This window comes from Hyperolius riggenbachi, chromosome 1 (assembly GCF_040937935.1).
Source record: "Hyperolius riggenbachi isolate aHypRig1 chromosome 1, aHypRig1.pri, whole genome shotgun sequence".
Lineage (NCBI taxonomy): Eukaryota > Metazoa > Chordata > Amphibia > Anura > Hyperoliidae > Hyperolius > Hyperolius riggenbachi.
This window is the reverse complement of record NC_090646.1, coordinates 5,389,557-5,511,452: the sequence shown is the minus strand read 5'-3', so window position 1 is coordinate 5,511,452 and position 121,896 is coordinate 5,389,557. Positions and strand designations below refer to the sequence as shown.

The 121,896-nt window shown below is 45.1% G+C and overlaps 1 protein-coding gene across 1 annotated transcript; it reads left to right on the top strand.

The window, feature by feature from the left end:
* The first annotated feature begins 2,245 nt into the window (after positions 1-2,245).
* Positions 2,246-61,940, top strand: LOC137532699 (vomeronasal type-2 receptor 26-like). Its single transcript, XM_068253528.1, has 5 exons — positions 2,246-2,499; positions 10,973-11,246; positions 27,970-28,752; positions 52,279-52,402; positions 61,048-61,940. Exons 1-5 carry the CDS (start codon positions 2,246-2,248, stop codon positions 61,938-61,940), a joined length of 2,328 nt encoding a protein of 775 aa, XP_068109629.1.
* The last annotated feature ends 59,956 nt before the right edge of the window (positions 61,941-121,896 follow it).

Here is a 121,896-nt window from a genome sequence, read left to right as displayed (position 1 = left end):
TCTTTTAAAAGTACAGGTAAGTATTTCAGTGTAAGAATGGATGCAGTTTACATTTTCCCAGTGATGAACCAGCGTTGCCCGATTATGTATTTGGCTGGTGTTGGCTCTGCCTACTTTTTCTAACCGTAACACACAATTACTCAATGACCAAGTTTGTGGGATTTGCGGTCTTTGTCATCAATAATTTGCATTGAAGTTAAACAAATCTGATTGGCTGTTTGTGGCTCCACCCCATTTTATAAATTTGAGCCCCAGTCACCCAATGACCAACTGTATTAAGTTTGAGGCTTGTGCCATTAACAGTGCAAGAATGGCAGCAATTACATATTCCCCTTGACAATCAAAAAGGTGAATTTTGATTGGCTTTTGTAGGCTCCACCCATTTTCCTGACTATTAATCCCAGTCACCCAGTGACCAACAGTGTAAAGTTTGAGAACCCTACCACTAACAGTGTAACAATGGCTGAAGTTTGCATTTTCCCAGTTAAATTTGTATTTTTCTCCACCCAATGATGGCATTGGCCGGTTATATATTTGGCTGGTGTTGGTTGTGGCCACTTTTTCTAACCCTAACACACAACTATTTAATGACCAAGTTTGTGAGCCTTTCAGTCTTTGGCATCAATAATTGAAATGGAGCAAATATGATTGGCTGTTTGTGTCTCCACCCCCTTTTCTGAATTTGAACCCCAGTCACCCAATGACCAACTGTACCAGGTTTGAGGGTTGTGCCATTAACAGTGCAAGAATGTCAGCAATTAAATATTCCCCTTGAAAATCAATAGATGGATTTTGATTGGCTTTTGTAGGCTCCACCTACTTTTCTGAATATTAATCCCAGTTACCCAGTGGCCAACTGTGCAAAGTTTGAGAACCCTACCATTAACAGTGGCTGCAGTTTACATTTTCCCAGAGAAATTTGTATTTGTCTCTGCCTACTTTTTGGTTATGAGAATAAAAAGCATCCTATACTTTATTCCAGGTAATGTACTATGTGTGTGCCAAATTTCATTCAAATCTGATCAGCCATTTTTGCGTGATCGAGTAACAAACATCAAAACATCCGAACTTTCCCAAACCACTTCATCTAACCTTGACACACAGTGATTCAATGACCAAGTTTGTGAGCTTTGGAGTCTTTGGTATCAATTATTTAAATGTTCCCATTGAAATGAAAGAAATCTAATTGGCTGTTTCTGGGTCCTGCGTTGCTTTCCAATTTTCGCCAAAGTCTTTCTTGCATCGAAAATGCTATTTTATATCATCAGAAAAATTTAGCGTAAACACGGAAAAACAATATTTTACCACAAAAAGTGTGAAAACAATGTTTTACCCAAAAATGTTTAGCATGCATATGTGAAAAATCTATATTTTTTACTGCATTTTTGCTCCAAATTCAAATTTAACATGATTTTTTTGTGAAAATTAAGGCAAAAAGTATACTGGTATTTTCGCTGATGATCAATGGCAAGATAGACACTGACAAGTGCTTGCTTCAGACAGGCTGGCTGTCTTTTGTCGTCCTCCAGGCTCCACGTGCACTGTGTAGTTGTGGTGGAACAGATTTCCCCAAAGTTACAGACGTTAGAATATTTTTTTTTAAACTTTAGTGAAAAGTTTTATTGACATTGACAATATTATTGTTGGTCCTTCCCTATATTATTAACAAAATGCTGAAGTACTTGGTAGTATTGAACCCATCAGAGAATGTTTTGATTTACCACAAAAATTGGAAAACTTAAAAAGTTTTATGCCAATAAGAAGCCTTGAAAAGCCAAAAAGAAAATAGAAAAACTTGAAAATAGTAGGTAGCATCTGAGTCTTGTGTTTCGTCTATAATTACAGTGGTAAGCGGAAAACAGAATATCGTCATGGTAGTCGGCACTGGTGGAAATCAAAATTTCCACGGAATCAGATGAAAATCAGCATTTTTGACCATCCCAGGTTACTAGATGCCATAGCACCAGTTTTACTCCTCTTGTCCTTATAATTATTTGTTATAAAATACAATTGTAGAAATACATCAAGTGTGGCTAATAAAGAAATAGAATGGAAAAAAAACCTGAATTAGAAGTGACGTGGCTTTTAGAACTGTGGAGATATTTCAGCTCGGTGTAGCTGCTGCTGCTGGTGTAAATATTCTTCAGGAAAGGTTTATATAGTGAGAGGATTTGTGCTGATCACCAGCTGATGATGAAGGCAGGAGAGCTGCACCCTCGTAGATTCCATCATTCCTCCCTGAGACATGGAGAGGTCGGGACTGAGGCTTCTCTCCATCGTGATTGGTGTCACAGTCTATGGGGTCTTCCTATGTCCCTCATCCTGCAGAATATTCTACAACTCCTCTTCCCAATGCAGAATCACTGCAACCAGGCCTGACTCTCCTGTGCAGTATCACAGTGATGGTGATGTCATTATTGGGGGACTCTTCAACCTGAGATGGGGCCAACCTGAAACTCTTACCTTCAGGAAGCAAGCCTCTAGAATTTCATGCAGAAAGTAAGTGACCGTTTTTGCAAGTTAAATATTCTCAGCACAATACACTGCTTATGGGAAAAATCAAGTATGAATCCAGCAGGGCTAGTATAGTCAGAGCAGTGCTGCCCTACACGTGTTACCGGCCAGAGCAGTCATATACCGCAGAAATGTAGGGTTGTGCGGTCTACTCCTCCACTACACTACAGAAATAAGAGTTTCTGCAGGTGACACTGACACATACCGTGCAATGCTACATGCACAGCACTGGCCTTGCTGCTAGTATTTCAGTTTATATTTTACATTTTACATGGGCTATTGAAGACGTTACCCTCTTAACCACTTTGTCCTCCTTGACGTATAAAAACGTCAAGGAGGACAGGCGCACTCCCGCGGCCGATCGCGCGCATGCACACGCACTCCCGGCCGCGGATTCGGTAGCCACGAAATCAATGTATCGGGCTATGGAGCCCGATCACTGATTGCTCTCCCCCGCTGAAAAAGCGACAGCTTCTCTCGGAAGCTTCGCTCTTTCTGAAGCTATGTCCCTCTAAGCGTACATTGTACGCTTAGAGTGACGTCATGTAAACAAACTCGAGATTGCCATCTTGTGGCCAAAAAGTAAAACTACAAGTAAATTTAAAAAAACATTACAATACACAAATATTTCCCCAAATAAAACACTTTTATATCCCACCCTCCCAAAAATGCCCACATAAAATGTTTAATAAAAAAAAACAAAAAACATTACTATAAAAAAAAAACACATAAATATTTGCCTAAGGGTCTAAACTTTTTAAATATCTATGTAAAGATGAAATATTTCTCTCTATTTTTTTTTTTATAAGCTTGTAAATAGTGATGTATGCAAAACGGAAAAAATGCTCTTTTATTTCCAAATAAAATATTGTCGCGATACATTGTGATAGGGACATAATTTAAATGGTGAAATAACCGTGACAAATGGGCAATAACAATACGTGGGTTTTAATTATGGAGGCATGTATTATTTTAAAACTATAATGGCCGAAAACTGACAAATAATGAATTTTTTCATTTTTTTCTTATTCTTCCTGTTAAAATGCATTTACAATAAAGTGGCTCTTAGCAAAATGTACCCCCCAAAGAAAGCCTAATTGGTGGCGGAAAAAACAAGCTATAGATCAGTTCATTTTGATAAGTAGTGATAAAGTTATAGGCTAATGAATGGGAGGTGAACATTGCTCGGATGCATAAGCTGAAAACGACTGAGATGTTAAGTGGTTAAAGGACCACTGTTACAAGTGTAACATGTAAAACTTATACATATAAGATGTACATTTCTCTTAGAGGAAAAAGGCACTATAATTATTATTATTATTTTTGTATTATTATTCTTTCCTAAACCACTATGCCCCTTACAGGATGTGGTAAAAAGGAGAGATGACCACAGATTTCACAAAATCATTATTTCACATGGTAATTTGAAATTACAATGCAAAATCATGATGTGACATTTTGGGAAAAATCTTAATTAACATAATTTGTAATCGTAATCAGAAACCATAATTTCACAATTTTGCTAAATTTTTAAGTCATTTTGTGATGACTTGAGCGGTTAACACCAACGCCTCCATCCATGCTGTCACCAAATTGCTAACTATGTTAAAGAGAACCCGAGGTGTGTGTAAAGAATATTATCTGCATACAGAGGCTGGATCTGCCTATACAGCCCAGCCTCTGTTGCTATCCCAAACCCCCCTAAGGTCCCCTGCACTCTGCAATCCCTCATAAATCACAGCCGTGTTGTGAGGCTGTGTTTACATCTGTAATGTCAGTCTCAGCTGCTCCCCCGCCTCCTGCATAGCTCCGGTCCCTGCCCCGTCCCTTCTCTCCAATCAGCAGGGAGGGAAGGGATGCAGGCGGGGACTGGAGTTCTGCAGGAGGCGGGGAGAGCAGCAGACTGACACTATAGAGATAAACACAGCCAGCTCTGACAAGCTGTTTGTCAGCAGCGTGGCTGTGATTTATGAGGGATTGCAGAGTGCAGGGGGACCTTAGGGGGGTTTGGGATAGCAACAGAGGCTAGGCTGTATAGGCAGATCCAGCCTCTGTATGCAGATAATATTCTTCAAACCCACCTCGGGTTCTCTTTAAGGGGAAAAGTGGAAACAGGTTAAAAAGAAATGTTCAAAAAGACCTTGCAGTTTTTGAGACATTGATTTTAAAAATGCAAAGCAAAAATGCTTTTAAAAATGTAATTGTATTAAGTTTAAAAACTATTTTTCCTTTGCATTTTTTAAAATTGACTTTTCTCAGAAACTACAAGGTCTTCTTTTTGAATTGTTTTACTTGTTCCACCATTTCCCTTATCACAGTTACCAATTTTGGTGCCAGCATGTACAGGGGCCTTTGCTATTAACCACTACATTTGGCACCATCAACTCAATTTCCATTTTGTAATATGGCTATAATTGCAAAAATGTATGAAAAATGTTGTGTCATTATAATTAAATAAGATTATGGTCATCACTAGTAAAAAGTAGACAAATCTGACTGATTTTAGACTGGTCCATCGTCTGATGGAGAATTCTCAGTGTTTCCTTTATTCTTTACAAAATCAAGCTTGCACACTAATTTGGCAGCTGCAGTTCTGTAAGTGTTTATGCAAATAAAGAAATAACTGACAATCTCCCATGAGGGGATGGATGAGTCTTTAGAATCTGTCAGATATTCACTACCCACTGTAAGTGACATTGACATAGGAAAAAAGTCATTTCTAGTGCATTTCCTCGCAAAGAAATACACATTGATATGGATGTATTTAAAATGTTGCATATTTTCACAATACGTGTCCATTATTATTGTAATTGCAACAGTCACAATGGATCTAGCGCTCAACAAATGTAATAAGTCCCACTTGAATGGTTGCAGTTCATAAACTGTAAATGTCCATTAATATTATACCAGTTATTGTAATTAGCCTTTCAGTATTGTTTTTCTCGTACATATTACATTTTTTTTTAAAGATTGCTTATAGGGCCTTCCTGCTACTGAACACTCTGTGACACTGATGTACTGTGGGAAAAAATATAGACATAGAGGCTCCAGCGATGCTAAATCTTTAAAAAAAATGACCTGCTGTGAGGTGGCCAAAGTTTGTAACTTTCACTTGGGTCATATCAGAACATAGAAGGCATTGCTGACATGTCAGTGAGATACCACTCTGGTAATTGCAGTCCTGTGCAGCATCTGCAGTGTGAGTTATTTGTAATGAATGTGTTTACCCTCCCTGGATTTACTGACATCTTGTCATCTCATGCATGCATGAGGCTGCAACCGCACAGCTGCTGTTTCTCTGTCCTTCTCACAATCCCCACTATAGTCTGATGTCACCCAGGTGAGAGTTGCAGACATTTTGCCAGCAAGTAGCCAGTGGCGCTCGGATACCCCAATCACGGATTTCAGTAAATCAGTAAACCTACCTAACCAGCCCAAATCACATGATCATGTCTCTTGTACCCCAGAGGCGTAGCTAGTGCTTTCAGCGCCCGGGGACAAAGACTATTAATGCGCCCCCAAGGTGAAGGGTGCGGCGCACGCAGCGCGCCGCGCCAAAAGATGGGGCACGGCCACATAATGAATGTGGGCGTGGTTATGGGTGGAGCCAAATGTACAGTGTAAGCTGCGTACAGCTCTGCCTACCGCCTGTTAGCGACGATATGACGGCAGCGGCGGTAGGTGGAGCTGTACGCTGCTTCTTCTGCCCAATCAGTAGCAATCTTATGTATGACAGGGCGGCACGCTGTGGATCCGGCCCCCGCCTCCCTCCGCATTAAGCATTGCAACATTGTTACACTCGCCGCTACAGCCGGGCCGAGGCAGAGGCTGGGCAGGCTCCACCCTCTGAACGTTGGGCTATGGGGGCGCAGGGAAGAGTGCCTTACTTCTGTATTCTCTCCCCACGGTCCCAATCCTGTCACTGTGCCCTGCTGTTCCTCGCTCCTCGCCCCCGGCAAAGTATGGATCACAGCAGCCAGCGGGCGTACGAAGATTACAGCACACTTAACTCACATCCTGATCTGCAGGCTACAGTCTGGGCGCTAGAGGTCCAGGTGACAGGTCTCTTCTGTCTCCTCTGCAGCGCCACTGCTCACATGCTTCCTGATACACTATACAGGAAGTACGCAAGCGGCGCTGCAGAGGAGACAGAAGAGAGTGAAACCTGTCACCTGGAGCTCTAGCGTCCGGACTGTAGCCTGCAGATGTGAGTTAACTGAGCTGTAATCTTCTTACGCCCGCTGTGATCCATACCTTGCTGGGGCTGGGGGGCGAGGAGCAGGGAACAGCAGGGCACATGCTGATGCTATAAGTTGAAAAAAAATCATTAAAAAAAAGAGAGACAGACATTGTACCTAATCGCTGCCTGCTCTCCCCCAACACTACCAACCCCCCCCCCCCCTGTCCCAGGCTCTCCCACCCTCCATCCCTTAGTATGTCTCCTATAAACAATTTATGGAACCTGTAGGAAGGTTGGGTATAGATTGCGAGGAGGTGGAGGGGTAAGAGGGTATATATGACATGATGATAAGTATGTATGTCATATATACACCCCCCCCCCCCCCCTCCTTCAATCAACTATATACCCAACCTTCCAGCATGTTCCATTAACTGTTTATAGGAACACATGAGATGAGACAGATATACCTAATCGCTGCCTGCTCTCCCCCAACACTACCAATCCCCCCTCCATTTCCCCACCCCACCCCGTCAGGCTCACGCTCAGCCACCCACCCTCCCTCTCTCCCTCTGCCAGGCTTCAAGTTCGCTCACCGTCAAATATGCCTGTATAGGCAGACATTGCTGTGCGGTGTGCGCTGCCTCTGGTCCTGGGCTGCCTGGCTGATTTAAATCTGGTCCGGTCCGGCTGCCTCCACCTGGGCTCCACGCACGCTGTCTAGCCTCTAGGAAGGATTGAGCTGGCTCGCTGGCGGCGCATCTCTCTCTCTGCCAGCTGCCGCTCTGCGCAGCATTCCACTCGTATGGACGCTGCGCGGCGGTGACGTGTGACGTCACTGGTGACATCACTGAGTGGTGACATCCGGCCCGGCGCCGCAGGCGCCGAGGATAAGATAAATGTTAATATATATATATATATATATATATATATATATATATATACAGTGGAGGAAATAATTATTTGACCCCTCACTGATTTTGTAAGTTTGTCCAATGACAAAGAAATGAAAAGTCTCAGAACAGTATCATTTCAATTGTAGGTTTATTTTAACAGTGGAAGATAGCACATCAAAAGGAAAATCGAAAAAATAACCTTAAATAAAAGATAGCAACTGATTTGCATTTCATTGAGTGAAATAAGTTTTTGAACCCTCTAACAATAAAAGACTTAATACTTAGTGGAAAAACCCTTGTTTGCAAGCACAGAGGTCAAACGTTTCTTGTAATTGATGACCAAGTTTGCACACATTTTAGGAGGAATGTTGGTCCACTCCTCTTTGCAGATCATCTCTAAACCCCTAAGGTTTCGAGGCTGTCTCTGTGCAACTCTGAGCTTGAGCTCCCTCCATAGGTTTTCTATTGGATTAAGGTCCGGAGACTGACTAGGCCACTCCATGACCTTAATGTGCTTCTTCTTGAGCCACTCCTTTGTTGCCTTTGCTGTATGTTTTGGGTCATTGTCATGCTGGAACACCCATCCACGACCCATTTTCAGTTTCCTGGCAGAGGGAAGGAGGTTGTCGTTCAGGATTTCACGATATTTGGCTCCGTCCATTTTCCCGTTAATGCGATTAAGTTGTCCTGTGCCCTTAGCAGAAAAACACCCCCAAAGCAAAATGTTTCCACCCCCATGCTTGACGGTGGGGATGGTGTTTTGGGGGTCATAGGCAGCATTTTTCTTCCTCCAAACACAGCGAGTTGAGTTAATGCCAAAGAGCTCTATTTTGGTCTCATCAGACCACAGCACCTTTTCCCAGTCACTCACAGAATCATTCAGGTGTTCATTGGCAAACTTCAGACGGGCCTGCACATGTGCCTTCTTGAGCAGGGGGACCTTGCGAGCCCTGCAGGATTTTAATCCATTGCGGTGTAATGTGTTTCCAATGGTTTTCTTGGTGACTGTGGTCCCTGCTAATTTGAGGTCATTCACTAACTCCTCCCGTGTAGTTCTAGGATGCTTTTTCACCTTTCTCAGAACCATTGACACCCCACGAGGTGAGATCTTGCGTGGAGCCCCAGAGCGAGGTTGATTGATGGTCATTTTGTGCTCCTTCCATTTTCGAACAATCGCACCAACAGTTGTCACCTTCTCTCCCAGCTTCTTGCTAATGGTTTTGTAGCCCATTCCAGCCTTGTGCAGGTCTACAATTTTGTCTCTGACATCCTTGGACAGCTCTTTGGTCTTTCCCATGTTGGAGAGTTTGGAGTCTGCTCGATTGATTGATTCTGTGGACAGGTGTCTTTTATACAGGTGACTAGTTAAGACAGGTGTCCTTAATGAGGGTGACTAATTGAGTAGAAGTGTCTACCCACTCTGTGGGAGCCAGAACTCTTAATGGTTGGTAGGGGTTCAAAAACTTATTTCACTCAATGAAATGCAAATCAGTTGCTATCTTTTATTTAAGGTTATTTTTTCGATTTTCCTTTTGATGTGCTATCTGCCACTGTTAAAATAAACCTACCATTGAACTGATACTGTTCTGAGACTTGTCATTTCTTTGTCATTGGACAAACTTACAAAATCAGTGAGGGGTCAAATAATTATTTCCTCCACTGTATATAAAAAAAAGACACTGCAGCTGGGCGCCCTTGGGGACCTAGTGCCCGGGGGCACTTGTCCTACCCCGACCCCCCCAAGCTACGCGTCTGTTGTACCTTCTCCCTTCCCTAGTGTATTCTACATGATGGTGTGCTCCTTTTCTATGACTGCCTTAGACTTGTATTACTGGGCCTACCTAACCAGCCCACATCACATGATCCTGTATCTTGTACCCTCTCCCTTCCCTAGTGTATTCTACATGATTGTGTGCTACTTTCCTATGACAGCCTCGTACTTGTATTACTGGACCTACCTAACCAGCCCACATCACATGATCATGTATCTTGTACCCTCTCCCTTCCCTAGTGTATTCTACATGATTGTGTGCTCCTTTCCTATGACTGCCTCATACTTGTATTACTGGGCTTACCTAACCATCCCACATCACATGATCCTGTATCTTGTACCCTCTCGCTTCCCTAGTGTATTCTACATGATCGTGTGCTCCTTTCCTATGACAGCCTCGTACTTGTATTACTGGACCTACCTAACCAGCCCAAATCACATGATCATGTATCTTGTACCCTCTCCCTTCCCTTGTGTATTCTACATGATCATGTGCTCCTTTCCTATGACAGCCTCGTACTTGTATTACTGGACCTACCTGACCAGACCAAATCATATGATGATGTATTTTGTACCCCGTTTGCTTTGTATAGCTTTGTCCCATGTCATATAACCTTGTTACATCTCTCATCCTTGTATCATTATATGTATTTATTATCCGGTGCTAAGTAATATGTTGTCACTTTGTAAATACAAAAATAATAATAGTAAATTGAATATATGTTTGCAAGGTCTTTTTGACCCCCCCTCCCCCTTCCGTTCCCACTATTCTCCATAACACACCTAGCAAAATTGATGATTATATCATGTATGGAGGGTTATTAACCACTAAACTTGGTGCCATTGACTTCAATGCAGTTCGCAAAAAATGTTTTGTTGAACATTTTTGGTACCACCCTGAGGCTCGAGGAAATCTTCATGAGGCTGCCAGAGGCATATTTACCCAGCCATAAAGACTAGTTTATCAGAAAATACCAACTTTTGGCACTTTGACTACTAAGCTTAATTACTAACTTGGGGAGCCACCCTTCTAACTAACTCACCTCCAGGGCCTCTGAGCTGGCTGCCAGGCCCAATCCAATCTCCCCCATCACAGAATATCATTAGGTGTCCATAATATGTCCCCACAAATCATTTTAGGGTTCCCATTATTCAACTCCTCTGTTTCCTATACAGATTAAACACACACAGGAAGAGGGGCAACTTGAGGGGTCGCCACAGGTTTAGGGGTCCTGGGGCAATTGCCACCTTTACCTCTTTAGAGGTGGTGGTCCTGCTATCTATTATTCTATGGCCACCTTAACTAACTATTTTATCAGTCTGTCTGTCTGTCTGCCTGTCGGTCTATCTATTTATCTATCTAACTAACTAACTAACTAACTAACTAACTAACTAACTATTTTATGCATCTGCCTGTCTGTCCGTCCGTCCGTCCGTCCGTCCGTCCGTCCGTCCGTCCGTCCGTCTGTCTATCTATCTATCTATCTATCTATCTATCTATCTATCTATCTATCTATCTATCTATCTATCTATCTATCTATCTAATTATCTTATCCATCTGTCAGCCTCTCTATATTTTTAATCATTATATTTTCTTGCCCACAATCTTTACAGCCCGAGTTTGAAGGACTATTTAGAGCTCCGGATATTTGTACTCACAGTCAGAGAAATTAATGAGGATAAGGAGCTTCTCCCCAACGTTACTCTGGGGTATAAGTTACACGACAACTGCAGAGATCTGATACAGACTGTGCATAATATTATAACAATGTTATCAGGAGATGAGATGGAGGCTCCAAACTATTCCTGTATGAAGGAGGGGGAAGTAGCTGCCTTTGTGGGTGAGGATGGGATGGCAGAATTACTGGACATGTATGGCTACGTTATGGTAAGGACTGTTACCTGTATTTATGGCTATTCTGACTCATCGTGGCTTACAGAAGGGAGTACAGACCACATGACTCCAGCTCTGCCACCAACACGGAAGGAGTTTCCTGTTTATTGCATAGCACAGACAAGCAGGCACAGCGTTTCAGGAAGGTGCCCTTATCAAGTAAATGTTAACCTGAAAATTAAGACAATACTTACATTACACATAACACTTAAAGAAAAACATCCACCGTATGCATATAATTTGCAACAATTCTAATCAAAAAAACATAATTCAATTAAAAGATGGCAGAAGCGAGCTCGAATGAACCTTAGGAAAGGAAACACTTTAGTCCAAACTCATTGTTTAGGCCATACAGTTTTAGAATCCCTATTTTGTGTATCCAAAAACATTCTCTTTGTAAGAGTATCTGTGCGGGATCAGTGCCTTCAGGAAAGAATACCTCCTCTAACACACACCAGTGTAATTGTCTTGCTAGTGGTGGATTTGGTGCCATATTTTTGTTCTTGGGTTATAGACCACAGATTGGTGGCGAAGGTTCGTTCAGTACTCTGTTCTTTGAAGGTGTGAATATTTGATCTATATTAATTAATCCGTATGCATACAAAAAAAAAAGGAAGAAATTAATGCACAGTCATGTTTATCTGATCTGGGATGTGCAACATTATCACCCTATGATGATACTGCTGCAATTCTGACAGTTGTGACAAGGTAGCATATCAAACACTGCAGGACCCAAAAATGTTTGGATGCCAGATTTGGTCCTACCGATGTCAGCTCTGATGGGTGGCTGTTTCATCGCATCAATCACTGTGATACTCTCTTTTGCTAAAATCATGGGTGAGGATTGCAGCCTGTTTGGCATACAGGTCATAATTAGAGGTAATGCACTTGGCCCTTGTTTATTATTGCAATCAGTGAACGTGTTGCCATCAAAACCAGCATTCACATTCAAAAACAAAACCCTGTAGGTGACAACTCCATCTTATTATTAACCCATTCGCGTTCCGTCGTTTTCACGTGAGCAATGTTCACCTCCCATTCATAGCCTATAACTTTATCATTACTTATCACAATGAACTGATCTATATCTTGTTTTTTCTGCCACCAATTAGGCTTTCTTTGAGTGGTACATTTTGCTAAGAGTCACTTTACTGTAAATGCATTTTAACAGGAAGAATAAGAAAAAAACGGAAAAAAATCATTATTTCTCAGTTTTCAGCCATTATAGTTGTAAAATAATACATGCCTCCATAATTAAAACTCACGTATTGTATTTGCCCATATGTCCCGGTTATTACACCATTAAAATTATGTTCCTATCACAATGTATGGCGACAATATTTTATTTGGAAATAAAGGTGCATTTTTTCCGTTTTGCATCTATCACTATAAAAAAAAATATAGAAATATTTCATCTTTACATTGATATTTAAAAAGTTTAGACCCTTAGCTAAATATTAATGTGTTTTTTTTATTGTAATGTTTTTTGTTTTTTTTTATATTAAACATTTTATTTGGGTTGTTTTGGGAGGGTGGGATGTAAACAATAGGTTTATAATGTAAATGTGTGTTGATTTTTTTTTTTTTTACTTTTAGTTGTAGTATTACTTTTTGGCCACAAGATGGCGGCCATGAGTTTGTTTACATGACGTCACTCTAAGCGTAACATATGCTTAGAGAGACACATGGGGGACGCTACAGCAAGAAAAAGCGAAGCTTCCGAGAGAAGCTGTCGCTTTTTCAGCGGGGGAGAGGAATCAGTGATTGGGCACCATAGCCCGATTCACTGATTACCTGGCTAACGAACCACGGGCCGGGTTAACATTATTATTATTATTATTTTTTTACATAATAGTATATATATATATATATATATATATATATATATATATATATATTTTTTTTTTTTTTTTTTTTTTTGGGGGGGGGGGGGTTGTTTTAGCAAACTAAATGATACAGGCAAATAATGCATTGGGTACATTACTGATCTGGAGGGATGTACAGGTATCATGTACAATAAGCAACATCACAAAATTAAAAAGTGATAATAGTAACACAAATATTAGACAAGACAAATAACATTTATATCACACTTTTCTCCTGGCAGAATCAAAGCGCCAGAGCTGCAGCCACTAGGGGGAGCTCTAGAGGCAGTAGCAATGTTAGGAACACTTGCCCAAGGTCTCCTACTGAATACATGCTGGCTTACTGAGCAGACAGAGCCAAGATTTGAACTCTGGTCTCCTGTGTCAGAGGCAGAGCCCTTAACCATTACACCATTCAGCCACCACATATATGAAATGTACTTGAGTGAAATTGGTCTAGTACTGTATTACTTACTCCAGATTCAACCACAAGACTAGCTAGCACGACTAGTTGGGTGAGTGGAGTTCTCCAGCTGATCAGGACAATTGGAACAGTGATGAACCAACTGACATATTATTAAGCGCTTTGAGTCCTATGGGAGAAAAGCGCTATAGAAATGTTATTGTATTGTATATTGTTTATACCTTTAATAATCTGACCTTAAAACAAAGGTTCTAGAGCTTAACCTCTTGACGACCAGCTAACGCCGATTGTCGTAAACTGGTTGTCTGCGGGTTAAAATGGAAACGGCCGCTCGATCAAGCGGCCTTTCCATGTCAGTTCACGGAGGTTGCCTCAGAGAACAGCAGAAGAGACGCCGATCGCGGCTCGCCGGCAAAATCTAAACAGGCGGGGAAGAAATCCCCGCTGCTTACATCATACGGCGCTGCTGCGTAGCAGCGCCGTAAAGCAAATCGGCATTCCCCGGCCTCTGATTGGCCGGGGATCGCCGGCATATGATAGGCTGAAGCCTATCCTTCAATGCGCAGGACGGAAATCCGTCCTGCGCAGCTCACAGGGGGAGGGAGAGGGAGGGAGCGGTGAGACGGCGGAGAATGCTGCGGAGGAGGGCTTTGAAGAGCCCCCCCTGCTAAGCAAATGCAGCCGGCGGCAATCAGACCCCCCCAGCAGGACATTCCCCTAGTGGGGAAAAAAGGGGGGTAGTCTGATCGCCCTGCTGCACTCCTGATCGGTGCTGCGGGCTGTAGAGCCCACGCAGCACCGATCATTGAAAAATCCCCTGATCGGCAAGTGGTTAAGAAGGCATATTATGTGACGCCGGTAACCAACCAACTGCATGTGCGTAACAATAGCCCCAGCAACCCCTGCGATTGCTGGGGGGCCCAGACGCTTTGGGGTCCCCTCCTTCTCCCATCTGCATGCAGGGTAGCACAGGAAGCTTTATATTTACCTGCTTCCACTGCCACAAATCTCTGTGCCTCACAGCAGCATTCTCTGCTGCCCTTCATCCAGCGCATAATCATGTGACTTGCATCGGTCATGTGATAGAGAGCCAGCAGAAGAGAGAGTGTGCTGAGATGCATGGAGGAGACTTGCTGCACTGGAAGCAGGAAATATTGCACATGCTACTCTACATGGCTGCCCATCTGGCTCCTTGGGCCTTGGGGGTGGGGAGGCATAGATATAGGTGGCCCCATGCAAGTTGTTTTTGCAGGGGGGTACATGGTAGTTACACCCCTGCTCTGTGGAGTATCACACACAGAGATATGTAATCTTTCACACAGTGAAAAATAAGGCACTGGATTAGTAGTGTGCTTGTGTCTAATGTAGCACACAATTATAGCAGTAGTAGTGGGTAGTGGGCACAGTTGTGAATGGGTGCCAGTGGGCTTGTGGAGTGCCAGGCACAGAGATATGCAATAGCTTAAACACAATACATCAAAAAATAAGGCACTGAAGTAGTACTGTGCTTGTTTCTAATGTGGCACGCAATAGCAGTAAGCAGTAGTAATGGGCTCAGCTCTGGGTGGGTGCCTGTGGGCTGTGGAGTGTCTCATGCACCAAAAAAAAATAAAATAAAAATAAAAACAGCAGAAGGATGTAGTAGCCCTCAGAAGGGATTTTTGGGGTGCTTTAACAGCAAGTCAGTTGGCGAGGAACAACAAAAACAGGCCTAGCTAATGCTTTCCCTATATAAAGCAATGTCTCTCCTTACCTCTCACTATACCAGCCGAAGACTGAATGCAACATGGACGGCACAACTGCATTTTTAAACAGGGGTGGGGTGTTTAGGAGAGACTATATAGTAACAATAAACTAATGATATTCACTATATTATATACTAGTGATGATTGTATCAGCTAATTACAAATATGCAAAATGTTACATCCTTACATAATTACAATTTGCAAATTCAATTGATTTTTTTGTAATAATTTGTAATTTCAGGTAATGTTGGCGTAATTTAGTGGTGAATAATATCACAGCCTCCATACATGCGATCATCACCATTGCTACTTTGCTATATATGTTGAGGAAAATAGTTGGTACAAGATCTTGCAGTTTTTGAGAAAATCAATTTCAAATATGCAAACGAAAAATGGTTTTTAAACTCAGAAAAAAATTATAGTTTGAAAAAACATTTTTCCTTTGCATTTTTAAAATACTCCGTAACAAAAATTACATCCTGTTTTTTATCATCCTACATGTTCCAAAAGCTATTCTAATGTGTTCTGGCTTACTGCACCACTTTCTGCTATCACAGTCTCTGTAATAAATCAATGTATCTTTCCCCTGTCAGACTTGTCAGCCTGTGTCTGGAAGGCTGCCAAGTTCTTCAGTGTTGTGATTCTGTGATGCATCTCCCCCCTCCAGGCCCCTCTCTGCACACTGCCTGTGTGTTATTTAGATTAGTGCAGCTTCTCTCTGCTCTATTATCTTTTACAAGCTGGATAAATCATCCTCTGAGCTGGCTGGGCTTTCACATACTGAAGAATTACAGACAAGGGCAGAGCTGTTTGCAGGAAGAAACAAGCAGCCTGAAACTTCAGTGCATGAGAGATGCAGGGGGAAAGAAACACACAAATGATCTCTTGAGATTCAAAAGGAAGGCTGTATACAGCCTGCTTGTGTATGGATGTATTTTATATGTGTGGACATGCTGTACATCAACCTACTTCCTGTTTTGGTGGCCATTTTGTTTGTTTATAAACAAACTTTTTAAAACTGTTTTTAACCCCTTTTAATGCGGCGGGGAGCGGCAAAATTGTGACAGAGGGTAATAGGAGATGTCCCCTAACACACTGGTATGTTTACTTTTGTGCGATTTTAACAATACAGATTCTCTTTAAAAACGACAGGGTCTTTTTTAAAAATTATTATTTTTTGTCTTGTGCCCACTAATCTTCTTAAAGTGACCCTAAAGTCAGGAAGAAAAAATGAGTTTAACTCACCTGGGGCTTCCCTCAGCCCCCTGAAGCTGATCGGTGCCCACGCTGACTCCATCAGATGTCCCTGGACCGGCCGGCGGCGACTTCCGGTTTCGCCGTCACCGGCCGACAGGCTGGGAACGCGAGGGATTCTTCGCGTTCCCAGCCAGAATAGCGCACCCTATGCTGCTGTTGCAGCATAGGGAGGCCGCAATAGCAGCATAGGGGGCGCTATTCTGGCTGGGAACGCGAAGAATCCCTCGCGTTCCCAGCCTGTCGGTCGGTGACGGCAAAGCCGGAAGTCGCCGCCGGCCGGTCCAGGGACATCTGATGGAGTCAGCGTGGGCACCGATCAGCTTCAGTGGGCTGAGGGAAGCCCCAGGTGAGTTAAAGGGGAACTGAAGAGAGAGGTATATGGAGGCTGTCATGTTTATTTCCTTTTAATCAATACCAGTTGCCTGGTAGCCCTGCTGGTCTATTTCTCTGCAGTAGTATCTGATTAAAACCAGAAACAAGCATGCAGCTAGTCTTGTCAGATCAGACTTATAAGTCTGAACCACTGAAACACCTGATCTGCTGCATGCTTGTTCAGGGGCTATGGCTAATAGTATTAGAGGCAGAGGATCAGCAGGGCTGCCAGGCAACTGGTATTGTCTAAAAGGAAACAAACATGACAGCCTCCATATACCTCTCTCTTCAGTTCCCCTTTAAACTCATTGTTTTCCCTGACTTTAGGGTCACTTTAACATGTGTATCAATTTTGGTGACGACAATAGCATGTATGGGGACTTTGCTATTTACTGCTAGAGTCGGCATCAAAGTACGTTAAAATTACGCAAAAATTATGGAACATTTAGAATAATTACAACTACAGATGAAATGAATTATGATTTTTCCTGAAATTTCAATTTATAATGTTGCATCATCATTTTGATGCAAAATTACGTCAATGCGAAATTTGTGTTCATCCCTATTATACTACCTAAATACTATATATAATCAAACTACACTACATATAACTACTAGTGATGTAGCAAACAACAAATGTTCTCTTTGCAAATGTGAATTTGAATGTGAATTTACTGCAAAGGTTAGCGAACCGGCTGTTTGCTGCGGCCGCCAATTTTAGAGGTTAATAACAAAGCCCTGGTGCATGCTAGAAACACCCATTTTGCACGGTATGTTAAAGGGGAACTGAAGAGAGAGGTATATGGAGGCTGCCATGTTTATTTCCTTTTAAGCAATACCAGTTGCCTGGCAGCCCTGCTGATCCTCTGCCTCTAATACTATTAGCCATAGACCCTGAACAAGCATGCAGCAGATCAGGTGTTTCAGACTTTAAAGTCAGACCTGACAAGACTAGCTGCATGCTTGTTTCTGGTGTTATTCAGATACTACTGCAGAGAAATAGATCAGCAGGGCTGCCAGGCAACTGGTATTGATTAAAAGGAAATAAATATGGCCACCTCCGTATACCTCTTACTTCAGATCCCCTTTAACCTGCTGAGCGGTCTGGACGAGCTCAGCTCGTCCAACACCGCCAGAGGCTGCAGCTCAGGCCCTGCTGGGCCGATTTGCACCAAATAAAAAGCAGCACACGCAGCCGGCACTTTGCCAGCCGCGTGTGCTGCCTGATCGCCGCTGCAGCGCGGCGATCCGCCGCGTGCAGCGGCGAAAGAGGGTCCCCCCAGCCGCCCGAGCCCAGCGTAGCCGGAACAAACAGTTCCGGCCAGCGCTAAGGGCTGGATCGGAGGCGGCTGACGTCAAGACGTCGGCTGACGTCAATGACGTCACTCCGCTCGTCGCCATGGCGACGAGGGAAGCGAAACACGGAGGGCCGCTCATTGCGGCCTTCCGTGTTATCTCTTGCCGCCGGAGGCGATCGGAAGATCGCCTCCGGAGCGCCCTCTAGTGGGCTTTCATGCAGCCAACTTTCAGTTGGCTGCATGAAATAGTTTTTTTTTTATCTAAAAAAAACCCTCCCGCAGCCACCCTGGCGATTTAATCAGAACGCCAGGGTGGTTAAGGAGAGTGGGGACAAGACAAAAAAAATCAAAAAGACCTTATAGTTTTTGAGAAAATTAATTTTAAAGTTTTTGTTCTGAGTGTGGGAAACGTTTTAAAGCAGGAGGATTAGCTATATATAAGTAGATAAATACTTGCTCTACTTACATAACACATGTATTGCACTGTCCAAGTTTTGATTTCAGTGAATTTTATATAGTAAATGAAGAGAATTCTGTACTGGTGGGAACCATGTCTTTTGCCCACAGTTTGAGGCTAAATCCTGATGCCATTTCTTCCCATTTTTTTTTCTCCAATGCTGAGTCACCTCAGCCAACTCAACCTTGCTTGTAAACACAAGTGAGCAGAGGATCAGCCTCACCTCCTCCTGGGGCACCGGAGTTGGGGAAGCGCCCCTTGTCCATGGATTGGACAAGGGCTCCAGGGGGGGGGGGAGGGGAAGGCTTGGCCGCCCCTCCCCCCCATACCATGGACCATGTGGGCTGGTATAGATGAGGGTGTGAAGGCCCACATGGCTGGGGCTCTACATTCTGGCTATCCCAGTCTGCATGGGGACAAGGAGTTAAACAATTTAGGGAGGGGGGTCCTCATATTTTTTTTTTATTTCCCATGCTCTGAGCAATGAGCATGTATGAAAATAAAAATAAATGCATTTATGTACATGTTAATACATTATCTGTCATTTTACCACAGTAACTTTGCTACTTTTTTTCCTCAAAATGTAACATCAATTTTCACAAAAACTGTAAAGTCTTTTTGAAAAGTTTCTTTCCCTCTTGTTTGCCCTCCTTAATACACCCTTCACATTTAGTGTTTCTAGCATGTGCGGGGGCTTTGCTATTAACCGCCAAATTCAGCTGCCATTAAAACATTTCCCACGCTCAGAACAAGAACTTTAAAATCCATTTTCTCAAAAACTATAAGATCTTTTTGAAATGTTTTTCTTCCTCTTCTTCCCATGCTACTTCTTAATAGAGATGTCATGAACATAGAATTTTCCATTTGCGAATGGTGAATGCGAACTTCCGCAAAATGTTCGTGAAAAGGCGAATCTGGCGAACCGCCATAGACTTCAATGGACAGGTGAATTTTACAATCCTGTCTGGCCACAAAAGTGATGAAAAAGTTGTTTCAAGGGATCTAATACCTGGAGGGGGGCATGCTAGAGGGGCATGCTAGAGGGGGATCCATGCCAAAAGTCTCACCAAAAATTACGGAGCTGACGCAAAGTCGGGTTTTAAACCATAATGATATCACATTATGCACAGCTCTGGGTGTCAGTGGGCTGTGGAGAGTCTCACACAGAGAAATGCAATAGTGCTATCAGAATACAGTGACATAATAATGCACTGGAGTGGTTCTGTGCCTGCAACTTAATGAGGCAACAGCAGTAGTGTGCACACAGTTTTGGGTGACAGTGGGCTGCGGATTATCACACACACACAAAACACAGGAGACTGATGTGCTAACCCTCAAAAGGGCTGTTTGAGGTGCTTTCACAGCAAGTAAGGAACAAGAACGCAAGCCTAGCTAATGCTTTCCCTACCTATCTGCAGATAGTCTGAACCTGCTCTCACTAACAGTCAGCAGCTAGCAGAGAATCAATCCAATATGACCACAGCAACTGTTTTTTGCTGGGGGGGGGGGGGTCCAGGAAGGGGTGTTAGCACTGTTTGGCTGCCATGTGTCTGTTGACTGTGAGGTAAGGGGTCAAAGTTTAGCTCAATGATGATGTATAGGAGGCGAATCGAACATGGCAAATGTTCACTGTTCGCCGCTAACTGTTCGGGCCATCTCTACTTCTTAACATACCCTGCAAATCTGGTGTTTCTAGCACATGCAAGGGCTTTGCTATTAACAGCTAAATTTGGTGGCTGCTGAAACATTAAAAGATGTTTGTGGCCAGTGTCTTTAATGTAAAAAATGCAAGCACAATTTTTTTACAAAAAAATGGTGCTAATTGCGAATGGGGAAGAGCACAAGTTCGCCAGGAACTGTCTGCCGGCAAACTGTTAGGGCCATCTCTAATAATTACACTATTTTGTTTTCTAACTATATTTAAAGGAATACTATCAATACCCAAGTGTTCTAAAATGACAGTGTGCAAATAATGTCTAAGTAGCTGTGTTAACATGTTCCTACTTTTTATGTTAAATATCAGAGGCAAAAGCTATAATTCATGGTGTGTAGATTTTAGCTATGTGTGGAATGTCTCATTTGCAGAGGTGCATCTCTGCAGTCTGACATGCTAAGAACACTGTGTAATATTGAAGCAGATTATTTGAAAACAGGTATCAGGTTTCACACACTATAGTATTTTACAAATGTTTATGTTGCACATAGGATACATTTCCTCTGCTCTCTGTGAGAGAACTCTCTGCCTGTCTCTGACTGAGCTCTCTGCACACAGGGTTAACTGATACACTCTGTGAGGGAATTTCCTCCCTCCCCTCATGGCTGAGTCTGCGGTCAGAATTGCCATCAGAAAATTGTGAAAGTAATTAGATAACAGTAATCAAATAGATAAGCAGTGAAATGTATACACCAGTACTTAGCAGCACTTCCCAAACATTTTCTACCTCAATTGAAATAAACATGTTAATCAATAGTGCCCCTTTAAACACACTACAGTATATACTAACTATATACCTATATACACTTTTTATATAGTACTATGTATAATCGTGCTAGACTGTATATTAGCTATATATCTTACAGTGGGATGTGAAAGTTTGGGCAACCTTGTTAATCGTCATGATTTTCCTGTATAAATCATTGGTTGTTCCGAAAAAAAAATGTCAATTAAATTTATCATATAGGAGACACACACAGTGATATTTGAGAAGTGAAATTAAGTTTATTGGATTTACAGAAAATGTGCAATAATTGTTTAAACAAAATTAGGCAAGTGCATAAATTTGGGCACTGTTGTCATTTTATTGATGTCAAAACCTTTAGAACTAATTATTGGAGCTCAAATTGGCTTGGTAAGCTCAGTGACCCCTGAACTACATACACAGGTGAATCCAATTATAAGAAGGAGTATTTAAGGTGGTCAATTGTAAGTTTCCCTCCTCTTTTAATTTTCTCTGAAGAGTAGCAACATGGGGGTCTCAAAACAACTCTCAAATGACCTGAAGACAAAGTTTGCTCACCATCATGGTTTAGGGGAAGGATACAGAAAGCTGTATAAGACATTTCAGATGTGTGTTTCCACAGTTAGACACATACTGAGGAGATGGAAGACCACAGTAGTGTTGGGCGAACACCTGGATGTTCGGGTTCGGGTCCATTCGGCCGAACATGGGCCAGATGTTCGGCATGTTCGGCCCGAACCCCGAACTCAATGGAAGTCAATGGGACCCCTGAACATGTCGATTTTGGGGGCCCTATGGGGTCGCAGGCATAAGGGGGGAGCTTGCCCCGATCGCGCGGGGGGGGGGGGGGTCGGAAATTCCCCCCACCTCCTCCGCTAGCGCTCCCCCTCTGCCCGCTTCCCCATAAAAAAAGTTTGCAGAAAGTTAACAGTACCTGCTGTGGCTGGCTGGCTGGCAGTGCCAGTGACTACTAGGAGACGCTTTGAACTTGAGGCCGTCATGCGTACCCTCGTATGCGTCATCACGTAGAGGACGTGAGGTCAGAGAAAGGGCGGAAGTACCACAAGGGTACTACCGCTGAACCGCCCGCTGCCCAGCCTCAAGTTCAAAGCGTCTCCTAGTAGTCACTGGCACTGCCAGCTAGTGTTGGGCGAACAGTGTTCGCCACTGTTCGGGTTCTGCAGAACATCACCCTGTTCGGGTGATGTTCGCGTTCGGCCGAACACCTGGTGGTGTTCGGCCAAACTGTTCGGGTTCGCCCGAACGGCTCATTGCCTGGCCGAACAGGGCCCCTGTTCGGCACGAACAGGGCCCTGTTCGCCCGAATACTGGCCCCCTATGGGGTCGCAGGCATAAGGGGGGAGCATGCCCCGATCGCGGGGGGGGTCGGAAATTCCCCCCACCCCCTCCGCTAGCGCTCCCCCCTCTGCCCGCTTCCCCATTCAAAAGTTAGGAAGTGAAACTGTACCTGTGCGGCCGGTAGTGGGTGACTGGCAGTGGGCGGCACTATGGAGAGACTGAGGAGGAGGAGGAGTCCGGAGAGTGACGCGTTGAGGGAGGCCGGGCAGTGGGCGGATCAGCAGTAGTACGGTACTACTGCTGATCCGCCCGCTGCCCGGCCTCCCTCAACGCGTCACTCTCCGGACTCCTCCTCCTCCTCAGTCTCTCCATAGTGCCGCCCACTGCCAGTCACCCACTACCGGCCGCACAGGTACAGTTTCACTTCCTAACTTTTGAATGGGGAAGCGGGCAGAGGGGGGAGCGCTAGCGGAGGGGGTGGGGGGAATTTCCGACCCCCCCCCGCGATCGGGGCATGCTCCCCCCTTATGCCTGCGACCCCATAGGGCCCCCAAAAGCGGGATGTTCGGGGAGTTCGGGGTTCGGCCCGAACATGCCGAACATTGCGGCCATGTTCGGCGAACTTTCCCGAACCCGAACATCCAGGTGTTCGCCCAACACTACTGCCAGCCAGCCAGCCACAGCAGGTACTGTTAACTTTCCGCAAACTTTTTTTATGGGGAAGCGGGCAGAGGGGGGAGCGCTAGCGGAGGGGGTGGGGGGAATTTCTGACACCCCCCCGCGATCGGGGCATGCTCCCCCCCTTATGCCTGCGACCCCATAGGGGGGCCGTATTCGGGCGAACAGGGCCCTGTTCGGGCCCTGTTCAGGGGGCATTGAGTAGTTCGGGCGAACCCGAACTCGAACATCACCCGAACAGGGTGATGTTCTGCAGAACCCGAACAGTGGCGAACACTGTTCGCCCAACACTAGACCACAGGCTCAGTTCAAGTTAAGGCTCAAAGTGGCAGACCAATAAAAATCTCAGATAGACAGAAGCGACGAATGGTGAGAACAGTCAGAGTCAACCCACAAACCAGCACCAAAGACCTACAACATCATCTTGCTGCAGATGGAGTCACTGTGCATCGTTCAACCATTTGGCGCACTTTACACAAAGAGATGCTGTATGCGAAATTTATGCAGAGAAAGCCTTTTCTCCGCCCACAGCACAAACAGAGCCACTTGAGGTACGCTAAAGCACATTTGGACAAGCCAGCTTCATTTTGGAATAAGGTGCTGTGGACTGATGACACTAAAATAGAGTTATTTGGGCATAACAAGGGGTGTTCTGCATGGAGGAAAAAGAACACAGCATTCCAAGAAAAACACCTGCTACCTACAGTAAAATATGGTGGTGTTTCCATCATGCTGTGGGCTGTGTGGCCAGTGCAGGGACTGGGAATCTTGTATGAGTTGATGGACGCATGAATTCCACTCAGTATCAGCAGATTCTGGAGACCAATGTCCAGGAATCAGAGACAAAGCTGAAGCTGTGCCGGGGCTGGATCTTTCAACAAGACAGTGACCCTAAACACTGCTCAAAATCCACTATGGCATTCATGCAGAGGAACAAGTACAATGCTCTGGAATGGCCACCTCAGACCCCAAACCTGAATATAATTGAAAATCTGTGGTGTGAGTTAAAGAGAGCTGTCCATGAATGATCAAGAGATGTTTTGTAAAGATGAATGGTCCAAAATATCTTCAACCAGAATCCAGACTCTCATTGGAACCTTTAGGAAGTGTTTAGAGGCTGTAATTTCTGCAAAAGGTGAATCTACTAAATATGGATTTCATTTCTTTTTTGTGGTGCCCAAATGTATGCACCTGCCTAATTTTGTTTAAACAATCATTGCACACTTTCTGTAAATGCAATAAAATTAATTTAACTTTTCAAATATGACTGTGTGTGTCTCCTATATGATATATTAAGCTGACATGTTTTTAGGGCCCTTTCACACCAGAGGGATTTTTCGGCGTTTTAACGCCACGGCCGAAGTTGGCGTTTTGCTAGGTAAAAGAAAGTCCATAGACTTTCATTTTACCTTTCACATCTAACTCGGCGTTTTGGAGCGTTGCGTTTCAACGCTCCCAGGAGCTTTTTCAGGGCTGTTTACAGCTGAAGTTGGCTGTTGGCGTTTCAATGATAGTCAATAGAAAACGCCAACTTCAGCGTTTTCAAAGCGTTTTCAAAGCGTTTTACAGCTAACTTGTTCACTTATTTTTATAGAAGAAAAAAAAAAGGACGTTTTCATATGAGCTGTAAAACTCTTTCAAAAGGCTTTGAAAACGCTTTGAAAACGCTATGTATTGGCGTTAAGCAAAAGGCTGACTTTCAGCCTTTTCTACCGCAGCCTCTAATGTGAAAGAGCCCTTATTGTAACAACCAACGGTTTATACAGGAAAATCATGACAATTAACAAGGTTACCCAAACTTTCGCATCACACTGTATATACACTATACTATATACTACCTAAATAACACATACACATGCTACACTGTACTAACTATATACCTTTATACCATGTATATGCTATACAGTACTACATACTACCTTAATAATATGTATATTTAAACTTTACTATATCCTACTAATATAGGTCGGATGTTTGGATGTTTGTTACTCGATCACGCAAAAATGGCTGAACGGATTTGAATGAAATTTGGCACACACATAGTACATTACCTGGAATAAAGTATAGGATACTTTTTATTCCCATAACCAAAAAGGGGGCGGAGACAAATACAAATTTCACTGGAAAATGTAAACTGCAGTCACTTACACTGTTAATGGTAGGGTTCTCAAACTTTGCACAGTTGGTCGCTGAGTGACTAGGATTAATATTCAGTAAAGTGGGTGGAGCCTATAAAAGCCAATCAAAATACACCTATTTTCAAGGGAAATATTGACATTGCTGCCATTCTTACACTGTTAATGGCACAAGCCTCAAACCTGGTACAGTTGATCATTGGGTGACTAGGGTTCAAATTAAGAAAGGGGGTGGAGCCACAAACAGCCAATCAGATTTGTTTCATTCAAATGCAAATTATTGATGCCAAACACTGCAAAGCTCACAAACTTGGTAATTGAGTAATTGATTAATTGTATGCTTGGGTTAGTAAAAGTGGGCGCAGCCAACACCAGCCAGATACATTACCGGGCAACAACCAGGTCATCAGTGGGCGGAGACAAAATACAAATTTCACTGGGAACATGTAAACAGCAGCCATTCTTACACTGTTAATGGTAGGGTTCTCAAACTTTGCACAATTGAATATGGGGTGAATGGGATTAATATTCAGAAAAGTGGATGGAGCCTACAAAAGCTAATCAAAATTCACCTATTGATCTTCAAGGGGAATATGTAATTGCTGTCTTTCTTGCACTGTTAATGGCACAAGCCTTAAACCTGGTACAGTTGGTCATTGGGTGACTGGGGTTCAAATTCAGAAAAAGGGGTGGTGCCACAAACAGCCAATCAGATTTTTTTTCATTTCAATGCAAATTTTCTGATGCCAAAGACTGCAAAGCTCACAAACTTGGTCATTGAGTAATTGTGTGTTAGGGTTAGAAAAAGTGGGTGGAGCCAACACCAGCCAAATACATACTCGAGCATTGTCAGGACATCAGTGGGCGGAGACAAATAACAATTTAATTGGGAAAATGTAAACTACAGCCATTCTTACACTGTTATTGGTAGGGTTCTCAAAATTTGCACAGTTGGTCACTGGGTGACTGGGATTCATATTCAGAAAAGTGAGTGGAGCCTACAAAAGCCAATCAAAATCCACCTATTGATTTTCAAGGGGGAATATTTAATTGCTGCCATTCTTGCACTGTTAATGGCACAAGCCTCTTGCACTGTTAATCACCTGTACCTGGTACAGTTGGCCATTGGGTGATTGGGGTTCAAATTCAGAAAAGGGATGGAGCCACAGCCAATCAGATTTATTTTATTTCAATGCAAATTATTCATGCCAAAGACCACAAAGCTCACACACTTGGTCATTAAGTAATTGAGTAATTGTGTGTTAGTGTTAGGAAAATTGGGTGGAGCCAACGCTGTACGCAATACATACCCGGGCAACGCCGGGCCACCAGCTAGTACAAACTATATACTATATATAATCCCAGTGCACTATATACTAACTATATACTTATATACTACTCTGTACTATAAGCACCTATTCAAACAATATAACAATATACACTTCTATATATACTACACTATGCTATACAACATTATACTCTAATATACTATATTACCCCATATACTATACTACACCTACACTATACACTTTATATAATGTAAAACAATCTTTTTTTAACACAATCTCTATGATATGTTCTCTCAAACAGAGATAGAGAGATTTGCTACATATGTTAAAGCGGAATATAACCCTGCATTTTCAACTTTGCTTTAAAACATTATTTACAGCATATTATATGCAAAAAGCATTTTTTTTTACTAGCATTGGAAGGGTTAAACACAGAGGTTTAAAGTTCTGTGGAGAGATATGCAGAAGTTCAGATTGTTACATTCTATTTAGTTATATGTATCTATTGAGAAATGTTACACACTCTTTGGCTGTCCTCCAGCTCCTTCTCAGTCAGAGAGAGTGAGTCACATTCAACACTTAGATACATTTATGTAAACAAAATGTATCTATTTCAGCTTCGGATGCGTCTGCAGAAATCTCCAGGTACCTTAAAGCACTGTGTAACCCTTCCAATGCTGTTCTAGTAAAAAAAAATGCTGGTTGCATATAATATACTGTAAATAATGTTTTAGAGCAAAGTTGAAATGCAGGGTTATATTCCGCTTTAAGGGGAAGAGTTGGAAAATTCAATAAAGAAAAAAAAATCTTTGAGTTTTTGAGATAACCAATTTTGAAGATGCAAAGGAAAAATCTTTTTTAAACTGACATTTTTCGGAGTTAAAAAAAAAATAAAATAAAAATAACATTTTTGCTTTGTATTTTCTGTGAACCGATTATTTCAAAACTAAGAAGTCTTTATTTGACTTGTCCTCACTCTTTTCCTTAACAGAGACATTTTGGTGACAACAACATGTGTGGGGGCTTTGATGCTCGATCCTAATGTTGGCAGAAAACTATGCAAACATTTTCATAATTACGCAAATTACGAATGGATTACCTCAAATCAATTGAATGTCCAAATCGGAATTATGTATGGCTGTGATTGCAAAAAAAAAAAAAATGAAATGTGGGTAATCTTAATGAGCAGATTACTATCATCACTAATTAAGGCCAATACCCCACCTGGCCCGTTCTTGTAGCCAAAGTAATAGCAGTTACTGTACATAATAATATTATGAAGGCAGAGAATAGAATTAATCTGGATTGCCATGTATAAATGCCACTCTACAGATTAAGAAATTCATTTCAAAGTGGACTACACAATTAAAGACGAGTCCAAGAACACAGATTACAAACTAAGTTTCAACATCAAAATGTCATTTATGTGTCCTTCACAGATCAGCTATGACACCGATGATCGTCTATCACAGAAACATGAGGGTCATAAAGCATTTTTCAATGTTGCTCCAAATGATCTTCTTCGATTTCCGGCCATCTCTTCTTGTCTGAAGCACTTTGGGTGGAACTGGGTTGGAGTCATCACATCAGACGAGGAGAGCACCAAGATAGAGCTGCAGGAGCTGAGAAAAGAGTTGGACAGTAACGAGATCTGCATTGCCTACGTCCTTAACAGTGACAGGAACAGGAATTCAGAATCAGTAAATGTCATTGAGAAATCCAAAGGTAGAGTGATAATTGTCTTTGGAAAATTGTCTTCTACTCAATTGTTTTTGGCTGGATTAGACGATGTCCTGCGTAACATAACATTAATCCTCCATGAATCCTGGATCTACAGCTTCCATCAGAGAACAGATTGTCAGCTTTCTCTTAATTGCAGTTTAATGTTTATGCCAGGACACAAGCAATACTCCACGCAGGTTCTTAGCAATTTAAAACGGTACGAATTGTCAAGTGATATTGTACTTCAAGATCTGTTGTACCTTCTTTTGTTACAGAACAATATATCTAAAGGTTTTAATATAAAATATCTGACTTCAAAGCTATTTTTGAAAATGCCTGAAAGAGAAAAGTTTGCATTTTTATATAAGCTGTATTCTGAGATCAGTAATATGAATTTCCCAAGCCACTTCTCTGTGTACACAGCTGTGTATAGCCTGGCCTATGCCTTACATGACATGCAGAGATACAGCAAATCCACAACAAACAGATACAAAACAAAGGTAAATAATAATATCATAATAATATCATCATCATCATCTCTTCATAGGGCTTGATTTACAAAAGGGTGCTAACATAGTTAGCACACCTAAAAGCTTTGGACATGCAAACTAGGGTGCTGAGTAGCTTGCACATCCAAAGCTGTTTCTGATCAAGCGTTAAGTTGGTGCATGCGAAACGTCGCACTGTCTGTGTGTAAAATAGCTTATCAGGCTATTTTGCATGCGGACGGTGCAACGTTTCTCGCACAATGGTGCGCGCAAACTTAGTGCTAAACTTTGCACGCGCAAACGTTTGTGCACATATTAGTGCGTGCAAAGGCACTTTCACTGGCGTGCTAACACTTAGCACCCTTTTGTGAATCAAGCCCATAGAATGCAGTACTTTCCCATAGCACAATGCGATATCCTCACCCGGAAAAAAATTATATATATTAACTGACCGGAGGCTAAGATACCTAAGGTACTTAGTATTAATAGAAAGGACCAAAACATATGAAATCTTGCAAAGTCAAATGGTACAAAAATATCAAACAACTTTATTGGCATTAGAGATGGCCCGACCAGATCCAAGTGAACTTTGGGTGGTTCGCGATCGCATGCGAACGCAAACTTTCCCAGAAGTTCGGTTCGCCCCCATAGTGCACCATTAGGGTCAACTTTGACCCTCTACATCACAGTCAGCAGGCCCGTTGTAGCCAATCAGGCTACACTATCTCCTGGAGCCACTCCCCCCTTATATAAGGCAGGCAGCGCCGGCAATTATAGTCGTTTGTGTCCCTGTAGTAATTAGTGAAGGGAAAGCTGCTGGAAGACTCTCATAGGGAAAGATTAGTTAGGCTCTTGTAAGCTTGTTAGCTTGTTCCTGGCTGATTGTTGTTCCTAAAATAGCACCTCACAACTGCTCTTTTGAGACCTAATCTTGTTCTTGTGCTTTTTTTTTCCGCCGCACCTTCACCTGGGGGGGGTTCATGTTGCCATCTGGGGGTCCCCTTTAACAAGCAGATCCCCGGAGGCAGCCCCCTTCCCAGGAGAGACAAGCAAAATTTCTTGTTTCAAAGGTAAATTTTTTGTGTGCCCAGCCTCTGCTATACACATGCAGAGGCTTACTGTGACCATTCAGTGGCAGGAGTTCGTCGGTGTGGGAGGCTGGTGGGATGTCCTAAGAGGATACTGGTGTGGGACGACTCCTGAGGATACTGGCGTGGGATAATCGCAAGGTAAGTATCCCAAGTTAAACTACAACAATAAAGGACTTTTTTCGTTGTCTTGTTTTTATTTATTGTTTTAACTTTTTGTGGAAATGGGTAAAGGGCACTTTGTACTCCTATACTCATTTCTCCTGGGGAGGGGGCGGCCTCCGGGGATCCACTTGTTAAAGGGGAACCCCGGATGGCACCATGAAACCCCCCAGGACGTTGTCGCCCCCACCTCCTCCTGGGCCACTGGAGGTGGGGAAGAGCCCCTTGTCCATGCATTGGACAAGGGCTCTGAGGGAGAGGGGAAGGCTTGGCCACCCCTCTCCTCCAGAGCCCCCCCATACCATGGACCATGCGGGCTGGTATAGCTCAGGGTGTGTATTTAAACAAAAAAGACAAGGAGCCCCCTCCCTAATAATCTGATGATAAGCAAAGGCAATCAATCAGGTATAACTCAGGACAGAATCAATGAAAAAATCTTTATTTATGACCAGCTAAAATAAAACCAATTAAATACAAACAGCCAGACCTGGTGCATCCGTCCCTAGATAACAAGTCAACAATTGAGTCAAGTGAAAGGATATACAATTGTAATATAGATTCTTTTGGTTATTCCTGTGATAAATATATGGAGCAGAGTCCTAATCTTGTATAAACATTGAAAATAACAATGATAATGAGGACTTCTGCTACACGGGTCACTATCCCAGAAGGAACATATAGCAGTATCAATATGTACTATTCTCAAATCCCTCCTGCTGGAAATAAAGTGCCAGTGCTTGAAAGACTAGATAACAAACTCAGTGCTCCCTTGTAAAGTGATAACCGTGCATAATCCATAATAACAATTTCGTCAGATACAAAAAAAGAGAGATATTGTTTCAAAAATCCATATACACAACATTAAATCAATATAGTAAAAAAATGTGCAAAGTGCAAAAGTTGATTAAATAGCCAAGCATATAGAGACAAAGATTGTCATGAGGTAGTAGTTAGTGAAGGAAGATGGCGACAATAGCCAATCTAACCTTGGCAGCTTCGGCGGAACTAGTGGGACAGCGCGGGCAGCGCTGTACAGCCTTTCCTGGTCCTTTTATCGTGTATACTTGGTGAGTCTTGTGTCTCTTTTCATCACCTTCCCTGCTTACTTATGCACTTTTGGTGACTTTAGATTGGCTATTGTCGCCATCTTCCTTCACTAACTACTACCTCATGACAATCTTTGCCTCTATATGCTTGGCTATTTAATCAACTTTTGCAGTTTGCACATTTTTTTACTATATTGATTTAATGTTGTGTATATGGATTTTTGAAACAATATCTCTCTTTTTTTGTATCTGACGAAATTGTTATTATGGATTATGCACGGTTATCACTTTACAAGGGAGCACTGAGTTTGTTATCTAGTCTTTCAAGCACTGGCACTTTATTTCCAGCAGGAGGGATTTGAGAATAGTACATATTGATACTGCTATATGTTCCTTCTGGGATAGTGACCTGTGTAGCAGAAGTCCTCATTATCATTATTATTTTCAATGTTTATACAAGATTAGGACTCTGCTCCATATATTTATCACAGGAATAACCAGAAGAAACTATATTACAATTTTATATCCTTTCACTTGACTCAATTGTTGACTTGTTATCTAGGGACATATGCACCAGGTCTGGCTGTTTGTTTTTAATTGGTTTTATTTTAGCTGGTCATAAATAAAGATTTTTTCATTGATTCTGTCCTGAGTTATACCTGATTGATTGCTTTTGCTTATCATCAGATTATTAGGGAGGGGGCTCCTTGTCTTTTTTGTTTAAATATTAACTTTTGAGGTCGATGACCTATTCCCCTGACCATTAACACCCATGTGATTAAGATAATGTGATGTTAATTACGCTTGCTCGCTTTTTTTGAGTGTGAATTATAGCTCAGGGTGTGAAGTCCGCATTCTGGCTATCCCAGCCTCTAGAGCACTGCCTGCTGCTATTTTCCAGAATGTTGCCCAAACTATGAGAAAAGGTCCCAGGTGGGAGGACACAGTGTCTGAGCACCACAGCGGCACCCCTAGCCATGGCTACACCCGGTGCTGTGAGCACCTGCAGCCTTATGGTAGGTACACCACTGGGTAGGTAAAATGCCAGTATTCTTTTATTAGCAACTCTACACAAAAAGAGAGAATACATCCACAGGATCAACTGACGCGTGCCGGGCTTACAATCTGCCCTTAGTCACACTTGTACCTGAACTCTTGCACAGGGCAGAAGAAAAACAGAGAGAAATGCACCCTGTATGTATTTAGAGAGTTTAGCCTGTGTATTTCCCCCTGTTTTGTGTCTAATCACTAGTTGTAATTTGATCCCTCAGCTGTGTCACATGACTGCCTGTGGCAGAGAAAGCACCGGCTGTTAACAATATGTCTGCTTCCATGAATCAGGAAGTAGAAATAAAGTAGATTTATTGTAGAATTTGCAACAAAGAAATGTTTTTGTTTAAAGGTTATTATGCCATTGTGTATCTTTTAGAGGAGAGAGGAAGTTCTGAGTTCAGGTCCGCTTTAACTATGACTAAGGGCAGATTGTAAGCCCGATACGCATAAGTTGATCCTGTGGATGTATTGTCTGTTGTTGTGTAGAGTTGCTAATAAAAGAATATCAGCATGTTACCTACCTTACCTGGTTGGCAGATCCTCTCCGTTTGTATACTAGAATCACCAAATTTGCAGGAGAAAAAAAAGGAGAAAAAATATTTGAAACAGACCTTGTAGTTTTTAAGAACATCGATATTAAAGTTAGGATAGGAAAAAAGTAAAGAAACGTGATTAAAGGACAGATAATACAGTATATCTACCTATCTGTACTGAAAAATGTACGTGCATCAAAAGAGAGAGCAGTGGATTTCATGCCGGGGTCTCCAGGGGGTCGGTAGGCAGTGAGTAATGAACCCCTGGAACTCCGGTGGAACTGGCTACACTTTAGGTCGGGGATCCCTGTCCACAATACTGCTGTATAAGGATCCCTGGCAGCTATGCTATAGATAGAGAGTGACCATCACTCAGAACCTAGGATACAGTCCGATTATTATTATTATTATTATTATTATTTAGTATTTATATAGCGCCGACATATTACGCAGCGCTGTACAGTGTATATATATATTGTCTCGTCACTAACTGTCCCTCAAAGGAGCTCACAATCTAATCCCTATTCATGAGATCCATGTGGTGTGTCATGTACCGTCGACACTACATAGTCATACATGCAGACTAAGAAACGAGGGATGGACACAAGTCTCAAATCACCACAGGTACCGTCATCCAAGCAGATTCCATCAGCAGAGGAGGCCCCTGGTGGATGCTTTCACCCCTACCTGACAGCGGTTTCAGGAGCAGCCTTGTTTCATCAGATGCGGGGTGGGGGCGGTGACCAGTGATGGGCCAAAATTTCACATGTGTGAAATTTTGCAGTGAAATTTGGATCTTCGCATAGTAATCGTAATGCAAAATTTCAGGGAAAATCATAATTGATTTCATACGTAATAGTCGTATTTCATAATGTTGCATCATTTTTTGCGTACTTTTCATGAAATTTTGCGAAAATGTTGTGCCGACTTTGGCAGTTAATAGCAAAGCTCCATACATGCTATTGCTACCAAAATTGGTTCATATGTCAAGGAGAATAGTGGGTATGAGTCAAAGTTTTTCAAAAAGAAATTGTAGTTTTTAAGAAAATCGATTTTAAAAATGCAAAGAAAAATGTTTTTTAAACCGTCATTTTTCCAAGTTTAAAAAACATTTTTTCTTTGCATTTTTTAAATCAATTTTCTCAAAAACTATATAGTCTATTTGGAAAATTATTTTTTCCCCTTGTACCCACTATTCCCTTTAAAGGGAACCAGAGAGGAACGTTAAAAAAATAAAAAAAGCTTTTATACATACCTGGGGCTTCTTCCAGCCCCATAAGCCTGGATCGCTCCCACGCCGCCATTCTAAGCTTCCTGGATCGGCGGTACCGGGTCCCGTCACTTCTGGCGGACGCGGCCAATTGTCTGCATCACAGGGGCTCCCTCCATACCCGTACGCATGTGGCTGCGCAGTAGGCAGCCTCTCGCGTACGTATATGGAGGGAGCCCCATTTGATGCGGACAATTGGCCGTGACTGCCGGCCGACTGGCGGCAATGACCGGACCCGGTACCGGCGGATCCAGGCAGCAGAGGACAGCGGTGTGGGAGCGATCCGTGTGTATGGGGCTGGAGGAAGCCCCAGGTATGTATACAATTGTTCCCCCAACGTCTCTGGTTCCCTTTAACATAGGTAGCAATTTTGGTGTCAATAGCTTGTATGGGGGCTTTGCTATTAACCTCCAAATTCTGCACAAAATTACATGAAATTTTGTGAAAATTAGGCAATTTTTTATGCAAAATTACGAATGACTACAAGATCAATTTAGTTTGCAAATCGTAATTACATATAGGCGTAATTGCAAAAATGTAAGCAAAATGTAGCAAAACCGTAATTTTGAGGATTATGATCACCACTAGCGGTGACTGCACCATATTCTCTATTCTCACCCACACAGAACATTTCCTTTTGAAGCTATACCAGGGAACCAGGTTAGGTTGTTTTGCTCACCATGTAACCAAATTCTCGTACATTTCCTGATCCTGAATGAAACAACGGTGGGGATTTCAGGCTGAAGCCGATACTTTGTGGGAGTTTCGAGGAGTGGCTTGGCTGTCATGTGCAGTGTGATTGCGATGGTAACCCCCCCACCCCGGCCCACTCGCCACTGTTGGGCCAGCGTCTTCGGTGCTTATGTACAGTACTGCGCAAACGTTTTAAGCTGTTGTTAAAAACTGTAAACAAAGAATGATATAATAAACAAAGAATACATAATAATAATTAATATTATTATTGAGTGCCAACATATTCAGTGGCACAGTACAAAGTAGGAAAACAAGCAATGGGTACATAATGATACAGACAATGATATACATCAAATATGGACACTGGTACACAATACAGAACTGGTGACAGATGTAACATGATGACTAAAATGTATAGCAGAGTGCAAGCTCCATCCTCTGCTCCTCAGTCATCGTCTGGTACGCGGGCGCAACGGCCAGCGACAAACACAAGTTGCAGAGAGTCATAGCTGATGCGGAGAGAATCATCGGGTCCCCTCTTCCACCTCTTGATCTCCTCCACTCCGCTAGGATGAGGAAGAGGGCCACTGTGATCTCCCGTGACCCCTCCCACCCAGGCAGTCGCTACTTCAAGCTCCTCCCATTGGGCCGCCGCTACAGGTCTGTACCATGCAAAACCACCAGACGGATGAACACCTTCTTCCCCCAAGCGGTTCGGCTGCTTAACTCCAACCTCCACCCACCGGGCCCGCCCACTGGCATGCCCTAGCGGGGTCTCTCTGTTAGCTGTCAACTGCCCAGGGTCTGCACTGGGGCCACCATCACCACCATCATGATTACTACTACTATTATTATTACTATTATTGGACTGCTCCTGTACGGCACGATTAACACTAACCTATGTCCCAGTTCCTGTCAATTGTAAATTGTCTGTGTTGTGCTTCTTGTCAACCTGTACTATGCCTATGCCATGTGTACCACAAAAAATTCCGAATATGGCGCTTGCTGTATTTGGCGAAATAAATCTGATTCTGATTCTGATTCTGACTCTGATTCTGAAGCTATGAAATGAACAATTAATTCCAAGACACAAAAGAGTGATAGCCCTGCCTGTCAGGTCTGCGGATCTTACAGATGCTGCAGCTGCCAGTAGCGTGTCTGGGTCGCCAGCTCGTATGGCTGGGGATGACGTCAGCGGCGCTCCGGCTGGGCTTCCTACGCATAGAGTGAAGGAGGGTGGACGCACGCGCTGTCAGCGTCGCTCCTCTTATTCACTCAGGAAGTGAGTCAACTGACAGCCGATCAGCTGACACGCATGGCTCCACCTCCAGATCCGGATTGGCCAAGCGGTTTGAGGGCGTGTTCTCCTGCTTACCCGGGCTACTTAAGTGCTGCTTTGACACTTGCTCACTGTCTGCTCTAGCTAACACTTCGCAGTGAAGGCTTCAGACCTTAGTCAGTTCCATGTGTGGCTTGAACCGGCAGGACCCCGGGGATTCCACACTAGATCAGCTTATTATTATATTGATTACTTGTGTTTGACTTCTGCCTGTTTCTCTGACTTCTCTTTGCCTAATGCTTATGTACCTCTGCCTATCTGATCTGTTGCCGACCTCTGCCTGTTTACACACTTAGATATTGCCTGCCGGTTCTGTACCTTGCCAATCTGATCTGTTGCTGACTCGATTTTTTTGACCATTCTCTGTTCCTGTATTCAGTGTTAGTACTGCCTTCTACTGACATTGTCTGTAGACACTCCGCTTTCCTGGGAACGCCTAATAACTGCCTGTCTGCTAGTGCCCCCACACACTAGCAGATCGTTACACTGCCCTTCTGAGCTTACAACCTACAGGAATGGGGGGAAAAATGTGGGGAAGTATGCAGTGCATATACAGGCAGTGTGTATTTGGGTTATTCAATAAGAAGTAAGACTTGACACAAAGTAGAAGGGAAAATGGCCTAAGTTAGAGCATATACTTTTCGAAAAAAGTTAGTTTTAAAGAGACTCTGAAGCGAGAATAAATCTCGCTTCAGAGCTCATAAATAGCAGGGGCACGTGTGCCCCTGCTAAACCGCTGCTATAGCGCGGCTTAACGGGGGTCCCTTCACCCCCAAAGCAACCACTGCGACACTTGGTCGTGATTTATCACTTCCTGGAGGCAGGGCTAACGGCTGCAGCCCTGCCTCCAGTTGCGTCTGTCAGCGGCGCATCGCTGCCTCTCCCCCGCCCCTCTCAGTGAAGGAAGACTGAGAGGGGCGGGGGAGAGGCGGAGATACGCGCTGACAGACGCGCGTGGGGCAGGGCTGCGGTGGTTAGCCCTGCCCCAACCAGGAAGCGCTCCCCGAGTGTATCGAGGGGGATTTGGGGGTGAAGGGACCCCCGTTAAGCCGCGCTATAGCGGCGTTTTAGCAGGGGCACACGTGCCCCTGCTATTTATGAGGTCTGAAGCGAGATTTATTCTCGCTTCAGACTCTCTTTAAGGGAGCGTTTAAAATTGTCAAAGATGGGAGAGTGCTCTGTAAGGGCATTCCAGAGGAAGGGTGAGGCATGTGAGAAGTCTTGTAAACATGAATGTGAGGAGTTAATTCTAGAGGGGGATATAAGAAGTTCATGTGCAGATCTGAGATTGCGAATAATGATTGTATATTGTTATCTATTTACAAAATGCAATGTGAGCAAACAAAAGTAAAATCTAAATAAAATCAATATTTGGTGTTACTACCTTTTACCAATTATACCAAACAGGTGCTAATGATCATCAATGTCACAACTAGGTTGTAAAACACAGTCATTAAATGAAACAGAAAAATGTGCTTGTGAGGCTTAAAAATGGGTGGGGACAGCCAAACTCTGCAACCAATGTTACGTTGTAGAAGAAGGCTTCATGGCATGGCAAGATTGAGCACAGCAACAAGACACAAGGTAGTGATACTCCATCAGCAAGGTTTCCCCGACAAAGATTTCAAGCTCTTCTGAATCTGAAAGTAGTAAAAATGTTTCTGTACCATGTTAGCCAAACAACAAATTATGTAGGTAGAGAAAAACTAAGTCTTGTAAAAGTAAAACCTTTTAATGGCTGGAGGTAAATAGTAAACATGTAGATGGCAGTTGTGCTGGTTGCTGTTTAGCACTTAGATGTCAGGTGATAGGCAGGCTGGAGCCAGTGAGCTCATGTAAGCACACATGAAATCCAGCAGGTTTCTGTAGATCATGATGCCAAGTCAATCACTACTGGCAGCCGCTACTTCAAGCTCCTCCCACTGGGACATTGCTACAGGACTATTCCATCCAAAACCACCAGGTGGAAGAATACCTTCTCCCCCCAAGCTGTCCGGTCACTGAACTCCAACCTCCCCCGGCCCGGCCTGCAGTTCTAACTGCCGGGTCAGCCGGCCCCGGACGCTGCCTGCCTTGGTTCTTATCCGTATATGGACTCGGGGCCCTTAACAGCATTTTATTTGTCTACTGCATTTTTATAACTTGTATGTGTTGTATGTCTGCCTACGTCGTCTATGCCATGTGTACCACAAATAATTCCGACTATAGCTCTGCTGTGTTTGGCAAAATAAAAACTGATTCTGACTGACTCTGATTCTGATCATGTTACATAAGGAGTCATGAATCCCATTCCACAATTTAAACATCCTGTTAATGTTTTAACCACTTAGGTCTATCTGGACGGATATATCCGTACAGATAGCCTGCCCTGCTGCAGCTGAGCCAGGCGCGCTCCTACACACGTTCCCGCCGACTTCCGCTGCCCCAGAGAACACAGTTCTCATTTATTGATCTGTGACTCTGTATGAAAAACCAACGGCTTCTCTGAAAAGCCGCAATTTTTCTATTTTTCACGTCATTCAATGAATGTGGCCATCTTGTGGCTAAATAGTAAAACTACATCTACATACATTTTGTAAAAACATATACACAATCAATTACATTCCATTTTTTTTCTTAATATTCCCATTAACCACTTCCGGATACCGGGTGGTTTTGCTGATCGGTGCTGCGTGGGCTCTCCAGCCCGCAGCACCGATCAGCTAGCAGCCAGGCCGATCAGACTTCCCCCCTTTTTTCCCCACTAGGGGGATGTCCTGCTGGGGGGGTCTGATCGCCCCCGGCTGCTTGCGCTTGCGGGGGGGGGCTCTCTTCAAAGCCCCCCTCCGCAGCGCTTCCTGGCCGCCTTCCCCTTCCCTCCCTCTACCTCCCCCTGTGAGCGCCGCAGGACGGAATTCCGTCCTGCGCCTGATGGGATAGGCTTCAGCCTATCAGGTGCCGGCGGTCCCCGGCCAATCAGAGGCCGGGGATCGCCGATCTCCGCCACGGCGCTGCTGCGCAGCAGCGCCGTATACATGTAAACACCGGGGAAGATCTTCCCCGTGTGTTTACATTTACCCTGCGAGCCACGATCGGCGGCTCGCAGGGTGTTCACGGAGACACCCTCCGTGAACTGACATGGAAAGGCCGCTCATACGAGCGGCCGTTTCCATGCAATCCACTTCAGGATTCAGGGGCGTAGTTAAGCGTACGCCGAATCCTGAAGTGGTTAAAATGCATTTAGAAAAAAATAATTCTGTACCACCCAAAGAAAGCCTAATTGGTGGTGGAAAAAAAAAACAAGATATAGATTAATTCATTGTGATAATTAGTGATAAAGTTATTGGTGCATGAATAGGAGGTGAAAGTTGCTCTTATGCATAAGGTAAAGCGACACTGAAGACAGAAGGGGTGAAACATTTTCATAAATTTTTACTCAGAAATCTTTCTTGCTTGTTAATTTTTTAAGTTACCCTTAAAGGGACACTTAAGTCAAACAAAAAAAATGAGTTTTACTCACCTGGGGCTTCCAATAGCCCCCTGCAGCTGTCCGGTGCCCTCGCCATCTCCCTCCGATCCTCCTGGCCCCGCCGGCAGCCACTTCCTGTTTCGGTGACAGGAGCTGACAGGCTGGGGACGCAAGTGATTCTTCGCATTCCTGGCCACAATAGCACCATCTATGGTACTATAGCATATATCATATACCATATAGCAGCATAGAGGGTGCTAATATGTCTGGGAACGCGAAGAATCACTCGCGTCCCCAGCCTGTCAGCTCCTGTCACCAAAACAGGAAGTGGATGCCGGCGGTGCCAGGAGGATCGGAGGGAGATGGCGAGGGCACCGGACAGCTGCAGGGGGCTATTGGAAGCCCTAGGTGAGTAAAACTAATTTTTTGTTTGACTTAAGTGTCCCTTTAAGAAGTTACCCTTGAGATCGTGCAAGCTGTTCACAGAAGTGTTGGCCGACTGGTGTGTCCATTTTACCCTCATTAATTTTAAAGCAGTGATGGTTCATTCTTGTGCATAGTTTTTGTCCTATTTCTTCTATATAGATCCTTATATCTGCCCTTATATCTTGTGCACAAGCCAAATACAAACCAAACTCAAAGAAATGTCATCAAATACCAGACCGATTTTCCTGTGAGTCATCCAATGTCGTATACATGATACGCTGCATGAAATGCCCCTCAAGAGGAATCTATATAGGAGAAACAGGACAAAAACTGCGCACAAGAATGAACCACCACCGCTTTAAAATCAATGAGAGTAAAATGGACTTACCATTCGGTCAACATGACAAATGGAAGTGAGAATATGGTGCAGTCACCAGCCTCCCTGCAGCCATCATTACACCTGGTGAAATGAGACCACTCATGGAACAGCGGTCAGGTGGGGATGAGGGCCTTTCATCGGGAGCCTCCTCTACTTATGTAATCTGCTTGGGTTACAGGACCTGTGGTGATTTGAGACTTGTGCCCATCCTGCTTTTCCTTTGCCTGGATACCTGACAAATATACCTATTCTTTTTTCTTCCCTCAAGTTACAGAAATACATTCATAAAGGACTCAAGACTTTTAGAGAAACCAAAGCTTTCCATTCTTTGTTTGTCCTAACAAACTGGATTATCATTCAAAGCCCAGTTCGCAATAACATTTCAGTGAGTACTTCTGGCCTATTTCATGAATCTTCAGCAGGCAAAAGGACTTTTGTCATTTATTCCAAAAACATAACTTGGAAAAATGGGGTGGTGAGATATATTTTTTTTTCATCTTTTTTAGATTATTAAAAAAAATATATTATTATTATTTTCTTAAAAAAGATATAAAAGTATATAGCTGTGAGCATTTTTGTTTCATAAAAAAATATGCCATTCCAATTCATTTATAGAGCTCTGCAGGCATATGAAAACAATTTCTATGGTGTAATCATTAAAATCAGCTACCCATTAAGACTCAATAATAAGATTTAATCTATATTTTTTCCAAACAAGTAAACCCTGATTTGTTAAGGTTCTCCAATGTTGGTTGATGTAAGTAGTCTAGCAAGTCTGACTTAATTGTTTTTTTTTGTAGCTTCCATATGGTGGCAAAACTCTGTGAGTCACCACAAATCAGATCCTTTTCCCGCAACCTTACTCAAGACTCTCCTAGTTGAGCACTCTGATTGATACAGCAACAGAGATGACACCAATAGCTCACAAGGAGGAGGTCCCCACAAAGCTCACTAAGGCCTGGCAGAGCAAGGCTGGCCCACAAATTGATTCAGAGTTTAATCTAGAAAAATCAGTTGGGTCCGGTTTTAAAAAAAAAATGTACCACCACAAAATTGCTGCTTGACTCCCCAGTGTTAGGGATGATTGGAAAGAGCAAATTCTGTTCCGCAGGAAATCACAGATTCCGTCAGTGTTAAATTCCGTCGCTATGAAAATTCTGCCGAATTTGTACAAAATTCTGCGGAATTCCGGAATCCGTCTGAAAATTGAAAAAATGGCTAAAGTAACCTTGTTTAACCTATATGGTAGCCAATAGACCTCCCTCCACCCTCCACCCTCCACCCTCTTACCTCCACCCTCCTCCCTCCACCCTCCTCCCTCCTCCATCCACCCTCCTCGCTCCTCCCAGTTCAATTCCCAGTCAATGTGAGTTGGCTTTTCATGCTACAAATCCTTAAGCAAGCTAATTTTTCTCTTGGATTGATCATATACCATTATGATCAATCCAAGAGAAAAATTAGCTTGCTTAAGGATTTGTAGTATGCTAGGCTGGCTTTAGCATGTAGTGTTAATGGTATAGTGGTTAAGTGAGTTACCTACCACACACTGAGACCTGGGTTTAATTCTTAGCCATGGTATGTAAGCTGGCTTTTGAAATACTACAATTCCCTGGAAGATGAGACCCTCCTCCCTCATACATTTGAATTCCGTAAAATTCTGCGGAGTTCAAAAACTTTCCGCGGAATTCCATTTTAGAGCTATAGCAATTCAGTTCCGAGTGGCTGAATCGGAATCGGCCCAATTCTGGCAGGAATGGCGAAATTTAGAATTCCATGGAATCCTGCGACCATCCCTACCCAGTGTTTGAATCTGTTTGGGAAAAAAACTTTTTCTGTTTGTGAAACAACTTTTATTGAATGAAAACCTGTCAAAGATGTAATAGGTGAGCTCACTGATAAAGTTGAAGTGGTTGTGGGGGATGCAGGCAAGCTGGCCACTTATAACTCTGCATTCAATAACCCTCTCACTTTCTACAAATCACAAGTACTAAATCTCAATGCAACAGTGTACGATTTGGAAAATGAATCATGCCGAAACAACATTAAGGTTAGAATCAGAATCAGAAATATTTTGATCACCAAGCACCATTGGGTCGTGCTCGGAATTGGGTTTGGCACCTACAATTGCTCAGAGTGAGAAGTAGAAAATAATACAGACATAAGAAAATAAGGATAGTCATACAATAATACAGCATAATCAGGAGTACACATTAATAGTTAAATGTGCAGGGACAGAAACCGTAGTAAAGGAAGAAAAGACACACAGGGACACCGTGATCCCTTTGGTGTATTATCAACGGACAATTTGACGAAAAAACGAGAGTATATTATACTCACAAGTGTTGGTTGCTGTTCGAAGCAATCCCTCATCTGAGCATGTGGGTAAATACTGTCCCTACTCAGTCTTTTTAGAAGATGGTCGCAGCTCCTTTAAGAAAGCTTCACTCCAAACAAGTGTCGGGAAACCCCACATCCTGGGGTGATTTGACAAGATATAGGAAAGTAGGAGGTGCCCTTGTAGATGACTGTATATATATAATAAATATATTAGAGGATTTTTGCCTGCCTTGTACAAGGAGACTCACACTTATTCAAAATATATATGGAAATTTATTGTAAATCAACACTTCATACAACATGTTTCGTGGAACAAACTGCTTCCTCGGGTCAAAACAGGGTGCTTAACCACTCCAGGACTAGAGATGGCCCGAACGGTTCTTATTCGTGCAAACTTCGGTGGTTCGCGTTCGCGGTGAACTGCAAACTATATGCGAGTTCAACCCGCCCCCTATACTAAATCATTAGGGTCAACTTTGACCCTCTAAATCACAGTCAGCAGACACAGGGTAGCCAATCAGGCTACACTCCCTCCTGGAGCCCCTCCCCTTATAAAAGGCAGGCAGCGTCAGCCTTTTCACTCACTCATGTGGCTGCAGTAATTAGAGAAGGGAGAGGGACCTGCTGTAGACATAGGGAAAGCTTAGTTAGCCTCTTGTTAGGCTTGCTAGCTTGCTCCTTGCTGATACTTATTGCTAAAAAGGACCCCAAAACAGCTCTTTTGAGATCTAATGTTGTTCTTGTGATCTATTTTTTTTTGTGTGTGTGTGTCCCACAGACAATTGTTGCATATACAGCCCTGTTAGTCAGTCACAGCTGGCCTTTGGCCCCTTGGTAATCCCTACTGTGCCACTTCTAGGCCCATCACATTCAGTACTTTTAAACAGAGAACAGAGAATGACCAGCACTCAGCAATGATATGGCCAGGGTGACAAACTCCACATGGTATCACATACAGCGTGCACCACCAAAGCACAACTTACAAGTATCAAAGAATCAAAGAGAGGACGTGCACCGATGCTTGTGTCTCCATTAAAACATTTATTAGTGGCATATGGTGAAAACAGAGGAGGCCCCCGATGGAGAGCTCTCCCCCCTACCTGACAGCTGTTTCACAACATATGTTGTCTCATCAGAGGTTCATGTGCAGAGAGGCTGGCAATAGTGTTGGGCGAACAGTGTTCGCCACTGTTCGGGTTCGGCCGAACACCTGATGGTGTTCGGCCAAACTGTTCGGCCATATAGCCGAACTAAGAGCGCATGGCCGAACGTTATCCGAACGTTCAGCTAGCGCTGTGATTGGCCGAACGGGTCACGTGGTTTGGACCCGAACGCGCTCTTATTGGCCGAACGTGTCACGTGGTTCGGGTAAATAAATACCCGATCCACGTCATTTCTCCGCCATTTGTCTGTGGGTTTTGCTTTGGGTAGGCAGGCAGGGTAGTTCTCTCTCCAGCCAGGCTAGCCAGAGTCCCCCGGTCATTGTGTCGCTGCTGGGAATAGTAGTACACCGCTCACCCACACTTTATAGCATTGTGTTTACTGCCACTGTGTGTCTGCTGGGAACAGTAGTGCACCGCTCACCCTGTATAGCATTGTGCTCTGTGTCGCTGCTGGTAATAGTAGTACACCGCTCACCCACACTATGTAGCATTGTGATTACTGCCACTCTGTGTGTCTGCTGGGAACAGTAGTGCACCGCTCACCCTGTATAGCATTGTGCTCTGTGTCGCTGCTGGGAATAGTAGTACACCGCTCACCCACACTATATAGCATTGTGTTTACTGCCACTCTGTGTCTCTGCTGGGAACAGTAGTGCACCGCTCACCCTGTATAGCATTGTGCTCTGTGTCGCTGCTGGGAATAGTAGTACACCGCTCACCCACACTATATAGCATTGTATTTACTGCCACTCTGTGTGTCTGCTGGGAACAGTAGTGCACCGCTCATCCACACTATATAGCATTGTGTTTACTGCCACTCTGTGTCTCTGCTGGGAACAGTAGTACACCACTCACCCACCACTGTATAGCATTGTGCTCTGTATCGCTGCCGGGAACAGTAGTACACCACTCACCCACCAAAACTGCTTGAAGAAAGAGTCAGACAGGTCAAAATGGAAGAATACCAGCAGGCCCTTGTGGAGACTTTAGAGAGGATATTGACATCCTCCCCCTCCTCTAGCCAGTTGTACGCCGACAGACTGACTTCCGCAAACCCAGGACGACCAGGAGGGCAGCAAACAACACAAGCCGCAGCTAGTGCCCAAAAGGGAATGGTATCGGCAGTGTGCTTGGAGTGGGAACATTTTCTGACACCCATGCAGCAGCCCACAGAACAGCAAGCGTGCAGATCCACCTCCAACACCGATCGCCTGGAGAAGATGGTCAAGGACTACATGTCAGATGGCGTAGCTGTGTTGAACAATCCATCTGCACCCTTCAACTATTGGGTATCGAAGCTAGACACCTGGCACGAACTGGCAATGTACGCAATAGAGGTGCTGGCTTGCCCGGCAGCCAGCGTTATGTCGGAACGCTGTTTCAGTGCTGCCGGAGGCATCGTCACAGATCGGCGTATCCGCCTCTCCACAGAAAATGCAGACCGTCTGACTCAAATTAAAATGAATCAATCCTGGATTGGAAACGACTATGCAACACTCCTGGACCCCAACCAAGTAACATGAACAATGACCATCTGTGATGGGTTAGCGTTTCCGGTCCCTGTTTATTGAACCTCTTATCTTTATTACATTTATGACTGCAAGGCGGTAAAAAGCATGCTATCCGCACGCTTCTTGTCCTCATGCAAGGCCTGGGTTGTTGTGTCTCAAAGCGTGGCCTTCTCCTCCTGCGCCTCCTCCTGTTCCATCACGTGTGCTGCTGCTGGGTTAGCGTTGCCGGTCCCTGTTTATGGAACCTCTTATCTTTATTACATTTATGACTGCATGGCGGTAAAAAGCATGCTATCCACACGCTTCTTGTCCTCATGCAAGGCCTGGGTTGTTGTGTCTCAAAGCGTGGCCTTCTTCTTCTGCGCCTCCTCCTGTTCCATCACGTGTGCTGCTGCTGGGTTAGCGTTGCCGGTCCCTGTTTATGGAACCTCTTATCTTTATTACATTTATGACTGCATGGCGGCAAAATGCATGCTATCCGTGCAAAGAAAATGACATTTTCCGCATTTAAAAGACAGTTTTTCCTTTGAAACTTTACAATCAATTTTCTCAAAAACTATAAGCTCTTTTTCAAATATTTTTTTCCTCTTGTACCCACTCCCAAGGTGCACATACCCTGCAAATTTGGGGTATGTAGCATGTAAGGAAGCTTTACAAAGCACGAACGTTCGGGTCCCCATTGACTTCTTATGTTTGGAGTTCGGCGCAAACACCCGAACATCGCGGCCATGTTCGGCAAACGTTCGCGAACCCGAACATCCAGGTGTTCGCCCAACACTAGCTGGCAACAACACTCGATCATCGCCATATTTTGTATCCTGGCCGGGCGTCTGACGTCACCAGCCGCTCATCCCACATTGCATTCATATTCAGTGACTACCTGTGTGTGTGACAGCTGCACATTTGTAATACTAGTCACTGCACACCTGTTCACTGCACCTGTGTGACTGCACATTGTATTAGTCAAGTCAGTGCATACCTTTCACTTCATCCCCCCCAATATGGGCAAAACAGGTAGAGGCAGGCCACCCGGCAGGTCTGTTCGAGGTCATGCTGTTGTGATTTCATGCGGCCCTGGACCAAAGCACAGTGTTCAGAAGGCACGTGTCATCAACCCCGAAGATTGTCAGTATGTACTTGACTATTTAACACAGAACACCTCATCTTCCTCAGCTTCCACACAGAACTGTGACATATCTTCCTTCTCCTGCTCTGATTCTGGCACCCCACATAACACTCAGTTGGCCGCCATCACCAAAATGTCATCATTCCAGGGCCCAGCGGTGTGGAATTTTTTTGTGTGTCTGTCTCAGATGAGAGCAATGCCATCTGTACTCTCTGCCACCAAAAATTGAGCCGTGGAAAGACCAAGACCCACGTAGGGACAACTTTCTTACGAAGGCACACGACAACAAAGCACAAACTGCAATGAGGAAAAGCAGCACACAAAAGCAAAGCCACACACCGCAGTGTAAGATACCAGGCCGCAATTATTTCTCAAAAAAGGCGATACCCAAACTGTACCGTGAAGTTGAAACAAGGCAAATGGTGTCATCTCTGGCACACAGCGTTGGGTCAAGGGTCCATCTGACCATGTGGTCTGCAAAGCACGGTCAGGCCTGCCTGAAGTCTAATCAGTCCCCACACACAGCATCTCTGCCTGCGCGCCGTGTGACTGCATGCCCCAAGACTAAGATGGTCCCCACACAGCATCTCTGCCTGCAGGTTACTACAGTGCCTTCTCAGCCACCCCCAACTGGGTCCAGGACTCCAGGTGGATTCGCTCTCTTGTGCCCCAGAGGGACAGTCCTTATCACAATGTATGGCGACAATATATTATATCACCAGCCTTCATGTAGCAAAATAACAGTACTCATAAAATACATATTAAAAAAGCTGTGTCCCTATGGAAACTATTCATATATTTTTTTAACTGATTTTTCTGTATTATTACAAGTGCCTTTTTTTTGCCTTGGTGGTACATTATAAATGTAGGGGATTGGTAACATTTTACTTTGTAGCCACTAGATGGCACTGCGAACCCTATCCTGGATTACCCTTTTTTTTTTGTTATTGTTTTTTGTTTGTTTGTTTGTTTCTACAATTTTACAGCTTCTTACTTCTTCCTGTATTATGAAGGGACATGGCCCCTGATCTCAGTTAAGTCCATTAATTAAAGGCATTGTGATCCCAATTGCAGTTCTCTGTGCCCTGATAGGTACAAGCGGTGAGGGGGCTTATGCGTGTGCACAGCAGCGGCGGGAGCGAGAGATGCATTAACCTTCCTGGCGGTAAGCCCGAGCTTATGCTGCTGGAAGGCACCGCTCAGGCCCCGCTGGGCCGATTTGCATAATTTTTTTTTTGCTACACGCAGCTAGCGCTTTGCTAGCTGCGTGTGTAATCCGATCGCCACCGCTACCCGCCTGTCCGCCGCTATCCATCGCGCCGCAGCCGCCCCCCCCCCCCCAGACCCCGTGCGCTGCCTGGCCAATCAGTGCCAGGCAGCGCTGTGGGGTGGATCGGAGTCCCCTTTGACATCACAACATCACGACGATGCCATGGCGACGGGGGAAGCCCTCCAGATGATCCCGTTCTTTGAACGGGATCTCCTGATCTCCGATCGCCAAAGGTGATCGGAGGGGCTGGGGGGATGCCGCTGAGCAGTGGCTATCGTGTAGTGAGACCTTGTCTCACTACATGAAAAAAAAAAAATTAAAAAACATGGCTTTGCTGCCCCCTGGCGGATTTTGATAAACCGCCAGGAGGGCTAAAACATCCTGGATCTGTTAAGATACTCCAGAAGGACGTTTTACTGCAGTGGCTTGTTGCTAAGTGGTTAATGGGTTATTTGAGCATATACTACAGGCAGAGGTGCCTTTTATGTTACAACTAGAAACAATTTAGGGATAGTCGGAAATGACGATTACCGAAAATGATGATTTTTTTGGATTTCTGATTTCCAGTATTTTTTTTTTGTCATTTGGTTAATAAAGTTAGTTAATCATAACACTTCTGAGTATTAGACCAATCAGAGAATGTGGTGATTTACCATGGAAAACAGAAAACCATGGGAATTTCAGGCCAATAAGAAGACCCAAAAATACTCTGTAGTATGCGAGTGTTGTGATTAGTCGAAAATGACCATGTTAATCCAATTTCCATGGAAAAAGTCTGCATTCTCTGACGAATTGTGGTAACATGGTATTTCAGAAATCCAGTTTTCGAAAACCAATTTCTGATTACCGAGGCGGTAAGCCCATTTTCATTCAGAAATGCATGAATTTTAATTCCATAGAATTCAGGAGCTCACCACTAATAGAATTCACAGATCTGGCAAACCTGCAGCCACACTGAAGACTCCTCAGCTGATGTTTTAGGCAAGGTCTAAATCCTCCAGTTAATAGAGAACATATTTTTCAAGTTGAGACAGACTAATGCAATTCATTCCACAGGAGACAGATTAGAGCTATTTCATGATCTCTCCTATTGAAACAAATCTCAAAGGACTCTCAGACCCTTACTGGATATATATATTTTTTTAAATGAGGCTGGCATTACATATGAGGGAATCCCCTTTCTTTAATTACTAGTAAGAACGGGAAGACATTTACCCTTAATGACAGTAAGCCTATAGCCTGTTTCTGAAAAGGCTTTGACTGCCTAACAGTCAGGGATGAGCTCCGGATAAAATTCGGATGAAGCCTGAATGAGTTTCATTCAGATGTCATCCTTTGAGTGGGTGTATGCGGGGGGGGGGGGGTAAACTTACCCAGCAGCCCTCTTCTTTAACCCATCCCACAGCGCGTCCCACGCTGAGGTCACGTGACTACAAACACTTCCTCCTTCTGGGTTGAAGGAGGAAGCCTAGTAGTCATGTGCCGTGGCTTGGAACGCAGTGTGGGAGGCACCGTGGGACGGGTTAAAGAAGAAGGCTGCTGGGTAAGTGTACCCCCCCCACCACACACATCCGCTCAGGTACACTAATTAGAGGATAAAATCTGAATGAAATCATTTGGATTTCGTCTGAAATGTATCCAGAGCTCATCCCTGCTACTTAATTTGAAGACACAGGGTTGGCCACCAGATTTCCCTCTACTACCTGCAGAGGGTGCTCTAAGCAATGCACAGTGGAGCTGAGAATAATAGTTATTTGTGTTTTGTCTTAAGAGCAGCCAGTGGCCTGGAATGAGTCGTTACTCTGCATGAACCCATTTATGATCGAGCCTCTAAGGTTGTGTCGATTGGTATTGATTAAGACTCTAGTTTAAGTGACACCAAACATCGTTCCTAATCTAACATCACACCCTGGCTTGTTTCACAGGGATTATCCATCTGACTATGAACTGCTTCTAAAGCTGACATAGCCGCCATTCTGGAGGCTCTATTTAAAGTTGGATCTGATCCCCCACAAACCTTTAAGAGATATCAAAGATGGATTTTGAATTCTATTCCTAGGGGAAAATGGTGGGGTAGCATTACTTCCGGCTGTTACATTAAAGAACAACTATCAAAGAAACTGTTCTCATCTGTAACCCCACATACCTATAGAGCTTTCAGACAGCAACACTAGAAAGCTTTCCAGAGGTCTCTAATGACAGCCTGTGTGAAAAAAAATCCTTGTTTACTAGCTGTTTTTTATTAGTTTTGTGTCGGTGTCAGGCTAGAGGCTAAAGGCTAGAGCCATACCATGTAGCTAGGATCCACTTCTCTGTCACTATTCACAGAGGAATAATTTACTGTTTGTTTCTGCCCCGCTCACACACACTGCTTTTTCACAGATTATATGAGAACAGCTGAGGATTTTTAGGCTTCTACTTTAAACACTCCCACCCTGTGGTCATAACAGGTACTACACATGATAGAGGTTGTTGCATAGATACACATTTTTATTTCTTACAGAAGATGATGTGAGAACCAGCCTATGCCCCACCCACTTCCAGAAGAGAATATGATTGGTGAGGATAATGGCAGTGGGGGCTGAGAAACTAAGGAAGTTGATGTTTCCATTGCAATGATGCATGCAGTACATGTATTCAGAACTTATTCAGATTATTCAGATGAGCCTGGCCAGGCATGAGATGCTTGAGGGGTTTACAGTGCATGGCAAGGTCTTTTCACAGGAGCTGCTAGAATGATTTATGTAGAAGAAACTAGTGATGAGAATGAGTTTAGCATAACCATCAATTTGCATCATAACTCACAATGACCATGCACAATCATAATGTTACATTTCATGAAAAATAATATTTCATTCATGTAAAGGTAATCAGGCGTCATCATTTTGCAATTTTGCTTAATTTTCGCCTCATGTTGTGCTGTTTAGCTGTTAATAGCAGAGCTTCTGTACAGGCTATCATCATCAGAATTGTATGCTAAGGGGAATAGTGGGAACAAGTCAAAAAGACCTTGTAATTTTTGAAAAGCACGATTTAAAAAATGCAAAGGAAAAGTGGTTTTGTCATTTTTCTAAGTTTAAAAAAAAAAAAAAAAAAAAATATATATATATATATATATATATATATATATATTTTTTTTTTTTTTCCCTTTGCCTTTTTAACATTGTTTTTCTAAAAAATAGAAGGTCTGTAACGTTACATATTCTATGTGCAGCTAGATGCCTGACCACCGCTAGCTGTGGAGCGGCAAAAGCCCATCTACCCTCTCAGTTAAAATGTCAGGTCGATTTTAATCTGCAAATGGAAACAACTTTCAGATATAAAAAAAAAAAAATAACCAAGGAGTTTCTTATTCATTGACCATAGACTGACCTATTGCCACTACCAAGAACACCTCTTAACATTTTAGCTGTAGCAAAACTCCATTGATCTCTCATTAATACACTCTGCCTATTGTTGGAACTACTTTGTACTGTATGCCCAAATGCTTACTTATCGCATACTAGCTGATGGCCCGACGTTGCCCGGGTATGTATTTGGCTGGTGTTGGCGCCGCCCAATTTTCCTAACCCTAACACACAATTACTCAATGACCAAGTTTGTGAGCTTTGCGGTCTTTAACATCAATTATTTGCATTAAAATGAAACAAATCTGGTTGGCTGTGACTCCACCCCCTTTTCTGAATTTGAACCCCAATCACCCAATGATCAACTGTACCAGGTTTGAGGCTTGTGTCATTAACAGTGCAAGGATGGCAGCAATGTAAATAATCCCCCCTTGAAAATCAATAGGTGAATTTTGATTGGCTTTTGTAGGCTCCACCCACCTTTCTAAATATTAATCCCAGTCACCCAGTGACCAACTGTGCAAAGTTTGAGAACCCTGCCATTAACCGTGTAAGAATGGCTGCAGTTTACATTTTCCATTGGAATTTGTATTTGTCTCCTGCCCTTTTTGGTTATGGGAATAAAAATTATCCTATACTTTATTCCAGGTAATGTACTATGTGTGTGCCAAATTTCATTCAAATCCGTTCAGCCATTTTTGCATGATCGAGTAACAAACATCCAAATATCCGAACTTTTTATTTATAATGTAAGTAAGATTTTTTTGTATGGTTTACTGTTTGTTTTTTATGTCTTAAATTGGACTGATTCAATTCTCTCTCAACTTGAGAGTTTAGAGTTATTCTTCCAGCTATGTTGTCCTTTTATATATACTCAAATAAAAATCAAAATTCAAGATTTAAAAAAAAAAAAAAAAAAAAGGTCTGTTTAATATATTCTTTTTTGGACTTGTTCCAACTATTCCTCCAACATACCCAGGAATTTTGCTGACAATAGCTTGTATGGGACTTTGCTATTAACAGCTAAATCCGGCACAAAATGAAACAAAAATTACACAAAATGACAAATGGTTTACACAATATCAATTGAATGTCCAAATCATAGTTACATTGGGCCATAATTGTGAAACATTGTGCAAAATTATGCAAAATCGTAATTAGCAGATTAGGATCATTGCTAGAAGAAACAAGTTTTAAACATACAAATCAGGATTAGGTTATTTTGTAAACCACCTCCTCATCCATCACTTTTTCAGGCAGCATTGATGAGCAAACCCTAAAAACAATTTGTATGGAATTTTCCCAAAAAAGGTAATTTTCATTTTTTCTTTCATTTTTCCTATGTAGGCCCCGCAGTCTCGCTGCTCAGAACGTTGTCCCCCCGGATACAGGAAAGTTACAGTCAATAAATACCCTGTCTGCTGCTATGAATGTGTCCCCTGCTCAGAGGGAGAGATATCCAATGTGACAGGTACTCAGAGTTACAAAGTTATATAATAGTTTTATTGTTTTATGTAACATTTGTAGTTGATTGTGATGTATAATCAGCTGTCATTGTGTCCTTGTGTTTTTGTCAATACTGTAAATTGTGACCGTTTTTATTTTTTTTGTGAGTTTTGCGTTGCAATGCTCCGCCCCCTCACATTGCAACACAATGTCAAAAAAATCGATTTATATGACACTGCGGCAGAGTGCACTTTCAGGGCCATATACCTAGCACCGCCCCCACGCACACCGATCACATGCCCCTGCACGCCTTTCACTGCCCCTCACCCAGTGATGTACTCCCTGCTAAACATGGTCATATACATAGCACTGCCCTCTTGCATGCCCCCACATGCCCTTTACTGCCCCTCACCCAGGGATATGCTCCCTGCTGGACAGGGCCATATACATAGCACCACCCTCACGCACACCGATCACATGCCCCCCGCACGCCCTTTACTGCCCCTCACCCAGAGATGTACACCCTGCTGGACAGGGCCATATACATAGCACCGCCCCCCACACACCCTTCACTGCCCCTCATTCAGTGACATACTCTCTGCTGGACCAGGCCATATACATAGCACCACCTCCCACGCACACCACTTCCATGCCCCTCGCATGCCCTTCCCTGCCCCTCACCCAGTGACATACTCTCTGCTGGACAGGGCCATATACATAGCACCTCCCACACACCCTTCTCTGCCCCTCACCCAGTTACATAGTTACATAGTTATTTTGGTTGAAAAAAGACATACGTCCATCGAGTTCAACCAGTATAAAGTACAACACCAGCCTGCTCCCTCACATATCCCTGTTGATCCAGAGGAAGGCGAAAAAACCCTTACAAGGCATGGTCCAATTAGCCCCAAAAGGGAAAAATTCCTTCCTGACTCCAGATGGCAATCAGATAAAATCCCTGGATCAACATCATTAGGCATTACCTAGTAATTGTAGCCATGGATGTCTTTCAACGCAAGGAAAGCATCTAAGCCCCCTTTAAATGCAGGTATAGAGTTTGCCATAACGACTTCCTGTGACAATGCATTCCACATCTTAATCACTCTTACTGTAAAGAACCCTTTCCTAAATAAATGGCTAAAACGTTTTTCCTCCATGCACAGATCATGTCCTCTAGTCCTTTGAGAAGGCCTAGGGACAAAAAGCTCATCTGCCAAACTATTATATTGCCCTCTGATTGTCAAAAACCTGAGCGGTCAAAAACCTGAGCGGTTTTTGCCTTTTTCATGATTGATAACTCAGTAAAGGACCAGCCCTTAAAGCGTTGCTATCATATAAATCCGGCATAGTGGGGTCTGAACCCTGTATAACAGTAATTATAGATTGACGGTATACCTTGAAATGAATCAGAGCACTCAGTGTATGATTTTATATAAAAAATTGTATTTGCTTATCATACAGCATATAAACAAAATATGAACAGTTCCAAGTAGTGTTTCCTTCTAACAGTATTCCATCTCATCAAGGCTTTAGAGCCAAGCAATTATCAATCATCTATGTACATTCAAAAAAGAATATAACAGTTGTGTTATGTAGAATAAGATCAAAAGTAGTCTCATCTGTATCAATAGCTGTGTATCTAGTAGCTGTGTAAACTTGTAGTAATCTTCTTAAAGAAATAGCATAAAAAATAGCTTCTAAAAAACTTCTTGCTAACATCTTAACAAAACTTAATGCTGAAAAATTAATACAGTAAATCACCAGAATATTCATCATATTACCCCTTCTCTGTCATCTCTTCAGCATCTAGAACCACGTGTGGGAAGGTAGCTTCTGCCTCATGTGTCTTCTCAGGAGATTGTTGGGCTTCTGCAAACTATGAGCTTTCAGCTTCTACCTTTATAGGGGCTGGAGGCAATATGGCTGCCTAATCTGGACTTTCCCTGGATCCCAGGTTCTGATTGGCTAAAGCTTTCGTGCGTCAATGCTTTATCATGTTTTGATTTCCTAAGTCACAATATTATTGTTTATAAATTCTTAATTACCTTATCTTGTGGGAATTTACGTCATTTGGAGTGCTTGACATTTGATATAGGGTCATTTCTGACGCACTTAATTAAAAATGGACGTCAACAGCCATCTTGTTTGTTGGCTGACCCAGACATGGAGACTAAACAATGTCATTTAGGACGCATTTCTGATAAAGTGTTCGCTGCTAATTAGTTTTTGGAATGTGTCTGTAATTTCCCAGGTCAGGTTGACCCTATACACAGACCTGTAAGAGCCTTCAGCAATTTAAGGCTTATTAAAACATACAGGGCTTCTAATATACTTATTTAAATATAAAGCTTATTATATAATTCTTCTTAAAACAATTAATCATAAAAGAAATAATTGCACATTAAATCTTGATAATAAAAAATCCTTTTCCATATATTTGTCTTTCTGATGAAGAAATAAATATCTAATTTCAACCGGCAGAGGTCAGCCTTTCATAACAAATAACAAACAGTATTAATAATGTTGACGCCAGGTGGCATCATGGAGTCATCTTTAACTAATTGGGAAAACCCCTTGTTTTATATTTTATATCTTCCATGTTTTGACTTTCTCTGTCTGGGAAATGTTTATATTTTCTTGCTGGCCTTGGCCTTCAAGCTAAGAAACATGTCAACATCTTCTAAAACTAAAACAATCTCACAAGAAGGTTTCACAGACCCAAATCATCACTAGCTTTTAAATATATTTTAAAGTAATAGATTCTATTATATAGGGTTTAACAATAACTATTTCTTTCTTTAAAGGGTCTGTATTGATCATTAATATTTATATTAATAATATCTGTGTGTAATAATTATGTGCATTTATGATTACTGCAGTAACATAAGTTTAACTTGCTTTTCTGTCTTCACACAGAAGCCTCTTTAAATGTCAAGGCCACGCACTAGCATTAACAAGAATGCTCTGACTTTTTGTAACTAAAATAATCTTATAGGCCTCACAGCCTGGAATATGCTATGTCACAGAGCAATATAAAGTACTCTAACTTTTCACTTTACAATGAAATTTTGCATAGAACATTAAAACTTAACACATATCCATATGACATATTTTCCTGCATAAATAAAACCTCTAGAATTCTGACATTTATTTATACATGTTAATTAGATTCCCTCTAAGGCGTCTTTTCTCTAGACTAAATAAACCCAGTTTATCTAACCTTTCTTGGTAAGCGAGACCTTCCATCCCACGTATCAATTTTGTTGCTCGTCTCTGCACCTGCTCTAAAACTGCAATATCTTTCCTGTAATGTGGTGCCCAGAACTGAATTCCATATTCCAGATGTGGCCTTACTAGAGAGTTAAACAGGGGCAATATTATGCTAGCATCTCGAGTTTTTATTTCCCTTTTAATGCATCCCAAAATTTTGTTAGCTTTAGCTGCAGCGGCTTGGCATTGAGTACAATTATTTAACTTGTTGTCAATGAGTACTCCTAAGTCCTTCTCCAAGTTTGATGTCCCCAACTGTATCCCATTTATTTTGTATGGTGCTAGACCATTAGTACGTCCAAAATGCATGACTTTACATTTGTCAACATTGAATTTCATCTGCCATGTATGTGCCCATATAGCCATCCTATCCAGATCCTGTTGCAATATGACACTATCTTCCTGAGAGTTGATGATTCTGCACAATTTTGTATCATCTGCAAAAATAGCAACATTGCTCACTACTGCATCTACTAGGTCATTAATAAATACATTGAAGAGCACTGGACCCAGAACAGACCCCTGTGGGACCCCACTGCTAACAGTTTCCCATTTTGAGTATGATCCATTGACCACAACTCTTTGTTTTCTGTCCATTAGCCAGTTCCCTATCCATGCACACAGACACTTCCCCAGTCCTTGCATCCTCACCTTTTGCACCAGACTTTTGTGGGGAACAGTGTCGAAGGCCTTTGCAAAGTCCAAGTATATCAAATCTACAGCATTCCCAAATATCCATATTAGCATTCACTACCTCATAAAAGCTGAGCATGTTAGTCAAACAGGACCTGTCTTTAGTAAACTCATGTTGATGCTGAGAAATAAGATTATTTTCTACTAGGAAGTCATGTATAGTATCTCTTAGTAACTACTCAAATAGTTTGCATACAACTGATGTTAAGCTTACAGGTCTATAATTTCCTGGATATGATTTTTTGCCCTTCTTAAATAATGGGAAAACGTGGGCTGTACGTCAATCCACTGGGACTCTGCCAGTTGAAAGAGAGTCACAAAAGATAAGATAAAGGGGTTTATCTATAACTGAACTTAATTCCCTTAGGGCCCGAGGATGCATGCCATCCGGGCCAGGTGCCTTGTCTATTTTTAATTTATTTAGTCTTGCCTTCACTTCTTCCTGCGTTAAGTATTTAATATTACAGTTAGAAGATTGAGACTCTTCTGCCTCTGTAATTTGGAACAGTGATGTTTCTTTTGTGAAGACAGAAGCAAAGAAAGCATTTGATAACTCTGCCTTACCTTGGTCATCCACCATTGAGTTCCCACCCTCATCCTTTAGGAGTCCTATACAGTCAACCTTTCTTTTTTTAGAGTTGATGTACTTGTAAAACTTTATTGATTTAGATTTGATATCCCTAGCGATTTGATTTTCAGCTTCGATCTTTGCCAGCCTAATTTCTTTTTTACTATTTTTATTGCACTCCTTATAATTGCTTAGTGCAGCCTCAGTCCCCTCCTGTTTTAGGACCTTATAGGCATTCTTTTTCCTCTTCATTTTATCCCTAACCTTTCTATTCATCCATAGAGGCCTTTTTTTATTCCTAGATATTTTGTTTCCATATGGGATGTACATACTACAATATTGATTGAGAATACGGTTAAAAGCTTGCCATTTCCCTTTAGTGTCCTCCCCTTGTAGTGCATTATCCCAGTTCACCAATCTTAGTGCCTGCCTAATTTGATTGAACTTTGCTTTTCTAAAATTCATAGTTTTAGTGGTCCCGCTGCCCCGTGGCCTATCAGTCACCAGATCAAACGTTATCATGTTGTGATCACTATTTCCCAAATGTTCTTGAACCTGCACATTTGATACCTTATCTGGTCTATTAGAAATGATCAGATCCAGTAACGCATTCCCCCTAGTTGGTTCCGTTACCATTTGAGTCAAGTAATTGTCCTGTAGTGCTGCCAGGAATCTGCTGCTTTTACCAGAATGGTACAGACTAACCAGCAAGCTCATGGTGACCCAGAACTCATTGGAGTTCTGGGTCACCAGAACTCCAGGTTACCAGAATGGGTAGCCTCAATACCCCAGTCAATGTCTGGAAAGTTGAAGTTGCCCATAATTATGAACTCATTTTTACTTGCAGCTTTTTCAATCTGCTGTAGTAATCGCAGTTCTGCAGCTTCATTAATAAGAGGTGGCCTGTAGCATACCCCAATAAGCAATTGGCAACTTTTATTTCCACCATGAATATTTACCCAAACGGACTCTACATATTCGCAATCTTCCTCCATCTCATCGTTGAGGACAGCTGTAAGAGAATTCTTAACAAAGAGACAAACCCCTCCACCTTTTTTCCCTGTTCTATCCCTCCTAAACACATTGTATCCTTTTAAATGCTGGACAGGAAGTACATCACTGGGATTCCCGGCTTTCCCATATTTGTGTTGTTCCGCACATGAGCGCCGTACATCTGCCTCCAACAAATTTACAATTTTTGTATCTCCCACTGACTTCCACTCATTCCACTGCCGTTGTGTCACCGCGGAAGTCGCACAATAATGCGTTGGTGACTTTGTGGTGGGTCAGCAGGTAATCGGAAGTCTCCAGCACAATGTCTCCCAACGTGCTTAGTACACTAGACCCCATACACTTCCTTTGCTGATGTGTTACCCATCGTGCAGAAAGGGTAACAGGATGCAAAAGAAATGCCCGAGAGTAAAAGGGGCCTCCCGGAGTGATGAGATGAGCCACTGTGGGGTGAGAATCGGCTTGCAGCTTGGTTTATGCCATCAGGCCAATGACATGAGAGAATGCCTGGCTATTATGTCTGTCTTAGGACTTCCAGGAGGAGTCTCTCTGATCAGCCAATAATAATAGGTGCAGATGCTGTTAGGTTTGCTGATGTAGCTGCCATGTGTCTTTCAGAGGATGCGGGAGTCATATAGTATGGCATTGCCTCAGAGGCAATAATTGCTTAGTGGTGCCACACAGTGGCATATATAGAGCAGTGCAAGCATGGCTCATGCCATGGGGACCATGCCTGCCCCCTGCCACTACTGTCTGCTCCCCCCTACTCCTATTGCCGCCCACACCGATGATGTCTGAGCCTCACTTGTCCCATCAACAATAACAGACATCAGATTCTGCAGCAACATCAGAGCCAGAGACGGTGCATAGACCTTCAGCGTCTGGTGTACTGAAAATGCGAAAGTCACGTCATTGGTCATTGGACGTCATTTGCAGTACATCAGGTGCCGACTGCGTGTGCTCCGTCTCTGGCTTTGATGTCTGTTATTGTTGACGGAACAAGTAGCCTCAGGCAGCAGTGGCGGGGGCGGCAACAAGGGGCGGGCGTTCATTGCCAATCTGAGGTCTCGAATGCCCCAGCCCGCAGCACCCTCTGTCCCAGCAAGCAGCACCCTAAGCAAGCCAGCAGCATCCTCTGCCCCAGAAAGCAGCACCCTATGCCTGCCAGCAGCACCCTGTGCCCCAGCAAGCAGCACCTTAAGCCAGCCAGCTGTGCCCTCTACCCCAGCCAGCAGCACCCTCTGCCCCAGCAAGCAGCATTATTCCCCAACCAGCAGCACCCTCTGCCCCAGAAAGCAGCACCCTCTGCTCCAGCCAGCTGCACCTTCTGACCCAGCGTGTACCCTGCCCCAGCCTGCACCTTTCACCCTGACCCAGTCTGCACCCTGCCCCAACCTGAACCTTGCACCCTGCCCCAGCCTGCACCCTGCACCAGCCTGCAGCACCCTGTCCCAACCAGCATCCTGCTCTAACCGGAACCTTGCACCGGGCCTTAGCCTGCACTTTGCACCCTGCCCCAGGAAGCAGCTTGCAACCTGCCCCAGCCAGAACCTTGTACCCTGCCCTAGTCTGCACTTTGCACCCTGCCCCAGCCTGCACCTTGCACCCTGCCCCGCACCAAGCCACACCCACCTCATAATTATCAATCTGTAAAGAACAATACCTAGAGGAAGGAAGGAGTGACATAAAGAACTCCCAGAAACTCACAGTCTACCAATCACTGCAGAGGGAGTACACAGTTCCCCGTATCTAGAGATGCTACAAAACCAAAAGACAAAAAGCCTATACTGTCTGAGCACCCAAAGCCTGGAGATAGAGACAGGGTGGCACAGACAGACATTGAAGCCCCGGGAGGAGAGACTGTGCAGGCAATGTGACCAGGGGGTGCTGGAGGATGAGGCCCACTTCCTGCTACACTGCAGGAAATACGCACCTGTGAGGACCGCCCACTTCCAGAGACTCTCCGCCCACAGCCTGGAGGTAGAGACAGGGTGGCACAGACAGACATAAAAGCCCTGGGAGGAGAGACTGTGCAGACAGTGTGACCAGGGGGTCCTGGAGGATGAGGCCCACTTCCTGCTACACTGCAGGAAATACGCACCTGTGAGGACCGCCCACTTCCAGAGACTCTCCGCCCACAGCCTGAAGATAGAGACAGGGCAGCACAGACAGACATGGAAGCCCCGGGAGGAGAGACTGTGCAGACAATGTGACCAAGGGGTCCTGGAGGATGAGGCCCACTTCCTGCTACACTGCAGCAAATACGCACCTGTGAGGACCGCCCACTTCCAGAGACTCTCCGCCCACAGCCTGGAGATAGAGACAGGGCAGCACAGACAGACATGGAAGCCCCGGGAGGAGAGACTGTGCAGACAATGTGACCAGGGGGTCCTGGAGGATGAGGCCCACTTCCTGCTACACTGCAGCAAATACGCACCTGTGAGGACCGCCCACTTCCAGAGACTCTCCGCCCACAGCCTGGAGGTAGAGACAGGGCGGCACAGACAGACATGGAAGCCCCGGGAGGAGAGACTGTGCAGACAATGTGACCAGGGGGTCCTGGAGGATGAGGCCCACTTCCTGCTACACTGCAGCAAATACGCACCTGTGAGGACCGCCCACTTCCAGAGACTCTCCACCCACATCCCAGATTTCACCTCCACAGATGAGGAAAGGAAACTCTACATCCTACTGGGGGAAGAGGAAACAACCGTGCAAATAGCTGCCCGATATGTCACAGTCTGCCACCAACTGAGAGTAAAAAAATACCCCATGGACTGTACACTTCTTATACTGCCCCCTATACCCCTACCCTATAGACTGTAATGCCCAGACCCCCATACTGTCCCTTATATCCTCCACACCCTTATGAACTGTATACTCTAACCCCCTATACTCTTCCCTTATCTCCCCTCCCACCACCGGCACCATGCTAATGCTGATGTTTTGCTTTGGCAATGTTAAATGTATTTGATCCTACCAATAAAGGTTATTTTTGGATTTGTATATTTATTTGGTTCTGTGTCACCATCAGCCCTCTGGGTAATCTGTAACAAATGTTTAATATCCACAATCATCACATAATGAGTACATCTTTGTATTTCATGTCTCACTTTATCTTCTCACAGACAGTGATAAATGCCACAGATGTCCGGACACAGAATGGCCAAATGAGAAGACAGTAAAATGTATTCCAAAAACACTTGAGTACCTGTCACACGAAGACACATTGGCTCTCATCTTTTCAGTCTTTTCTCTCGCAAGCTGTGTCATTACTGTTATTACGTTGAAAGTGTTTATTTCATTTTGGGACACTCCAGTTGTGAAAGCCAATAACCGGACTGTGAGCTTCATCCTCCTGACCTCCATCCTGCTGAGCTTCCTCTGTGTCTTCTTGTTCCTGGGACTTCCTGTGGACATTACCTGCATGCTGAGACAGGTGTCATTTGGGATCTTCTTCACCATCGCTGTCTCCTCTGTCCTGGCCAAGACTATCACTGTCTGCATTGCTTTCAAAGCCACCAAGCCTGGATGTTACTGGAGAAAGTGGATGGGGAGTAAATTATCTAATTATGTTGTAACAATCTGTTCTTCTGTCCAAGTTCTGATTTGTACTATCTGGCTGTCAGTGTCTCCTCCCTACCAAGAGAATGACATGTCCTCTTCTCCTGGGATAATCATCATCCAGTGTAATGAGGGGTCAGTGATTGGCTTCTACTCTGTGTTGGGTTATATGGGGCTTCTGGCCGGTGTGAGCTTAGTTCTGGCTTTCATGGTGAGGACATTACCGGACAGCTTTAATGAGGCCAAGTACATCACGTTCAGCATGCTGGTGTTCTGCAGTGTCTGGATTGCCATGATCCCGGCCTATGTGAGCACCAGAGGGAAGTACATGGTGGCTGTGGAGGTATTTGCCATACTGGCCTCCAGTGCTGGGTTGTTATGCTGCATATTTCTCCCCAAAATATACATTATTCTCATAAAGCCAGAAATCAACTCTAAAGAACTATTCCTGAAGTGAAATAATTAATAGAGAGAATATTAAAAAAATGCATTCCGTAAAGTGTAAATGTATCCTCAGTGAGCACAACAGATGCACTATTCTCCAGTAACACATTGTCTACAATAAAGCAGAGATATTATGTACAGGGCCGGATTTCCCATAAGGCACTGTAGGCACGAGCACACAGGCGCCTTAATTAGGAGATGCTGCTCCCCATCCCTGAATGTCCCCCTGGCAACAGATTCTGAGTTCCCCTCACTACATCAGACTCCCCCATGCAGCTCCTCTACATGACCAGCTGGTGGCCGCCCCTTCTGCCTCCTCTCCCTGTCTGCACTCCTGGTATCACTCCTGGTAACATTTGTTTGATCCATCTAGGTCATAAGTCGGCGCCGCCTTTCATCATGACACGCGCAGGCTCGCTGTAGTGTGTACTGTGTTGCTAGGCAACAGGAAGCCGCATTCTGCAGTGGCTCCTGATCTTCCTGTAGAGTGGGACTACAAGCCAGTGAATAGGACTGAGGAGGAGAGTGGCTTCAACTTCAGCTGGACGGGGATAAGCAGAGATCCAGGAGGAAGTCGGGTGCAGTAGTAGAAATAAAACTCCAAACATTTACTGAATTGTTTTTATAAGGGATGCCTATAAATATACTTTTCATAGGTTGCTACATAATCAAATACACCTTCCCCCTTCAAAAAAAAAAAAAAAAAAAAAACAACGCCAAAGACTATCCTAACTTATGGAGGACAATTAACCTCCCTGGTGGTGCATTTCTGCCAGGAATTATGAGTCAAAAGCTATACATTTTTTTTCATGAATTTTGAGCCTCCAATTCTTAAATCTTAACTCACCAAAATATATCAGAATAAAGGCCTGGTAGACATTCTGCATATAAATAAAAGATTGGAACACAAAATTGTTGAAATAATGAAATGTATTATTAAACTGAAAGAATAGCAAAACTGTACAAATAAGGCAGCAGATTATGCAGTATGTACACATATACACCTCATACACCTCCCTGGTATATTTTAAAACAGGGGATGGCACACAGGGTAACATCGCAATCGGGACTGTAGAATCAGGATACATTTCTGAATATTTTCCCCTTCTCGTCAGTCTTGCTGCAGCATACAGCACATGTCCTAGTTGGGACATTTTTGGGGGAGTTGGTGGAATGTATTCCATAAAGTGGCCAGTGAGGCGCTTTGGGTTTACTACATAGGAGGCACGGTACCCAACTCTGGCATCTGCTGCAGTCTGGTATTTCAGGCAGGTGCAGTCGCACAGCTTACAGATGAAGTCAGCATGTGTTACTGGCCGGTCACTTTGCTGCTTGTGGAGAATGTACCAGATGATTTGTTCCAGGGATGGCCGAAAATCTTTTTATAATATTTTTCTGCTGTTTGCTTATGGCAGGATAAAAAGTCACCACCTGGTCAGCTCTGTCCACACCACTCATGGTGCTGTTGTAGTCCACCACGACCTGAGGTTTTTCAATCTCTTTTCCTCCTCTCGTTCTGGTGGGGACAGTGGAGGTGTTGTGGACTCTGGAGAGGAGACACACGTTTTTTTTGTCCCACCAGCGGAGAGCTAACATTTTCCCCTTTTGCCAAGCAACTATGTCCCCAGTTTTCAGCTTCTGCTTGGCAAATGCTGATGGCGTCTCCCGGCCGTTAAGCCTAATGGTGCCGTAGGTATCGGTCTTATGCTTTATCAGAAACTCAGACAGTTCAGAAGAGCTGTATAAATTGTCTGTGGTGTCAGAATAGCCTTTGTCCAGTAAAGGCTCAACAAGGGACAGGACAGAGGATTTCGCCACTCCGTAAATGCTGAACCTGGGGCAAAACTTGGTGCCCTTTCCCGTATACATAATAGTGTTCCAAATGTATCCATTTGCCGACTCACATAGCATGTATGACTTTATGCCAAAATGGGTCCACTTGGAAGCTATGTATTGGAGCCAGCTTAGCCTCCCCTTATAGACCATCTGGCTCTTGTCCATGCTTATGTCCCTCTGTGGTACATAAGTTGTCAACCACCAACTGATAGACTTCCCAGAATTGTTTTAGCTTTGGAGCAGGGTATGTGGTCTCCTCAAAGGTGTAGTTGTAGGAGAAATATAAAAACTTCATAATTAGACTGAAGCGTTATTCGAACATCACTGTTCCGAAGAAAGGAATATCAATAATTTTAGTGATGGTCCAATACCATTTCTGCAGGGGCTTCCCCACCACTCCCTGCAGAATAATCAGGCCCAAACATAACCAAATGTCCTCTTTGGTGACCGGCTCTCATGTCCTGCTCCTTGAAAAGCACCCTCGTGGAGCAGCCAGTTGTTGGGTGGCATAGCGGTTAGTCTCCTTCACCATATTTTCAGTAACCGCATCCATGAAGAAGAGCTGCAGGTAGGCTAGGGGGTTTTACTCGCACTCTTTCTTCAGGTCAGGCTCCCCAGTAAAGAGGAAACATGGAGGTGGTGGAGGAGCCTGAGAAAGGTCTATGGGGCACCAAATGCGGACATCACTGACCTCGGTGGTGATGGAGTCACTGTCGCTACCTGGGTCAGATGACAGATCTCCAGGTGCGTCACTGTCACTTGAGTCCACCAGTGACTGCAGATCGCTGTCCTCAAACTCCACCAGCGCTTCCGCAGTGAGACACCTTCTGGAGGATGACGCCATAGTAAATTACAGGCAGGCAGAGGTCGGTGCAAACGGCAGGCAGAGAGTTGTCAAATTTAGGCAGAGGTCAGTACAGGCAGCAGGCAGAGAGTAGTCAAAATCCAGGCAAAAATCGGCAACAAAGTCCAAGTAGAAGGCAGAAAGAATAGTCAAAATCCAGGCAAAAATCGGTAACAGGTAGTCAGAAAAACCAGCATATCAGATTAGCAAACTCACAGACCTCAGCACAGCCGCAGTCAGGAAGCAAATGGCAATATTGCATTGGATACAAATCCCCTTGTATCCAATACAATACACATCAGGGTCAATCAGAGAATTTCAATTTTTTTTTCTCCCTTGTGACCCCACGCCGCCCCCGACGTAAGACCGCACCGCCGCATCACCACCGCTCTGTCATTCTGATTGACCGCTGGGTCCCTGGAAGATCCGAGAGGCAATGGGGATTCCGGCGGGCGGGGAAGAGACCTGGAAAGCACTGCAAGTGGCGGTTTGAGCTGAGCTCAGGCTTACCACTTCCAGCATGTGTCAATGACCAGACTCAGCTCGGGAATACTGACAGGGGAGTTAAACATTACTATTATTTACTAGCTGATTGCCCGGCGTTGCCCGGGAATATATTTGGCTGGTGTCGGCTCCACCCACTTTTTCTAACCCTAACAATTAATCAATGACCAAGTTTGTGAGCTTTGTGGTCTTTGGCATCAATAATTTGTATTTTCCAAGAAATGAAACTGTTTGTGGCTCTGTCTCCTTTTCTGAATTTGAACCCCGATGACTAACTGTACCAGGTTTGAGGCTTGTGCCATTAACAGTGCAAGAATGGCAGCAATTGTAATATTCCCCTTGAAAACCAACAGGTGATTTTGATTGGCTTTTTTAGGCTCCACCCACTTTTATGAATATTAATCAGAGTCACCCAGTAACCAATTGTGCAAAGTTTGAGAACCCTGCCATTAACAGTGAAGAAGGGCTGCAGTTTACAATTTCCCAGAAAATCTGTTTTTGACTCCACCCACTTTTTGTAACCTTGACACACAGTCACTCAATGACCAAGTTTGTGAGCTTTTGGGTTCCTGGCATCAAAATTGTGTGAATGGAAGCAGTTTATCCAAAAAAAGCAAATCTGATTGGATTTTTGTGGCTCCACCCCTTTAGTGAATTTGAACCACAGTCACTTGATAAACGACTGTAGCAGGTTTGAGGCCTCTGCCATTAACAGTGTAAGAATGACAGCAGTTTCAATATTCCCCTTGAAAATCAATAGGTGAATTTTGATTGGCTCTTGTAGGCTCCACCTACTTTTCCATATATTAATCCTAGTCCCCCAGTGACCAACTGTGTCAAGTTTGAGAACCCTGCCATTAACAGTGTAAGAATAGCTGCAATTTATATTTTCCCATGTAAAAAGTTGTTTTTGGCTCTGCCCACTAACCTTGGCATACAGTCACTCACTGACCAAGTTTATGAGCTTTGTGGTCTTTGGCATCAATAAGTTGGCAGAGGCCTCAAATCTGGTACAGTCAGTCACTGGGAGAATGGGGTTTAAATTCTGTAAAGGGAGTGGGCCAAAAACAGCCAATCAGATTTGTTTAATTTCAATGGTAACATGTTACCATTGAAATTAAACAAATCTGATTGGCTGTTTTTGGCCCACTCCCTTTACAGAATTTAAACCCCAGTCTCCCAGTGACTGACTGTACCAGATTTGAGGCCTCTGCCATTAAGAGTGTATGAATAGCAGCAATGTAAATACTCCCTTTGAAAATCAAAAGGTGAATTTTGATTGGCTGTTGTAGGCTACACCCACTTTCCTGAATATTAGTCCCAGTCACCCAGTGGCCAGCTGTGTCAAGTTTGAGAACCCTGCCAATAACAGAATGGCTGAAATCAATTTAAAGAATCTGATTGGCTGTTTGTGGCTCCACCCACTGTAGTGAATTAGGACCCCAGTCACCCAATAACTGACTGTATCAGGTTTGAGACCTCTGCCATTAAAGGATACCACAGCTGAATAAACAGATAACTCCAGTGTGTGGGGGGTCAAAAGTACATACCGTGACCTTCTCCTGCCCCCTCCGTCTGCCGCTGTTCGTGCACTATTCATGCCGGTGTCCCGGCGACTTGCTTGACCCTTGACCTGGACATATTTCTTCCCTCTTCACTTCTGGCCGGCGCATAGCTTTCGGCTCAGAAGCACGCTGTCCTCTCCGTCTAATCTGGGCTGCGTGTGCGCTCCATTACACCAAGCGTCACATGATTAGCATGTGATGCTTGGTGTATTGGAACACACACGCAGCCCAGATTAGACAGAGTAAAATGTAATGTAAATGTTCCCCCTTGAAAATCAATAGGTACATTTTGATTGGCTGTTTTAGGCTCCACCCACATTTCTGCATATTAATCCCAGTCACCCAGTGGCCAATTGTGTCAAGTTTGGGAACCCTGCCATGTAAAAAATTAAGTTGTTGGCGCCGCAAAATTTTTCTAACCTTGACATACAGTCACTCTATCAAGTTTAACAGCTTTGGGGTCCTTGGTATCAATACTTTGTATATTCCCATTGAAAAATAAACAAATCTGATTGGCTGTTTATGGCTCCGCCCCTTTCTGATTTTGAACCCTAATCACCCAGTGACCGACTGTACCAGGTTTGAGGCATCTGCTATTAACAGTATAAGAATGGTAGCAGCTTAAATATTCCCTTTGAAAATCGAAAGGTGAATTTCTATTGGCTGTTGTAGGCTCCACCTACCTTCCAAATTCTTAATCTCATTCACCCAGTGACCAACTGTGCAAAGTTTGAGAACCCTGCCATTAACGGTGTAAGAATGCCTACAGTTTATATTTTCCTAGTCAAATTTGTTTTTGGCTCCACCCACTTTTTGTAACCTGGACACACAGTCACTTAATGACCAAGTTTGTGAGCTTTCAGGTTCCTGGCATCAAAAATGTGTGAATGGAAGCAGTTTATCCACCAAGGAAATCTGATTGGCTGTTTGCAGCGCCACCCCTTTAGTGAATTTGGACCCCAGTTACCCAAAGACACACTGTAGCAAGTTTGAAGCCTCTGCCATTAACAGTGTAAGAATGGCAGCAGTTTAAATATTCCCCTTGATAATCAATAGGTGAATTTTGATTGGCTGTTCTAGGCTCCACCCATTTTCTTGAATCTTAATTGCATTCGCCCAGTGACCAAGAGTGGCAAGTTTGAGACCCCTGCGATTAACAGTCTAAGAATCGCTGCAGTTTATATTTTCCCATTTAAAATAAACGGCTGAAATTTGATTGGCTGTTTTATGCTCTGCCCACTTTTCCTGGATTTGTAACCTCAGTCACCAAGTGACCAACTGTGCCATGTGTGGGGACTCTGGCTTGATTACTGTGAGAATGGCAGCCTTTTACATTTTTTCCATTGACTTGAATGGGGAAAATCTGATTTGCTGTTTGTAGCTCCGCCCACGTGTGCAGGGAAGCCGCGAGACCCCCATAATATATCATCCCAGGTAGTAAGGGATCTGCATACCAAGTTTCGCTCAAATCGGTGAAGCCGTTTTCACGTGATCGCGGCACATGCACACATACACACACACACACACACCCACATACTGTACATACATCCGATTTTATATATATAGATTTACTGCCTGCTTACCACTGAAATACCTCATGTTTTACCTCACTTTATGCATTTACCTCATGTTTTACCTCATGTTCAGAAATGGAAAAAAAATCTTTCAGAATTGCTCATGAGGTATTTAACCTACAAAACATATTCGCCTCACATAACTACCAGAATTGAGGCCAATGTGTATAAGTCTTTACCCTTACACTACCATGAACAGTGATGACTGTAATCAGCTAATTACGATTATGCAACATTTTGCGTACATTTTCACAACTACACCCATACATAATTACAAAGTGTAAATACAGTTTATTTCATGTAATCATGTGTAATTTCATGTAAAAATGTGTGTAATTTTAGTGTAATTTGATGCCGACTTTAGCAGTGAATAGCAAATTCCCCATACATGCTATTGACACCAATTGCTACAGATTTTAAGGAGAATGGTGGGTACAAGTTAAAAAAATCTTATAGTTTTTGAGGAAATCAATTTTAACCACTAAACAGCCGTGTCAATCGTCGGCTCCCCCAGGACCGCGTAATGCCAAATTGGGGGCGTGTTTTGCAGGAGATCTCGCCCACCGATGCATGCACATCTCCGCTTGAATGATGGAGCTCCAATCGCCGCTAGGAGATGGTTAAATACCATCTATTTACACTGTACAGCGCTGCGATCTATGGCAGCACTGTACTGAGGACAGCTGTGTCCCCCTGGGAGGCTCGGGAGCGATCGGCTCTCATAGGCTGATGCCTATGGCAGCCAATCGCGGTGATTGGCTTGCGGGCGGGGGGGGGGGGGTTAGTTAGGGAACACAAATAATAAAAAATAGGCACATGTAATAAAAAAAATAAAAATAAACAAAAAACATACACAAAATGTAAACAAACATTAGGGGAGCCATCAGTGCCCACCAACAGAAAGCTCTGTTGGTGGGCAGAAAAGGCGGTGGGGATTAATTTGCGTGCTGTGTGGTATGGCTCTGCAGCAAGCTTTTAAAGCGGTATCGTCACCATAAAAATCAAATTTCAACAGTAACTGGTCTGAGTGTATTAAATGATAAAGATGCTAATCCTGCATTCAAAACTTTCAAAACTTTTTCTGCTGTTATGATTTGGAGTTATCACATACTTAAGGAGCACTGGCCCTTTAGTAGTCGGTGCCAAAGAATTGCATGCTGGGGGTTCTTTTTATCTATAATGTATTCCTCCTCTTTCCTTTATTTCCCTGCCAGCTGCTTATCTGAAACCTAATCCCCTACTCACTTGTGTTTACAAGCAAGGCTGAGGCGGCTCAGTGATTGGAGGAGACAAGAAAAAAAGTAAATGGCAGAAATAACATCACGAGTTAGCCTTAACTGTAGCCAAAAGACATGGCCCCCACCAGGGACAGAATTATCGTCATTTACTATATAACATTCACTGAAATCAAAACGTGGATAGTATAATACATGTGTTATGTAAGTAGATCAAGTATTTATCTACTTATATGTGTGTTTTTTTTTCCCCTGGCATAGTATGGCTGATCCTACTGCTTTAAGCTGCAGAGCCCAAAATTGTAAAAATAGCCTGGTCACTAGGGGGGTGTAAGCCTACGGTCCTTAAAGTGAATGGGAACTGCATTTAAAAAAATGAGACAGATACTTACCCAAGGAGAGGGAAGGCTCTGGGTCCTATAGAGCCTTCCGGCTCCTCTCCTGGTCCCCTCGTTCCAGTGCTGCCTCACCCGGTAGCAGTATTTGACTAAATTAGTCAAATACTGCTTTACCCGACCAAAGGAGGCTTCAGAAGTCTTCAGGGAGCCCGGGTGCTCCTGAAGAAGGGCGGCCCTGTACTGCACCTGCGCAAGCACGCTCTCTAGCACGCTCACACCTGTGCAGTATGGAGCCGCACGTCTTCAGGAGGACATGGCAACCGAAGACTTCCAAATACCCTTTCGGCAGGGGATTGAAACAGGGGGGAGCCAGCACAGGATAGAGGGCACCGAGAGAGGAGACGGAAGGCTCTATACAACCCAGAGCCTTCCCTCTCCTTTTGTAAGTATTTGCTTCATTTTTTTTAAAATGCGGTTCCCATTCACTTTAAGAGGTTAAAAACGCAAAGATAACTCTCAAAAATTACTATTTAACAAACCCTTATTCCTTTGCATTTTGCATTTTACTGACTTGTTCCCAGCCTTCCCCTTAACATACGCAGCAATTCTGGTGAAGATAGCTTGTGGGGGCGCTTTGCTATTAATCCCCAAAGTCGGCACAAAATTACGCAACATTTCTCATAATTACGCATAATTATGTGCGCATTAAGTTTACATGCAAAATGAATTATACATTTTCCAGAAATTTTGCATTACAATTATGCAAAACTTGTGCTCATCACTAGCCATGGACACCTATAGATGTTCTGTGTTTTTGCCCCATACACCATGAACATATCCCTTGCCCGCGCCCAGTACTCTAATTTCTGCAATGGAGGGATTAGCACTGAAGGGGGGCCTGAGGCAAGGGAGGGAGGAGTGTATTAGTGTGTATTAGTGGACACCTGCCTTGCCCGCCCCTAGAAACGAGGCTGCCCATTTGTAAATGATGCACCTCTCTCTTAATGCCTTAGTGATAAGAATGAGGGATTTCCAGTGGAGTAGTGCAGCTTGTGAGAGGTCAGAAAAGAGGTGGATTTCTTGGAAAGGGGCAGGCAGGGACCTCTGTATTTAAACTAGTAGGAGTAATTCTTCTTTCACATAGTAGTAGTGGAAATTGACAGTAATATCTCTAGGTATATTTCCTTCAGGACGAGGTGGTTTTGGTAGGCGGTGTGCTCTTTCTAGTACCAGCTCTTTATCATGGAGATTGGGTTAGGCTGCCTTCAATAACTTGTTAAGGTAGGCCTTTATTTCACTGTCTGTGACAGCCAATGGGAATTCTCTGCATTCAGGGTTATTTCTAAAGCTATGATCAGAGCTGGGCCGAAGCAGAGGCGAGAGAGGCTCCAGCCTCAGGGCGCAGTGTAGGAGGGGGCACAGGGCTGGACCGTGGCAGGGGCGACAGAGGCTCCAGCCTCAGGGCATAGTGTATTAGGAGCACACACAGGGTGGGGCCGGGCAGAGGCGAGAGAGGCTCCAACCTCAGGGCGCAGTGTAGGAGGGGGCACAGGGCGGGGCAGAGGAGAGAGAGGCTCCAGCACAGGGGGCAGTGTAGGAGGAGGCCCAGGGTGGGGCTGAGGCAGAGGCGAGAGAGGCTCCAGCCTCCAGCCTCCGGGCGCAGTGTAGGAGGGGGCGCAGGGTGGGGCCGAGGCAGAGGCGATAGAGGATCCAGCCTCAGAGCACAGTGTAGGAGGGGGTGCACATCTCACTCAGCTATCATTCCCCTATTGTGTTTGAAGCAAAGAGAAATAAGAAAAGGGGATACATGGCAGTGACTGCAGCCAGATAACTAGAGATTAAGGTGCTGGGTGGGGGTTGGGGGCCCTGGGGTGCCTCTTAGTGTAATAGCAATCAGTGTGTGATGGCTGGGGTGGGAGGTAGAGTTGGGCCGAACCTCCGATTTTAGGTTCGCGAACCGGGTTCGCGAACTTTCGCGGAACGTTCGGTTCGCGTTAAAGTTCGCGAACCGCAATAGACTTCAATGGGGATGCGAACTTTGAAAAAAAAAAATTATGCTGGCCACAAAAGTGATGGAAAAGATGTTTCAAGGGGTCTAACACCTGGAGGGGGGCATGGCGGAGTGGGATAGACGTCAAAAGTCCCGAAGAAAAATCTGGATTTGACGCAAAGCAGCGTTTTAAGGGCAGAAATCACATTGAATGCTAAATGACAGGCCTAAAGTGCTTTCAAACATCTTGCATGTGTATACATCAATCAGGTAGTGTAATTAAGGTACTGCTTCACACTGACACACCAAACTCACCGTGTAACGCACCGCAAACAGCTGTTTGTGTAGTGACGGCCGTGCTGGACTGGTGCGCACCATGGCGAGAGTGCAGGTTTTGGTGGCTTTACAGCCCATATGGTCGCCTGGCTGATGTAGCTGAATGACAGAACAGTGACTGTCCAGCTGATCAAATTTGGTCTGACCACAATGAGGTATGCAGTGGCAGGTTCACTGAACAGGTATACAGTGGCGGGTCCACTGAACAGAACAGGTATGCAGTGGCGGGTTCACTAAACAGAACAGGTATACAGTGGCGGGTTCACAGAACAGGTATGCAGTGGCAGGTTCACTGAACACAACAGGTATGCAGTGGCGGGTTCACTAAACAGGTATACAATGGCGGGTCCACTGAACAGAACAGGTATGCAGTGGCGTGTTCACTAAACAGGTATACAGTGGCGGGTCCACTGAACAGAACAGGTATACAGTGGCGGGTTCACAGAACAGGTATGCAGTGGCAGGTTCACTGAACACAACAGGTATGCAGTGGCAGGTTCACTGAACACAACAGGTATGCAGTGGCAGGTTCACTGAACACAACAGGTATGCAGTGGCGTGTTCACTAAACAGGTATACAGTGGCGGGTCCACTGAACAGAACAGGTATACAGTGGCGGGTTCACTGAACAGGTATACAGTGGCGGGTCCACTGAACAGAACAGGTATACAGTGGCGGGATCACAGAACAGGTATACAGTGGCGGGTCCACTGAACAGAACAGGTATACAGTGGTGGGTTCACAGAACAGGTATACAGTGGCGGGTTCACTGAACAGAACAGGTATACAGTGGCGGGTTCACTGAACAGGTATACAGTGGCGGGTCCACTGAACAGAACAGGTATACAGTGGCGGGATCACAGAACAGGTATACAGTGGCGGGTCCACTGAACAGAACAGGTATACAGTGGTGGGTTCACAGAACAGGTATACAGTGGTGGGTTCACAGAACAGGTATGCAGTGGAAGGTTCACTGAACACAACAGGTATGCAGTGGCGTGTTCACTAAACAGGTATACAGTGGCGGGTCCACTGAACAGAACAGGTATACAGTGGCGGGTTCACAGAACAGGTATACAGTGGCAGGATCACTGAACAGGTATGCACTAGCAGGATCACTGAACAGGTATGCAGTGGCAGGATCACTGAACAGGTATGCACTGGCAGGATCACTGAACAGGTATGCAGTGGCAGGATCACTGAACAGGTATGCACTGGCAGGATCACTGAACAGGTATGCAGTGGCAGGATCACTGAACAGGTATGCAGTGGCAGGATCACAGTACAGGTATGCAGTGGGCTGAGGGCTCACTGAACAGAACAGGTATGCAGCCAGGAAAAGCTAAGCCTAACTAATCTTTACCTAGAGACAGACAGCAGCTCGCCCTACTCTCTCTAATGCAGGCACACGAGTGGCCGTAATGGCCGCCGCTGCCTGCCTTATATAAGGGGGGGTGGGGCTCCAGGGGCTAGTGTAGCCCCACTGGGCCTGCTGACTGTGATGTAGAGGGTCAAAGTTGACCCTCAGGTGCATTATGGGGCGAACCGAACTTCCGCAAAACGTTCGCGTGCGGCACGCGCACGCGAACCACGTAAGTTCGCGCGAACCACGTTCGCCGGCGAACCGTTCGGCCCAACTCTAGTGGGAGGGAGGAAGGGGCGCACTTTGGTGTCTCAGCCTTGGGTGCTGGAGGACCTTGTCCCGGCTTTGGCTATGATGCTCTATATCTGCCTCCTATTTCTGTAACTAAGCAATGTTTGGTGTATTAGAATCCAGGGTGTCAATGTCTTTGTTGTGCTCAGCTGTAATTACACTAATCATTTCCTCATTGGCTGCTACTCTGTCTCCTAATCTGAGGATGTTTGCAGGCTCTTTTTAACCCATGTCAGTTCGAAGTTTTAAATGACATGATGATCTCTTTAAAGTAACCTTGTAACAAAAAAAGAACCCCTGGGGATACTCACCTCAGGAGGGAGAAGCCTCTGGATCCTAATGAAGCTTCCCTCATCCTCTGGCCTATCCAGTGCTGGCAGCCCCTGCAAACCCGATGACAAGCTTGTTGCTGTCCCTTGCCTGTGCAGTAGAGCGAATCTGAATGGGCTCAGCTATTTCCACCTGAGCACATATTGTGTGAGGCCCTTGCAGGATTGTTATGATCCCACAGCCTCTCGGGGGCTCCCAGTACTGGATCAGGGCTGCAGGAGTGGAGAGGGGAAGCTTCATTGGGATACAGAGGATTTCCCTGCAGAGACTTCGCCTTACAATATCGTATTTTCATTTTCCATAAAATAGTTCATATTGTTATACCATTCTTGGAATGAAGGTGTTTTTTTGCTAAGCCAATAAGTTCTTATCGTTTTCCTTGCCACTAAAGTACCTATCGTTATTAATTCTTCAGCACTACATTTCTCTGTTCTTCTGTTAATTCCAAGCAAGCCCATAAGAGAGTCAATATGAGGAGAAGTATTTTTTTATTATTAAAAAAACACCAAAAACGTATAATTTAATTCCAGCATTTTGATAGTTTAGGGCAGGACCACCAGATATGAGTATGTGTTCCAATATCTGCTTTACACCTCCAGTAGAGATGGCCCGGTGGTCCGGTGGACAGACCCCGGCTAAATCCAACTGTTCGAATCCACAGCGTGACCAAGAACACATAGCGCTTTTGACCCGCCCCCCATACCTCATCATTGGGCTAAACTTTGACCCTCTACATCATGACACATGGCAGCCAATCAGGCTGCACTCACCCTCGGACCCCCCCCCTATAGAAATGCATGAGCACCGGCCATGTTCTCAGTCTCCGGCTGCTGCTGTAGTGAGAGGAAAGGAGAGACATTGCTGGAGAAAGCAAGCACATTACTTAGACTGTTGTTAGCTTGCTCCTCACTATTATGTATTGCTGAAAGCACCCCAAAAAAAGCTCTTTTGAGGGCTACTAGTGTTCTGATGTGTTTTTTTTTTTGTGTGTGTATGATACTGCATACAGCCCACAGTCACAGCTGGCCCTTGTAGTCCGCCAGCATACTCTATTACCAGTGCATATCTTCCAACTGTATTTGTGATTGAACTTACTATAGGATAGCTCTCTGTGTGGGTGACACACTTCATGCAGCCCACAGTCCCAGCTGGCCCTTGTAGTCAGCCAGCACACTATCAGCACAGCAGTGCATATCTTCCAAGTGTATTTGTAAATGAACTTACTATAGGATATCTCTGTGTGTGTGTGACATACTGCATACAGCCTACAGTCACAGCTGGCCCTTGTAGTCCATCAGCACACTCTATTACTAGTGCATATCTTCCAACTGTATTTGTGATTGAACTTACTATAGGATATCTCTCTGTGTGGGTGACACATTGCATACAGCCCACAGTCCATGCAGATGCAGTGATTCGCTGGGCCTTGTAGTTCTCCAGTATCCTGTTCTATCTTTATTACAAGCCAGCACACTACCATTAGCAGTGCATAGCTTCCAACATTAGTATTTGTGATTGAACGTACTATAGCATAGCTCTCTGTGTGGGTGACACACTGCATACAGCCCACAGTCCACGCAGCCATTTGATTGCACACACTGCTTTTACAACCCTTTAGCCTTTTTACAACTATTGTAACCTCACAACAGCATATCTCTGTGTGTGTTAAAGTACACAGCCCAGTGATACACACACACAGTTGCTGTGCATTTGACACTGATTGTGTGCCACACACTGTCTACCACTATTGAATATTGTTAGTTCTACTGCATACCCCAATATGGAATAAAAATGACAAGCAGAGGCAGAGGCAGACCACCCTGCTGGTCTTTTTGAGGTCATGCTGGTGTGATTTAGTGCGGCTCTTGACCAATGCACAGTGTTCAGAGGGCACATACACTCAACCCCCAAAATTCTGAAGACTTAGTTGACTGATTAACACAGCAGCACACCTCATCTTCCTCAGCTTCTGTACAGAATCATGACGTATCTTCCTCCTCCTGCTTTGATTTGGGCACCCCGCAACTACTTACCACCACCACTACTACAAGAATCACAGGTGCTCCATTTGAGATGTCACAGAAGTTATTCCTATGCACACATTCCTTTCCCGGCGTCTGACAGCTGGCTTGTTGGAACTGTTAGCTAGGGATGCTCACCGTGTACCGCGGAATTCATTTTTCTGCGATTCTGCTTGAAATTCCGTGGAACGATGCGTAATTCTGGTGGAATGCGGAATTTTGTAAGCCAATCACAAGGAAACCCCTAGAAGAAGTTTAAAGTGAAAACAACAGGATTTCTTCATGAAAATAGGAATTTCTGCACCAATCAGAGGCTTACAAAAACCACCCAAATGGATTTCTGCATGAAAATCGGAATTATTTCAGCACCAATTACAGTCTTAACAAAAACCAATCAATCCTATGTTAGCAACCAGCTCCCTAGCTATCTCACCTATCCCAACCATTTTGTATAGGTCCCAAAGCTTACGCGACACCTCCTGTGGCGCCAAAACCACCGCCATGGAACCACCGCCAGGTCCCAAAGCTTATGCAACACCTCCTGCTGCACCAAAACCACCGCCATTGAACCACCGCTGCCGCAGGAGGTGTCACGTAAGCTTTGGGATCTGGTAGTGGTTCCATGGCGGTGGTTTTGTCGCCGCAGGAGGTGTCGCATAAGCTTTGGGACCTGGAGGTGGTCCCATAGCGGTGGTTTTGGCGCCGCAGGAGGTGTCGCGTAAGCCGCCACCGCCAGGTCCCAAAGCTTACGCGACACCTCCTGCGGCGCCAAAACCACCACCATGGAACCACCTCCAGGTCCCATAGATTACGCGACACCTCCAGCAGCGCCAAAACAACCCCCATGAAACCACCGCCAGGCCCTTAAGCTTACGTGACACCTCCTGTGGTGCCAAAACCAGCGCCATGGAACCACCGCCAGGTCCCTTAGCTTACACGACACCTCCTGCGGGACCAAAACCACCGCCATGGAACCGTCGCCAGGTCCCATAGCTTACGCAACACCTCCTGTGGCGCCAAAACCCCCACCATGGGACCACCGCCAGATCTCAAAGCTTACATGACACCTCCTGTAGTGCCAAAACCAGCCCCATGGAACCACCGCCAGGTACCATACCTTACGCGACACCTCCTGCGGCACCAAAATGACCGTCATGGAACCACCGCCAGGTCCCATAGCTTACGTGACACCTCCTGCGGCACCAAAACCAACGCCATGGGACCACCGCTTGGTCCCATGGCTTAAGCGACACCTCCTGCAGCGCCAAAATGATCCCCATGGGACCACTGTCAGGTCCCATAGCTTAGGCGACACCTACTGTGGCGCCAAAACCACCACCATGGGACCACCGCTAGGTCTCATGGCTTAAGCGACACCTCCTGCGACACCAAAATGACTGCCATGGGACCACTGCCAGGTCCCATAGCTTACCTGACACTTCCTCAGTGTCAAAATGACCGCCATGGGACCACCGCCAGGTCCCATGGCATAAGCGACACCTCTTGCGGTGCCAAAACCACCGCCATGGGACCACCGCCAGGTCCCATAGCTTACGCGACACCTCCTGCGGCGCCAAAAGGACCGCTATGGGACCACCGCAAGGTCCCATTGTGTAAGCAACACCTCCTGCGGTGCCAAAATCACTGCCATGGGACCACCGCTAGGTCCCATGGCTTAAGCGACACCTCCTGCTGCTGCAAAAAAAAAAAAATGACCGGGGGAACAGCCACTAGGTCCCATGGGCTACCATTTAGCATAAACAAGGTTTCATTTGCAATGACTTTAATTTTTCCACCAGAATGCGGAATTCTGCGGAAATTCACAAAATTCTGCGGAAATGTAATGGCGACGGAATTTAGTGCTGGCCGGATTCCACAATTTCAGCAGAACGGAATTTGCTCTTTACGATCATCCCTACTGTTAGCCTGCCAGCTGTTACCATACAAGATGGTGAAATCTGAAGCCTTCCGTATATTTGTGGCGATAGGGACACCGCAATGGAAGATACCAGGCCGCATTTATTTTTCCAAAAAGGTGATACCCAAACTATACCGGGATGGTGTCATCTCTGGCACACAGCATTGGGCCAAGGGTCCATCTGACCACAAATGCCTGGTCTGCAAAGCACGGTTAGGGCAGCTATATTACTTATACAGCACATTGGGTAAACCTGGTGACCGCTGGCAAGTATGGAGTACGTGACTGTGCAGCAGATTTGGTGACACCGCAACGGCTTGCAGGCAGGCCTGCTGCCACCTTCTCTCCTTCCCCACCTACTCATCCTCCTACATTCTCTTCACTGTTGTCCTCCTCCTCGGCTGAATCCTACTCTACTGCTGCGCTCTACTCTCAAACTGCACACCCCCAGCTCCCCAGGGCTTATTTAGCATGCCAGGTACGATGGGGTCACGTTATCTTTGGACATGTCTTGCCTCAAAGCCGAGAATCACACTGGACCAGCACTCCTGGCCACTCTGAACAAACATGAACAAACAACTTGAGATTGTCAAAGTGGTATGTGACAACGGTAGCAACGGTCTTCTTGGCTTTGAGTTTTGGCAAGTTGACACGTGCCCTGCATGGCACATGCGCTGAATCTCCAACATAATCCAACAATTTGTGTGTAATTTTCCAGCCTGACAGGAGGTCTGCTTCTCCGATATTCAGCAGATAAAGAACTTGTCAGATAGGCGCTTGATTTGCGATAGCTCGACTCGCTGGAATTCAATGCTCCTCATGTTTGACCACTTGGTACAACAGGAGAAAGGCATCAACAAGTATTTGTACCACTACAGTGCTAGAGAAGGCTCTGGGGAGCTGGTGATTTTTTTTGTTGAGGTACTGGACACTCATGCCTAATGCCTGCAGGCTCATGCATCCATTTGAGGAGGTGACAAATCTGGTGAATCGCAGTGAAGGCGCCATCAGCGACTTGATCCCATATGCTTTCTTCCTGGAGCATGCTTTGCGTAGAGTGGTTGATAAAGCTGTAGAGGAGCGTGAACAGGAAGAGGAAGAGTTGTAGGAACCATCACCACCAGAACCAAATTTGTCGTCAACACCTGCGGCAGCACAGAAGAGGGGGGAGGAGGAGGAGTCTGGGGAAGAGGAGTCAGAGGAGGTAAGTGGTTTTGAGGAGGAGATGGAAGAACAACTGCAGAACCCGTAGTATTGTTCGTGGCTGGGGGGAGGAGGAGAATTTTCGTGACATCAGTGAGGAAAAGGAAGAGGAGATATCTAGGTTGGCTTCCAACCATGTGCAGATTGTGTCTTTCATGCTGTTCAGCCTGTTGAGGGACCTCCGAATAAAAAGACTCAAGGACTAGGACCTATACTGGGTGGCAACGCTGCTATACTGTGTATAAGCACAAAGTGGTGGAAATGATACCAAATTACCAGAGGGCAGAAAGGATGCAGCAGTTGCACAACAAGCTGACAACTATGCTTTACAGTGCATTTAAGGGTGATGTCACAGCACAACGCAATAAAGGTACCACTGCCAGTAATCCTTCTCCCATGTCCATGCAGGCAAGGACAGGACACTCTAGTGATCTGATAGTGATGTTGGACATGCAGACTTTCTTTAGTCCAACGCCTAGCCTCAGTCCTTCGGGATCCACCCACAGACAACTGGCAGGTAGCCGACTACCTGGCTTTAAGTGCAGATATAGACATTATGTGCAGCAATGAACCCCTGGACTACTGGGTGTGCAGGCTTGACCTGTGGCCAGAGCTGTCCAAATTTGCCATTGAACCTCTGTCTTGCCCTGCCTCAAGCGTCCTGTCAGAAAAGACCTTCAGCGCAGCAGGAGGCATTGTCACTGACAAGAGAAGTCACCTAGGTCAAAAAAGTGTTCAGTACCTCACCTTTATTAAAATAAATGCGGCATAGATCCCAGAGGGCTACTGCCTGCCCGAAGTCAGTCCCCACACAGCATCTCTGCCTGCACGCCGCTTGACTGCCTTCTCCGCCACCACTGACAGGGTCCTGGACTGCAGGTGGTTCCTGCATTTTTAAGCCTTTTCTCCGCCCACAGCACACACAGAGTCACTTGAGGTATGCTAAAGCACATTTGGACAAGCCAGCTCATTTTGGAATATGGTGCTGTGGACTGATGAAATTAAAATTGAGTTATTTGGGCATAACAAGGGGTGTTATACGTGGAGGAAAAACAACACAGCATTCCAGGAAAAACACCTGCTACCTACAGTAAAATAAGGTGGTGGTTACATCATGTTGTGTGGCCAGTGCAGGGACTGGGAATCTTGTCAAAGTTGAGGGACGCATGGATTCCACTCAGTATCAGCAGATTCTGGAGACCAATGTCCAGGAACCAGTGACAAAGCTAAAGCTGCGCCGGGGCTGGATCTTTAAAAAAGACAACGAGTCTAAACACTACTCAAAATGCACAAAGACATTCATGCAGAGGAACAAGTACAATGCTCTGGAATGGCCATCTCAGACCCCAGACCTGAATATACTTGAAAATCTGTGGTGTGAGTTAGAGAGCTGTCCATGCTCAGAAGCCATCAAACCTGAATGAACTAGAGATGTTTTGTAAAGAGGAATGGTCCAAAATACCTTCAACCAGAATCCAGACTCTCATTGGAACCTACAGGAAGCGTTTAGAGGATGTAATTTCTGCAAAAGGAGGATCTACGAAATATTGATTTAATTTATTTTTAGTGGTGCCCAAATGTATGCACCTGCCTAATTTTGTTTAAACAATTATTGTTCACTTTCTGTAAATCCAATAAACTTCATTTCACTTCTCAAAAATAACCCTATATCACCCTGTCTCCTATATGATACAGTATATTTAACTGACATTTTTTATTGTAACAACCAACGATTTATACAGGAAAATCATGACAATTAACAAGGTTGCTCAAACTTTTGCATCCCACTGTAACAAAAAACGCTCTTGCTTTGCAACAATATGGCCTGGGGATGCTCTCAGTGCCACAGTCTAGCAAGGACAGAACTCTTAACATGGCCTCCCCTCCTATAATTGGTTGGCTAGGGCAATGGCTGGGGGCCTCTCATTGGCCCAGTGACATAATTCCCTCCAGTCATGGATTCAGCGCCATGATCACGGGTAGAATCCGCTTAACACTGGCCAAATCCGTGATTGAAAACAGTGATCGTGGTACAATCACGGATTTCAATCACGATGTCGGATTTGGGAAAAAAAAACTTGTGATTGCTACTGTGCCGTGATCATGAGTGTGATGAGCACCACTGGCTGGCACCCTTGACCTTGCTCACACAGTGTTCAGCCTTACTGCAGTGTCCAGTCAAATAGAATTTAGTAGCAATACTCAGTCAAGTTCAAATTGTTTACCGCCGCACTCAAGCACTTTTACCCTGATTCAACGGTGCTCAGCAGTGATTCAGCAGTACTCAGCAGTGATTCAGCAGTACTCAGCAGTGATTCAGCGGTACTCAGCAATGATTCAACAGTACTCAGCAGTGATTCAGTGACACTGATTCAGCAGTACTCAGCAGTGATTCAGCAGTACTCAGCAGTCATTCAGCAGTACTCAGCAGTGATACAGCAGTAATCAGCAGTGATTCAGTGGTACTTAGTGACTTTTACAATGCAGCCAATCAAGAGTTCAGCGGGGTCAACTCTAGTGTTGATCGAACAGTGCTCGGTACTGTTCATTATTCCCCAAACATTCGCCTGATAGGCTTCGGGTCGAGCACAGCCGCGATGTTCGGTCTCCTCCCCTCGCTTACTGGCACCTTGCAGGTCACACAGCCTAACTGGCTGTGACCATAGCTGTGATTGGCCGAGTGAGTCACGTGGTCGGGTATATAAATTCCCGAACGCGTGGCTGGCTCTGCCATTCGCATTGGGGTTTAGCTTGGGGTAGGTAGGAGAGTTAGCGGTTAGGTGCCAGCACTGCCAGCCAGGCCAGCCACAGTGCCCCAGCCTCACCACCACTGCCAGCAGCAGCCACAGTGTCCCAGCCTCACCACTGCCAGCAGCAGCCACAGTGCCCCAGCCTCACCACTGCCAGCAGCAGCCACAGAGCCCCAGCCTCACCACTGCCAGCAGCAGCCACAGTGCCCCTGCCTCACCACCACTGCCAGCAGCAGCCACAGTGCCCCAGCCTCACCACAACTGCCAGCAGCAGCCACAGTGCCCCAGCCTCATCACTGCCAGCAGCAGCCACAGTGCCCCAGCCTCACCACCACTGCCAGCAGCAGCCACAGTGCCCCAGCCTCATCACTGCCAGCAGCAGCCACAGTGCCCCAGCCTCATCACTGCCAGCAGCAGCCACAGTGCCCCAGCCTCACCACTGCCAGCAGCAGCCACAGAGCCCCAGCCTCACCCCTGCCAGCAGCAGCCACAGAGCCCCAGCCTCACCACCACTGCCAGCAGCAACCACAGAGCTCCAGCCTCACCACTGCCAGCAGCAGCCACAGTGCCCCAGCCTCACCACCCCTGCCAGCAGCAGCCACAGAGCCCCTGCCTCACCACTGCCAGCAGCAGCCACAGTGCCCCAGCCTCACTACTGCCAGCAGCAGTCACAGAGCACCAGCCTCACCACTGCCAGCAGCAGCCACAGTGCCCCAGCCTCACTACTGCCAGCAGCAGCCACAGAGCACCTGCCTCACCACTGCCAGCAGCAGCCACAGAGCCCCTGCCTAACCACTTCCAGCAGCAGCCACAGTGCCCCAGCCTCACCACCACTTCCAGCAGCAGCCACAGTGCCTCAGCCTCACCACCACTGCCAGCAGCAGCCACAGAGCTCCAGCCTCACCACTGCCAGCAGCAGCCACAGTGCCCCAGCCTCACCACCACTGCCAGCAGCAGCCACAGTGCCCCAGCCTCACCACTGCCAGCAGCAGCCACAGTGCCCCAGCCTCACCACTGCCAGCAGCAGCCACAGAGCCCCAGCCTCACCACTGCCAGCAGCAGCCACAGTGCCCCTGCCTCACCACCACTGCCAGCAGCAGCCACAGTGCCCCAGCCTCACCACAACTGCCAGCAGCAGCCACAGTGCCCCAGCCTCATCACTGCCAGCAGCAGCCACAGTGCCCCAGCCTCACCACCACTGCCAGCAGCAGCCACAGTGCCCCAGCCTCATCACTGCCAGCAGCAGCCACAGTGCCCCAGCCTCATCACTGCCAGCAGCAGCCACAGTGCCCCAGCCTCACCACTGCCAGCAGCAGCCACAGAGCCCCAGCCTCACCCCTGCCAGCAGCAGCCACAGAGCCCCAGCCTCACCACTAGTGTTGGGCGAACATCTAGATGTTCGGGTTCGGGCCGAACAGGCCGAACATGGCCGCGATGTTCGGGTGTTCGACCCGAACTCCGAACATAATGGAAGTCAATGGGGACCCGAACTTTTGTGGTTTGTAAAGCCTCCTTACATGCTACATACCCCAAATTTACAGGGTATGTGCACCTTGGGAGTGGGTACAAGAGGAAAAAAAAATTAGCAAAAAGAGCTTATAGTTTTTGAGAAAATCGATTTTAAAGTTTCAAAGGGAAAACTGTCTTTTAAATGCGGGAAATGTCTGTTTTCTTTGCACAGGTAACATGTTTTTTGTCGGCATGCAGTCATAAATGTAATACATATAAGAGGTTCCAGGAAAAGGGACCGGTAACGCTAACCCAGCAGCAGCACACGTGATGGAACAGGAGGAGGGTGGCGCAGGAGGAGAAGAAGGCCACGCTTTGTGAGACACAACAACCCCGGCCTTGCATGAGGGCAAGAAGCGTGCGGATAGCATGCTTTGTACCGCCATGCAGTCATAAATGTAATAAAGATAAGTGGTTCAATAAACAGGGACCACGCGGCAACGCTAACCCAGCAGCAGCAGACGTGATGGAACAGGAGCAGGCGCAGGAGGAGAAGGCCACGCTTTGTGAGACACAACAACCCAGGCCTTGCATGAGGGCAAGAAGCGTGCGGATAGCATGCTTTGTACCGCCATGCAGTCATAAATGTAATAAAGATAAGTGGTTCAATAAACAGGGACCACGCGGCAACGCTAACCCAGCAGCAGCAGACGTGATGGAACAGGAGCAGGCGCAGGAGGAGAAGGCCACGCTTTGTGAGACACAACAACCCAGGCCTTGCATGTGGACAAAAAGCGTGCGGATATAGCAGCAATGCTTTTTGCCGCCATGCAGTCATAAATGTAATACAGATGAGAGGTTCAATAAACAGGGCCCGGAAACGCAACACCATCCCAGATGTTCATTGGTCATGTTACTTGGTTGGGGTCCTGGAGTGTTGCGTAGTCATTTCCAATCCAGGATTGATTCATTTTAATTTGAGTCAGACGGTCTGCATTTTCTGTAGAGAGGCGGATACGCCGATCTGTGACGATGCCTCCGGCAGCACTGAAACAGCGTTCCGACATAACGCTGGCTGCCGGGCAAGCCAGCACCTCTATTGCGTACATTGCCAGTTCGTGCCAGGTGTCTAGCTTCGATACCCAATAGTTGAAGGGTGCAGATGGATGGTTCGACACAGCTACACCATCTGACATGTAGTCCTTGACCATCTTCTCCAGGCGATCGGTGTTGGAGGTGGATCTGCACGCTTGCTGTTCAGTGGGCTGTGGCTGCATGGGTGTCAGAAAATTTTCCCACTCCAAGGACACTGCCGATACCATTCCCTTTTGGGTACTAGCTGCGGCTTGCGTTGTTTGCTGCCCTCCTGGTCGTCCTGGGTTTGCGGAAGTCAGTCTGTCTGCGTACAACTGGCTAGAGGAGGGGGAGGATGTCAATCTCCTCTCTAAAGTCTCCACAAGGGCCTGCTGGTATTCTTCCATTTTGACCTGTCTGACTCTTTCTTCAAGCAGTTTTGGAACATTGTGTTTGTACCGTGGATCCAGAAGGGTATAAACCCAGTAATTGGTGTTGTCCAGAATGCGCACAATGCGTGGGTCACGTTCAATGCAGTCTAGCATGAATTGAGCCATGTGTGCCAGAGTCCTACCAGAATCCTCATCATCCTCTTGTGAGCGTTGTGATAGTTGTTGTGATGCATCATAGTCGTCACCTTCCTCCTGGTCTGCTTCTGCTGACCATTCGCGTTGAATTGTGGAAGTCCAACGTGCACCGCTCTGGCCCTCGTCAGTGGTGGCATGAAATTCCTGCTCCAACTCCAGCTGTTCCTCCTCCTCTTCTTCGTCATAGCTGCTGGGGCCAGCGTTCCCTGAGGCGGATGGCCTGATGTTGGTACCATCACGCTGATCGTTTTCTCCTTCAGATTCCCCCAGTTGCATCATGACAGCTGTTTCCTTGATTTTTAACATCGACCTCTTCAGTAAACACAGCAGTGGTATGGTAATGCTGACTGAAGAGTTGTCACTGCTCACAAGCAACGTGGATTGCTCAAAATTTTGGAGGACTTGGCAGAGGTCCAACATGTTGGCCCAATCGGATCCACAGAAGCTTGGCAGCTGGCCGGATGCGCCTCGGTACTGCGCCGTCATGTACTGGACCACTGCACTCTTCTGCTCGCAAAAGCGGGCTAGCATGTGCAGCGTAGAATTCCAGCGCGTAGGGACATCACACAGCAAGCGATGGTGGGGGAGATTGAAGCGCTCCTGCATCTTGGCGAGTGCCCCCGAAGCAGTACTGGAATTTCTACAATGTTTGGACACTCGACGCACCTTCAACAGCAGATCGGGCACGCCTGGGTATGTCCTCAGGAACCGCTGAACTACTAGGTTCATCACGTGCGCCAGGCAAGGGATGTGTGTCAGCTTAGCCAACCTTAAAGCGCGAATGAGATTACTCCCATTATCACACACAACCATGCCCGGTTTCAGGTCCAGCGGTGCCAGCCACAAATCCGTCTGTTCCTTTATTCCCCTCCAAATTTCCTCCCCTGTGTGCTGCTTATCCCCAAGGCAGATTAGCTTCAGCAACGCTTGCTGACGCATGCCAACAGCTGTGCTGCACTGCTTCCACGATCCTACTGCTGCTGGGTTAGCGTTTCCGGATGAGGTACAGCTTTGAGATGCGTTGGAGGAGAAGGAGTCAGAGAGGTAGGTGCTGCTGTTATCCAGTGGGAGGGACGGCGGTGCAGCTGTTTGTGGCGTGGGCAACACCCGTGCCGTAGCAGGTGAGGAATCGCTGCCAGGCTCCACAAGGTTCACCCAGTGCGCGGTAAGGGAGATGTATCGACCCTGGCCGAACGCACTCGTCCAGGTGTCAGTGGTGAGGTGAACCTTGCAGGCAACGGCATTCTTCAAGCTTCGGGTTATTTTGCTGACCACGTGCTCATGCAACTCAGGCACTGCAGAGCGTGCAAAGTGGTAGCGGCTGGGAACCACGTAACGTGGGATGGCCACTGACATCATGCCCTTGAAGCTGTTTGTCTCCACCAATCGATATGGCAGCATTTCGCAGGCCAGAAGCTTGGCTATGCTGGCTGTTACTGCCACGGCCCGGGGGTCATTTGCTGGCAATTTCCTCTTGCGCTCAAACATCTCCGACACAGACAACTGAACCGTAGCGCTGCACACGGAAGGGCTGTTGGTTGTTGTGTTTGATGAACACTGGGAGACCTCAAGAGCACTACTCCGGAAAGTGACAGTGTCAGCGTCGTCTGATGTTTGTGAATGTTGTGAACCACGCAATGGCTGGGCTACTGCTGCTGCTGAGGCGGGTCTGGTGAACCCAAGGGAGGCAGTGTTGTTTCTGGTACCCTGTCCTGACGCGTTTGCCCAAAGAGTGGGATGTTTGGATAGCATGTGACGGCTCATGCTGGTGGTGGAGAGGTTGTTAATATTTTTCCCCCTGCTCAGGCGGGTCTTGCACACCTTGCAAATCGCCATGGTAACATCCTCAGTGCAGTCTTCAAAGAAAGCCCAGACTTTGGAGCACCTGCCTCCTTGCTGGCGATTTCTGTTTGCTCCTCTTTTGCCTCTCACTTGAACTTCCACGCTTGTGGTGCCTGAAATTGCGCGCCGCCTACCTTGTGGCACAAGGCGAACTCGTGCAGCAGTGTGTTCTTCAACAGACTCATCTGTGCTGCTGCTACGACGGCGATGTTCTCGTTCACAAACAAAATCTGGGTCTCTGTCCACATTGTCCATACCCTCCTCTTCCATTTCCTCAAACTCGTCATATGTCATTGTGGGCCACCGCCGTGGAGTAGAGCTCCCCACAACAACCTCTGCGCAGCACACTCCAACGTCGTCTTCCAGATCTTGTCGGCCGACCTCCTGCAATTGCAACCCCTCCTGCCCAAATTGCTCTGGGATTTGGGTTTCCGAGTCCTCTTCGGACTCGCCTTGTATTTCAGTGCGCGGTGCATTTCCCACAGTTAACGGTTGTGAATCCAGGCACAACATTTCTGGCTGTTCCTCCATTGACCTTTGAAAGGTGGAAGTTTGTTGGGCTGGGAATAGCTCCTGCGAATACCCCATTGTGTCCTGAGGTAATTCATCGGACTGGTTATCTGGCAGTTGTGTGCGTGGTGTCGCTGCCGGTTGTGTCAGCTTTGTGCCCACTGGCTCCTTGTAACTGGCTGAGGACTCGGACCTCGTGCGTGATGTGCTGGTGCTGCTTAACCCACTGCTGGACGCTTGAGAGGTCATCCAAGTAATTATCTGGTCCTGTTCTTTTGGATTTGTGAGGGTTGTTGTCCTGGACAACATGGGCGGTATTGAGTGGGTTTTCTTGGGTGCTCCCCTGTGGCCTGTACGTGAACCGTCAGGGGAAACACCTCTTCCCTTGCCCCTCCCTCTTTCACCGGATTTCTTCCTCATTTCACTTATCCTTACAGTACACGCTGACTGGCAGCAGTACAGTGGCAGTACAGAAATGCTATACAGTACCACTATTCCCAGCAGCGACACAGAGCACAATGCTATACAGTGACGGGTGAGCGGTGTACCACTATTCCCAGCAGCGACACAGAGCACAATGCTATACAGTGACGGGTGAGCGGTGTACCACTATTCCCAGCAGTGACACAGAGCACAATGCTATACAGTGACGGGTGAGCGGTGTACCACTATTCCCAGCAGCGACACAGAGCACAATGCTATACAGTGGCGAACGAGCGGTGTACCACTATTCCCAGCAGACACAGAACAGTACACAGAATGCTATATAGTGTGGCTGAACGAGCGGTGTACCACTATTCCCAGCAGACACAGAACAGTACACAGAATGCTATATAGTGTGGCTGAACGAGCGGTGTACTACTGTTCCCAGCAGACACAGAACAGTACACAGAATGCTATATAGTGTGGCTGAACGAGCGGTGTACTACTGTTCCCAGCAGACACAGAACAGTACACAGAATGCTATATAGTGTGGCTGAACGAGCGGTGTACCACTGTTCCCAGCAGACACAGAACAGTACACAGAATGCTATATAGTGTGGCTGAACGAGCGGTGTACCACTATTCCCAGCAGACACAGAACAGTACACAGAATGCTATATAGTGTGGCTGAACGAGCGGTGTACTACTGTTCCCAGCAGACACAGAACAGTACACAGAATGCTATATAGTGTGGCTGAACGAGCGGTGTACCACTGTTCCCAGCAGACACAGAACAGTACACAGAATGCTATATAGTGTGGCTGAACGAGCGGTGTACCACTATTCCCAGCAGACACAGAACAGTACACAGAATGCTATATAGTGTGGCTGAACGAGCGGTGTACCACTATTCCCAGCAGACACAGAACAGTACACAGAATGCTATATAGTGTGGCTGAACGAGCGGTGTACTACTGTTCCCAGCAGACACAGAACAGTACACAGAATGCTATATAGTGTGGCTGAACGAGCGGTGTACTACTGTTCCCAGCAGACACAGAACAGTACACAGAATGCTATATAGTGTGGCTGAACGAGCGGTGTACCACTATTCCCAGCAGACACAGAACAGTACACAGAATGCTATATAGTGTGGCTGAACGAGCGGTGTACCACTATTCCCAGCAGACACAGAACAGTACACAGAATGCTATATAGTGTGGCTGAACGAGCGGTGTACCACTGTTCCCAGCAGACACAGAACAGTACACAGAATGCTATATAGTGTGGCTGAACGAGCGGTGTACTACTGTTCCCAGCAGACACAGAACAGTACACAGAATGCTATATAGTGTGGCTGAACGAGCGGTGTACTACTGTTCCCAGCAGACACAGAACAGTACACAGAATGCTATATAGTGTGGCTGAACGAGCGGTGTACTACTGTTCCCAGCAGACACAGAACAGTACACAGAATGCTATATAGTGTGGCTGAACGAGCGGTGTACTACTGTTCCCAGCAGACACAGAACAGTACACAGAATGCTATATAGTGTGGCTGAACGAGCGGTGTACTACTGTTCCCAGCAGACACAGAACAGTACACAGAATGCTATATAGTGTGGCTGAACGAGCGGTGTACTACTGTTCCCAGCAGTGACACACAATGACTGGGGGGGACCCTGGCTAGCGTGGCTGGAGCGCGAACTACCCTGCCTGCCTACCCAAAGCTAAACCCACAGACAAATGGCGGAGATATGACGTGGTTCGGGTATTTATTTACCCGAACCACGTGACAGTTCGGCCAATCAGAGCGCGTTCGGGTCCGAACCACGTGACCCGTTCGGCCAATCACAGCGCTAGCCGAACGTTCGGGGAACGTTCGGCCATGCGCTCTTAGTTCGGCCATATGGCCGAACGGTTTGGCCGAGCACCGTCAGGTTTTCGGCCGAACTCGAACATCACCCGAACAGGGTGATGTTCTGCAGAACCCGAACAGTGGCGAACACTGTTCGCCCAACACTACTCACCACCACTGCCAGCAGCAACCACAGAGCTACAGCCTCACCACCCCTGCCAGCAGCAGCCACAGAGCCCCTGCCTCACCACTGCCAGCAGCAGCCACAGTGCCCCAGCCTCACTACTGCCAGCAGCAGTCACAGAGCACCAGCCTCACCACTGCCAGCAGCAGCCACAGTGCCCCAGCCTCACTACTGCCAGCAGCAGCCACAGAGCACCTGCCTCACCACTGCCAGCAGCAGCCACAGAGCCCCTGCCTAACCACTTCCAGCAGCAGCCACAGTGCCCCGGCCTCACCACCACTTCCAGCAGCAGCCACAGTGCCTCAGCCTCACCACCACTGCCAGCAGCAGCCACAGAGCTCCAGCCTCACCACTGCCAGCAGCAGCCACAGTGCCCCAGCCTCACCACCACTGCCAGCAGCAGCCACAGTGCCCCAGCCTCACCACTGCCAGCAGCAGCCACAGAGCCCCTGCCTAACCACTGCCAGCAGCAGCCACAGTGCCCCAGCCTCACCACTGCCAGCAGCAGCCACAGAGCCCCTGCCTAACCACTACCAGCAGCAGCCACAGTGCCCCAGCCTCACCACCACTGCCAGCAGCAGCCACAGAGCCCCTGCCTCACCACTGGCAGCAGCAGCAGCCACAGAGCTCCAGCCTCACCACTGCCAGGCATTGGCAGCAGCTACAGTGCCCCAGCCTCACCACTGGCAGCAGCCGCAATGCCCCTGCCTCACCATTGCCGGCAGGCACTGCCAGCAGCTGCTGTGCTTTCAGTACTTTCAGTGCCAGCTGGGCACAGTTGTGGCCATAAAAAAACACAGTTTATTGCATTTTGCTGTTGCTTATTGTTGAAAAAAAAAACAGTACTTCCAGTGCCAGCTGGGAACAGTTGTGCCCATAAAAAATACACTTTATTGCATTTTACTCTTGCTTAGTGTTGTATAAAATAGCAGTACTTTCAGTGCCAGCTGGGAACAGTTGTGCCCATAAAAAAACACACTTTATTGCATTTTACTCTTGCTTATTGTTGCCAGTGTGCAGTTTTTCTCCATACATGTATGCCTTTTTTGGGAGTTTTATTTGTTTTATTGACAGTCAAGTATAATTGGCGCACTGCTCTGAAAACATGAGTCCCTGATTTTATTCTGAGCCTAAGATCTGTGTGTAAATGCCCCCCCCCCCCCCACACACACACACGCTATTTCCAACCCATTTTGCAGAAGTTTCCCTCATTTTGCAAGTTTTTTCAGGCCTGCTCGGGTCCCCATTGACTCCCATTAGGCTCGGTGTTCGGCCGAATATCTCGAACATGTGGACCATGTTCGGCCGAGCCAACCCGAGCCCGAATAACTGGGTGTTTGATCAACACTAGTCAACTCCCCTAAAAAATGTAGCTAATAGCTCTTAACTTCCCTGACGGTGCATTTCTTCTCTGGATTTATGGGTCTGAAAGCAGTATTTTTTTTCAAGAATTTTAGGCCTCCAATTCTTAAGTCATAACTCAGTCACCAAAATATTTCAGAATAAAGGTCTTGTAGACACCCCGTGTATAATAAAAGACCAGAACACAAAATTGTACGTGGTACACGGAAAACAGAATACCATCATGGTACTCTGCAATGATGGAAATCAGAATTTCCATGAGGACGGGGGCCAGGAGGGGCGGGTGTGTGTGTGCGCGCGCGACGATTGAGCGGCGGGCGCATGCATGCATGTGACGCATTAGGAACAGACCTAGCCCGTTTTTAAATGGGCTAAGTCACTAGTCTGATATAAAATAGGACTGTAGAAATACATCAAGTGTGATTAATAAAGAAATACAAAGATAAAAAGAATACTGAATTAGAATGACACGACGTTTAGAATTGTGGAGATATTTCAGCTCGGTGTAGCTGCTGCTGCTGGTGTAAATATTCTTCAGGAAAGGTTTATATAGTGAGAGTATTTGTGCTGATCACCAGCTGATGATGAAGGCAGGAGAGCTGCACTCTCGTAGATTCCATCATTCCTCCCTGAGACATGGAGAGGTCAGGACTGAGGCTTCCCTCCATAGTGATTGGTGTCACAGTCTATGGGGTCTTCCTATGGCCCTCATCTTGCAGAATATTCTACAACTCCTCTACCCAATGCAGAATCACTACAACCAGGCCTGACTCTCCTGTGCAGTATCACAGCGATGGTGATGTCATTATTGGGGGACTCTTCAACCTGAGATGGGGCCAACCTGAAACTCTTACCTTCAGGAAGCAAGCCTCTAGAATTTCATGCAGAAAGTAAGTGGGTTTGTTGTTAGCAAGTTTTATATCCTCAGCAAAATCCACTGCTTATGGGGGAAATCCATAATGAGTCCAGCAGGGCTAGTATAGTCAGAGCAGAGCTGGCCTACATGTGTTACCGGCCAGAGCAGTCATATTCCGTAGTAATGTGGGGTTGTGGACTCCTCCATCTCACTAATGTCACTGTGTCAGTCTGTGACCTCTAATCATGCCATTATCACACATCTGGACAGAGCAACACTGAGTGTTATACAGAAAAATGTAAAGCCAAAATAAGAAGACAAATAGGCAGGAACACCATTAGTTAATATTAAAGACCACTTTACTTGTATTCTTCCCAAAGACACAGTTCCACCAGCTGCATATACAGAATTTCAAAAATTAATTGTCAGTAATATACAGTGAAAGCTTGCATAATATTTGTACATAGACAAGCAGCAAAGCATCAGAAGCGTAGACAGTTTGGAGCGCGCTGGCAGAAAAATGTAAAGCTTTATTTATATTCAAGCGAAGAATCTGATCGAATTTCTCATTAGGTCCAGTTCCCATTTGCGTTTTTTAACAGAACGTAACTGGAACGTATACTGTGGAAACGGAACAGATGTGAAAGGATCCAATGTTAACCTATGGATCCATTCACATGCATCCGCTGGTATGGATACGTTCCGTACATTCCGGTCCCCGGACAAAAAATGCTGCAGCATTGGGGCAATGGGGAACGGAACGTTTCTTGATACTAGTGAAGAAACAGACCATTCCACTGGGGATGTGGGGATGCGGGGACGTGAACCTGAGTGGCAGGAGGGTGAGGGAGGGTGCAGCAGCCAGGGGGCAGGTGGGAGAGCGAGGGTGAACAGGGCCAAAACACATACCTAAAGGCCGGCGGTAGATGCATCTGTCTTCTTCCGCATCATGTGACTACAAGTCACATGAAGCGCTGTGTAATCACAGCTCAAGAAGAGGAAGCCTCTGCCGCTGCCGTTAGGTATGTATTTGCTGGCAAACAGAGTTAAAACCGATCTGATCCATCGGTGATCAGATCAGTTTTCACAATCCGTTTGCCAATATGCACAGAGCCATCCAGATCCGGTGAAGTGGAGACAAGATCCGCTCACCGGATCCGTTTGGCTCAATATTTTTAATGTGAACCGGTCCTTAAAAAGGAGACACACCAATACACTAGAGAAATGACAGCTTCAGTGGGTAACACATAGCACATGCCACGTTACATCTTACATGGGCTATTGAAGACGCTACCCTCTTAAAGGACCATGAATGCAATAAAAAAATGTAAGATTTAAAACTCATACATATAAGATGTACATTCTTCTCACAGTAAAATGCACTATAATTATTTTTTCCTACCATTTTGCCACTTACAGTATGTAGCAAAAAGTAGTGATAAGCAAAGATTTCCCATAATCGTAATTTGAAATTACAATGCAAAATTGTGATGTGACATTTTAGAAAATATCTTAATTAACATCATTTGTAGTTGTGTCACAATTCTAGCAGTTTATTTATGCAGGAAAAGCTGTCATATGTGTATGTTTTAGGTTTTAATGTTCTATGCAAAATTTCATTGTAAACTGTAAAGTTAGAGTACTTTTTTAAAATATTGCTCTGAGACATCTCAGCATATTCCTGGCTGTGAAGCCTATAAGATTATTCTAGTTACAAGAAACTAAAACATTTTTGTTTTTGTCACAAAGCATCTTTCAAATATCAAGGTTATAGATAAGCGTACTGTGTGAAGACTGAAAAGAAAAAGTTTAACCACTTGCCGACCGCCCACTACCTATGGGCGTCGGCAAAGTGACACGCCCAGGACCGCCTGACGCCCATTGGCGTCGGCTCCTTGGGCAAAGAGAATGTGGGTTGCGGTCTTATTGGTCTCCGCACCCAATACATCACATGCCCATGTTCTCTGCTGCCATGTCCAGGTCACGATTTGAGAACATCCTGCGCTTCCTGCACTTCAGTGCCAATACAACCTGTCATCTAAGAGGCCACCCTGCTTATGACCGGTTCCAAAAAATTTGGCCCCTCATAGACCACATGTCATCAAAATTTGCAGATGCTTATACCCCTGAACAGTCATTTTGAGGCATTTGGTTTCCAGACTACTCCTCACGATTTTGGGCCCCTAAAATGCCAGGGCAGTATAGGAACCCCACAAGTGACCCCATTTTAGAAAGAAGACACCCCAAGGTATTCCGTTAGGTGTATGATGAGTTCATAGAAGATTTTATTTTTTGTCACAAGTTAGTGGAAAATGACACTTTGTGAAAAAAAAACAATAAAAATCAATTTCCGCTAACTTGTGACAAAAAATAAAATCTATGAACTCACCATACACCTCTCAGAATACCTTGGGGTGTCTTCTTTCTAAAATTGGGTCACTTGTGGGATTCCTATACTGCCCTGGAATTTTAGGGGCCCTAAACCGTGAGTAGTAGTCTTGAAACCAAATGTCGCAAAATGACCTGTGAAATCCTAAAGGTACTCATAGGACGTTGGGCTACTTAGCGCACCTAGGCTGCAAAAAAGTGTCACACATGTGGTATCGCCGTACTCAGGAGAAGTAGTATAATGTGTTTTTGGGTGTATTTTTACACATACCCATGCTGGGTGGGAGAAAAATCTCTGTAAATGGACAATTGTGTGTAAAAAAAAAATAAAAAAAAATCTCATTTACAGAGATATTTCTCCCACCCAGCATGGATATGTGTAAAAATACACCCCCAAAACTCATTATACTATTTCTCCTGAGTAAGGCGATAACACATGTGACACTTTTTTGCAGCCTAGGTGCGCTAAGGGGCCCAAAGTCCTATGAGCACCTTTAGGCATTACAGGGGTGCTTACAATTTAGCACCCCCCAAAATGCCAGGACAGTAAACACACCCCACAAATGATCCCATTTTGGAAAGTATTCAGAGAGGGGCATAGTGAGTCTGTGGCAGATTTCATTTTTTTTTGTCACAAGTTAGCAGAAGAAATGGAAACTTTATTTTATTTTATTATTTTTTTTGGCACAAAGTGTCATTTTTTGCTAACTTGTGACAAAAAATAAAATCTTCTATGAACTCACCATGCCTCTCAGTGAATACTTTGGGATGTCTTCTTTCCAAAATTGGGTCATTTGGGGGGTATTTATACTATCCTGGAATTGTAGCACCTCATGAAACATGACAGGTGCTCAGAAAAGTCAGAGATGCTTCAAAATGGTAAAATTCACTTTTTGCACCATAGTTTGTAAATGCTATAACTTTTACCCAAACCAAAAAATAAATACACTTATTGGATTTTTTTTTATCAAAGACATGTAGCACAATAAATGTGGACACAAATGTATATATAAATTTTACTTTATTTGAAAAATGTCAGCACAGAAAGTTAAAAAAATCATTTTTTTTGACAAAATTCTTGTCTTTTTTGATGAATATAATAAAAACTAAAAACCACAGCAGCAATCAAATAGTACCAAAGGAAAGCTGTATTAGTGACAAGAAAAGGAGGTAAAATTAATTTAGGTGGTAGGTTGTATGACCGAGCAATAAACCGTTAAAGCTGCAGTGGTTTGAATGGAAAAAAAAGTGTCTGGTCCTTAAAGTGAACCTAAAGCCACAGGAAAAAAATGAGATGAACTCACCTGGGGCTTCCCTCAGCCCCCTGCAGACGATCGGTGCTCTCGCAGCTCCACTCCGATGTCCCAGGACCCGCCGGCGAGCACTTCCGGTTTGGCCGTCACTGGCCGACAGGCATGGGAACGCGAGTGATTGTTCGCGTTCCCAGCCTGTATATCGCCCCCTATGCTGCTATTGCAGCCTCCTGGAGTTCATCTCATTTTTTTCCCGTGGCTTTAGGTTCACTTTAAGGGGTTTTAAGACTGCAGTGGTTAAAATTCACATTATTGCAGAATCATATATATACATTTTCTCAATTATTACATATAGATATTATTAATCTAAATATTAATAATCAATACAGTCCTTCTAAAGAAATAAATAATTATTGTTAAACCCTATCCTACTAATATAATAAATGGGGAAGTTCGGATGTTTGGATGTTTGTTACTCGATCACGCAAAAATGGCTGAACGGATTTGAATGAAATTTGGCACACACATAGTACATTACCTGGAATAAAGTATAGGATACTTTTTATTCCCATAACCAAAAAGGGGGCGGAGACAAATACACATTTCACTGGAAAATTTAAACTACAGCCATTCTTACACTGTTAATGGCAGGGTTCTCAAACTTTGCACAGTTGGTCATTGGGTGACTGGGATTAATATTCAGAAAGGTGGGTGGAGTCTATAAAAGCCAATCAAAATTAACCTATTGATTTTCAAGGGGAATATTTACATTGCTGCCATTCTTGCACTGTTAATGGCACAAGCCTCAAACCTGGTACAGTTGATCATTGGGTGACTAGGGTTCCATTTCAGAAAGGGGGTGGAGCCACAAACAGCCAATTACATTTGTTTCATTCCAATGCAAATTATTGATGCCAAACACCGCAAAGCTCACAAACTTGGTAATTGAGTAATTGATTAATTGTCTGTGAGGGTTAGAAAAGTGGGCACAGCCAACACCAGCCAAATACATAAGCGGCCAACACGGGGTCAAAAGTGGGTGGAGACAAATACAAATTTTACTGGGAAAATGTAAACTGCAGCCATTCATACACTGTTAATGGTAGGGTTCTCAAACTTTGCACAGTTAATTTCTGGGTAACTGGGATTAATATTCAGAAAGGTGGGTGGAGCCTACAAATGCCAATCAAAAATTACCTATCGATTTTTCACGGGAATATTTCATTGCTGCCATTCTTGCACTGTTAATGGCACAAGCCTCAAACCTGGTACAGTTGATCATTGGGTGACTTGGGTTTGAATTCATAAAAGGGGGTGGAGCCACAAACAGCCAAACTTATTTGTTTCATTTTAACGCAGGTTATTGATGCCAAAAACCGCAACGCTCACAAACTTGGTCATTGAGTAATTGAGTAATTGTGTGTTAGGGTTAGGAAAAGTGGGCGCAGCCAACACCAGCCAAATACATAATTGGCAATACCGGGTCATCAGTGGGCGGAGACAAATACACATTTCACTGAGAAAATGTAAACTGCAGCCATTCTTACACTGTTAATGGTAGGGTTCTCAAACTTTGCACAAATGGTCACTGGGTGACTGGGATTAATATTCAGAAAAGTGGGTGGAGCCTACAAAATCTAATCAAAATTCACCTATTGATTTTTAAGGGGAATATGTAATTGCTGCCATTCTTGCACTGTTAATGGCACAAGCCTTTAACTTGGTACAGTTGGTCATTGGGTGACTGGGGTTCACATTTAGATAAAGGGGTGGAGCCACAAACAGCCAATCAGATTTGTTTAATCTCAATGCAAATTATTGATGCCAAAGACCGCAAAGCACACAAACTTGGTCATTGAGTAATTGTGTGTTAGGGTTAGAAAAAGTAGGCGGAGCCAACACCAGCCAAATACATACCCGAACAATGTCAGGAAATCAGTGGGTGGAGTAAAATACAAATTTCATTGGGAAAATGTAAACTGCAGCCATTCTTACACTGTTAGTGGTAGGGCTCTAAAACTTTGCACAGTTGGTCACTGGGTGACTGGGATTAATATTCAAAAAGGTGGGTGGAGCCTACAAAAGTCAATTAAAATCTACCTATTGATTTTTGGGGAATATTTAATTGCTGCCATTCTTGCACTGTTAATGGCACAAGCCTCTTGCACTGTTAATCACCTGTACCTGGTACACTTGGCCATTGGGTGATTGGGGTTCAAATTCAGAAAAGTGGTGGAGCCACAGCCAATCAGATTTATTTTATTGCAATGCAAATTATTGATGTCAAAGACAGCAAAGCTCACAAACTTTGTCATTAAGTAATTACGTAATTGTGTGTTAAGGTTAGGAAAAAGGGGCGGGGCCACTGGTGTAACAATAGGGGCCATAGGGGGGGCGGGGCCCCTTTTGTGGGGCAGGAGGTGTTGCAGCATAAGAGGAGAGCGTGGCTGCAGATCGGTGGGGAGGGGCGACATTCCCCCCCCCCCCTCCCTCACTTTGGACTCTCCTCTCTGCACTCCCACTCCTGCAATTATTGGTGGCAGCGGGCAGTGGCGGCTGCCAGGCTGAACAAATTCCTCCTTCTCGCCGGAGGTCTTCCGAACACTAAGTGCTTCATAGGAGTGCCTGTGTAAGCAGGAAGTTCTATGAAGCACTTAGTGATCAGAAGACCTCCATCGAGAAGGAGGTATGTGTTCAGCCTGCCTGCCGCCGCTGCCCACTGCCACCAATAATTGCAGGAGGTGGAGCGCAGAGAGGAGAGCCTGAGGTGAGGGAGGGGGGGGAATGTCCCCCCTCCCCACTGATATGTGGCCACGCTCTCCTCTTATGCTGTGACCCCTTCTGCCCCACAAAAGTCCCTGAGCGGGCCCTAGGGAGGTTGTGGGGGGTGCAGATTTTGTTTGCAGGAGGGCCCAGGGATTTCTAGGTACGCCCCTGGGTGGGGCCAACACCAGCCAAATACATACCCTGGCAACGCCGGGCGTCCAGCTAGTATAATATAATTTAATACATTGAAATACATTTAAATGCTGGATTCTGCAGTGAAAGTTTCAAAACACATTAGCTGTGTTCCACAACGTTGTTTTGACTATGATTGTCCTTTGGAATGTTAATACAAGTTTGTAAAGTTTTTTCTCTTTTCCCGTATTTAGGACAATTATGCCACCTGGCGGTTTCATAGTCTTATAAAATTTATATTTACTTGCTATTTACATGATGAAATAGTGACATCTGCTGGTGGAAATGCAAATATATAGAACATGATTTTATATTATTACATTTTAATGTGCAATTATATCTTATATGATTAATTGTTTTAAGAAGAATTATATAATAAGTTTTATATTTAAATGAGTATATTAGAAGCCCTGTATGTTTCAATAAATCCTAAATTGCTGAAGACTGTTACAGGTCTGTGTTAGTGTCAACCTGACCAATCTTATGTCTGGAAAAGTACAGACACATTCCAAACTAATTAGCAGAAGGACACATTATCAGAAATGCATTATAAATTACATTGTTTAATGTTTGAAAGTCCAAATGTCTGGGTCAAATAAGTCAACCAGCAGACAAGATGGCTGGTGACGTCCATTTTTAATTAACTGCATCAGAATGACCTAATCAGAATGTGTAAACATTGCAAACCTAAGTAGATTCTCACAGTTAAGATAATTAAGGTATTCAAAACAAAAAAGTGTTATGGGTATTTTAAATGTCAAAGATAGTGAGTTACGCACAGAAGTTTTAGCCAATCAGAACCTGGGATTTAGGGAAATTCCAGATTAGGCAACCATATTGCATCCAATCACTATAAAAGTAGGAGTTGAAAGCTCATAATTTGCACAAGCCTTCCAATCTCCTGAGAAGACACACAAGGCAGAAGCTACCTTCCCACACGTGGTTCTAGATGCTGAAGAGATGACAGAGAAGGGGTAATATGCTGAATATTCTGGTGATTTACTTTATTAATTTTTCAGCATTAAGTTTTATTAAGATGTTAGCAAGAAGTTTTTTAAAAGCTATTTTTATGCTATTTCTTTAAGAAGATTACTACAAGTTTTACACAGCTATTATATACACAGCTATTGATACAGATGAGACTACTATTGATCTTATTCTACATAACACAACTGTTATATTCTTTTTTGAATGTACTTAGAAGATGGATGATCGCTTGGCTCTAAAGCCTTGATAAGATGGAATACTGTTAGAAGGAAACACTACTTGGAACTGTTCATATTTTGTATATATGCTGTATGATTAAGCAAATACAATTTTTTATATAAAATCATATACTGAGTGCTCTGATTCATTTCAAGGTATACTGTCAATCTATAATTACTGTTATAGAGGGTTCAGACCCCACTATGCCGGATTTATATGATATATATGATAGCAACACTTTAAAGGCTGGTCCTTTACTGAGTTAGCAATCATGAAAAAGGCAAGAACCGCTCAGGTTTTTGACAGTTATAATCAGAAACCTTAATTCTGCAATTTTGCTAAATTCACGTAATTTTGTGCCGACTTAAGCGGTTAATAGTAAAGCCCCTATATATGCTGTCACCAAATTGGTAACTATGTTAAAGGCCATCTGAAGTGAAAATAAACTAATGAAATAAACAATTGTATCTATCATCTTTCTCCTAAAAATGACGTTTAGAGATAGTCCACAGTTTTATTTTATATTTTATTTTATGTTTAAATCCACTTTTTAAGATTTACTGCTTGTATTGATTTTGCTCAATGACACATTCATTGAAGTATGCCAGAGCTAAAATCTATGAACTATTGACCCTTTTTTTTCTCTTTCCTGCTCTCAGAAGCCATTTTCTGCTAGAGAAGTGTTTTATAGTTGTAATTTCTTATCAGTGAGGGTCACACTGTAGTCTGACCCAGTCCTGACTCAGACAGGAACTGCCACTTACATACCTGATGTTTAACTCTTTCAGGCAGAGAAAGAAAGAAAAAGGAACGCAGCATAGTTATTTTTGTGCTAGGTAATGTACATACACGTCTATCTCATAATATCACGTCACCTCGGGTATCCTTTAAGGGGAACAGTGGAAACAGCTAAAAACATTTTTTCAAAAAGACCTTGTAGTTTTTGAGACATTGCTTTTAAAAATGCAAAGGGAAAATGTTATAACACATAACATTTTACTAAGTTTGAAAACTATTTTTATTTTGCATTTTTTAAAATTTACTTTTCTTAAAAACTACAAGGCCTTTTTTATTTATTTGTTTATTTTACTTGTTTCCATTTCCACTATTTCCCTTAACACAGAGTTCCCCAAACCTGTCCTCAAGGCCCACCAACGGTGCATGTTTTGTGGAAATCCACACAGAGGTAAGTAACCAGCTCTGCTGAGACACTAATTACCTCACCTGTGCATGTTTGTGGTTTCCTGCAGAACATGCACTGTTGGTGGGCCTTGAGGACAGGGTTGGGGAGCCCTGCCTTAACATTCTGTAGTTAGCAATTTTGGTGAAATCATGTATGGGAGCTTTCCTATTTACCAATAGCTGGTGGCCCGGCGTTGCCTGGGTATGTATTTGGCCAGTGTTGGCTCCGCCCACTTTTCCTAACCCTAACGCACAAACACTAAATGACCAAGTTTGGGAGCTTTTGGGTCCTTGGCATCAATAATTTGTATATTCCAACCTTCTCGACAGAGGTCTTCCGATCACTAAGTGCTTCATAGAACTTCCTGTTTACACAGGCACTCTTATGAAGCACTTAGTGATCGGAAGACCTCCGGTGAGAAGGAGGTATTTGTTCAGCCGCCACTGCCCGCTGCCACCAATATTTGCAGGAGTGGGAGTGCAGAGAGGAGAGCCCAAGGTGAGGGAGGGGGGGGGGGATGTCCCCCCTCCCCACCGATCTGCAGCCACGCTCTCCTCTTATGCTGCGACACCTCCTGCCCCACAAAAGTCCCTGAGCGGGCCCTAGGGGGGGCCCGCCCCCCCGGCAGCAGGGGTCGCATCCCCTATTGTTACGCCAGTGGCCCCGCCCCTTTTTCCTAACCCTAACACACAATTACTCAATTACTCAATAACCAAGTTTGTGACCTTTGCATTTTTTGGCATCAATAACTTGCATTTAAATAAAATAAATCTGATTGGCTGTGGCTTCACCCCTTTTCTGAATTTATACCCCAATCAGCCAATGGACAACTGTACCAGATACAGGTGATTAATATTGCAAGAGGCTTGTGCCATTAACAGTGCAAGAATGGCAGCAATTAAATATTCCCCTTGAAAATCAATAGGTGGATTTTGATTGGCTTTTGTAGGCTCCACGCACTCCATCCCAACTTGCTTGGGTATGTTTTTAGCTGGTGTTGACTCCACCCACTTTTTCTAACCCTAATACAAAATTACTCAATGACCAAGTTTGTGAGATTTGCAGTGTTTGGCATCAATATTTTGCATTGAAATGACACATATCTGATTGGCTGTTTGTGGCTCCACCCCTTTATCTGAATTTGAACCCCAGTCACCCAATGACCAACTGTACCTGGTTTAAGGCTTGTGCCATTAGCAGTGCAAGAATGACAGCAATTACATATTCCCCTTGAAAATCAATAGGCGAATTTTGATTGGCTTTTGCAGGCTCCACCCACTTTTCTGAATATTAATCCCAGTCACCCAGTGACCAACTGTGCAACGTTTGAGAACCCTACCATTACCAGTGTAAGAATGGCTGCAGTTTACATTTTCTCTGTGAAATTTGTATTTGTCTCCACCCACTGATGATCCGGCATTGCCTGCTTATGTATTTGGCTGGTGTTGGCTGCGCCCACTTTTCCTAACCTTAACACACAATTAATAAATTACTCAATGACCAAGTTTGTGAGCTTTGCGGTGTTTGGCATCCATAACCTGCATTAAAATGAAACAAATCAGATTGGCTGTTTGTGACTCCACCCCTTTTCTCAATTTAAACCCCAGTCACCAAATGATCAACTGTACCAAGTTTGAGGCTTGTGCCATTAACAGTGCAAGAATGGCAGCAATGAAATATTCCCCTGAAAAATCAATAGGTAATTTTTGATTGGCTTTTGCAGGCTTCACCCACTTTTCTGAATATTAATCCCAGTCACCCAGTAACCAACTGTGCAAAGTTTGAGAACCCTACCATTAACAGTGTAAGAATGGCTGCTGTTTACAATTTCCCAGGAAAATGTGTATTTGTCTTCGCTCACTGATGACCCTGCATTGCCCGATTATGTATTTGACTGGTGTTGGCTGTGCCCACTTTCCTAACCCTTACACACAATGAATTGATTACTCATTTACCAAGTTTGTGAGCTTTGCAGTGTTTGGCATCAATAATTTGCATTGGAAGGAAACAAATCTTATTGGCTGTTTGTGGCTCCACCCCTTTTTCTGAATTTGAACCCCAGTCACCCAATGATCAACTGTAACAGGTTTAAGGCTTCTGCCATTAACAGTGCAAGAATGGCAGCAATGTAAATATTCCCCTTGAAAATAAATAGGTGAATTCTGATTAGCTTTTGTAGGCTCCTCCCACCTTTCTGAATATTAATCCCAGTCACCCAGTGACCAACTGTGCAAAGTTTGAGAACCCTACCATTAACAGTGTAAGAACAGTTGCAGTTTACATTTTCCAAGTGAAATTTGTATTTGTCTCCGCCCCCTTTTTGGTTATGGGAATAAAAAGTATCCTATACTTTATTCCAGGTAATGTATTATGTGTGTGCCAAATTTCATTCAAATCCGTTCAGCCATTTTTGCGTGATCGAGTAACAAACATCCAAACATCCAAACATCCAAACTTTCCCATTTATAATAAACTAGCTGGACGCCCGGCGTTGCCCGGGTATGTATTTGGCTAGTGTTGGCTCTGCCCACTTTTCCTAACCCTAACACACAATTACTTAATGACCAAGTATGTGAGCTTTGCGGTCTTTGGCATCAATAATTTGCAATGAAATAAAATTAATCTGATTGGATGTGGCTCCACCCCTTTTCTGAATTTGAACCCCAATCACCCAATGGCCAACTGTTACCAGGTACAAGTGATTAACAGTGCAAGAATGGCAGCAATTAACCACTTCACAACTGAGGGGTTTTACCCCTTCAGCATCCGAGCAATTTTCTCCTTTCAGCGCTCCTTACATTCATTCGCCTATAACTTTATCATTACTTATCACAATAAAATGAACTATATCTTGTTTTTTTCACCACCAATTAGGCTTTCTTTAGGTGGGACACTATGCCAAGAATTATTTTATTCTAAATGTGTTTTAATGGGAAAATAGGAAAACATTTGGAAAAAAAAAACATTATTTTTCAGTTTTCCGCCATTATAGTCTTTAAATAATGCATGCTACTATAATTAAAATCCATGTAACTTATATGCCCATTTGTCCCAGTTATTACACCATTTAAATTATGTCCCTACCACAATGTTTGGCGCCAATATTTTATTTGCAAATAAAGGTGCATTTTTTTCAGTTTTGCGTCTATCCCTAATTACAAGCCCATCCTACTTCCTACTAATATAATAAATGGGAAAGTTCGGATGTTTGGATGTTTGGATGTTTGGATGTTTGGATGTTTGGATGTTTGGATGTTTGGATGTTTGGATGTTTGTTACTCGATCACGCAAAAACGGCTGAACGGATTTGAATGAAATTTGGCACACACATAGTACATTACCTGGAATAAAGTATAGGATATTTTTTATTCCCATAACCAAAAAGAGACAGATACTGGAAAATGTAAACTGCAGCCATACACTGTTACACTGGAGGTGTGTTTAGCTTCTAAGGGTAGAATGGTTAATTTGCATATATTCAGCAGTGGTGCCCTGGGAGACATCTCAAGCTCACTCCAACCTGAATTATCGCACATTCTTTCTGTTTTAAGAAAGCAAACTTTTGTTTTTCTTAACATCTTAGTAAGGGGGCTTTTAGGACCACTGTAGTCCCTTACACACTCCAATGAGTTCTGGGTCACCATGAGCTTGTTGGTTAGTCTGTACCTCTCGGTGTTACAAGCCCTACTGCATAGAGCCAAATTAATCCATGCCATGCACTGATGAGGATCAAGCAATCCAAAACAGTCTGTATGCATGTTGGATTATTATGGCCCTATACAAATTAACAAGCTGACATTTCATTGCATTCCAGCAGTTCTGGAGGTGTGTTTAGCTTCTAAGGGTAACAATGGTTAATTTGCATATATTCAGCAGTGATGCACTGGGAGACATCTCAAGCTCACTCCAACCTGAATTATCGCAAATTCTTTCTGTTTTAAGAAAGGAAACTTTTGTTTTTATTACACTGTTAATGGTAAGGTTCTCAAACTTTGCACAGTTGGTCGTTGGGTGACTGAGATTAATATCCAGACAAGTGGGTGGAGCCTACAAAAGCCAATCAAAATCCACCTGTTAATCTTTAAGGGGAATATTTAATTGATGCCATTCTTGCACTGTTAATCACCTGTACCTGGTACAGTTGGCCATTGGGTGATTGGGGTTCAAATTCAGAAAAGGGGTGGAGCCACAGCCAATCAGATTTATTTTCTTTCAATGCAAATTATTGATGCCAAAGACCGCAAAGCTTACAAACTTGGTCATTAAGTAATTTTGTGTTAGGGTTAGAAAAAGTGGGCGGAGCCAACACCAGCCAAATACATACCTGGCAATGCTGAGTCTTCAGTGGGCGGAGACAAACACAAATGTAAACTGCAGCCATTCTTACACTATTAATTGTAGGGTTCTCCAACTTTGCACAGTTGGTCACTGGGTGACTGGGATTAATATTCAGACAAGTGAGTGGAGCCTACAAAAAACAATCACAATTCACCTATTGATTTTCAAGGCAAATATTTAATTGCTGCCATTTTTGCACTGTTAATGGCACAAGCCTCAAACCTGGTACAGTTGGTCATTGGGTGACTGGGGTTCAATTTCAGAAAGGGGGTGGAGCCACAAATAGCCAATCAGATTTGTTTCATTCCAATGCAAATTATTGTTGCCAAACACCGCAAAGCTCACAAACTTGGTCATTGAGTAATTGAGTAAATGGGTGTTAGGGTTAGGTAAAGTGGGCACAGCCAACACCAGCCAAATACATAATCGGGCAATGCCGGGTCATCAGTAGGCGGAGACAAATACAAATTTCTCTGAGAAAATGTAAACTGCAGCCATTCTTACAATATTAATGGTAGGGTTCTCAAACTTTGCACAGTTGGTCACTGGGTGACTGAGATTAATATTCAGACAAGTGGGAGGAGCCTACAAAAGCCAATCAAAATCCACCTGTTAATCTTTAAGGGGAATATTTAATTGATGCCATTCTTGCACTGTTAATCACCTGTACCTGGTACAGTTGGCCATTGGGTGATTGGGGTTCAAATTCAGAAAAGGGGTGGAGCCACAGCCAATCAGATTTATTTTATTTCAATGCAAATTATTGATGCCGAAGACCGCAAAGCTCACACACTTGGTCATTGAGTAATTGTGTGTTAGGGTTAGAAAAAGTGGGCGGAGCCAACACCAGCCAAATACATACCTGGGCAATGCCGAGTCTTCAGTGGGTGGAGACAAACACAAATTTCACTGGGAAAATGTAAACTGCAGCCATTCTTACACTATTAATTGTAGGGTTCTCCAACGTTGCACAGTTGGTCACTGGGTGACTGGGATTAATATTCAGACAAGTGGGTGGAGCCTACAAAAAACAATCACAATTCACCTATTGATTTTCAAGGCAAATATTTAATTGCTGCCATTTTTGCACTGTTAATGGCACAAGCCTCAAACCTGGTACAGTTGATCATTGGGTGACTGGGGTTAAATATTTAGAAAAGGGGTGGGGGTACAAACAGCGAATCAGATGTGTTTCATTTCAATGAAAATTATTTATGCCAAAGACCACAAATCTCACAAACTTGGTCATTGACTATTGACAATTGTGTGTTAGGGTTAGAAAAAGTGGCCACAGCCAACAGCAGCCAAATACATACCCGGGAAACATTAGGACATCAGTGGGTGGAGAAAAATACAAATTTCACTGCCAGAATGTAAACTGCAGCCATTCTTACACTGTCTGTCAATGGCAGGGTTCTTAAACTTTGCACACTTGGTCACTGGGTGACTGGGATTAATATTCAAAAAAGTGGGTGGAACCTACAAAAGCTAATCAAAATTCACCTATTGATTTTCAAAGGAGTGGAGCCACAGCCAATTAGATTTATTTCATTTCAATGCCAATTATTGATGCCAAAGACCGCAAAGCTCACAAACTAGGTCATCATTGAGTAATTGTGTGTTAGGATTAGAAAAAGTGGATAGAGCTAACACTAGCCAATTACATACCCGGGCAACGCCGGGCAACCAGCTAGTAATTTATAAAGTAACAGTGTTATACCCTCTTGATATAAATATTTAAAGATTTCAGTCCCTAAGGTAACTATTTAAGTTTTTTTTATTGTAATTTTTGTAAAATTTATTTTAATATTACAAAAAAAATAATATTGGTAACAATTGGGGAGTGTGGGAGTTAATGAGTTAAAATTAATAGTAAAAATAATGTATGTGTATGTGAAAAATGTTTTTGGGTGTAGTATTACTTTTTGGCCACAAGATGGCCACATTTTTTTTGCAGGCGTCCTCCAAGCGTCGGAAGGACGCTTGCAGGAAGGGAGGCTGGGAAACTGAGTTTTTTCACAATGGTCGCGCTGCTTCTCATAGAAGCATGCCGAACATTGCGGGGGCAGAGAAGAACGAATGGGAATGGATTTACCCGTTCATTGATCTCCGGGCGAGCGGGCGGCGGCATGCACGATCGTGGGAGTGCGCGCACGTGCGAGCGGGAGCGCGGACAGTGGCGGCAGCGGCAGGGGGTGCGTATATCTTCGCTCCGGGCGGGGAACTGAAGTCCAAAGGAGCGTAGATATACTGTACCCGGGCGGCGAAGTGGTTAAATATTCCCCTTAAAAATCAATAGGTGGATTTTGATTGGATTTTATAGGCTCCACCCACTTTTCTGAATATTAATCCCAGTCACCCAGCGACCAACTGCGCGAAGTTTGAGAACCCTACCATTAACAGTGTAAGAATGGCTGCAGTTTACATTTGCACAATTAAATTTGTATTTTTCTCCACCCACTTATTTCCTAACATTGTTCAGGTATGTATTTGGCTGGTGTTGGCTCCGCCTACTATTTCTAACCCTAACACACAATTACTCAATAAATTGTGTGAATTGTGTGTGCCTTTTGTAGGCTCCACCCACTTTTCTGAATATTAACCCCAGTCACCCAGTAACCAACTGTGCAAAGTTTGAGAACCCTGCCATTAACAGTGTAAGAATGGCTGCTGTTTACATTTTCCCAGTAAAATTTGTATTTGTCTCCGCCCACTTATGACCCGGCGTTGCCCGCTTATGTATTTGGCTGGTGTTGGCTGTGCCCACTTTTCTAACCGTCACACACAATTAATCAATTACTCAATTACCAAGTTTGTGATCTTTGCGTGTTTGGCATCAATAATTTCAATTGGAATGAAACAAATCTAATTGGCTGTTTGTGGCTCCACCCCCTTTCTGAAATTGAACCCTAGTCACCCAATGATCAACTGTACCAGGTTTGAGGCTTGTGCCATTAACAGTGCAAGAATGGCAGCAATGTAAATATTCCCCTTGGAAATCAATAGGTTAATTTTGATTGGCTTTTATAGACTCCACCCACTTTTATGAATATTAATCCCAGTCACGCAGTAACCAACTGTGCAAAGTTTGAGAACCCTACCATTAACAGTGTAAGAATGGCTGCTGTTTACATTTTCCCAGTAAAATTTGTATTTGTCTCCGCCCACTTATGACCCGGCGTTGCCTGCTTATGTATTTGGCTGGTTTTGGCTGTGTCTACTTCTCTAACCCTAACACACAATTAATCAATTACCAAGTTTGTGATCTTTGCGGTGTTTGGCATCAATAATTTGCATTGGAATGAAACAAATCTGATTGGCTGTTTGTGGCTCCACCCCTTTTTCTGAATTTATACCTCAGTCACCCAATGACCAACTGTACTAGGTTTAAGGCTTGTGCCATTAACAGTGCAAGAATGGCAGCAATTACATATTCCCCTTGAAAATTGATAGGTGAATTGTGATTGGCTTTTGTAGGCTCCACCCACCTTTCTGAATATTAGTCCCAGTCACCCAGTGACCAACTGTGCAAAGTTTAAGAACCCTACCATTAACAGTGCAACTTTAAACACTGCCAAACATCTCGGCCTACACAAACCATCTCTCCCTACTCTCAAACTCCATGACTCCTCCACCTTTCTGCACACCTCTTCCTCCACTATCTACATATCACAATATGCTCTTCCTCCACCTGCTCCTTCACCACCTAGTCCTCAATAAGGTCACCTTATGTAACTCTACCCTCCCATTTTACCCTCCAACCCCACGCAACTCCCATACCACTCCATCACTGACTCCATGCACACCCCACTCTAAACATGTCTCCACCCCCCTCACAGTTCCTTCCCGCACCCACACTCACTCCCTCTCCTCCCTCATTCCCATCCAGACCTCTCACAAGCACACCACCCCTCTCTCCTGCACCCTCTGGAATGCTAGATCAGTCCGCAACAAACTCACTGAAATCCATGACCTTTTCCTCTCCAACTCCCTCACCCTCCTTGCCCTCACAGAGACATGGCTCACCCCCTCTGACTCTGCTGCAGCAGCGGCCCTCTCCTATGGAGGACTTCACCTCAGTCACACCCCCAGACCAGAAAACAGGTCTGGGGGAGGGGTGGGTCTGCTCCTCTCCCCGTCCTGCACTTTCCGTGTCCTCACGCCACCCTCTTCTTTAAACTTTACATCCTTTGAGACACATGTTATCCGCCTCTACCATCCCCTTCCAGCAGTCATCGCAGTCCTTTACCGCCCCCCATCCACCTCCATTAAACAATTCCTGGACAACCTGGCCTCTTGGCTCCCACACATCCTCTCCTTTGACCTCCCCACAATCATACTTGGGGACTTCAACATACCCATGGACAGTCCTTACTCCCCTGAAGCCTCTCAACTGCTCTCCCTCACTACTTCCCTTGGCCTCTCCCAACACACCAATTCCCCCACCCACCGCGCTGGCCACACTCTCGACCTGATTCTCTCAAAATCAGCCACCCTCCCCAACCTGGACATCACACCCTTCCCCCTCTCCGACCATCACCTTCTCACTTTCTCCATCTCCCCATCATCCTCCCCCAACCCTCCTCCACCCTCAGGTCGTTGGCAGAGAGCTTTGCATAACCTAGACCCAACTGCACTAGCCAACCCCCTCCACTCCCTCTCATCCACCCTCCCTAACGTTACCTGCCCAAACCAAGCTGTGGCCAAATACAACCAGGCCCTTTCAGCAGCCCTAGACATTGCTGCACCCCCCACATTCCGCCCCAGCCGTCCCATCAACCCCCAGCCCTGGCACAATGCACACACTCGCAACCTCCAAAAACAGACACGCACCTACGAACGCAAATGGAGGAAATCCCGCAGCAACTCCGACTTCTTGGCATACAAGGCCAACCTGCAGCTGTTCTATACCGCATTAACTGATGCTAAACAAAAATACTTTGCTGCCTTGATCGGATCCCAAGCCTCCAACCCTCGGCGCCTCTTCGCCACCTTCAACTCCCTCCTTAACCCCACCACTCCTCCCCCCACCTCCGCCCTCTCAGCCACTGATCTGTCCACCCACTTTACCAACAAAATAGCCAGCATCCGACGGGAAATCTCATGCCTCCACTCCACCACCTCTTCCTCCCCCACCAATACCTATTCCCCACCCCACCCTCCACTCACTGCCTTTACTCCTATCACAGAGGACCAAGTCAGCCGTCTCCTAGCCACTTCTCCTGCCACCTCCAGCCCCCTAGACCCTGTGCCATCCAAATGCCTCCGTCCTCACTTCCCTGTTCTGGCTCCTGTCCTCACCACTCTGTTTAACCTCTCCCTCTCTACGGGTACCTTCCCCTCTGACTTCAAACAGGCCACTGTACTTCCCCTACTTAAAAAACCCTCACTAGACCCCTCACTTCCATCCAGCTACCGTCCTATCTCCTTACTCCCTTTTGCATCTAAACTCCTAGAGCGTTTAGTCCACCAACGCATGACCCATTACCTTGACTCCAACTCCCTATTTGATCCCCTACAATCAGGATTTCGGCCAGGTCACTCCACCGAGACTGCCCTCACCAAGGTCGTCAATGACCTCACGCTTGCCAAGGCCGAAGGAAAATACACTATCCTTCTCCTCCTAGACCTCTCATCAGCATTCGACACTGTTGATCACTCCCTGCTACTCCAGTCACTGCAATCTGTGGGTATCCAAGACCGTGCCCTAGCATGGTTTTCCTCCTACCTCTCAAATCGCTCCTTCAAGACCTCCTTCAATGGTTCCTCCTCAACCTCCTTCCCACTTTCAGTTGGGGTCCCCCAAGGCTCTGTTCTTGGTCCCCTGCTGTTCTCCATTTACACCGCCTCCATAGGAAAACTCATCTCCTCTCTGGGTTTCAACTATCACCTATATGCAGATGACACCCAGATTTACCTCCATACCACTGACCTCTCCACCACCACCATGGAGAAGGTATCCTCTGGTCTCTCAGCTATTTCATCGTGGATGTCTGCCAGGTTCCTAAAATTAAACCTGGATAAGACTGAGCTCCTAATCTTCCTGCCCCGTGCTGCTTCACCCCCCACTGACCTCTATGTCACTGTCAATGGCACAATCATTCATCCAACCACACAAGCCCGCTGCCTGGGTGTCACCCTAGACTCGGCCCTCTCCTTCACCTCCCACATCCAAACCGTAGCTAGAGCCTGCTATTTCCACTTACGCAACATCTCCAAGATCCGGCCTTTCCTGACCCCAGACACTACCAAACTCCTTGTCCATGCCCTCATCATCTCCCGCCTGGACTACTGCAACTCCCTCTTGTCAGGCCTTCCTCAAAACCGCATCGCCCCCCTAAAATCCATCATGAACGCAGCAGCCAGACTCATCTACTCCTCCCACCGCTCTGTCTCCACAACTCCCCTACGCAAATCCCTTCATTGGCTTCCAATTCACTTCAGAATCAACTTCAAGATCCTATGTTTGGCATACAAATCCTTACACAAGTCCTGCCCAACCTACATCTCTGACCTGGTCAGCAGATATACACCTGGCCGCCCACTTCGCTCCTCCAACGACCTCCTCTTAACCACCCCACGCATCTCGCACTCCCATGCCAGACTGCAGGACTTCACTAGAGCTGCCCCTATCCTGTGGAACTCTCTCCCGCTGCCCATCAGGCTCGCTCCCACCTTCAACACCTTCAAAAAAGCACTCAAAACTCACTTCTTCAAGGAGGCCTACATCAACTCGACACTACCCTAATCCTTTCTGCCAATAACTTCTTGATGCACCCCCTCCTTTTGTGTCACCAGCCCCTCCCTCTAGATTGTAAGCCTTTGGCAGGGCCCTCTTCCCTTGTGTATCATACTTGACTGTGTGCACTTTACCCAGAATTTGGAACTGGTAATTTTTTTACCACTACCATTCCAGTTTATGATCTGGCATTGTACTATTATCTGCATTGTGTTGTGTATCTTATTGCTATTACCTGTATTGTTGTATCTATGGTCCGTTACCTGTATTGTTCTGTCAACCCTGTTATCATTGTCTGTAAGCCTATTTATTGTACAGCGCTGCGTAATATGTTGGCGCTATATAAATCTAATAAATAATAATAATAATAATAATAATAATAATGGCTGCAGTTTATATTATATGGGGATACAAAGTATCCTATACTTTATTCCAGGTAGTGTACTATGTGTGTGCCAAATTTCATTCAAATCCGTTCAGCCATTTTTGCGTGATCGAGTAACAAACATCCAAACATCCAAACATCCAAACATCCGAACATCTGAACTTTCCCATTTATAATATGAGTAGGATTATATCATGTATGGAGGGTTATTAACCACTAAACTTGGTGCGATTGACTTTAATGCAGTTCGCAAAAATGTTTTGGTGAAAATTTTTGGTACCACCCCGAGGCTCGAGGAAATCTTCATGAGGCTGCCAGAGGCATACTTACCCACCCATAAAGATTACTTTATCACACAATACCAACTTTTGGCACTCTGACTACTAAGCTTGATTACTAACTTGGGGGCCCCCCTGACACCTGTAACAGCCGGCGGGGATACCGCCGCGGCGGAGAGCGGCATGGATGCCGTCTCCACGAGTCACTGCCACACGCAGGTCCTTCAGCCGCAAACAGGACACGCATTACGCGTGCGTGCGCCAGGCAGAACTTTTATGCAGCTAGACGGGGAGTCAGCTGACTTGCAGGTCAGCTGACTCCAACTAGCTCTTGGATTGGCTGGGCGGCTGGGTGGCGCTGCAGATGCGCTCCCAGCATATAAGGAGCTAGGTATCAGTTGCTCCTTGTCTGCTGTCGTGAATACATTAGTGTTAACGCTCAGACCTTAGTCCAGTTTCCTAGGTGTTGATACCAAGGACGTCACACCTTAGTTTAGGATTGTATTGTATATATATCTGTGTTTTGACTCTGGCTATCCCTGACTACTCTCTACTCTAATCGATCTTGTACCTCTGCCTATCTGATTCAAGTTGCCGACCCTGCTTGTTTACCGACTCTGAATCAGTCTTCTGTTCCTGTACTGCTACCGTCTTTCTGTTGCCAAACCTCTGCTTGTCTGACCTTTCTCCCTCCAGTGGAATGTCTCCCACTGTTGGGCTCTCTCTGAGGCTTGCCTCTTCGAGACGCTTGCCCTAGCAGATTATTACTGCTAGAGGCTAAGACTCTTCTTCCAGCCTTTAGAGGATCTCACATACGGGGTTCCCATTCAGAGGTAACCACACCTCTGAGGAATCACTGTGTGGTGGACATTTCCACGATCTTGTATTGTGACATTGTCATTATTGTTATCACTGTGTTTGGTGTCCAGAGGTTAGTCATACTTTTATTATTGGTGATTCTGCAGATCATCAATAATCAAGTATATATCTGTATTCTTGGTGATACTGCAGATCACCAATAATCAGATTCTCTCTGTGTGTTGACACCGATCATTACAGAACAGCAGACCAGCATTATGGATGCATTACGCAGCCAGGTTGAGACTCTAACCACCTCGGTTAATAATCTCATTGAGGTGGTTAATTCACAACAGACCCAGATCACTCAATTAACTGGATCTGTGCAGGTCTTACAAACGGCTGTTTCCACAATGCAATTCCCTCCAGTTACAGATCTGCGTATGTCAGTACCTGAGAAGTTTTCAGGGCATAGGTCTGACTTCCAGAACTTCTGCAACTGTCTCTTGTCCTATTTTGAGTTGAGACCAAGCTTATCAGGGTCCGAGCAGCAGCAGGTGACTTTTATTAAGACCTTATTATCCGGGGACTCGCAAACCTGGGCATATGATCTCCCACCCGAAGACACGGCATTAACTTCGGTTCAGGAATTTTTCAAGGCAATGGCTATAATTTATGATGATCTGGATGCCTCGATCACTGCTGAGAGGAAGCTCAAAACTCTCAAGCAGGGTCGGGATTCGGTTGAGGTTTATGCGGCAGAATTTAGAAAGTGGGCTGTGTCATCTAGGTGGGGGTCTTACGGTTTGTTAGACTGCTTTCTTTCAGGCCTATCAGACGCAGTCTCCGAGTTAATGTTAGGACATTCTGAACCTAAGTCCATCGATGACGCTATTTCACTGGCGGTGCGAGTGGACCGCTGGTTACGTTATCAGCGTCAATCAAGAGGAAAGAATGCAGAAAGGGCACTCTCTTATGCGTCCTCCTCGCTTACCCCACCTACGGATGAACCGATGCAAATCGGACATTCCCGGTTGACACGGGCCGAGAAAGAACGCAGAAGGGCTGAGAGGCTTTGTTTGTATTGTGCAGAGGAGGGCCACATTGCTCAGAATTGCCCCAAGAAGTCGGAAAACGCTGCCGTCTAGGTGTAGTTAGAGGTAATACCCTAGACGAGCAGAGGTTACCTCTAAATAAGAATAATCGGTTACTCCTCTCGTGTTCCATTTCTTGGGGGAATTTGACCACGTGCACTCAGGCCTTCATAGACTCAGGGTCTGCGGCCAACTTTATAGACTATGACTTTGTGAAGGGGCTGGGAATTCCTATATATCCTTTGGATCGACAAATAGTGGTTACCGCAATTGATGATTCCCCATTACAGTACAGACAACCTCTCTCTCAGACTCCAATGTTGTCCTGCACTATAGGCATTTTACACAAAGAAAATTTACAGTTCCTTGTTCTGCGCATGGCAACATCCACCATTGTCCTCGGAATGCCCTGGCTGCAACTCCACTCCCCGCAGATAGACTGGGCATCTGGCCAGTTGCTCAGTTGGTCACCTTTTTGTCATAGCCATTGTCTAGAGAAAATTGCTATCTGTGCCACCAAGTTAGAGGTAAAAGGGGTCCCGATACAATACGCTGAGTTTTCTGATGTATTCTGTCCTAGGTCAGCGGATAAACTCCCACCACATCGGAGTTTTGACTGTCCCATAGACTTAAGATCAGGTTGTATGCCCCCTAGAGGGCATCTCTATAATTTGTCGGGACCAGAGAAGCTAGCCATGCGGGAGTACATTCAAGAAAATCTGGCTAAGGGTTTTATCCGTCCTTCCCGATCACCGGCCGGGGCCGGATTCTTTTTTGTACAAAAGAAAGACGGTGGTCTTAGACCGTGTATTTATTATAGAGGTCTAAACAAGATCACCGTAAAGAATCGCTACCCTTTGCCTCTGATAGATGATCTTTTCGCCCAGATAACCAATGCCAGTATTTTTTCAAAATTAGACTTACGTGGGGCATACAACCTGGTCCGCATCAGGGATGGTGATGAGTGGAAGACGGCCTTCAACACACCCGACGAGCATTACGAGTACCTAGTTATGCCCTTCGGGTTGTGTAACGCTCCGGCCGTCTTCCAGGAGTTAATAAACAAGGTCTTCAGGAAAGTACTGGGAAAGTTTGTCTTAGTTTATCTTGATGATATACTGATTTTCTCTCCAAACCTGGGAGAGCATTGTAGACATGTCAAGTTTGTTCTAGAGAAGTTGAGACAGAATTCACTGTATGCAAAACTAGAGAAGTGTCTCTTTGAGGTCACTCAAATTCCTTTCCTGGGTTATATTATCTCGACTGCAGGTCTCTCTATGGACCCAGAAAAGGTCTCTGTTGTCTTGGAGTGGCCTCAACCGGTGGGCTTGAAGGCACTTCTGAGATTACTCGGTTTTGCTAACTACTACCGGAGATTCATCAAGGGATTTTCTTCGGTAGTAGCCCCCCTTACCAGTCTTACCAAGAAAGGGGCTGACCCATATCATTGGTCTTCGGAGGCCCAGGCAGCCTTCAGTACCCTAAAAAAAATATTTTGCTCTGCACCCATACTGAGACATGTCGATGTCACTCTCCCCTTCATGGTAGAGGTAGATGCCTCGGAAATCGGGGTGGGGGCTGTGTTGTCTCAGCGCTCGGGTCTGCAGGGCAAGACACATCCTCGTGCCTATTTCTCACGCAGGTTTGCCCCTGCTGAGAGAAACTACGATGTGGGCAACAGGGAACTCCTGGCCATCAAGCTAGCCTTCCAGGAATGGCGTCATTGGCTTGATGGTGCAGAACACACCATTATTGTATATACTGACCATAAGAACTTGGAGTACATTGAGGGGGCCAAGAGGCTTACTCCTCGACAGGCCCGTTGGTCCTTATTCTTCTCGCGTTTCAGATTTGTCATCACGTACACTCCAGGTTCTAAGAACGTCAAAGCAGATGCTCTCTCCAGATGTTTCGAGCCTGAGACAGCGCAGCCCGCACTTCCTGAGAGCATTTTACCTCACAAGGTGGTCCTAGCGACCATTGAGACCTGGGAGGATTGGGCAGTCACATTAGCTACTCACCAGCTAGATACCCCGGAAGGGAAACCAGACGGGGTTCTCTTTGTTCCTCTTCCATTCCATTTACAGATCATGCAGCTGTTCCATGCCCATAAGAACGCAGGTCACCCTGGGGTCACCCACACTCTGGATCTACTCACGAGGTGTGTTTGGTGGCCTTCATTGGCCTCTGATTGCAAAGAATTTGTCAGAGAGTGTGTGGTGTGTGCCAGGAGCAAACCTTCTCGCCAGGCTCCAGTGGGTACCCTACAATCCTTGCCAGTGCCAAGTGAACCATGGACCCACCTCTCCATGGACTTTGTCGGCGAGCTCCCCAGGTCCGAGGGTATGACTGTTATATGGGTGATCATAGACAGGTTTAGCAAGATGGCCCATTTTGTTCCTCTTAAAGGCTTTCCTTCGGCTCAAGAGTTAGCAGATCTCTTTGTACAACACATCTTCCGGTTACATGGAATTCCGGATGATGTGGTGTCTGATAGAGGAGTCCAATTTGTATCAAAGTTTTGGAGGGCCTTTTGCCGTAGTTTGGGTATGAACCTGTCCTTTTCATCTGGGTATCACCCACAGACCAACGGGCAGACCGAAAGGGTTAATCAGGCACTGGAATAATTCCTTAGATGTTATGTGGCAGATGCGCAAACTGAATGGGTTAAGTTTTTACCCTTTGCAGAATTTGCACACAACAACCTGAAAAGCTCTTCAACGGGCTTGTCCCCTTTTCAGGTTGTGTCAGGAAGGACTCCTAAATTTTCCCCATTGCCGGTGTGTTCCTCTCCCTTCCATGTCCTGGAAGATTGGCAGAAGGTTTTGAAGGAGCTTTGGGGACAAGTGAAGAAAAATATAGGAGTAGCCTTCCGGAATCAGAAGAAACAGGCCCACAAGAGACGGTGTGTTGAGTGGCACTTTGATCCTGGTGACATGGTGTAGGTGTCGACGAGACATTTGGCACTCAGACAACCGTCCACCAAGTTGGGTCCCAGGTTCATTGGGCCTTATCCGGTGGCCAAAAAGATCAATGATGTCTCTTATGTGATTGATCTCCCAGCCACCATGAGAAGTGGGAGATCATTCCATGACTCTTTATTGAAACCAGCAGTGTATGTGGATTCCTCCCCCCCCCCCCCCCAGTGGTAGTAGAGGGCCAGACAGAGTACGAGGTTGGGAAAATTTTGGATTCCCGGCTAGAACAGAATTCTGTGCAGTATCTGAGGAGTATGGTGTGGAGGACAAGATCAATGATGTCTCTTATGTGATTGATCTCCCAGCCACCATGAGAAGTGGGAGATCATTCCATGTCTCTTTATTGAAACCAGCAGTGTATGTGGATTCCCCCCCCCCCCCCCAGTGGTAGTAGAGGGCCAGACAGAGTACGAGGTTGGGAAAATTTTGGATTCCCGGCTAGAACAGAATTCTGTGCAGTATCTGAGGAGTATGGTGTGGAGGACAGATCTTGGGTACCAGAGGATCGCATGCATGCTGAGAAATTAAGTTACATCCTGAGAAATTAAGTTACATCCTGAGAAACCATGTAGGAGGTGTCCGGAGTCCACTCCTCAAGGGGGGGGGGGGGTACTGTAACAGCCGGCCGGGATACCGCCGCGGCGGAGAGCGGCATGGATGCCATCTCCACGAGTCAGCCGGCGGCGGTCCCCGCCTCGCTGCCACACGCAGGTCCTTCGGCCGCAAACAGGGCACGCATTACACGTGTGTGCGCCCGGTGGCAGGACCTTTACGCAGCTAGATGGGGAGTCAGCTGACTTGCAGGTCAGCTGACTCCAACTAGCTCTTGGATTGGCTGGGCGGCTGGGTGGCGCTGCAGATGCGCTCCCAGCATATAAGGAGCTAGGTATCAGTTGCTCCTTGTCTGCTGTTGTGAATACATTAGTGTTAACGCTCAGACCTTAGTCCAGTTTCCTAGGTGTTGATACCAAGGATGTCACACCTTAGTTTAGGATTGTATTGTATATATATCTGTGTTTTGACTCTGGCTATCCCTGACTACTCTCTACTCTAATCGATCTTGTACCTCTGCCTATCTGATTCAAGTTGCCGACCCTGCCTGTTTACCGACTCTGAATCAGTCTTCCGTTCCTGTACTGCTGCTGTCTTTCTGTTGCCGAACCTCTGCTTGTCTGACCTTTCTCCCTCCAGTGGAACGTCTCCCACTGGTGGGCTCTCTCTGAGGCTTGCCTCTTGGAGACGCTTGCCCTAGCAGATTATTACTGCTAGAAGCTGAGACTCCTCTTCCAGCCTTTAGAGGATCTCACATACGGGGTTCCCATTCAGAGGTAACCACTCCTCTGAGGAATCGCTGTGTGGTGGAAATTTCCACGGTCTTGTATTGTGACATTGTCATTATTGTTATCACTGTTTTAGGTGTCCAGAGGTTAGTCATACTTGTATTATTGGTGATTCTGCAGATCATCAATAATCAAGTATATATCTGTATTCTTGGTGATACTGCAGATCACCAATAATCAGATTCTCTCTGTGTGTTGACACCGGTCATTACAACACCCCTTCTAACCAAATCACCCCCAGGGCCCCTAAACCGGCTGCAAGGCTCGATCCAATCCCCCCCACCCCCCCACACCCCGGTCACAGAATATCAGTAGGTTTCCATAATATGTCCCCTAAAAATAATAAAAATATCTATCTATCTATCTATCTATCTATCTATCTATCTATCTGTCTTTCTATCTTTCTTTCAATCTATTGAATTATATCAGTCTGTCTGTCTCATATATTTTTAATCATAATATTTTTCCTGTCCTCAATCTTTGCAGCCCGAGTTTTAAGGACTATTTAGAGCTGCGGATATTTGTACTCACAGTCAGAGAAATTAATGAGGATAAGGAGCTTCTCCCCAACGTTACTCTGGGGTATAAGTTGCATGACAACTGCAGAGATCTGATACAGACTGTGCATAATATTATAACAATGTTATCAGGAGATGAGATGGAGGCTCCGAACTATTCATGTATGAAGGAGGGGGAAGTAGCTGCCTTTGTGGGTGAGGATGGGATGGCAGAATTACTGGACATGTACGGCTACGTTATGGTAAGGACTGTTACCTGTATTTATGGGTATTCTGACTCATCGTGGCTTACAGAAGGGAGTAAAGACCAAATGACTCCAGCTTTGCCAACAACATGGAAGGAGTTTCCTGTTTATTGCACAGTACAGACAAGCAGGCACAGCGTTTAAGGCGGGTGCCCTTATCAAGTAAATGTTAACCTGAAAGCTGAGCCAATACTCATACATCACATTATATACAACATTCCCCCTAAAGGGGCGGGCACAACACATAAAGAAAAACATTCAATAACGCCGCACCCGCTGCCCTGTAAACATCGCACCTGGTGCGCTTTGATGTACCGTTTTAGGGGCACCCGATGTGCTGTTTTCGGTGCATTGGGTGTGGGGCAGTGGGTGCGACGTAATCGAGCTGAGAGGGGCTGTGCGCGAAGTAGCTCTGCTCTGCGCAGAGTTAGTGCACACAGAGCTACTTATGGGGCACTAAGAGGCTTTTCACTCTGGCACTAACACTTAGCGCCGGTTAGTGAATCAAGCCCATACTGTACATACACACATACATCCGATTTTATATATATATATATATAGATTTATTTTAGGTATTTATAACGTGCCGACATGCTATGCAGTGCTGTACAGAATGTATTGTCTTGTCACTAACTGTGACTCAGAGGGGCTCACAATCTAGTCCCTACCATAGTCATACAGTGGCAATAATAAGTATGTGAACCCTTTGGAATTATATGGATTTCTGAACAAATCAGTAATAACATGTGATCTGATCTTCATCTAAGTCACAACAATAGACAATCACAGTCTGCTTAACCCTTTAGGGACCACCATAGTTAAATCCTACACCGCCCGCTGTTTCTGCTCTCAACGCGATCGTGCGCTATCGAGAGTATCACTTTTGGCTCCTGATCACGTAATCACTATGATCGCCGGCGGATCGTAGTGATCACCATAAGAGCTGTGGCGGTAGGGGGGAAAGAAGAGGATCCACTCACCTTCTTGACGTTCCGCTGGCGATTGGCGCTCCCCTCCACTCTGGCCAGCATCCCCATTTGCTCTGACGTAAGTGCCAGGTCCCGGCTTGATGATGTCATCAAGCCGGAACCTGGGGCTGAGCAGCAGTACGAGGGGCGATGCCGACCAGAGCGGAGGGGTCCACAGCTGCTCATCGCTGGAGCCCGGGAGGTGATTAAAGGCTGCTGGCTACAGGTAGGACACCTAACTACCAAAGGGACACCATGCCCAGTTAGCCACAGTGGGGATCCAGCTGCATGACCCCCCCAAAGGGCCTTGCCTGATCCTTAAGGGAGGTTAGGCAACCGGTCCCAAAAAGGGTTAAACTAATGCCACACAAATAACTAAATGTTTCCATGTTTTTATTAACCACACCATTTTGTACACATTCACAGTGCAGGTGGAACAGGTATGTGAACCCTTGGATTTAATAACTGGTTGAACCTCCTTTGGCAGCAATAACTTCAACCAAACATTTCCTGTAGTTGCAGATCAGACGTGCACAGCGGTCAGGAGTAATCTTTGACCATTCCTCATTACAGAACTGTTTCTGTTCAGCAATATTCTTGGAATGTCTGGTGTAAATTGCTTTCTTGAGGTCATGCCACAGCATCTCAATCGGGTTGAGGTCAGGACTCTAACGGGGCCACTCCAGGCATATTTACCTCTGTTTAAGCCATTATGTTGTTGAATTACTTCTATGCTTTGGGTAGTTGTCCTGTTGCAACATCCATCTTCTTTTGAGCTTCAGCTGGTGCACAGATGGCCTTAAGTTCTCTTACAAAATATCTTGATAAACTTGGGAATTAATTTTTCCTTTGATGATAGCAATCTGTCCAGGCTCTGACACAGCAAAGCAGCCCCAAAAATGATGCCCTCACCACCATACTTCACAGTTGGGATGAGGTTTTGATGTTGGTGTGTTGTGCCTTTTTTTCTCTACACATTGGGCTTGATTGACTTAACCGTTATAACTAATATCACCGTCACGCTAGCGTTTTGCCCGCATTATAAAGCGTGTAAGGG

What these genes read in the sequence shown, in the direction of transcription:
- LOC137532699 (XM_068253528.1), top strand. Translation starts at nt 2,246, where the DNA reads ATGGAGAGGTCGGGACTGAGGCTTCTCTCCATCGTGATTGGTGTCACA. An exon ending in CAAACAGATACAAAACAAAG is followed by an intron (nt 28,753 to 52,278) that starts GTAAATAATAAT and finishes TTTCCTATGTAG; the next exon opens with GCCCCGCAGTCTCGCTGCTC. An exon ending in AGAGATATCCAATGTGACAG is followed by an intron (nt 52,403 to 61,047) that starts GTACTCAGAGTT and finishes ATCTTCTCACAG; the next exon opens with ACAGTGATAAATGCCACAGA.